This window comes from Haliotis asinina, chromosome 8 (assembly GCF_037392515.1).
Source record: "Haliotis asinina isolate JCU_RB_2024 chromosome 8, JCU_Hal_asi_v2, whole genome shotgun sequence".
Taxonomy (NCBI): Eukaryota; Metazoa; Mollusca; class Gastropoda; order Lepetellida; family Haliotidae; genus Haliotis; species Haliotis asinina.
The window spans coordinates 3,514,069-3,658,247 of NC_090287.1; the positions used below are offsets into that span (position 1 = coordinate 3,514,069).

Genomic DNA, 144,179 nt, shown 5'->3' on the forward strand with positions numbered 1-144,179 from the left:
AAATCAATGACTCGTCACCATTGGAATTTGCTATCCCTAATCAGGGTAGTGAGTACATTGATTTGAAGAGAACAAGACTACATGTGAAACTTAAAGTGGTGCATGACGATGCTACATCATCTTCACTGGCTGAGGATGAGAAAGTGGGGCCTATCAACTTGTTTTTACAGTCCCTGTTCTCTCAAGTTTCGGTTTCCCTGGGAAATCAATTGGTATCAATTGGTATAATCACTATCCCTATAAAAGCATGTTCAAGACATTCTTGAGTTACGGAGCAGATGCCAAGAATTCTCAGTTAGCATGACAGTTGTTCTCTAAAGATACTGGTAATGACAATGACGACATTGAATCAACTGATGCTGTTGCTGGTGGTAATGATGGGTTGTTAAACCTGGAGACTTCATTGCTAAAAGTCAAGAGATCACAATGGTTGGCAATCTTTTTGAAGATGTGTCTTATGAGTGGAGTTGCTAATACTAAATACAAAATAAGCATTTTAGATGCGACACTTAAAGTGTGGTATTTCAAAGTGAACCCAGCTTTAATTCTGGCTCAAAACACATTGTTTGAAGAAAAGACAAACGGGAAACCAAACAATGCACTGTATCCCTATGTGAAGACAGATGTCAAATCGACCACTATTCCTGTGTCTACTGAATCATTTACAATTGAGAATGTCTCAAATCCTGTTGCCCATCGATACACAGTTGCATTTGTTGAGAGCAGTAGTATGTCAGGTTCTTTGGTGAAGAATCCATACAACTTTCAATCGAGTATGATCAAAAAGGTTACTCTGAATGTAAATGGTGTCAGTCTCCCTGGGAGAGCATCCAGTGCAGATGACGCATATACCTATCTGAATCTATTTGATGGGGTGAATGTAAAGAGAGAAAGTAAAGGCAACTTCATCAGCAGAAAAGAATTTTTACTTGGAAGTGCCCTTTTTGTGTTCGAACTGAACGAAACTGGCGCTGAACATCTCAGTCTAGTAAGACGGGGAAATGTATCACTAGAAATTCAGTTCAATGCAGCCTAACCAAAACACTGAGTTGCATTGTCATGACTGAAAGGACCTCGCTCATAGAAATTGACCAAGCCAGGAATGTATATGTCAAGAGAAGAAGATGAAAGCTACAGAATCGTTATGTGCTATTCAATATGACCCTGTACTTAAGAAGAATGTTTTAGGAGTGTGTGCTAGAGACACTTTACCTGTGCTTACATCTGCAATGTTGATGAGAGGTGTTGGTTTAATTGTTAATACTGATGTGAGAAGTAAAGCTGGTCGTCATTGGATTGTTATGTATCTGAAAGGAAATAGACGAGAACTGTTTGACAGTCTAGCTGAACCTGTCAGTGTAACATTTGATGATTATTTATTTAAAGTCATATGTTCAATTGTACACCTGCAGTAGCGTATGTTTACAATCAGCAGATTCAAATGTGTGTGGATCGTATTGTCTGTATTATCTGTTGTGTCCATCTAAAGCTAATTGGACTTTGCACCACTTTATCATCAGTTTGATGTAAAAACCTTCAACTGGAATGATATGATTGTATCTCAGTATATTTGTCACTATTTTAAGTATTGTACTCCTTCCTGTTTTCAGTTAAACTATGTATCATATTTGTACGATGGAAAGAAAACATTCAATAAAATGTAGATTAGTTTAAATCCTGTGGTTGTTCTTTGTATAAAAACGACATCATGCGAGGTTTTAACTCACTAGTACAATACACTGGTGAAGTGTGCAAGTCACCATGGAAGAATGTCTGTTACCCTTTCATACACCTACTACAATTTCTGTAGCTGGAGTATCCTCTAGTGGTAAAAGTGTTTGGACTGCACGCCTCATAAAACAAGCGAATACCATGTTTGATCCTCCACCTCACTTGATTATTTACTGTTATGTTGTGTGGCAAGACATTTATTCAGAGCTTGAAAAAAGCGTTTCCAATATTAGATTTCAAGATCACTTGCCTACTGAAGAGGAACTGAAAACTTATTCTCACGAATCAGACAAACAATGTTTACTTGTCCTGGATGATAACATGCAACAAATTTGTAAAAGTCCTTTGATTTTAGATCTGTTTACCACACTATCGCATCATTTAGGGATTACAGTTATTAACATTATGCAAAGTGTGTACCCTAAAGGCGAATATGCAAGGACAATGTCACTGAACACACATTACTTTGTCTTGTTGTCTAATCCACGTTCAGCACACGAACATAAGATTTTAGCATCACAAGTATTTCCAGGTCAAGCTAAGTATTTTGCTGAATCGTTTCAAGATGCAGTAGGAGGAAAGAAATATGGTTATCTTGTCTTAGATGTGTCACCTTATGCTGATGAACAGTATGGACGTTTACGAACCAACATATTTACTGACGATGAGATGTGTACTGTCCACCTACCTCAGAAATAACTTCACTAGATATGCACATACATGCATGTGATACACCATTTCGTTTACAACCTCTGAACTGAACAGAGCTATGGATGTTTGTGGTCGCTTTAATGATTTTGAATCCGATTGTGTTGGTGTGACACATAATTCTCCCGATGGACAAAAGTTTACTGATAGACTGGCTTCGTTCAAGACGTGGCCAGTTCAATTGAAACAGTCACCTAAATCCATTGCTGAAGCAGGATTTATTTACTCAGGACAATCTGATAAAGTGTACTGCTTCAAGTGTAAACTTCGTGCATCACAGTGGATGCCAGAAGATGATCCTATGAGTGAACATTTTAGGCTGTCTCCTAATTGTGATTACATTCAGATGGTTGGTGAACCTCAAGATAACAAAATAAATTGAAATCAAGATGGAGTTTCATTAATGTTGTCGATTGTAATGTGATATCTTAATATATTTGTTGTTATTCTAAATACTGTCAGCCTTTGTGTATGGGTTGTGTATAATACATAGTGTGTAACCATATGACAACAAGTATTTATGTGTTTATGTATTCATCAATTATCGTATACATATGCAGAAAAGCTTTTTAAAAAAGATATAAAAGATTAGTTTAGTTAAAGTCAAGCGTTTGTTTTATGTTCTGCTATACATTAGTTGCTGAAGGTGAAATTCAATCCATTACTGATTAAAAGAATGAGTTGGGCACACACCCTCTGACACAAGATAAACAAACAAACAAGGAGAGCTTGCATTCAAACTTTATTGAAACCTTGACATGAAGCATATTTATAGATTTCCAAAGACACAAAATCAGTGATTACATGAACATGTACAAGTAGCAATTGTGTCATAAAATCTTTCTCTGCGACAAATAAAATGCAAATGTCCAATTTTAAACAACATGTTTTAAAGACAAGAACACATCATTTCCGTGTGCAAAGTGTGTTATTTGCTATCAGACATTTTTCGTAATTATGTCACTCCAGGAGGTCCCAGCTTTACAAGTCCTCTAACAGAGAGTGAAATCTTCTTTTTCCTTTGTCTAACGTGACCCAGTTTCTGGCAATGAATGTTTTTCAAAATATGAATCAAGCTGGATCTAGGTTTAGGTTGCATCTTCCTCCTTCAATGTCATGGATTCAAATGACAAAGAAAATAGCCTGAACACGTATACATTTCATTCTTGCTCACTCTGGTCATCATCACCATCCTCCTGTTCTTCCTGTGTAACCATGTCAGATTCAGCATCACTCTCCATGTCCGGCATATCTATACGAGTCATTATCTCTTTCATTTTCGGTTTAAGAAAGAGTTTGATCTTACTTTGGATGATGGATTGATCTGTAGAGGGATTCATTTCTTCTAGGCTGTTTGAAACAGAGGTGCCTGTTTGAAGTATTGGGTGTATTGTATAACGCTGTTTAGACTGCTAGTCAATTGATTTTCCCATAGTTGTTTCATCTATCTGTCAAGCCATCCCTCGGTTCGACCATTCTGTTTGTACCTTTTTCTTTTAAGATCAATATTCTCATGATACAAGTCGCTTCCAGGTGTGTTGTAAGCCCACATTTTGCCACTCCTCAGCTTCCATGTTGGTGAGCAGTATCTGACCGCGACGACGCTTGGGAACAGGTCCTCCACCCTTTTGAGAGAGTGAGTCACTGGCATCTTCATCATCATCATCACTGACATTCTTGATTTCAGACCATTTGGTTCGTTTCCTAATTGCTTTATGGTTATTGACAGGACACCAGGTCTTGATGCGGTTTTTCAGATCTGGTTACATTATCCATCAACACAAGTCAGCACAAGCAATAGCCATAGTGAAAGGACCTGTCTCGCTATCCGTGTCTGAATCTGTTTCTATATAGGGGTAATGATCAGCTCTGCTATGTTCTTCAGTTTTGCTGCTTGTCTGGACAGGTTTATCAAATGAGGCTTTTGTTCTGCTGGGACTGACAATGATCTGCTTCCTAGGCTGTTCACGTTCACACTGAGCATTTGCTCCCTCATCTGTTTCTTTAATGATGTTCACATGCAGTCGGTCCCTGTCTTTTGTGGTATGTTTTAAATCAATGACAAGCTGCCCATATGGCTTTTCTGTAATATTTTCATGCACAGACAAAAAGTAATCCATATTTCAGGAAAGATTCTACGAGCAAAAAGTTTAATTTGTTGTTTGTCAATTGGTGAATGAAACAGGGTGACATAATGAGCGTTCAGTGCGATGTCTCTGGATTCTCGTCCTCTTGGGAACAGATTTTGAACAAGAAGAATCAGTACATTCTTGTGATGAGAAGTTTGAGTGAACAGTTTAGATATTTTCTTGTCAATTTTTGATTGAGCCAAAAAATCGTCCAATACCAAAACATTCCTCAAATTTGCATCAAAGTAGTTATCATCAGTGATATCATAGGGTAGGCCTTTGACAAAAGTAACTTTTTGGGGTAGTTGTTCACTAATAGTTTGAGGGTTGCCATTGCATATAACACCAAGCAATACGATCTGGGGGAGGTTCAATGAAACCATCTCGTAGAAGATGATATGTGAACATTGATTTCCCACAAGAGCTTGGTCCAACAACAAGAACATTTGAAGGAATTACAAATTTGAATTCTTTCTCCTGGCGTGAGCATACATTCTTAGGGGGAGGAGGAGATTGAGTGTTCTGATCAGGAGGAGGAGTGTTTATGTTGCCATTAGGAGTAGGCGGAGGAGTAAAGAATTGTGTCGACCTATGAAATTGCTCCAGATGTCTCTGTAGGTTATCGCGTCTTGTAAATGTCTTACCACATTCAGGACAGGTGATCATTTCCATGGTGTTCCAACTACAAATGAGCAGGTGTATGAGTCTGAAGCAGTCTTTTATACCCACCATCCATCTTGTTATGTGTCACTTTTGGTAGAGCTCGTTTCAATTTAGTTTTGGCTCGTTGCAACACAGCTTGTGTTCACAGGCTGTATTTTCTGTGGAGGTTTTGTTCCTGACCTGTCTCTCATGTTCCTCTTCTTTTTCTTGTAGATTAAATTATCTTTTCTTTTCTTCCATGATGCTCTTTTACATGATTTTGCTCTCCTTCTCTGTGATGATAAAGCTCCAAATATATCATCTGTTGAATTTGTCCTCATGGTTCAACAATATGTCCTTTCTCTAAGCAGGAAAGCATAAAACTGTCTCTTTGCTAGATACCAGTGAGGTTTTATTATTTCTTGTGACGTGTACAGGACTGTTAAAGACCTAGGTTTACTTCTGTCCTCAGAGTATGCATATGTAAGTGTGGAGAGTGTGGAGAGGAGGGAGTTGATGTGTCTGTTAGGAGGAGGAGGAGGAGGAGGAGGAGAAGGAGGGGCGCGGATGTTCCCATGAGGAGGAGGGAATGGAATGTTCTCATTAGGAGGAGGAGATGGATGTTTCCCATCAGGAGGAAGATTTTTCTGTTAAAGATAGGAAGAACAAAAGGGTTTCTCCTTTCTACATTTTGTTATATCATCTCTCAGTTACGGTTGTTTCATTATAATAGTCATGTGAAGATTAAGTTAACTGTATAAGTTATCATAAGCTTGTATACTTTATGGGAACATTTCAATACCAAGTTGACATTGTCTGCTGGTTCACACGAGCTGATGAATCTCTCTTTCTCTTGTCATTGTGGTTTTTAGTTGAGTAAGACAGCATAGCTGCTATTACCTTTTATCTGATTGTTTTTCTACAAGTGTATGCTTGTTCTTCCACAAAAAGGGATTTGATCTGCAGTGACTGGATTGATCGGATAAAGAAAATGAGATTTTTGGTATTGATGCTAGATTTGTCATACCTATGTATGCATTCAATGTGGGTAAATTAATAATATGTTCATTAAGCAACAATTATTTGTTTTCTTTTCTATGAAAGCAGTATTTTAAACTAAAAGTGATGATTTTTTTATCAATGTTAAAGACTTTGCAAGTCTAGTTTTCGGTTCAGTAAGTGTTGGATATTTACACTACTTTCAATTCACTCCCTGTATCGCATAGACCCTATTTACTTTGCAGTCTACTTTTGAAAAATATGCACATAGAGTCAACTGACCCAGTTTATCAGTTCTAAAAATGCATGTTGGAACTGCTAGCAAGCAAACATTATATAGCGATACTCTATATGAGTGACAAAGCGAACTATATCATATACGTTATGAAAGCATGTGATGACAGCATGAGGTGTGAATGCACTTGGCTGTGTTAAATAAACACGACTAGGAGTGTAAAACAAACTGAATGATTAAAGCTGAATTTACCTCACTGTTCTAGTAAACAATTCTAAGTATGAGTATGTAAAACGAAACAACCTGCATAATGACTTGAATTCAACTCACTGTCCTAGTATAGTTTGTGTTTGAATTTGATGCACTACTAGAGAGGTAGATTACAACTATATTGTGTATGAAACTTGAAGCGAGATGAGGCGGCCTACATTTTATGGTTATGTAAACATGGCGTTCGAGCGCATGATGAATAACTGCGATTAACCCTTTCACCTCATAGTTACATGTCTCTTATCTACATGTAAAACTGTTTTGAAGTGAGCATGATTAAATGGAGTGTAACACAATTGAATAGATTATTTTACATAAAACAAAGGAAAACTATAAGAATTCAATATTGTATAGGAGGAATGTGTATTGACTAAATGTTATACCTATGAAATGTCTAAAGGAATGTGTATTGTCTAAATGTTACACTTATGGAATGTGAGTTAGCACACCTGTATAAAGCTGAGTGCATCTGTAGGAATGTCTTCTGACCCCTAAGGTTACTCCTAAGGAATCGTAAGGAATTTCTTTTGATCCTCAAGGAATGTCTTTTGTCCTGCACTATGCTCCTTAGGAATTTCTTTTGTCCTGCACTATTTCTATATGAAAAGAGGCGGAGTAATTCAAGTACAGGTATATGACACTCGACCTAGACGTTCATATCGGCCATGTGAAGGACTAGAAATACCAGCGTCATAAGTCTTAACTGGAGTTAAGAATGTTTTGAAATTATCCCGTGAATCTGTTGATACTGAAGTTGACTAATCGTGTTATGAACATTTAATCATGCCAAGGAAATCCTACACACTTGCTCAGAGACCTGACATTGTAAAACAAGTTAAGAGTGAATTTGGATGGAAAACGTTGAGAGGAGGGCGGGAGATCAAGGAAAGTCTTTGTACTGTTGGTTTAAAGATGAACGATCATAAAGCTACAACTTACCATTCTTAAAATAAAAGCTGTTGCTCTTAAACTACAGATGGGAATTTTAGACGATGTGTCACTAGATCATTCGATTTTGTCAACAACATTCCATCACTTCACGCAAAATATCTCGACACGGCCAACGGGGGGGATCTTGATCCTAAAATAGTCAAAATAATAACACAAGACCATTTGCGCAGTTGTGAGCAACTCACTCTTGGAATTTCCAGGAACGCCATCTTCAAAATGGGCATGACTGGCGTAAACACTCCTCACTTCTCAGAAAATAAGAAAGTGGACGCAGCAAATAAAGGGGACGAGAAGAACCGACTGGCAGTTGCGCTGTGTATAAGCATGGATGGACGAGTGTTAATAGCAGTTGATATGCATTCAGGTTCACTCACAGGTTCCATTCCATGATACGATTCCTTTAAACAATTCCACATTAATGACAAACAAACTTCTTTACTTCAACTTATAATCCAGAGGTGAAACTACTAGTGTCGTCAAATACATAACATGGTAGTGAACAGGATATAACAGACGCATTGCCGAAAATTTAAATAAAGTTGCAGTAGCTATAGATCGTCTGAATGACAGGTTACTTGAAGTTCCCGGATTCCATTCCGTCTTTGAAGGAAGCCGACATGGATGGTAAGGATGCTGATGATCCATTTGAGTCCGCCCAAGAGCTGTTTCAACGGGACCTTCACTCTGAGTAGTGTCACTGTCATTGATACCAGTCACTCATTCCTGTCATATTAGTTTGAAGTTCAGGTTTTGCATTAAATAGATTGTTAACTTCATCATTTATGATCACACTTGAAATACTCACCCGACTGGACATTTTCACATCTTTGAACTCTTGAAACAATATGGCTCTAAACAGTCTGTGGAGACTCGTCATTGTCGGCGATGTCTGTCATTCCTCACTGATTAGTTTCACGTTCTCGTTTTGCATTAATTAGACTGTGAATTTTATTATTCACGTTCACATTTACTCGGTCGAGAAAGCATTTTCATAGCTTTCTGTTTTCAGTTTATAGACCAGTTTCCTGATTAAAGAGTTTAAGAAAGTGGCGATGATTTTCGTGTTTATCAAAATATTGAGGATTTTCGATTTTAAATAAGTATGGTTAAATATGACATCACGAGAACAGTGATTTTCCGTATTTAAGCTCGCATTTAAGATACGGGAATTCCCGGTAGATAGAAGGATATATATTAATCATGTCATAGCCATCAGATAACTGTGGCCGGACTGAGCTTGCAGGATGTGCATCAACCATGTCACGGCGACAGACTGGGTCTTGAATATGATTTCAAATCAGTGCTACGTGCCCCAGTACACATGTTTAGTTGAGCCAAGCAGTACCACCTTTGCTTACATTCAGGCCTGCTACTGCAACAACCAACTTTTACCCCTCACACTAATGCTGTTATTATTTCCACTACAGCAGCTGCTGACAGTATTACTACTGCGGCCAGTACCAGTACTTCTAGAGCTAATTAAGTACTAGTACTTCTACTTCTACGTGTATAATTTCAAACTCGGAATCATTTAATTAAATAATATACACAAATCATTGTTATCAAACGTTGCTCAAATATTAGATTATGACTCTTTTTATTAACGAAATGTGTACATAAAATACTCAACTTTCTTTATTAAAGCAGTGTGTACATAATTGTTTAATACAAAAAGAGCGACAAGTAGGCTACTCCGCGTTTATATTCGTTTATACTGCTTTCGGACTTTAGGCCAGATTTTATTTCTTGTTTTACTGAGTTTTGTCCTCAGAAAACCTAAAGGCAGGCGGGAAAAAAAATGAAATTAAAATTTCCAATCAAAGTAATATTCTTTCTAAATACTCAATGTGTTTTACTTTGGGCAATTTATGAAGTGAATATGGATAAAAAAACAACAACCTAAATGGTATTTTCTTGTGGGTTTACATTTCTAGCCACTAAAAGACATTTATTTTTTGAGCGGGGAAAATTTATTTTTTTTATTTTTCCCGTTATTCTTGATAAAATACTGCAGGCGGATGGGAACATGAAATGTAATTTGTCTGGCCTTAATATGAAAAATAAATCTTTGAAAATTGCAGTGAAAACATGCCCAAAATGTTCGAGTGGGTGTGAGGAATTTTAGTACGTCTGAACTAAACAACCCAAATCAAATATTATGGGCGGGTTTCACACAGTTGGAATAACTTGTACCCCAACCATCCTCTTGAATAAATATATGTTCAAAATCAAAACATTATGAACAAATCTCGTTGATACTTAGATCGACACTGAGTACCCAGTGAGCAGTCGCCCAAGACCAATCACCCAACCAGAAACGGTTCATTTTCACGTGACTTCCCACTGGTCATGTGACTACAATCACTCCCGTCAATACAAGTCCAGCATGGCAGGGGTGATGTTGTGTGTCTTGGTATTTGTAACAGTTTTACAGAGATCCTGTGGCATAAGTTATCAACTACCGAAGCAGATACACTTGTCATATGGCCGTAAGTGTTTCACCAGCATTATCAGAGTAAGAGATATGACAGACTCTCTGATATAGATGTACAGTCGTCTATCTTTGTGTCGCCACTGCTTTGGTTTGTTTTGGGGCTTTTTTTGGCCCAGTCTGATAATAGATCTAGTGTATTATTATATCTTTGAACGACATTTTGAAGTGGAAATGGACTGGTAAACATGCAGAAATGTGATAGCAGCATAGCAGTATTATGATGCAGTATTGTTATGCTTTAAACATGTATTTAAATTTACGTCCGAAAGGAACGCTGACTGGTAAACAATGATGTGCACATAGCACTCTAGTTACAATGAACAATAAGAAGACTCTAAGCATAATTCAAGGCTTAAATAATGTGCTAACAAATGTCAGCATGTGCAAATAAGGACTTGTGAGTCAGTGGTGCCGGTGGGAAAAAGTGAGTGAGTTTAGTTTTATGCAATAATCCATCAATATCACGGCGGGTGACATCAGACATGGGCATGCAGGGTACCTTCACAGTGGTAGCCACATGAACAATTACATGTCAGCATGTTCTTGTGTACTGGAACATTACTGTAGCAGCTGACCATTAACCTGATCAGGTTGAACATTCCACATTAGCAAATCACAATAGTTTGCCTGATTTATGTTTTGAGTTGTATGGTCTATGAGGCATGTTAATTACATTTCCTTGTTTCCTGATGATGAATACAGTTCCTGATGAATGCATCATTTCTCGTGATGAATCACTTTTGTTGAAGATGTTTATGCTAATTTTCCATACTTAGCCTTAGGAGTGAGTGTTTCCAGAATGTTTTTTGATACTTTTCAAGGAAAATGTTTGTAAAACATGTCAGTAAGTATTGCTTACTGCTAGACACATATTAGATGATCCTGCACACTAAACGCATTTGTGACAAGAGAGGCGGTACAACGAATTGGGCGAGTACACTGGGCTGCTACAGGTAGCTTGACGATTATGCACGTGCAATACATGCTAACCGTGACATGAAATCAACACCACTAACCCTGACGAAAAACAGCCCGTACAGAGAAATAGGAACAAAATTATGGGATAAAAGTATTTCCCCCTTGTTACTCTGATTTAGCCACCACCATTCAGTAACAGATAAGTTTTAACATATTAAATAGTTAAATGAAACACAATTAACTATATGTAGTTATCATCTATTTAATATTTAGCAGACGAAAAGTCAACTTTGCCCATTAAAACAACACCGCATATTCCTTCGAATGATAAGACTGCAATTTCAGGCATAAGATACTGATATTCCACGCTAACCTTTAGTTAAGACGAAGACAATTAGATGACTGGGGCATTGACAAGCATTTTAGATATTCAACAATTTTGTTAAAAAAGCCCCAGGAAAATGTCATTTGCTTCGTGAAATGGATTGGTGGTCCTAAACATATTTGCTCAGTATATTGTGTTGATGCAATTCGTTGGGATTGTACTTATTCCCAAATTGAGTGTGCTATAACAATTCATGTGTGAAACGCACAAGGAAAATGAACTTCTCAATATTAATCAGACAACCTGTCTCCCTCTTGTTTCAAGTGGATCGTTCTTTGGGGCGTTCCCAAGTATGCAAATTGGCGTCATTTGTCAGGTCGTGGATCATCTTATATGTGTTTACCAGTAAGACCGGTGACTATGGATATTATGTTTTTAACGCAGATGGCCATTTTTGTTAGATTCCTTGTGCCTCATCAACATATTTTGAACGATAAGTTAATTTCACATTTCCAAGTTATTTTTTTCCCATTTGACAATATGTGTTGAGTTATGTTTAGTGTACTACAGGCCCTTTAGCTTTTAAACTTCTTAATATATCTTCCTGTGATGTGAATGGCCAAGTAGCAGATTTTAGGGTGAATATCACTGCCTTAGTTCATAGGCCCCAGTTGCATTTAACATACAAATATTCTAGTTTTATTACCGTTTACTCAAACACTACATGCAAGTTTCTAATTTAGATTTGAAAGTTACTGTCTTTTAACATATGTACAGAAATATACCAAATGATATTTCGCTGTGAGGAATTAATGCCCAGCTTCTTCACAACAGCACCTGGACCATTTCATTAAGAGTGGGAAAGTATTTTCTACCCTTTCAGTAACATAAGAAAACTAAGCGTCAGTGGTTTATGATTTGTACTTCCAGACATCATGATGATAAGATGAATTTTCTTAATATCAGGACATTGGAATGACATAGAAACAAGTGATGTAATTTTCATGAGTTTACATTTCATCACAGAGTGGTTTTAGGAGTATTAGGTGCTTTCACAGAAATGTGTTCTTATATAGTTCATTTTGATACAGAGATATTGAGTGGTTTGGGTGACTGCATCAAGTAGACATCTGAAATGATTTGATACGACAAACATATATGCTGTGGCAACTGCTTATGTTAGCATCATTCAAATCAACAGACTTCATTCTCCAACTCATGCTGTTCAAAACTGCCTCATCAAAAAATTCATAGGCTTTGGGAATGGGTAATGAGATAATTTTTGTCTGTGTCATCTACTCACTGTAATAAGAAAAAAAAACACTTTTGCAAATAAAAACATTGCTTTGAAGGTGAAATCAATTTTCTAGATTGGAATGTTTTTAAATCAGTGTATAAATAAGCAAATCTAACATTTTATTCAATGGCCACAATTTTACATGGGCCATTATCATCTGCTGTGTTTTGCTTCTGAGGAAAGTGTGGGTGGTCGAGACTTGTCAGGGGACACAACTCCGTCTAGTGGTCCTCACTGGTTTCAAACAGAACCTGTATCACAATGAACAAGATCCCTGGCATTATTTAAACTCCCATTCAAACATCCCAGGTATTTGATTGTGTCATGGTAACTTGATACTAGTATACATGTAGACAACACATGTTTATATTTAGGTAAACTGATGTGTTGTTGTCATGAAATTTGTATTTGTAATCTCTAGTAACTAATGTTCTTTGGCTTAGGTGACCCGTCCCAGATGATAGTGACTTGGAGCACCCTCAACTCCACTAACACTTCTGTCGTCAAGTATGGTCCGAGTCCGGCTACTGTCAACCAGCAGGCCACTGGATACAGTACCCACTTTGTGGACGGAGGGACAGAGCATAGGGCCCAGTACATACACAGGGTTGTCATCACAGGACTTACTCCAGGACAGAAATACTGTAAGTATATGTACAGAGTTACAATCATGGGCTTACTGCGGGACAGAAATATTGTACATATATGTATGAAGTTATGATCAAGGGCTTACTCCGGGACAGAAATACTCTAAGTATATGTACTGAGTTATGATCGTTGGCTTACTCTGGGACAGAAATACTGTAGGCATATGCAGGGAGTTACAATCATAGGCTTACTCTGGGACAGAAATATTGTAAGTGTATATGCAGGGAATTTTGTTGATGGGCTTGCACCTGAATGGTAATACTTTAGTGTACTTGTATTGTGTTCATGGGCTTACAGTGATGTCCTTGACAGAAACACTGTAAATATATTGGACAGAAGTGTTATTTTAGTACATCTGAATGAATAGTCATGTTACAGGGCTTATTCCTTGGCACGCAGACTGTAAGTACAACTCATGTGACTGTATGTCTTTACCCTAATGACACAAATGAATAAATAGTGTATGGTGAAGTTGCCATGACAATTAAATGATCAGCAGGATCATATGCCATTTGTTTCTATTTGCCCTAGATTATCACTGTGGTAGTTACTATGGATGGAGTGATATGTTCAACTTTACCGCCATGCCCAAGGGGAATAACTGGAGTCCTCGTCTGGTCATGTTTGGTGACATGGGCAATTCTAATGCCCAGTCTCTGCCCAGACTGCAGAGAGAAGTGGACATGTATGATGCTGTATTACATATAGGTAGGTAGTCTTCTGCCGCTTGTGGTAGGCTAATTGTGTAATTTTGCTTGCGGCTACGTTTGGCAACTTGGCAACTTTTTGTAGTTTTGTCCAGTAAACAAAAGAGTCCAGTCAATCAAAATAATTCTTTTATAGTTATGTACAGTATGTTAAAAGCAACTGGCTGTAGTTCTGTAAGGTAAACTTATGACAACTTCTTGTATCTTGTAGGAGACTTGGCCTATGATCTGGATGCGGTAAGCAAAAAGTAGTTTAATGTAACCTGAAGTATTTTGATGTCATTTATAGTATATTTCAAGACTTGACTGTTTTTGTATTCATGGTAATTGTTCAGTGAAGGTGAAAAACATTACAATTTAAACATACTATAACAGTAATGGATTTGCAAAATAAATGGTAGCAAAGTCAGCATTTAGAAAATGTGTATATACCTCCAGTTGGAGATATGTGAAATATGCTTGTGCGTGTATCTCCTGTGAATGATGAAGATCATTCTCTTAGTGATCTGTAAGGTTTGTACACTGAGGCTGATCCACATTTTTGAAGAAACAGACGGGAGGGGGTGCTGATATTACATAGGGCACAGTTAGCATGTGAGGTCAGTATCTAGCTGGCATACATGTTAACAACAACATATCTATTTCAGAACAACAGTAGAATTGGAGATGCCTTTATGGGTCAGATTCAGAGCATCGCTGGTTATCTACCTTATATGACTTGCCCAGGCAACCATGAAAACAAGTAGTGAGTGGGTTCACAAAGTTTTGTCATCAAATAACAAGTCAGACTTAATATACATGATAAAATAGCAACTTCATGGTTATTTACTGTTTGTCCATCTTGGCCATTGCATGTTTCTGACCACTGTGTGATTCAGTGTATTTTCAATCAGCACTGCCCTGTCATCAGAGAGTCTTTGAAAGGAACAATGCACATTTGATTGAACACACTAATAAAATTCATAGTTAGCCTATTCGGTCTTTTTGTTTAAGAATGTAAGAATGCATATGTTCATATCAACGTGGCTGAGAATTATTTGAGGTATTCTTGGATATTGGGGCAATTCTTGGATATTTTGACCATTCCCAATATCTCCTAGAATCTTTTAGAAAAAATGATTGAAAAAATATAAAACATCCTTTTATTATGTAGTAGCAAGTACATATTAGAAATTTCTGAAATCCTACAAGTAAAACAATTTGATTTCACTCTTTTAGGAGAACTTTGTCAGCACTGTATGTAATATCCTTTACAAATGTTAAATGTCAGTTACTCTTAAGCTCCTTAATCATGGACCTGCTTAATTCCAGTTAACAAATACTTTCTAATCTTTAGTTTTGATCTTAAGATCTCTGAGATGTGGAATAAGGTCAATCTCCAAAGTACAGGGTTTGTTTTGTCTTAGAACCGTGATATTGCATCACATTTGACTTTCGTTCACTGGCATGCTGAGATATATCTGTTAATTTTTAAACTTGTTTCAACTTCTAAACTTACTCGATCAAACAGTCCAGCCCAATCCTTTGTTCCAGCAACTTCTCCAACTACAAGAACCGATTCACCATGCCTTTTGATGAACAGTCTGAGCACATGTTCTACAGGTGAGTCTTCAGAGGGAAACAAACAGAACTGACAATTTCCCTTTACACATAATATTTTTGAAATCCACTTCCAACAAGATCACCTAACATAATACTTGTTTTTCAGATTATATTCTTAATTCATTAGTACTGCTATGAATCTTTCAGGATTTACTTCTGTATTTCAGCTTTGACCTTGGACCGGCCCACATAATCTCTCTTAGCACTGAGTATTACTACTATCTAGAGTATGGGTTTGGCCAGTTACTGATGCAGTACGAATGGTTGGAACAGGACCTCAAGGTGAAGGTCATGTTGTGCATTATCATCTTGGAAAAACTACTTCCTCAATCATAGTCATTAAAGAATTCATATATATCCCATTTACCATATTAAGAGCTTAACTTCATTATGCACACTATGAATCGCTTCTAGACCAGTTGACCCGTGAAGGTTGACGTTAAGATATATCTTCAGTAACCCATGCTTGTCATAAGAAGCAACAAACAGGATCAGATGGTCAGGCGTGCTGACTTAGTTGACACTTGTCATCAGTTCCCAGTAATGCAGGTCAATGCTTATGATGTTGATCACTTGATTGTCTGGTCCAAACTTGATTATTTACAGACTGCCACCACATAGCAGGATTATTGCTGAGAGCAGTGTAAAACTAAACTCACTCACTTTGGATCAGTGTGTAAGGTATCCAAATAAGCATAAGAGCTATATTTCACATGGTGTTAAACTGTAGCTTGGACACCCATTGTTGCTGAGAGAGATAAGGTGGAAGCTGTTGATTACTGAAGGTTGTGCAACACCTGGATCCTTTGCCCTGTGTCATTATGGGCTGGGAGTGTTCCTATTTGACCCAACTCAGTCACTGCATGCTGATAATGGAGATGGGATGGAGTACTTCAAGTATGAACATATGGGCTCTCTTTCCCTATCTTCATGTCTGTCCGGGGTAGACTAGGTCTTCAGCAACCCATGCTTGCCACAAAAGGCGACTATGCTTGTCGTAAGAGGCGACCAACGGGATCGGGTGGTCAAGCTCGGTGACTTTGTTGGCATATATCAACAGTTCCCAGTTGTGCAGATCGATGCTCATGCTGTTGATCGCTTGGATTGTCTGGTCCAGACTTGATTATTTACAGACCGCCGCCATATGGCAGGAATATTGCTGAATGCGGTGTATAACAAAACTCACTCATTCATTCACTATTTTCATGTCTCCCCCTTTCATGTACTTCCGCCCAGGTGTTTCAAAAATACATTATTGATGTCATTATTATTCCACCTGTCTGAAAATCCCAGAAAGCGAATCTGCCAGAGAACCGAGCTGAGCGACCATGGATCATCACAATGGGACACAGACCCATGTACTGCTCCAACTCTGATAAAGATGACTGCACAAGGAATGAAACTTTGGTAAGATGGACACTTAGTGTCAGCTAAATGAGTTGCAGTTCCTTGTTTCAGTATGTACTACTGTATTGCTACTTTGATTGTTAATGAAATGATGTCAAAATTCAAATCTGTTCACATTTAGGCAAAGAGATTGCTTTGAATGGTTACACAACATGGAATATTGATAAAGTATTTTGACAACATGTATCTTATATTTACCATTTGCGTGCCCTCCACTGTCTATGTAAATATTATTGCTTGAAGGGTTCAAAAAGTGTTTCCTGGATTCATACACGTTAAACCCTGTATTTGACTCAATTCATTCTAGTTAAACCCTCTATTTGACTCAATTCATTCAAGTTAAACCCTCTATTTGACTCAATTCATTCAAGTTAAACCCTCTATTTGACTCAGGTCATTCAAGTTAAACCCTCTATTTGACTCAATTCATTCAAGTTAAACCCTCTATTTGACTCAATTCATTCAAGTTAAACCCTCTGTTTGACTTAATTCATTCAAGTTAAACCCTCTATTTGACTCAATTCATTCAAGTTAAACCCTCTGTTTGACTCAATTCATTCAAGTTAAACCCTCTATTTGACTCAATTCATTCAAGTTAAACCCTCTATTTGACTCAATTCATTCAAGTTAAACCCTCTGTTTGACTTAATTCATTCAAGTTAAACCCTCTATTTGACTCAATTCATTCAAGTTAAACCCTCTATTTGACTCAATTCATTCAAGTTAAACCCTCTATTTGACTCAATTCATTCAAGTTAAACCCTCTATTTGACTCAGGTCATTCAAGTTAAACCCTCTATGTGACTCAATTCATTCAAGTTAAACCCTCTATTTGACTCAGGTCATTCAAGTTAAACCCTCTATGTGACTCAATTCATTCAAGTTAAACCCTCTATTTGACTCAATTCATTCAAGTTAAACCCTCTGTTTGACTCAATTCATTCTAGTTAAACCCTCTATTTGACTCAGGTCATTCAAGTTAAACCCTCTATTTGACTCAATTCATTCAAGTTAAACCCTGTATTTGACTCAATTCATTCTAGTTAAACCCTCTATTTGACTCAGGTCATTCAAGTTAAACCCTCTATTTGACTCAGGTCATTCAAGTTAAACCCTCTATTTGACTCAATTCATTCAAGTTAAACCCTGTATTTGACTCAATTCATTCTAGTTAAACCCTCTATTTGACTCAGGTCATTCTAGTTAAACCCTCTGTTTGACTCAATTCATTCAAGTTAAACCCTGTATTTGACTCAGGTCATTCAAGTTAAACCCTCTGTTTGACTTAATTCATGCAAGACTTCTCCAATATTGACTTGCTTCACACAATGTATCCCCATTTTACATGTGTTATTACTCGCCAGTGGAAGATACTGCAGAGTAAAACTTCTATGGTAGTATTCCACTAGTGTAATACCGCTCAATGTATGACATCATAATGGTTCACAGTTATGAGGTCACAATGCTATTACCTTTGTCACAATGATACTAGACCTCGAAAGCTGAGGGTCATCATGCCCTAGGCAGTTCCTATCAGTTCATGTTGAAGAGTGATAAACAGAACACAGAACTGGCTTCCATGAAATACCATTTCTATTAAACTCAAGAAAGATGGAGTATGAAACTTGCTTTCCTGCCAAATCATGAATTTGTTTAACAAAAATAGTATTGCACAAAAGAATGTTAGCATTGTCGAAGTGTCCGGGTTGTGCAACAGAGAGAAAAATGAACCGAAAGCTGGCAGGGGTAATGGAGGTGAGGAACGACTTGATACGCCATTGGAGAGCACAAGTATGTGAGGAAAGGGGCATCTAACTTTCATGGTGGCAAGATTTTATTTTGACAGTGAAAATATTTTTAACTGAAGTGAAACAAGTACGTTGCCAACCTTTGCTCACTTTGCTCACATACAGGGGAAGACTGGTCATTTTTCTTTCTTTTTTGCAACCCTATTTGTCGCCCAGTTTACCTTTGATTCATGCAAGAAATCTCCAATAGAGACTTGCTTCACACAACCTATCCCTTGACTCAATTCATGCTTGCTTTTTCCCAGAGGATTTCCTGGGCAAGACTCCATTACTTGCAAGCCACCATCATGTAGGTCACTAGAACATTACAGAGAGTGGCATTATACAACATTCATGCAAAAATGTTTGATGTGATCAGTGATTAAACTGTTGCGATCTATTGGAAGAGTTCATAGAAAGTGTTGCCAAGGTTACTTCGACACATTTCCCAAGTGTTGGACATAGTTAATAAAACCCACACTCGCTGTTTAAGTAATTCCTACAAGGTTGTCCCAATATCTACCTTTTTCCAGGTGAGGGTAGGAATCCCTTTTATCCATATTGGTGGACTTGAGAATATGTTTGACAAGTACGGCGTTGATGTGGCTCTGTGGGCTCACGAACACTCCTATGAACGTCTGTGGCCTGTCTATAACAGGAAGGTGAGTTTCTAATTTAACCAGAATGTTCTGTTTTGTTTGAAAATGTTTGTAACCCACATGTTTGAATATCCTGAGAAATACTGGAAATTGGTACTTATAAGTTGCTCTGTTTTGTTTATCTTGTAATGGATAGTGCTAGCATTGCAATAAAGACAAAACCATAAACTTTGTATAACAATGTAGAGTAGACCCATGTTTACATGGATGTTTTGATTATGTCTGACATCATCCAGATAGCAAGTTTTTTGGCAATTTGAATTTACCAAGAAGCATGTTATGCAGTTGCACAATGAAAATTTATTCTTTCAGGTTTACATATTCAGCACACACATACCAACAGTAGCTGTGAGCACACCTCACTTACAGTCAAGTCTTGTTAATCTGACATCATCCATTGCAGAGCAAATTGTCAGATTATCGAGGATGTCGTACTAAATAAATGAGCCTATTTTACGTTTATTAAATTTGTTACCAACGAAAGCGTCGGTTAAAGTCAATTGTTGGATAAACAGAGGTCTGATTACTGACACTTGACTGTACCTTGCTTCCCACTTTGGACATGGAAAGCAGATAACAGTTAAACACATTTTGCACTATGTTGTGTTTAATGAAAATAGCCAAAAAGAAAATTCTGAAGAACTTCAAAATTGCAAAAGGCACATGTGTGGGTAATGATACATGTTTGTGAACTGTGGTGAATATAGCATGTAAACTCCCCGTGATGCTCCACACAAAGTTCAGTTCAGTATGCATTTTCTGGATCTGGAAGCATGGCGTCTCATTTCACTAGAACCTCATGTGGAACACAGAATTTCCAGAAATGCATTGTGTAAATGGGATTCAACTGTAATTGTAAGATAAATGTCTTTATCCAGCAGAAACTACTTTGTAAAGCCCCCTACATTAATGCAACACCTGTATTCTTGAGAAACTATTTCCTAAGGCTCCCAAAATCTGAATTTCAGTAGAGGCTCCCTGATGTGCTCATTCCTATGTTCGACATTGTATTTATTTCTAAAGACAAACCTGATTAACTGTTTTAGACATCTTTGTAACGATACCAAGGGCTTGATCTTAATGTATTTCTGCATCATAAATACTATTTTACAGGAAAGAGTACATATTATTAAGCTGAAGACCTTGCAATATGCAAGGTTTCTTCTCAACATTTTATATTTACATTATAAAAACACATTGGTAAGATATAATGTCTACGTGCAGGTGGTAGTATATCATCAAGGACAAGACGGGCTTGATATACATTACGTTACTTTGGCATCAAACTGAAATTTACATATATTTTATGTAGTATTAGCAGTGTGATCAATACGATATGTATTTACAACATGCTGATTTCTGCTGTTTGGAGCTTTGTGCTTGAAATAGTTCACTCATTGGATTAAATAATATATACACACGTTACAATATCCATTGTCTCATGTTACAGGTGTACAACGGCAGCTATGAGCACCCTTACACCAACCCAGGGGCCCCCATCCACATCATCACAGGGTCAGCGGTAGGTGGCATCACACTCTCATCCTTGCTGTGTTAATGTCTGCATTGTGCTGTGTGCATTAGAATCTTGTAAAATGTTCTTGGATCACTTTAATCACAGGATGCAAATAAACAGAAAATAATGCTTCTCTACAGGGGTGCAAGGAAAGACTAGACAAGTTCGTCAAAAATCCGAATCCGTGGTCAGCATTTCGTGACTCAGACTATGGCTACACTCGCATGACCATCCACAACCACACCCACATTGACTTCCAACAGGTGTCTGACGACAAGGTGAGTAGACTAGACACACCCACATTGACTTCTAACAGGTGTCTGACGACAAGGTGAGTAGACTAGACACACCCACATTGACTTCCAACAGGTGTCTGACGACAAGGTGAGTAGACTAGACACATCCACATTGACTTCCAACATGTGTCTGACGACAAGGTGAGTAGACTAGACACACCCACATTGACTTCCAGCTTGTGTCTGAAGACAAGGTGAGTAGACGAGACATGCCCACATTGTCTTCCAACAGGTGTCTGAGGACAAGGTGATAGTTTAGAGACACCCACATTCTAATAACACTGACTTCCAACATGTGTCTGAGGACAAGGTGAGTTGACCAGACACAGCCACATTGTCTTCCAACAGGTGTCTGATGACAAGATGAGTAGACTAGACCAAACCACATTGTCTTCCAACATGTGTCTGAGGTCATGGTGAGTAGACTAAACACAGCCACATTGTCTTGAAACAGGTGTCTGAGGACAAGGTGAGTAGACTAGACATGCCCACATTGACTTCCAACAGATGTCTGAGGTCATGGTGAGTAGACTAGACACAGCCATATTGTCTTCAAACAGGTGTCGGGGGTGGTGGGGTAGCCTAGACCACAGGCAAACTGTAGCACAAATGGTACTGCACAGCATAGAGAATATGACAAGTTTTCTTATATGCGAGCGAAGCAAGCAAAGGTTGGCAATGTACTTTCATCGCTTAGGATAGAAAAAAAATGTTCATGTCAAAACAAAATGTCACATAGAAAAAATTCTTTTTCATAGAGATCCTCCTTGGGGTACTTATAAGCATTTAAATGTTCTTTAAATTCTCGCGACAGTTGTAACTATATTTTTTCAATAAAATATATACAAAACAAAAAACATCGTTTTTGTCTTGTGAGACCACCCCTACAGGGCCCCTGGCCCCGTGACAGCCAAGAGCAGGTAACTCTTCAGACTATAGCCTCCAGCAAAACACTTCCTTTTCTGTCGCCTGCCTATGCAGACGTGCTTCAGCGTTCTCAGAGATTCTTGCTTACAAAGACAATGACAAGTACTAAGATGAGTACCTCAGAGGCTCAAACTGTATGTATGGTTTCTTTGTTAGACGCATGGGCGCATTAGGAATCATTTTTTACAGTTTACTTGTCAAACTGTTGTAACTTTTGCCGTCCCTGTTGGTAGCCACGTGGTTAGCATAATGGTGGAAGGCAAACCTTTTTTCCCGCCAAAACTTTTTAGTTTTATGGCGGTCTTTTTTTTTAAAAAAGTAAGCTTGTGTAGCTATGCTTTTATGTACTTTATTCTTGTTATCTCCATATTTACTACTATTTTTTATAAAAATATGTCGTAAACTATGGTGTCGTGGCAGATAGCTTTTACCTTAACTATGTACGTAGTTTTAGTTTTAGCTTTGCGCCCATGCGTGTCTTGTTTTATTGTTGTTTATTATGCAACACTAGGAGGTTATTTGTTGCCTTGCAGTTCAAATCCTGCTCAACATGCAAATCCTCCATTCCGGCTAAAGACCTGCATGATGTATGTCTAAGATGCCTAGTGGAATGTCATCACGACGATCAGTCTTGTGATGTGTGCGCGGGGTTTACCCCTCAGACCTGAAAGTCTAGACACGCGGACTTCTTGTTCTATTCCAACCTACTGAAGGCGGGGGGGAGGGGGCGGATATCTGGGCTCAGGACCCTCCATCTAAGCGCTCCCACAAAAAGAAAGGCGCAGCTTCTTCTTCGGAGGGGTCGGTTAAGAAGGCCAGGGTGTCTAGGGACCCTTCCCCTTCTTCTGCCGTTGTATCCTCAGCACCTACCCCTACTTCGCAAGCACCATTAATCTCTGTTGATTCAATTAATGCCTTGTTTCAGCAACAGATGTCTTCGGTACAATCAATGATAGATTCGGCGCTGTCCGGTTTCCGAAAGGAACTGGACGCCCGATCTTCATTGAGCGGCCATGGTGGTTCAGTGGAGGGAGGCCGCGGCCCGGGCTTAGGCTCGGAGAACGCTCCTCCCTCTGGGCAGCCGTCCTGCGCTTCGGGCGTTCAGGCGGATGTGCCTAGGGCAGTCGACCCCAGCTTGTCCCGTGGGGCAAGTGGGGCAACAACGCCCGGTGTCGGCGGCTTGACCTCGGTCAGCGCGCCTGGTGCCACGGTGGGCAGGCAGCCTAGTGCTGCCCAGCCGCTGGGGGCATCGGCATCCTATCCATTTCCTGGGCTCTCGGGTCACCCTCCGGGGGGGGCTTGCCCCAGTTGCCCAGGCGACCTACTTCGGGCTCTGGCAGGGGCGAACCTAGCGGCTCGACCCTTCTTAGTCTCTCTGCTCCTGAGAGTTCCGTCTCGGTAGCGCCCTCGATAGGTTCGCTTTACGGTGAAGGTTCCCTGTCCGAGGAGCGTGAGGAGATGGATATTGAGGAGGAGGGGATTGGGGAGGAGTGCGAGTCGGAGGTCACGTACTCGTTCGGTTCGTCCCTCAGACAGGTTAGAGAAAAAATTGCCGAGGTCTTACCTCAGGTTTCTATTCCTGTGTCGGAGCCCGACCCCTTCCAGTTTCGGCTCCCTGGGGAGGCGTTCGCGCCTACTAAGGTCGCCGAGGCGAGGTTGCGCCTGCTCCCATCGCTGGTCGGGGAGGTAGTGAATCCGCTCCTTTCGGGTACCCGGTCGCGCTTTGATCTCCCGGAGATTCGCTATTCGAACCGCCAGTGGTGGACGAGTGTGTGTAGGCCTCGGTCACCCTGGGGGGTCCTCCTCCTCTTCCTTGGCCTCGGCCAGGCAGGGCCGGCGGCTGCCGCCCTTCTCCACGGCCGCTCCAGTGCTAAGGTCCGCCTATCGTTCCTTTGAGGAGCAATATAGGTGTGAGGCCCAGCAGCTGAGAGTAGTGGTCCATTCAGCTTACCTTTCTGCTTTGCAGGGGCAGCTGTTGGATCATGGGAGCACTGCTGACGACTCTCCGTCGGCAATGTTGGGTCGGCAGCTTACGGACGTGCACTCTCATCTGGCAAGGGACAGCATCAGGTGCTGTGCCAGCCAGATGATGGGGGCCGTTATGGGGTTGCGTCGGCTATGGCTATCCGTAGCCAGGTACTCTCCCGCTACCCAACAGGCACTCCTGGCTCTGCCCTACAGGTTGGGATCTTCCCTCTTCCCTGGGGCATTACAGGTTGTGCGGGAGGCCGCGGAGGCTGTTAGCACTTTCAAGGACTCTAAGCCCTTGTTAGAGCAACCCTCCTCGTCTCGCCAACGGCCTCCCACTCTTGCTTCAGCTTACCCTTCGGCGCCGGCGAAGGAAGGTGCTAAGTGGACTGCTCCGCTGCAGCACAAACGAAGTAAGAGGGCGAAAGGCAAAGGCAAGGGGCCTGCGTTGCAGCAGTCGCAGCAACAGATGCCTTTGCGGAGCAAAGGGAAGCCTGCCCCGGCTTCCCATTAAACATTTGCCCAGAGCCTTTGGTGTCCCCCACACAAGCAGGCGGAGAACTGCCGACGGTGGGGGTGCATTGCCTTGCGCCAGAAGTCCCTGTAGGCGGCAGGCTGTCACTATTCCTTTCGGAATGGCAGACAGTTACTTCAAATCCCTGGGTCCTGTCCACAGTCAGGGATGGCCATATGCCACAGTGGAAGCGAGGCCCTCCACGCTTCTCAGGGATTCGGCACACGCCGGTGCCGTTCTCCCGGGAAAAAGCAGAGGTCCTCCGTGCCGAGGTCCAGTCGTTACTGGACAAGGCTGCCATCGAGTTGGTTCTGGAAGGTCAACAAAAGGACGGGTTTTATTCCACGTACTTCCTTGTGACCAAGAAGGACGGAGGGTTCAGACTGATCTTGAATCTCAAAGGGCTGAACAAGTTCATAGAGGTTTCTGTCCTTCAGGATGGAGACACTGCGGTCAGTGATCTCTTCCTCAGAGACAGGGGATTGGCTCACGTCAATCGATCTCAAGGACGCTTACCTCCATGTTCCGATACACTCCGAGTTCAAGAAATACCTTCGGTTTTCGTTCGACGGGAAGTGTTATCAGTTTCGGGTTCTACCCTTCGGCATCTCCACGGCGCCGAGGGTGTTCACCAAACTTATGTTGATTCCGGCTCAGCTGGCCAGGTCACAGGGCAGATGTTGTCATCCGTACCTGGACGATTGGCTTTTGAGGGCCCTCAGGCTCCTGTTATCACACGATGCCACACAACAAGTGATGGACATCCTGTTGAAGCTCGGCTGGATCATCAATCTCAAGAAATCAGACCTGACCCCTACACAGGATCTGGTGTTCTTGGGGGCACGGTTCAATACGGCTCAGGGGATTGTTTCCCTAGCCCCAGACCGCATTGTCAAAGTTCAGAGAACTGTATTTCAGTTTCTCGAGTTCCCCAGAGCCACAGCAAGAACTTGGCTTCATTTGCTGGGCACTATGGCGGCTACAGTGGACGTGGTCTGGCGTGCGAGGTTCAGGATGCGACCCATTCAACAGGCATTAGCCCAGTTGTGGTCCCATTCGGAGAGCTACGAGACTATTCTCGAGACTCCCGCTTGGTTGATTCCTCACCTGCAGTGGTGGACGGAAGTCGGAAATCTGTCCAGGGGGATCCCCTTAGAGACACCGACATCTTCCCTCTCGATTCAGACGGACGCCTCCCTCACAGGCTGGGGGGGCGTCCTGGGCGAACTATCGGTCTCGGGCCGTTGGGCTGACGACGAAGTTACCCTACACATCAATGTGTTGGAATTGAGAGCAGTCCGCCGGGTGTTCGAGAGCTTTGTGGAGTCAGTGAGGGGTCAAGTGGTTCGCCTAGAGATGGACAACCAGACCGCTATGACGTATATCCTGAAGCAAGGCGGCACAGTGTCTCCGTCCCTCCTTCAGGAGGCGTGACAGTTTCTGCTGTGGTGCGACCAGTTCGACATTCGGGTACTCCCCTTTTTTCTCCCGGGCATAGACAACGTCCTCGCAGATGCGCTATCGAGACGTATACTAGCCCCACACAAGTGGATGCTGCATCGGGGGATATTCGGGATTATTTCCCAGTGGTTCGGGTCGTTCCAGGTAGATCTGTTTGCCTCTGGGGCGACGAATCAGATTCCTGTGTTTTGCTCAAGGATACCAGATCCAAGAGCGATAAGCCAACAACGCCTTTCTGCTCGATTGGACAGACAGAGTGCTGTGGGGTTCCCACCAGTTCCTCTGATCTCAAGAGTCCTCTTGCAGCTGACCGCACAACCGGCTTGGCTGCTTGTGCTTCTGGCACCGCTTTGGTCGGCTCAAAGCGGGTTTCTGGTAATTCTCAGGTTTCTGGCTCAGCCTCCTGTACTATTACCCTTTCGACCGGACTTACTATCCCAGAACGGAGCGGCACACCCCAATCCCAGGATTCAGTGGGTGGCTTGGCTGCTGTCCGGAGTCGCCTCCATGCGAGAGGAATTCCTGCACCAGTTGCAGACACAATTCGTGGGCAGGGCACGAGTGCCCTAGCTGATTGAGCTACCCTTGCATTTGACGAACGATCATTTGACATTGTAGCTGCAACAAGTAGACTGGTGGTGGTGTCTTACTGTATACTTTCCATCTTTTATCCCGGTGGTGGGCTCTATTATGGTGGTGGTATTTTTTGCTTTACCGGTCTAGACTGTTTTCAGGTCTTCCCTAGCACCTTGGCCAGTGCACGAGAATGGACCCTGATATATCGGTCGCCTGTCTCGACTCCCGTTTTTTGTGAAAAAAAAAAAAGGGGGGGGGGGGGGCATTTTTTATAAGCACCCTACGACTTTCTCATAGAAATGTAGGGTTAGACCGTGTAATAGCCTGACCCTGGTCCGCACCCCCGCCGCAAGGCATAGAAGGTCACGTGACCAGGTAAGTTTGATTCCTTGTTACTTTCAGTTAAACGTAATAAAGGCTATCATCTTGTGTCAGGTTTATGAGCAGACAGAATGCCTCTCCCTAAGATCAGTCTGTAGGAGTCTGTCTTATGCTTATAAGTACCCCAAGGAGGATCTCTATGAAAAATAATCGAACAAACCTGTAGAGGTTGCAGATTCTTTGAATAGAGTCCTCCCTGGGGTAAGGCCACCCACCTCCCCACATTCTGTCTGTATTGCTTACAGAACGGAAGTTTTTTGCTGGAGGCTATAGTCTGAAGAGTTACCTGCTCTTGGCTGTCACGGGGCCAGGGGCCCTGTAGGGGCAAAAAGACAAAAACGATGTTTTTTGTTTTGTATATATTTTATTGAAAAAATATAGTTACAACTGTCGCGAGAATTTAAAGAACATTTAAATGCTTATAAGTACACCAAGGAGGACTCTATTCAAAGAATCTGCAACCTCTACAGGTTTGTTCGAATTTTCATGTCAAAACAAAATATCGCCACCATCAAAGGTACACTCCCATTTCCTCACTTGGTTGTGCTCTCAGTTTTCCTACCGCATGCTTTGTAATTACTCACATGAAATATGTTTTATTCAACATTTTAAGCGCCACTGGTATTCAGATCGTTCTTCGCCTCCATTACCCTGCCAGCATCTGGTTGAATGGATTGATGAAAAAAAAAATAGGCAGAAATTAAAAAGATATACCATGTTGCCTAATTTATCATGAACCTGTTGGAGTTTATTTGTCTTATCTGTCGTTGCTATTGTTAGAATTTTCGTGACATTTATTCTACATAAAACACTTCTGGCGTAATGAGCGAATGGAGCAGGGAGGTAACTGTAAGTATTCCATATGAAATAATACTCTCCTGTTCCTTCACTCCTTTGAACCGGAAGCTGAGAGGGGGAATGGAGGCAAAGAACGGTCTGATATACCATGAGTTGCCCTTAAAATGTTGAATAAAATGTATTTGTTCAACTTGAAGATGGAAATCTGAGAGCACAACCCAGTGAAGAAATGGGTGTATACCTTTGATGGTGGTGATATTTTATTTTGACATGAAAACTTATTTCATATTATTATGTTATTATTATTATTTAATATTTTTCGAACCGAAGTGAGGAAAGTACGTTGCCAACCTTTGTTTGCTTCGCTTGCATGTAGAAAGACTGGTCATTTTTCTATGCTGTACCACCCATTTTGCGCTACAGTTTGCCTGTGCCTAGTAGTTAGGGCATTGGAATATTGTTATAACTGGCATCGAACTGTACTAGCTCACCCAACAGGTGTCTGATGACAAGGTGAGTAGACCATCCACGGCCTCACCCACATCGATGTCCTACTTCTAATGACAATGGTGAGTGGGTAAATGTATATGGGGCAGTGGTGTCAGACTTTACATCCATGGTAGTGTGATATGATTAGGGTAGGTCTGGGAGATGGTGGAGAAGAGGCTGCTTCTATTGCAGGAAAACACTAGTTGCCACCACTAATGTCTTACATTTTTTCGTGTGTTTCAGAATGGAAAGATCATAGACAGCTTTACTCTCATAAAGAACAAACATGAACCATACGGACTGGGCAATGCCTAAGCAGATGTCAGCCATGAACCTTAAGTCCAGCTGAGGTCACTGTTATCTTTGTGTTGTTAAGAACTAAATCTGTGTGAAGTTTTGATGGAGTGCATGATGAATATGTCAAAGTCACTTATTTTCTGTAAAGGACCATGTCGCACTGAGTACCATGTCCCTCACTGTTTTCTCCACATTGTTCACGATTTTCACTTTGACATAAGAGAATGTTATGGATCTTTGCATAACAAGATTTACCCTCTAAGGCCTTGAGGAGGTCAAGTTTATCTGTTAGGGGGAAGTCTTAGTGTTTGTGTCAATGTGTGAAATGGTGGCCATGTTGTTTGCCAGGTCAGTGTGTCACCTTGACTTGGATGCAGTATATCCACAAATTCTATTTCTTCCATGTTTTAAATATTGTCATGCTGGTTATTATGTAAATGGTAGGGTAGGCACTATATGGTAGGGTAGGAACTAAATGGTAGGGTAGGAACTATATGGTAGGGTAGGAACTATATGGTAGGGTATATAAAAAAAAAACCAATCGTGTCAAATGCCAAGGATGACTTTGTCTCTCTTGACGTTTGTCCAAGCAGGTAAACAGCAATAGCTAGCTGTAGACACATCTGTGACTTGCATTAAGCTTGTGATCTGGGGCAACATTAAACTGAAAAGTAATCTATGTCAGCATTGTCTTGTACAGATACAGAACATTTGTTGTGTATTTTTATGTTGCATGAAAACTTCATGAAGAAAGAGAAATGTTTTCTTGACCACAGGCTACTCAACCCATGAGTAAGAGATTTTTCTGTGGTAAATTTTACATAATGTGTTTTATATTTTCATACTGAATCACATCATATTTGTAGGACTTGCATAGACATATCCAACTATATGTAGGCATTGTATAGCTTTGCTATGGTAAATTATGTATTATCTATGTACAGCTGACTGTAGGATTGTATTGACATAAAAGAGAATCATTCCACTTGTAGTGTATCACCAGGAAAAGAAGCCCATGTCTGTGTGGCATTTACCAGATAATTCACTAAGTACTGGGAGTTGGACTGTTGAATTGTGATTGTGGGAACAGATACAGATCACCCACTGGGTTTCATCCTAGCCACACACCCAAACTATCAGAGTCAAAGATTGTCATTTACCTTACTGCTATATAGACTTTGATTACTTACATGTGTGCAAACTGTACTGTGATCTTTACAATTCAATTGCATGTTATTACAGGATTCCTTATTCAGGAAGAAGCCAGACCTACAGAATAACTGTTACTCTGAACCACATTATTTCCCTTACTGCCTAGCCAGTCTGAGTGCTGAAGCCTTAATGAAGCAAGTCTAGATTCTCTCAGGTCTACCCGGTATTCCTCTTCAATTTAATTGGGTTTGTTTGTTACTATCAAAATTGGATATATTCAGAGACTAAGTGTTAATCTGAGTCTACATTTACAGTTAGCCACACCAATTGTCTGTTAAAAATTTTAGATTACATGTTACATACATCTCTGTTAAGTCACCTTATCTTAAAATATATTTTTCATATTGACGAATATTCTTGACTACAACTTGGAGTCGGATTTCTGTGAAAATGACTGTAGTGAATAGTTAGTAAATACATGTCTCAGGTTCATTAACTTATTCATTGTATCTAAAACTTCAGTAATGTTTTTTTAATTGTCTGGTCTGACGAAATCCATTTTGAACTAAATAGCATGAATATGAAGTAAATAGCCCTGATGTCTGGCTTGGGTTGGGGCATATTTCAAACACTGATATTATCTAGTGATGTTATGGTAAAGAAACCAAAACAGTTCTTCAGTTACTTCTAGGAAGTTTTACATCTGTTTTTCGTGCCAAAGTTTGATGTGACAGTGTTTACTTAAAAAGTGGTTAAAATTGGCTTTAAAAATAAGCTTGTACTTTTCCCAGAGGGTTTAACAGAGTTTTCAATATGGCATGTATTATCTTTCTGTGTTGTGTTGTTGAATATGTTTCTAGTCAAGAATCTTTATGAATATGATGGTGCAAAGATACATATATTCCCATCCATTTCTCCACCTGTATACATTATTTTATTGAACTTTTAACTACTGTTTATACTTTGTGGTATGTGAAACTGAAAATTTCAGTCCGCTTTTAAAAAGTTGCCAAAACTTCAAATCAGATAAATGAATACAAGCAATACAAAAAATATTTGCTAAAGTTCACTCAATTCTGCTAACAAAATATGTAGTTGCCACTTAAAGTTAAAGGAGAACAAGCTTATTCTCAATCACATTTTGAAATTGTTTTAAAATTGATAGCAGAGAAAACGATGTTATGATATTTTCCTAATCTATCATTCTGGTATATGTTTCTTCAAGTGGGTTAAATCTTGATATGGAATGTCCAGTGTATCACCTTGGTGCATAGTCTTACATAGCTGCAGTGCAAACAGCTCAATATTTATACTATTTTTTGGACTTATTTTCAGATAAAAAAAATAATTGAAAAATACTGTGTTCCACAGTTTTAACCCCAAAAACCTACAAGGCATCAGCTTCCAAGGAGGAGTTTTATATATTGTTTACATCACTATTATAAATGATATATACACAACACCATTTCAGTACCAATTCTTTTGAGTTTAGTGTTTTTTTCCACTACTTTTACAAGACTATTATTTGTGTGCGTTTTTAGTGTGATGCTTAAGACATATTTCACTCATTCATATTCACTCTTTTATCTACTCTCCTCATCTACTGAATATCGAAAGGTTTTACTATGTTGACTATGTTGTCAGTTTTATTTTGTTTTACATTGTAATTGGTTTTTTTGAGAACTGGTTCAGATTGAAAGCCTTAGTGGTACTAAGTCAGTGAGGACCCTGCATCACTGGAATTTTACTTGTTCTTAACACCATTTTTAGTATTACAAAGGACAGAGTGTGGGGCTTATCTACTTACACCACCCCAAACAAAGGCTTACTTCTGTCTCACCTGTCTCACCTACATCAAACATCGAAAACAATCCTCCATATTGCTGTTATAGTGCCATTTAGAGTTGGTATGAACACTGACAAGGTCACAAACCCTCGTAACATTCTGTCCTGAGACAGAAACAGTTACACTGGGCTGAGTTGATATTCTTAGACAGGTGTTTGGCATGTTAAATTAATGGAGTTGTTTCTGCATTATGCTTGCCTGACATGTAAATGGTGAAACACTGTTGCTTGTTTTATGCAATAAAAAATGTTCATTGTAATATTGTTTTATTACTGACAGAGGAGAGGGTGCAGGACACTGGTACATCTCTATTTTACACTAGCTGGATGCTCACTAGGTGTATAATGCACCCCAGTAGTCTGGCTCATGGTCTACCGGAGAGACCAGAATCGTCAAAAAAAGAGAGCAAGACCCCAAAATGTTTTGCAGGTACGATACATCAGTATTTGGCAGACATGGAATAATGAAAAAATATGTGTGAACTTGCCATCTTTATGTTGCAGGTTTGTTAAAACAGGACCACTGGGCTGGTGTTCAATGATTTTAATACATGCCCTTTGCAAAAAGACGTGCCATAAACCTGTAATTAGTGTGAAATGCCACTGCCAGCATGGTGTGTGCCGGGCACATGGCACATGCAGCTTTTAACAGCACCTCAGTCCACACACTGCAGGAGTAGCATGTGCCAGAGCCCAGGATGTACCTGCTGGCAGCCAGCGCACCTGTATGGCAAGCTGTTAGGGACAAAATTATGAATTTGTGATGGGTGTTGTGCAATATAAAAAGTGCAAACTGTGACATTTACCATCATCATTCTTGATTTTGCAAGTTAAGTCTATCAAGGACAAAAGACTATATGGAAACGTAATACTAAACGGAGCATCAGAGATTTTATAGATGATTCTCTTGAGAAAATGAGTTGTTTCCAAATAATTACAAAAGCATGATGTGGATGTGGAAAAAATCATAAATTAAGTACATAATGTTATGTGTGAGAACCTGTGATGCAACAGATGAGAAAATGATGGTGTAACATAACAATACATTTCACAAATCTGTATTTTATTTGTAAAGTGTAAACATAGTATATCAGTCTCTATACATATATATATGTAGTCTAAAATCAGAACAGCTCAAAGAAATGTCATGAAATAATGTCCTTATGTGATGAATAACAGTCCTTAAAAAATAACAGTCAGCAGTATGTAATTGCAATATCTGTATGACGTCTTGCTGACACCAATATTTACTGAGGAAGTACATTTACATAAAACACGTACCAGACTTCCAACAGTTTTGTGCTGTCACTAAAATAGCACTGATCATATCCCAGCATCCTCTATCTGTCAGTCTAAGTAAATTTAGTCTCAGTATTATTTGTTACACTGACATACTGAGTCTAACAAACCCTAGGAGAAGATAATGTCAGCTAACCTTTTTAGTTGACCAATCAGAACACTGCTTACCAAATCGTGAAAAATGACATTCGCACATATCTTTTAAACTTTTACCTTGAAAAAGTTTGTTCCAGAACTTTTCCTGATCTTATTGTCTATATGATCATTTCCGAGTGACGTAGATGGACCAAACCACATCAGTGAGTAAACAGTCGCTGAAAATAGTGTTTTTGTCAATATTCAAGGATGTAAGCTTGCAGAAATATTAACTACAGGTAACCAGGTCTTCAGAAAGCCCTAAGCATATATACTGCAAGTCAAATATCTGTGTTTTATGCAGATTTTTTATTTGTTGAGAGATCAGTTTCAGTGACCGGGAACTTTTGTAAGTCATGCTGCACTCTAACCAGTGGCTATTGTCTGACTGGCAATATGCATTCATCCATCTTGCACTAGATTGGATGATCATAGGTTGCTCAAAGGTTAGCGGATGCAACCTTCATCTAGGATTTGCTAAATTCAGTATAGCAGTGTATTGAGGAATACTAAAGTACTGTCGGAAATAGGAAAAAACTGGGTTTTTTTTTCACACTTATCTCTACAATTTATGTAGTTGATATGTGAAAGTGTGAAAGTTACGCCTAACTACAGTCCCAGTGGTAGGGAGATAAGAAACGTATTAAAATGACTTTACTGAGGTGCAGTGCAGAAATGAGTCATGTCAATTTCCAATAAGTCCAAAGTGACTTATTTGGACCATGGCTTTATGCAAATTAGTGTTCAATGATATTGTGTTACAAAGGACACTTTTTAAAATGCCCATTTTGAAATTAGACTTTGCTTCATTATAAACAATAACTAACATAAAAAATAATAAATTTCATGCTGAAACAATTAAAGATGTAGCTACCAATGAGTCTCACTATCATTATAAAAAGAAACAGGTAGGAGGGGTCCTCTCAAAAACAAAACCAGGACAGGTGTAGCAGATCATGGTTGGGGTTGGGGTTGGGCTTGGGCTCGGGGTTGGGCTTGGGCTTGGGCTTGGGCTTGGGGATATATAGATATCAGCTAATATATGATAATCCCTATAGGAACTTAACTGTGGAAGTACATGGCATGTCAATTAACAAATAATACCCAGTCCTGTGGATCTTCGTGTGGTCATGCTATCTATACATTTTGAGACATTTAATATGATGATTTTCTGTTGGTATCAGGAATCGTAATCATTTACTTATCTCAGTATAAACTTGATGACAGAAAGACACATAAGATGTTAATCAATAGATGAGACATATTCACACACATGAAATTGGAAAGAAATATCTTTGAGATGGCCCCTCAAGTCAGCTGGCAACACATGCATTTCATGCCAGGTGAGCCATACTTATGTCATAAGTATGGCAGGTGAGCCATACTTATGTCGCACTTATGTCGCCATACCTGGCTGAGCGACCAAATTGCAATCTATTGTCTGATCTATTGTTTTCAGCAGCTAATCACATTTTTTCTCGCAAGTTTTGCCCCATTTTACGAGTAAACATGCTTTTCTGGGTAACCTCGACACCAACCCACTGAATGCCCAATCAGGCCAAAATGAATTATTTGGACATATTCTATTTGCAGTTGTGTAAATTTTAGGGATGTAGAGTAACAGCCTAAAAACAGGTTGGTTTTTTCTATTTGTGACAGTTCTTTTAGCCTTAGTTTTCTTCAACTGCTCAATCTCTGTCTAATAAACACATTATACAAGTAATAACGAAAAAAGACACTAACAGTTCCACAATGACTGATGGCACATGGCCTCGTGTACTGATAACAAATCAGGTGAATGTTGGCACTGTCGGTTGTGGAGACAACGCTGTGTCCGGCAGCTTGACAGATTGATGCACATATTAGTGACAGTATTTGATATGCCTCAGTATGTGTAGCTTGCATTGAATAGGTACCTGTAGGGATGTGAGAGTAAAGACTCCACACTCAATCAATTTGTGACAATAACTGTATGTGCACGGGTTACAATGAAAGGATTTGAGCGAGCTCTAAAAGTGAAATCGATGCATCACAACTGTGCACATTATTAACTGCTGTCATACCTCCAGTTAGGTGCGTAGCAAGCCTGATACTGGTAGTGATAGTTTGTAAGCGACACAGGTGAAGAATCACTGAATGCAATCACATTTCACTTAAGAGGTACATTTGACGCTTGTTGTTGATGACGTCATGATATTACGTAGTGAAAAAATAATTTTAGCAAAAATATATATAGTATAGATACAGGTACAAAGATACTATGGTGAAATAAAAGATTCATTTCACATCTTGTATATAAAGAAATATGTAACGAAATATTGAAACATTCCACTTCACTGACGTGTCGAGTCATGGCTGCCAAACTGGTTTAGACCTTGACCTTCATTAATCAGCACAGAAATGCTTCAAGCTTTCATTTCCTACAAGAACAAAACAGGAAATAAGAGCAAAGCAAAGGATAATATTACGACATTAAGATATCATGCTATTAAGTAATACAGTGATTAAACAATGTTCTTCACAGTAACATCAGCCTGTGGAGACTTGAAATACATTCCTTTTGACATTTTAGATCCTAACAATTTCCCATGAAAGGTATCAACACTCTGCACAGATTTTATACATAACATATAGGGATAAATGATAAGTTGACCTAGACAGTCAGTATCATAGCTGTGTTCATGGGTTTCAGCAAGGTGGTCAAGGTCTGAGACCTAGATTTCGGCTTCGCACTGAACTCAAATGCTGTGATATACTGTGAAACCTGCCAACACCGGCACCTGTCTAATCCAGCACACTGTCAAAACTGGCATAAATGCCTACAATTTTTGGTCCTGCCATTTTACAACAATGATAATTAAAACATTGTCTAGTCTGGCAACTTCAGTTGTAATTAACACTGTCTAAACTGGCATGGATATGAGCAGACCAATCAAGGACCCATAATCCAATAAACTAATTAATCCTCTTGGCACACTAGACAATCAGGAAGTAGTGAATCAAATGTTCTAAGTGAGAGAGTTTAGTTTTATGTCGCACTCAGCAATATTCCAGCTATATGGCGGCGGTCTGTAAATAATCTAGTCTGGACCAGACAATCCTGTGATCAACAACATGAGCATCAACTGGGAACCGATGTCAACCAAGTCAGCGTGCCTGACCACCCAATCCCATTAGTTGCCTCTTACGACAAGCATAGACGCCTTTTATGGCATGCATATGTTGCTGAAGACCTATAGCTGAAGGCTCAAATGCTCTAAACTGCCATGGGAATGAACAGTGCAATCAAGGACCCATAATTCAATATACTAATTAATCTTCTTGGCATGCTAGATATTCAGGAAGTAGTAAATCAAGTGCTCTAAGCTAGCATGGGTATGAGCAATCCCATAAAGGTCCCTGAATCCAATACATGCACCTCGGCACACTAGAAAATCAGGCATTATAGAAACAAAAAGATTGATAAGTGTATTCATTGGTTTCACATTAATTTTAGACTTGCTGTGCGTGTGTGCAGAGTGTGTAAACATATATACTGGCAGACTTCCGCTTTGGTCGTATGTTTACCGACAGTGTAAATACACTCAAAATGAAACAATTAAATAATTACTTACATGTGACAACTGTTCATAGCTGACTAACTACATTGATTTGCATATGCTTTCCAATCATTGAAAATTTTTCAATCATCACTAATTTGATTGCAGCTGCATCAGAGATATGTTTTTTGTTTGTGAGAAGGGGATATGTGGGAAGGATGGTGGTGGCAAGATGTATGCAAGAACATACTGTCATAAATTAAGCTATTTATTTCATTGCTCCAGCTCTTTGGTTCATAAAAGAATGCATTTGACACAAAACTATATATTTGTTTTGACATTCCTTACATATGTTTACATTATCCGTGAAGCGTACAAAGGAAAAGCGGGAATCCGCTAGTAGATATTTTCACACGCTTTGCACATATGCACAGCGAGTCGTAAATTAATGTGAAACCAACGAATATGGCAGCCATGCTGGAAACAGTCAAATCTTTCACACTATCTAATAAGCATTTAATTTCTGTCCTACTGGATGCTGGTGTAGACAGGTTTCACTGTAATTAGAATACCGTTCTCTAACAAGACAGGGTAAGCTGCACAACCTTTGTTATCCTGCATTACCTGGAAAGGTAAGCTATTGGTCTCCTGTAGAATTCATGTTCTTGACTGACTGAAGGAGGGCATCAACGGATGGTCTGTCCTTGGCTGTAGCACTGCGGTAGATAAGTTTCATCTTCCCATCCTTGTCCAGTGTGAAGTCCCCTCCCATCTGTGCACACACCAAGCAGACACTGATGACAGACAGACCAGCAGGCAGACAGAAATGCAGACAGATAGTCATGCAGACAGAGTAAAATGAATGATTATTGATGAAAGTATCAATATCGTAATGCAGTTTCTTTGATAAATTTTCATATGGTAACTGATTATTGCTATCCAAATATTAAACCTTACTAACTTCAATAGTATCATAAATCATCTCCCGTCTGATTCCTGAAAGCACTGCTCAAAGAACACATTATTATCAAACGTTTGGAACAGCTCATAACATAACCACATCACTACAACAGATATATTCTAAAGTGATGTATGTTTTACTTGAAATTCTAATGCTACTATCATTAGTTACAACTGTAACAATTCAACAGTAATGAAATTCAATCTATGTGATCTAAACAAGGCTTGCCTGATGTGGGTCATCGTCGATGTCCTCATAAGGGGCGGGTAACTCTCGTCCTGCCACCATCTGTTCAGCATAGTAGACCAGGCATGATATACTCCACACCTGCCACAAATCACCAGTCAACTGTGTTCATGCAACTGGGATTATCATGTTTCTTTACAGAAATTGTAGTCTGTTTTGCTCTATCTATTACTTATTAGCAAAATATTTCAGCTAAACATCTGCCTGGAACATATCTGGGATGAGCCGAGGAGGGGAGTGCGATTGCAGATGAATAAACCCCAAAACTGCAAGAACTTTGGCAGGCACTCTCGACCAATGGAGATGACTGGGATGGTCTCCCCTATCCATGACGAGGCATCAGGCCAGTCCTAAAAGGTCACCGAACATCATGCGTTATTTTGCCCATGATGATTATACTGTTATTCACATTCCATTGTTAGCTAAATGGTGACAGGATAACACACATCTATTTTCATAATAATACACACACTGCTGTGACTGAGAGATTCAATAAAATGTGTTATTTTTCATTTGACCTCAGCTAAAATTCAAATTATCACCGAGGTTCGTACCTTCAAAACACTCCTCTTCAAAGAGAAGGCTTTATACAACTGTAACATAAAAAAAACAGGAATTGTCTTCTAAAACATGACAGCTTACAAGACAAATGCTCTCTCTGGCTGATGTATGGAAGAAATTTATACAAACCTGTAGAGGTTATGAATTCTTTGAAGAATGTCCTCCTTGGGGTACATATAAGCATTTTTATGTCCATTAAAAATCCCTACGACAGTTGTAACTATTTTGATAATAAAATATTTACAAAACAAAAAACTCGTTTTTGTCTTGTGGGACCACCTTTACAGGGCCCCCCAGGCCCCCTACAGCCAAGAGCAGGTAACTCTGGCCGTCTACCTCGCACCTCACTTTTCATGCTGAACGTATCAGACAGAATGAGGGGAGGCGGGTGGCCGTACCCCAAGGAGGACATTCTTCAAAGAATTCATAACCTCTACAGGTTTGTATAATTCTTTTTCAGAAGAAGTCCTCCTTGGGGTACATATAAGCATTAAACAGACTCCCGAAGAGAAGCAATTGGGAGTGGTATTCTGTCTGACAGCAACAGTCCATTCGATCGAAGTGCAAATCTACAATCACACGGAAATAGAAAAGGCACCGACCTGGTCACCTGACCGCTGATGTCAATCAAGGCGGGGGCGTGACAAAGCTGAGGACCCGCTTGTCAAAGCTTACATGCCCATTGGCTAGAATTTGGGAAATCCCAAATGAGAAACCCCGCCCACCCAAATCAAAGTTTGGAGACCTGGACGTACGGGACACTCGCCAAACTGAACCTTGTCCATACCGCACTAGCAAGCTAAGCAGGGAAATGGAAAGGAAAGTAAGGCACCCAGCCAAAGAGGGCGGGACTAAGAAACCATCACCAAATATCACCGCCGATAAAATGGGAATGGATAGTTACCCAACACCGAGTGCAAACAGATATAGTTATCAAACAAAGCTTAATCAGCTTGAGCAGAACTATTCTGTCTACTGCAGGGAACTGACTGACCGAACTGAGCACACTCTCGTGAGTGTCTGTTCAGTTGGTAATGACGGTTCTGACGTGGCCACTGCTCTCACTGAGTGAGCTGACAACCCCTTTTGGGGGAGATAAGCCTTTATGTATATAGACCTTGCAGCCTGCCGATACAATCCATCGGGATGCCGTCTGTGTATCAGTCGGATAGCCAGCCATTCCGCCACCACAACAGCAAAATAGCTGTTTCTCCGTACGGAGCAAGGCTATTCTCTTAAAATAACTTTAAGAGGTTTCATAACGTCTAATACACGAACCTTACGGTATGTATTATCAGACGACGCAGGCAGCATGCACCCAGTTAGATCGATAGGCGCGGTAATTCGAAGCGAATGATCGAATTTTTTGGGCGGTATGAATCCGGTAAGCGAATGCTAACCCGATCCTTATGGAACATAGTAAGATCCGGGTCTGAAAACATGACGTGTAAGTCGCTAACACGTCTACCAGACGTAACCGCCACTAAAAAGTCGTTTTCCAACTTAACAGTTGTAACGACGGGTTGGCCAAGTCATAAACGAGAGGAGTGGGTAACCATTCCAATACTCGAGACAAATTTCACGACCGGACGCAGTCTGTCCACGCCTGCAAGAAAACGCTGTACCCGGGGGTATTGTCCCAACAAGGCACCCTCAACGGGTATGTGGAAGGCTGAAATAGCCAGGGAGTAGCCTCGAATCGTAGAAGCGGCTAAGCCAGATTCTAAACGAGACGGTAAGAACTCCAATACTTCAACTACAGTCGAAGAAAAGGGATCGAGAATCCCTCTATTTCCACACCAGCGCGCATAACAGGCTCATCTATCCTCACACTGTACATTCGTGGAATCCGTCCACGAAGCCAGAATTGTGTCTGCAACTGATGCAGGAAATCCGCTCTTTTGGAGACGATTCCGGACAGTGGCCAGGCCACCCACTGAATCCTGGGGATTGGGGTGAGGCTGGCCGTCCTGGGATAGTAGGTTCGGTCGCCGCGGTAATAGTACCGGCGGCTACACTAGCGACCTGAGTATTACCGGAAACCAGCGTTGAGACGGCCACAGAGGTGCGAGAAGCACTAGTAGCCGCGCTGGTTGGGTGGCAAGCTGAGACAGAACTTTGGAAATCAGGGGAATTGGCGTAAACGCCGACACCACCCTGTCCGTCCAGTCCCGCTGGAAGGCGTCGGCGGCAATCGCTCTCGGATCAGGAATCCGCGAACAAAAACCCCGGAATCTAGTTCGTCACTCCAGAGGCAAACAGATCCACCTAGAACGACCCAGACAACTGGGAGATAATCCCGAATATCTCCCGATCGAGCAACCACTCGTGGGGAGCCAGAACACGTCGTGAGAGCGCATCTGCACGCACGTTGTCGACCCCTGGGAGATACACAGGCATAACCCGTATGCTGAACTGATCGCACCATATTAGAAAACTGCCACGCCTCCTGAAGGAGCGACGGAGACACAGTGCCGCCCTGCTTCAGAATGTAGGACATCGCCGTCTGGTTGTCCATCTCTAGACAAACCACTCGGCTTCGAACCTGATCCACGAAGCGTTCGAACACCAACGTCACAGCTCTCAACTCTAACACATTGATGTGCAAGGTCGCCTCTTGGTCGGACAATAGTCCCGACATCGCGAGGTCGCCCAGGACGCATCCCCCCCAACCCTGTGAGGGAGGCATCCGTCTGAACTGTGAGCGACGGTACCGGGGTCATCAGAGGTAAACCTTTGAATAGATTCCCGGTATCTGTCCACCACCGCAAGTGACGTATCAACCACTGGGGAATAGCCAGATTCTTCTCGTAGCTCTCCGAGTGGGACCACTGTTGTGCTAACGCCTGCTGAATGGAACGCATTCTCCGACGTGCACGCCAGACTATGTCCACCGTCGCCGCCATGTTGCCTAGCAACTGAAGCCACGTCCGTGCTGAGGCAATATGGGACTGAAGGAACCTTAACACTATGCCCTGTACCTTGAATATGCGCTCTTGGGACAGAGAAACCACCCCTCGGGTTGTCTCGAACCTCGCCCCTAAGAAAACCAGATACTGCCTCGGCACCAATTGATTTTTAAAATAGATAACCCAACCTAGTCTGGTGAGAATATCCATCACCTGCTGTGTGGATTCTCGACTTAGGTGTTGGGAGAGCGCTCTGAGGATCCAGTCGTCCAGGTACGGGAAACAAAAGTTGCCCTGCGCCCTGGCGACCTGAACTGGTACTAGCATGAGTTTGGTGAACACCCTTGGCGCCGTGGAGATGCCGAAGGGGAGCACACGAAACTGATAACAAACCCCGTCGAAGGAAAACCGAAGGTATTTCCTGAACTCGGGATGCATCGGTACATGGAGGTATGCGTCTTTGAGGTCGATTGACGTAAGCCAATCCCCTGCCTCTACAGACGAGATCACTAACCTCAGGGTCTCCATCTTGAAAGACGGCACCTCTATCAAGTTGTTCAAACCCTTGAGATTTAGAATGGGTCTGAACCCTCCGTTCTTTTTGGTTACCAGGAAAAAAGTGGAGTAAAACCCCATAGTCTCCTGTCCTGATGGAACCATCTCTATAGTTGCCTTGTCCAGTAAAGACTGAATTTCGGCACGGAGGATTGCCACCTTTTCCGGCGACTTCGGCACCGGAGTGCAGCGAATCCCGGCAAAAGGAGTAAGCTCTCGCTTCCACTGTGGCGTGTGGCCATCCCTGAGTAATAACGGGAGGCGACCACCCACAGGAATTTCGGGTAGAAGGCAAAGTGTCCCGGCCGACGGCAGAGATTGCCGCTTGCAACGGGACAACTGAGGGCTCCGGAGGTATTCCCTTTACCCCTGCCCTTGCTCTTCCGTGCCTGTAGTGGAGCAGTCCACTTCGGCGCATCCTTAGACTGAGTCGCAGGATAGCTTGAGCTGAGGACCGAAGGCCGCGAGCGAGAGGTGGAGGGTTGTTCAAGAAAAGACTTAAGGGTCCTTGAATTAACTAACGGCCTCCGCAGCCTCACTAACTCCCGTCAAAGCCCCCGGGAACAGGGTCAAGCCCAGTCGGAAAGGCAGAGACAGCAGTGCCTGCTGTGTAGCCGGTGAATACCTGGCGACAGCCATAACCTACGAAGGCCAATCACAGCATACATCATCTGACTCGTGAACGCATTGAGTCGCGCGTCAAATGTGAATGCACCTCCGTCCGTAAGTTGCCGCTCTAACGTGGACGAGGAAAAATCCTCGTCCCCGTCCTCATGCGACACCACCTGCCTCTGCAAGACAGAGAGGTAGGCTGAGTGCACCGCAACCTTAAGTTGCTGCACGGCGTTCCGATATTGCTCCTCAAAGGAGCGGAAACCGAGCGCAACACCTGGTTCGATGAGGTACAAAGCGGCAAGCGGCGACCCTGACAAGCCGACGCCTGGCAGTGGCCAGACGACCCCCCAAGCGCGATCGAGGCGTACACGCACTCGTCGACAGCGGGAGGGTCAAATAGCGCATCGTCCCCCATCAAGTAGCCGGTCAAGCTCCGGGAGATCGAACCGCGAACGGCTACCCTACAGGAGCAGATTAATTACCTCACTGAGGAGTGAAGGTAAAATAGGCAATTGAGCCTCAGCCACCCTACACGGAGCAAACGTTTCCCCAAGAAGACGAAACTCCGCGGGATCGGGGGCGTCCGCAGGGACGACCACCTGCGGCACAGCCCCTTGATCTCGGCTACCCTGCACGGAGTAAACACTTCCCAGGAAGACGAAACTCCGTGGAATCGGGTCAGTGCTACCGCGATCCATTCGCGTACCTGCCCCGGGGACGAACGGAGCGAAAAGCTCCGAATCGGCCTCCGTCGGTTCGCCGAAAAAAGAAGGCGTCGAGACCTCGTGAGATCGACCGCCGAAGTAGGGACCCCGATGCACTGAGCGGAACCGATGCAGGCGGCAAAGCCGGTGCTCGAACCGCCAGTTTGGTTGCCGGTAACCTCGACGCACAAGGGACCCGTCAACAAGGACAACAGACCCAGAAGAGCCGAGTTGTCGGAGTCGGCCTACCTCTGGTTCACTGAAAAACCAGGGTGCCGAGACCCCGTGGTGTCGACTGCCGAAGCAGGAACACCCGATGCACTGAGCGGAACCGAGGCAGGCGGCAAAGCCGGTGCTCGAGAACCACCAGTTAGGTTGCCGGTAACCCCGACGCACAAGGGACCCGTCAACAAGGACAACAGACCCAGAAGAGCCGAGATGTCCGAGTCGGGATACCCCTGGCTCATTGAAGAACCAGGGTGTCGAGACCCTGTGGGGTCGGCTGCCGAAGCAGGGACACCCGATGCACTGAGCGGAACCGAGGCAGGCGGCAAAGCCGGTGCTCGAGAACCACCAGTTAGGTTGCCGGTGACCAACGGTACGAGACCCGATGGACCGGCGCCGGCAAGCGGAATTGCACCCGAGCCGGTGCTCGGTGCAAAACCCCTAGAGCCAGCTGGGAAAACGACACCAGAGCCGTAGCTTGGATCTGAGATTCCCACAGGGACAGCACCCGTGCCTGAGCCTAGACCCAAGACTTGGGTGCACCCCGAAACTGTAACAATCAGAACCAACTAATGGTAACTGATGTACAGAAAACATACGCAATTGAACACACAATATGCAAAATATAAACGCACGGGCGATAATAAATTGCCAAAATACATTAACCCAGCTAAACAAGAAAGTATAAGCGGATAAATGCAGTAACAAGTGTGCACACACAAGTGCGTAATGCAATGAAAAAGACGAAAAGTCTTAAAAACCAACATCCCCATTTTGACTGAAACAAGAACAAATGGGTTAAGACATCTTAGCATGTAAAACATACTAATAAGAAACACGTAGGAATAAGTGAGACGCAAGCGAAACACTTCCCGCACTAAAAAGAAGCCATAAAGACCGCCATCTTGCCTGCCACATGACAGGAAGATAGGACCCGACCGGCAAAGTTACAACAATATATGAATGAAAATTTCAGCCAAGAAATTCCAACTAACGCCCGTGCGAAAGAAAAGGAACCATACATACAGTAGCTGACTCTTTCTCACTCATAATTCCGTAGGCAGATAGCACAAAAACTATCTAAATGGACCACACACGTCTTTCTAGTCGAACGACAGCATGAAAAGTGAGGTGCGAGGTAGACGGCCAGAGTTACCTGCTCTTGGCTGTAGGGGGCCTGGGGGGCCCTGTAAAGGTGGTCCCACAAGACAAAAACGAGTTTTTTGTTTTGTAAATATTTTATTATCAAAATAGTTACAACTGTCGTAGGGATTTTTAATGGACATAAAAATGCTTATATGTACCCCAAGGAGGACTTCTTCTGAAAAAGAAATGAGGGTAATATTGGAGTGAGATGTGTTGGTAAGATGTTAATGTACTAATACTAGTACTTAAGTCATATCTCTGCATCAGGAAGGAATGGCCAAATGGACAACTACACATTTTTCACATCAGTGAATCCTATAAGCATGAGGATTATCCCCAGGATACAAACATTGCTCAGTGGATCCAAACAGATCCCAACATGAGTCTTGGCTTTCTCTCAGGAACCCACAGTCTGATATTCCCCAAAACAACAGTTCTTGCCTTTCTGTCCAGATCCAGCAGCATGTCAAATGTACAGCCTGTCTCAGCCAGCCACTTCTTAGCCCCTTCCTTTGCTCCAAATGAGATCACAAGCACCTTGCTTCCTGCTGCAGAAAACTCCTCCTGAAAGAGTGAGTGAGTGAATGAAGAACCAGACCCAAATATGCACGAGAGTCACTGAGACACTGAACTGAGTTGTCAACACACTCAAATACCTTAAATGTGCAGAAAAACCTAAAGTGACACATGTCAGAAATACTTACTGTTTTAATAAAACCCTTAAAGGTCACATGCAATGCAAAACACAACTTTGCAGATTCTAATTTCTTTTGGTATCTTCTGTTGCTATGACTTACCAAATTATAAACAACGCAAATTCAACTTATAAAGTTGAAAAATAACATGATTGAAAAAAACTTGCTAAACTGGAGTTCAAACAGTGCTGGGGGAAAAAGTGGTTGCACCAGCTGTGCTGCCCTGCGCACATAGCACAAGTGAAGTCATAAAGTTTGCACAGCTTGAGTGGGGAAAGAAACTCAGTTAAAACACAAGAAGTGATGAATGCAGAGATTATTGCTGCTGTTGAAGTTGGAGACCAAGAGATGTTTTTCATGATTACAAGCATCTTGGTTCTGCAGTAATAAAAATACACTGGTCCAATACTTGCAGATTTGCCAACCAATTTTTCAAGAAAGTAAAGCATTACAAATCCTTATTTCATTGCAACATATGTCATATTTGGGATTTCACTTCCTCAGTAAAGTACAAATTCTAGTACTTTTTTGGTTGAGCCCCATCCGGGATTCGAACCCGCACCCTCAGAGTCAGGCACCTAATCGCCAGCACACAGTCAGCTGCCTAACCCGCTCAGCCACCGCGACTTCCATAAGTGGGTGGCTGAGCAGGTTAGGCGGCTGACTTTGTGTGCTGGCCATGTGGTTTACCATTTTATAAAACAATGTTAATTTGGATCTTTCTCTTCTTTTCGCTAAGGAGGTTTGGATTTGTCTCGTTGTACAGCTTATCATGGCTCGTGCCTCTGACTGCACCGCATATTGTGTGTATGGCATCTAAGTGAAGGTGTCCTAGTGACAAGGATTGCTCGTTTGTGCAATTGTCCCAGAGATGACAACAATATTCAAATAATGGTTGAATAAAGGATTTGTATATTTTTATTCGTGACAACCTATGTCTAAAACTACGAAAATAATTAATCATGGGGCTAATTTTGCTGATTACTTCATTGATGTGGGAATGCCAAAGTAAGTTATCCTGAAAGATAATACCTAAGTGTTTATGAGTCTGAACTTCTTTTACGACTGTACCATTCATGGTGAGGGGAGGTTTTACAGAATGTTCAGTTTTACATGAGAATTGGATAGTTTCAGTTTTGTTTGAATTAAATGTAACTTGCCAGGTTTCTGCCCACTGGGATACACTGTCTAGATCTGAGTTTAGAGTAAATGTACTTGTATAAGGATCGCCAATTATCACGTAGAGTGACATGTCATCTGTGAAGAGACGTATATTACTTTCGATTCCATCAACTATGTCATTACTGTATACTAAGAATAGAAGAGGCCCCAGAACTGATCCTTGGGGAACTTGCCAAAACTTAATCAAATGCCTTGCTTATATCACAGAATACAGCTCTAACTTCTTTTCCGGTATCTACAGCTTTAGCATTAAAATTATACAAATGTGTAAGTTGATACGCTGGTGAATCTCCTAGAATACATCCAGATTGTAAGTTTGAAAGACAGTTATTATCTCTCATGAAATTAAAGACATATCTAAATACACATTTTTCAAAGACTTTCAATAAGCAAGATTTCAAGGTAACTGGTCTATAATTACAACAGTCGTTAATACTACCTTTCTTATGTATAGGTATATCAAATGATTCTTTCCATGTATCTGGGAAGACTAATGTTTGAAGTGACCTGCTAGAAAGATGAGTTAATGGTAGCGACAAAGAAGTCGATACCAGATGTAAAATACAATTTCCTATCCCATCTGGTCCTGTTGCTTTATTAATGTTTAACGATGATAACACGTCTTGAACATCCTGTTCAGTGAGATGTAAATCAGTCAGATATGCACTGTTATTATTCAGATTCATATTTAGAAGATCTCTATTTGCGTTAGCTACTGTTGCCTGCTCAATAAAGTATTTATTCATGACATTTGCTATTGACGCTGGATCATGATAAACATCATTATTACAATGAATGTGGGGGAAAGATGTATTTTCAGACTTCTTGTTCATATAGATTTTAACTAATCACCATCACAGTTTGGTGCTATGGTTATTATTTATTTCAATATCTAATTTTGCAATATAACCCTTCTTGGCTTTTCTAACTGCAGAAGTAACTTGGTTTCGAAATATTCTAAAAGTAGCCCAATTGGCTCCATGATTTTTTAGCTTGGCGATTCTATGTTCTATTCTATTCTATTCCGTTTCTGAATGCCCTTGCAGATATTATTATTCATCCACAGGGTATCTTTACTTCTTATCATGACAGTTTTATTTGGTATATGAGAATCACACATATGTGATATGTTGACAAACGAATTTGTATTCACATTTATACAACGGTATATGAATCCATAACTAACTATCACATCATACACAATAAAAGAAGTTGTTTTCCATAAAAAATTTGACTTTCTTATTACTCAACACACTTCTAAAATGCCAATTGAACAGATCATCTCCAAATAGACGCAATGAACCCCCTGCATATTGGCAAATCAACCAGTCAATGAAAAGGCTTTGTTACACTTGATTGCATACCCATTTTGTTCTGGGGAGGTGGGGGGTTCATCAGTTTTGCACACTTTTGTACCCATGTTCTGGAGGGGGTTTCATTGATTTTGTACATAACAATCAGGGGGAGTCATTTACTTGGTACATTAATTTTAGGAGATTCATTCATCATGATGCCTCCTAGCCATAAATTACAAACGGTCCCTTAGTTATTCACATCAGCTATCATCACCATAGAAGGCTGACCATGATCATCCTTGTTTGCATGTACAAAACTCCAAACATCTGTAACAGGACAAAATATTCTCTACCTGGTAAGCAAGAAGTTGTGCCACATGATCTCGTCATGGTAGTCAGGCAAAATGACGCAGCAAGACAAGAGTGAGGCTGGATGAAGGGAGGTAACTCTGAAGAGTTGTGGATTTTCCAGACCGAGCATCCTCTACTGACAAATCCACTGGACCTACTTCACCTTGGCCTAACTGAACATCCTGCTCTGTATCCAACATCTTGTCTATGTCTCCAAGAAAATCATCCCATTCTCTCTGAAACATTGTTACACAACAGCAGATCAATAATGGCCACTTCTGAGCTGATTGTCAATAACTGTTCAAAGAAAGGACATTGCTTATATTACAATATTGTATGACACAAAATGAAAATATCAGCAGAAGCTATGTGGATGTTATCCATACAGAGAAAACTGTACATGTAATAGCATAACACATTCAGGATTAGATGCAAGTAGTCCTGTTCCCCCGAAACAAGTTTCTACATTACCTCGACATCCTGCCAATTGTCTGCTGCCTCTCTGACATCATGGTGCCTGGAAAACATGACAGTTTTTTCTTGACATTCCAGCCATTTGGGTTAAGATACCAAATATGTCTACAGACACAATACCCATATTCACAATCTGCTATATTCATTTCCTCATGAAGTAGATGTTTTCTATTTTGAGGTGAATCTAATGACATCAGGCATTAAAAATTGTAATCATATACTGAGTATATGCAACATGTTCCTGTAGTTACCTGTAATACCTCTGTATGTATCGGTTAAATTCTGCCTTCGTTTTCATTCCATGCCTGCAACATATGATCAAGTATTCAGCTAGAGCCGCGTACTGCTGCTTTAAATTGCTTTCAAGAAGCCTGCCTTTGTATAATTCTCTCATTACATTTTGTTGTGAAAATCTTCTTTGTCTGTTGTTTGTAGGTTGGTCAGTGCAAAACAGCTAGATGACATTGGTTTGTAAAAAACTGAGTAAGGACCAAACTAGCACTAGGCTACCCCAGTTCCCACTAAACTAACGATTCATATTATGCGCAACATTTCATGCCCTTTGTGTTACAATATCTGGCAGTTCACTGACACTAACCGTGTTTCTTGTGTAGCAAGAATAGGTTAGTGCAAATGACATCCAAGTCCGAATGCAGGTACCTGTGAGAATCTGAATATACGGTCATTCTTCAGCCAAAGTCAATTGCCCATAACTGTATATGTAGGAGAAGGGTGAACAAGGTGGATCGTAGATCCTTTCTCGAAATATGAATATATCCCATAGCAAACCTTAGTAGGACATCTTTATATGTTGATACGATCTTGAATAGCAGTCCAATCTTCTCCTCCACCAACACAGACACAGACTCTAGAAACAAACACTGTCAAACTTACAGCACTTCACAACAGTAAACCAGTGTGACAAAGACTTCGGATTCTCAAGAAGGTTTGCCATTTGAAAACTCACATGACCAATATGCATGTAGGACTACTTCCTGCTTTCTGCAACAATGTTGAGGTGAAGAGGGGTTCTTATATCATTAACACTGTCACCCACTGAACGGACCATTACAGGTTGTGGTTGGGGTGTGATGGGATCAGATATTCATGGGAAGGGTCAAGGGTAGACAGGTGATAGTGGAGCTTGTACAGTGTTAAGATATGTTTTGGTTTGTTGGTTTACTGCCACAACCAGCAATATCCCAGCTATAGGATGGCAGTCTGTAAATAATCGAGTCTTGTCCAAACAATCCAGCATGACCAGAGATTTAAGCAATGATGTGTCAGACAAATCGCAGGACCTGAATACCTGATCCTGATATAGTAGGGTGTTTGTAGAGATATGGTTGTCGTAGGGTGTTTGTAGAGCAATGATGTGTCAGACAAATCGCAGGACCTGATCCCGACATAGGGTGTTTGTAGAGATATGGTTGTCATAGGGTGATCACAGAGATCTGGTTGTCATAGGGTGTTTGTAGAAATATGGTTGTCATAGGGTGATCACAGAGATATGGTTGTCATAGGGTGTTTGTAGAGATCTGGTTGTCGTAGGGTGTTTGTAGAGATATGGTTGTCGTAGGGTGTTTGTAGAGATATGGTTGTCATAGGGTGATCACAGAGATATGGTTGTCATAGGGTGTTTGTAGAGATATGGTTGTCGTAGGGTGTTTGTAGAGATATGGTTGTCGTAGGGTGTTTGTATGTAGAGATAGGGTTGTAATAGTGGGCAAGAATAGGGTGCTAGGGGTAAGTGTTTTCACTTTGTTGCATGACACAGCAGTTCCATATCAACCTGAGCTGCCATGAGCACTTTCAGTTTCTCACACAGAGACAAAAAGGCTTCCTTCAATACCCTTAAGTAAATCTCTTGCTCTGCTTAGGAGTGTTTCTTCTGTTTCCGTGAGAGAAGAGATGGATTTCACCAGCAGTACTCTCTCATCTTCAGAGTTTCCTCCACTTGAATCACACATGGTATTGCCAGTATCAGCTGAAGTCAGACATGATGCCAACTTAAACACTTTGTTCTAGATAATTTGTTTAGCAAGTCAGTATATTTACTTCTGATTCTTCTATGATTACTCCCTTAGAGTCCATTTATGGTGAATAAAAACATATTTAATACCATGCCACCACAAGTATATACCAATAACCCATGTTATAAAAATGCCATGCGTAACTAAATGCATATTATCAATATATCAACAAATTAATTATATTAACATTATAATATTATTGAATTGTACATCTGTACCCAAGAGGATACTTGTCTGCGAGGAAATACGGTACTTTCTCGTGAACATTGGTTGCAAGACTAACTAAAGGTCGAGAGTTGTCCCAATATCATCATTGTGCATATCAGAAAAACTATGAAAGAACCAACTACTGCCTTATCACTGTTTCACAGCTGCTAAATGAAGATGTAATTGGTGTTGGAAGATAATCCACTCAGTCACTCATGTTTAATAGTCTCGTGCTGTTTTGAACAATCATGTGTGGCTGTAGATGTTTAGACATGCTGAATAGTGGCATATGACCAGTTCAGAGATTAAAAAATTCCTTAACATAAATATTGTCTTTGACAATGTACACACAGGACCACAAAAGGAGTTCACTGTGTGTTCTAAGTGGGTGTGGTATATCCATCAGTTGTACAAGATAAGTATACAACAAATGAAAGGAATGAAAAACCAAGCTGATTAGATATGTCATTTTAAGTGGGTGTGTTATGATCCATCAGGTTTACATGATATATGTATACAACAAATGAATGGAATGAAAAACCAAGCTGATTAGATATATCACTTTAAGTGGGTCTTAGAGATGTAGTTAACTGAGTATGTTATCTTGTACATAATTAGATCTGACCTATGACTTATAAAACCTACAGGTCCAGTAAACTTGCCACAACCATGACAGAGGTAATCTATGTGATTAACCTGCCATTCCACAGACAAGTATAGACATGCTTGAGCAGCTCAAGACAGATCATGGCGTGATTGGATGTGACCATGTCTTGTAAAATTAGACTAATTTAGAGTGTTCCGACATACTATATTGTCAACCAGCTTGCCATTTGAAGGAATAATAAGAAAAGAGGTGAAATTTCTGAATCCACTCATTAGTAATCAAAACTAAATCTACATACCTCAAGAAATATATTTTGCATAAGAAAATACCTGTTTTGTACTGCTGTTATTGTGTACACTAGTCAGTCTGTCTTCCTAATCACCAAATCATCTCACCTTTACTTGGGCCTTCAGTGGGAAGGTTGCACAAGTGACAGCTGTGTGTCTCCCTATATGACTTTCAGAGTCAATGTCAGGACAAATCAAATCTCCACCTACTCCAGAGGTAGACCTAATTTAGTAGGTTGGGGCACTGCCATTCACAAGTCAGTATATCACCACGTGCCTCTACAAATATCATTATGATTTATTCATATGCCTGTCAAGATACTGTTTCATGGAAGATAAGATAGTAGCGTGTCTAAGTTACAGTTCCATTTATTTTACTGATGAGTTTACTTACTTCGTAACCACACGCTAAACAACGTTTTCCTCCCTTTTCGAATCAAATTGCAAACGTCAGGTTTTTCACAGAATTGCAAACATTTTATTTGACCAAAAATGAATTGAAAGGTTTACTCTCGTCAACATTCGTACACCATCTCTTGGTCGTACAAAACAGTCATCAAGCAAACGTGGTAAACATTAAGGTTAGCTCTTCATACACCAACACAAGGTGGCGCCACAAAGAAACCGGAAGGGAATTCCCAATGACGTCAAAAAGCATTGTGGGCTACGTGGCATTCGCCATAGGTGTGATATGTAAGAATCAACGTCGTGTCCAAATTATCGTCATCTGTGAAAATCTGCGGTTTCCACGTCGCCGGTAACAGTTTGAAAGGTACGATAATCACTTCCCTTAACCACTTAGAATACTCCGTGGCGGGTTGTATACTTCACTTGATCTTATGTCAATCCAAAAAGAAGCCACTGATTTTTACTGTCGTCAGTGTCGATGTGTTTTCAGTATCAGCTGTCAAATTCCAACAGCGACATATTGTTGTTGCTAGATATATGGAACATTCAATGTAGTCTCTGAATACGTGGATGTTATTTAAAACTTACATTGTGTTTTACGACAATATATAAGACTGATTCTCTTGACTAACCTGTTCAGTGGAGGACACTGGTGGGATGGAATCTCTGATTATTCTGTGACAGTTTCACTATAATGTTTGTGCACAGTGAATAGAAATTAATTTTGGTTAATTTTTCACCGAAAAGGTCACGTCTTTGAAAGATAAGAGGATAGTATATATATTTTTTCATTTTGAATTACTGATCAGCAAAATGATTTTAAAGGATACCCAAGATTCCAGATATGTTCATTTGGGGATGGTGAGGTAGGTGTCAAATTAAATAAACTGTTGTTGATCATCATGGAAAGCTTTGAAAGCATTCTATTTGTCTATGAGTAGTGATCTGTTAGGATGCTTCTATTTATGGTCTGACGAATTAGTTGGATGTTTGTGTACAATATTGCCATGTTATCAAAGGCACATGATAGCATAAGCTAGTACTGAGCTAGATGGTGCTGACTGTGCTCAGCACCTCAGGAACACAATGTCTGTTGGTATAACCATGATCTGTCCACTTAAATTAAAATCAGTTTCTGATTATCAAAGCATCTGTACATCACGTTGAACAACAGGAAATTTCATTTTATGTAACTAAGGCTGTGAGATCGTTGTTATGCATTTTAGCTCCCCCTCCTCCCCAAGTTATCTTTTTGCTGGTAAAAATCCATAACATCAGGGTGATATGATACACAAACATCAAAGATAAAGAGCCTACCTACCCAGTGCTTCTGCTTTTACACCCAGCAGCTTTTCCTGGTGATTTATTCTAATCTAAAATCCAAAAAGGGTTCATTGCCATTATGTGTTATCAGTGTTACCATCAATAATTTCATGTTTATTGCCATTAGAAAACCGATACAATGCACAAAACAACATGGATGTTGTTTTTGTCGCAATTATCATCTTCACTGGATCTTTTGCATAGTGCCATTGACAAACATGTTTAGACATAGGATAATATTTCATAAGCCCCAAAACGTCATGTTATCCACAATAAAGAAGTTGACATCCATAAGTGTGGCTTTTCTTAAGATACAAAATACTTCAACATGTTCTTTGAATGTTTCTGTTGGGTATGATTTCAAGGTGTTATGAATACAAATAGTAATGAAAATTGTGATATTTTGACCAAACTTGCCATGTTAACTACTGTCAACACACAGTGTTTTGAACTGGACACATTGTATCATTTTTCTCTTCTTATGGACATTTGTTTGATTATAGAATATAAATGACTGGCAATTGCAAGAACTTTTCTTTTAGTTATATAATTTTTTGTGCAGCTGTTAGCTGATTGTGTCATTGAAGTGAAAAAATGAGACCACATGTTGATAAATCATAGTGAGACCACCCACTAATGATTCCCATGCTCATGGATCACAGTTTGTCATGCTGAGATCAGAACTTAACATCATATTGCTTTGTCATCATAAATCATTTTTATAGTTACCATTGCAATGATTTATGTAATTCAGACAGACAACATCCTGCAAGAAATTGTGCAATTTTAGATCTTGTTTGTTTACAGCCAGGCCATGGCTACCTACCAAGAATTCATTCAGCAAAATGAAGACCGAGATGGAGTGCGATTCAGCTGGAATGTGTGGCCATCCAGTCGTCTGGAGGCAACCAGGATGGTTGTACCCCTGGGTTGTTTGTTCACACCGCTAAAAGAGAGACCCGATCTCCCTCCCATTCAGTATGACCCTGTTTTGTGTACACGGCCGACATGCAGGGCAATCTTGAACCCGTATTGGTAAGTCTTGATCATTTCAGACACTTATCATACATATTTTGTCGATAATATGTAATATTCATGTCTTCTTGTTGTGCATCATCATTTGTGTAATATGACTCCCCCACCAGGTTTCAATATTTCAATAGTCTTGGAAGTATTTGTTTGTATATGATTAAGTAAATTATAATGTGTATGGCAAAAATATACTCATTGCTATACAAAATATGTGATGATACATGTTGCCATGGTAACCATTATTGGTAAATTTTCTAAAATTCAAGCTATGTTGATGAAACCAAACACTAGAATACTAACTGAAACTTTGAAATTTCCATCTTACGCAGATTCTCTAGTACTTCCCAGTTAGTTAAAAGTAGCTGTGACCTCTAGTCTATATGTTTGTCATACTTTATAAGGGTTGGACATTAAACATTGTTAAATAATCTGTTAAATAATACATTGTTAAATAATACATGTTATAGGTGCACCCCAAAAATGTTTGAGATTTTACTACAATGTACTATCTTTAACATTTATCAGACTGAATCTTACTTGCGGGCTAGTGCTACGACATAATATTCTTTTCACTTTCAGCCAAATTGACTACCGAGCTAAAGTATGGTCCTGCAATTTCTGTTATCAGAGGAATCCGGTGAGAGCAAAACTAATTTACCATGGTAACCAGGTTTAAACTGGCTTAGCTCTTTTTGTGTACTTTTAGAAATCTGTTAAACATGTCATGTCTGTTGCTCTGTTGATGTACATTTTTCACTTCAAAGTAGAACATTCTTTTAACTAGGGACAAATTTTATGGATAAACATCATCTTTATTCCGGTAATGCAATGTTTCGATCAACTTCAAAGATCACTGTAAGATTACCAATGTATCGCTTGTTCTACAGTTTCCCCAGCAGTATGCAGCCATATCTGAGGCTCACCAACCCGCTGAGATCATTCCTCAGTTCTCTACCATAGAGTACACAATCAATGTGAGTACTTATTGTGTGGCAGTATTTTCAAATATAGTGATGCTTTTACTATATTCTTTGAACATCATCCTTACATAAACAATAGTTATTTTCTCCACTGTTCATGAAGAAACCCAGAAACAAATATCAAGTTTATATTCTACATCTAGACTACCCATCTGTCTCCATGGTACTTGGTGAGACAATACCAGTATCTAATAATGACTGGTGATCCACATGTTCAGCATCTCTAAGTATTTCAGGGTCACTATAATACTTTCTGGAAATAGCAGTAACACCACCTTGACAGTGTAATAACAAGAGTTTGATTGTTACAGCGTGCAACATGCCACCCTCCCATCTACCTGATAGTGCTGGACACCTGTATGGAGGAGGAGGACCTACAGGCTCTCAAGGTAAACTGTACACCCCAGACCCCCAACCCCAGTCATTTTCACCCTCCCTCATCACACTGACCACCACCACAACCACTCATCATATCATACTCACTCCACCTCCCTCATCTCGCTCACCCCACCTCCCCTCACCACTCTCATCCCCTCATACTCACTTCACTTCCCCTCATCTCGCTCACCCCACTTCCCCTCATTGCGTTCACCCCACCACCCCTCACCACTCCCATCCCCCTCATACTTACTCCACCTCCCTCATCTCGCTCACCCGACCACCCCCTCACCACTCTCATCTAATCATACTGACTCCACCTCCCTCACCACTCTCATCCCCTCATACTCATTCCACCTTCCCTCATCTCGCTCACCCCACCACCCCTCACCACTCTCATCCCCTCATACTCCCTCCACCTCCCCTAATCTTGCTCTCCCCACCACCCCTCACCACTCCAATCCCCTCATACTCACTCCACTTCCCCTCATCTCGCTCATCCCACCACCTCTCACCACTCTCATTCCCTCATACTCGTTCCACCACTCCTCATCTCGCTCACTCCACCCACTTATCACTATTCATCACTCTCAACCCTTAATAACATTCACCACCACCCTCTCACCTTTGTCATCAACATCCATGCCCCCAATCACACCCCCTCATTACTCTCACCCCATCATCACTCTCAACACCCTCACCTCTCTCAACACCCTGATCAGTCTCAACACCCTCAAAAGACACCCCCGTCATTACACGTTCTCTCGCCACCTCACCACTTTTACCACCTTGTCTCTCACACCCACATTTTGTATGTATGGTGTTGTGGTGATGTCAAGATTTTGTTTCCCAGGAGTCCCTGCAGATGTCTCTCAGTTTGCTTCCTCCCAACGCCCTCATCGGACTCATCACATTTGGCAAGATGGTCCAGGTTCATGAGCTTGGCAGTGAAGGGGTGTCGAAGAGCTATGTGTTCAGAGGAAACAAGGACCTCACTGCCAAACAGATACAGGTAAGCCTATAACATCAAGCTAGAATGGCCAAGATTCCCAATAATTCTCACCAAGGAGGAGTCATGTCATTTATGTGCCAAGTATCAGAAGAGCTTGTTTACTCAAGCTCGAAGCATCAAATGAAGTGTTTGAATGGATTTCACTCATATTTTTATATTAACTTGACATTATGTTTCAGGAAATGCTTGGTATTGGTCGTGCAGCAGCTCAGCCCCAGCAGAGGGGCCCCCAGGGTATGAACCAGCAGTATCAGCTGCCTATGAACAGGTACAGTATACATAGAGACTCTCTACATCCCATACTGCACTCAGCACAGTTACACATATAGGGATCTAACAAATTCAATAATATACAATCATTGGAAAAACACACTTCAGATATTGTACAGATGCCACTTATCATGTTTTTCTCGTATTTCTTGGACAGTCCGATGTGCATAAGATATTTCAACATTAATACTTAGAACCTGTCTTGGCACATGATTTCCCCTTCTGTAGTTGATAACAGGTGTTCATCGTATTGACCCATGTTTCTGTGTCCAGGTTTCTGCAGCCAGTGCACAAGTGTGACATGAGTCTCACAGACCTGTTGGGAGAACTACAGCGTGACCCATGGCCTGTCAGTCAGGGCAAGCGACCTCTCCGCTCAACTGGTGCAGCCCTGTCCATCGCTGTCGGACTTCTAGAGGTGAGAACGGAGTAGAGTATATCACACAACTATTTTTACCATTGCAGTCTTATTACATTTCTGTTTTCTAATTCCCATGAAACAATGAAAGAAAAAGCTTTCATTGATCATTTGATTTGACATTTTCTGCTTACATTGTGTAGTTTATTGTTTCTAGTTCCAGTTGACAATGTTTACCTGACACCTAGTCTGACCACTATCCCACCATTGTACTTGCAGTGCACATTCCCCAACACTGGAGCACGTGTCATGCTGTTTGTGGGTGGGGCATGTACCCAGGGTCCAGGGATGGTGGTGGGGGATGAGCTGAAGTACCCCATCAGATCCCACCACGACATAGAGAAGGACAACTGCAAGTACATGAAGAAAGCCATGAAGGTGAGGTTATGCTCCAGGCACCCTGGTGATCTGATACTATTTGTTTATGAGGTTATGATGCTTAAGTTAGATGCTATTGATAAACATAATGATTCCAATGATGTACAGTTTTTGTCATAGCCAGTTCATGCCTGTCTTTTTCTATGACACTGCACAATAATCAGGACATGGCACACACTAAAACTACAGTGACCTGGTAACATACTGACAACTGTGTTATGAACACAGATCTATCACCCTACTACAACACATGCCTCCAGCTAACAACCTTGATACATTCTCCTTCCAGCACTATGAAAGCCTCTCCAATCGGGCTGCAACAAATGGCCATGTGATAGATTTGTATTCCTGTGCTCTGGATCAAACAGGACTGCATGAGATGAAGTTCTGTCCTAAATACACAGGGTAAGAACCAGATATCCAGGGCCTAGATTTTCGAAACTCACTTTGCACTAAGATAGTCATAATTTAATGTATGGCACTTATGACTATCTTAGCACTAAGAGTGCTTCAAAAATATAGATGTACAGTTTGGGTTTCATTAAAACAACAACCAATTTCATGAAGTGTCTTCCCTTGGCTAGTAACTGTGGGATGAACAGGGTGCTCTTGCAGCCTGTCCTTTCACATTTACTCATCAACCTAAACATATGAGGGACAAGTTTGTTCATGTAGTATCTGAACAAGGTCCTATATGATTAGGGCAAGTGCATTATGACCATGATGCTGTACAACTTTGAATAAGTCGAGGAATGAGGAAATCAGTGGCTACTTTCTCTGAAAACTGTCTCTATACCTCCAGGACTTATACATGTTAACCAAACCTTTCACTCTTTCAGTGGCCACATGGTAATGGGAGACTCGTTCAACACATCTCTGTTCAAACAGACCTTTCAGAGAGTGTTTGCCAAGGACATGAAGGGGGAATTCAAGATGGCCTTTGGTGCAACAGTAGAGGTCAAAGTAAGTCTTACACTCACTCGGGTGGGAATGTATTGTTGCTAATATGCCTGTAGTGGAATGAACCTCAGGGCCTACTTGCCCAAATTTATCTTAGTGCTATGATCACTGATACGCTCATACTCCAACAGACTAACACCACTGATATTGCTGTTACAGAGCTAGACTGACAACATGCTGTCTATGGTCTCTTGAATACAGAAGTTTCACATTACACTGTCTTATCATTAGAGTTAGGGTTAATTAAATGCAGAAGAAGCATGTATGATGGCTTGCATTGTTGTCATCACGCCCAGAGGGGCTGGGTTGTTGTCATCACACATTGATGGGTTGAATTGTTGTCACTTTTCCCTTATGAAGTACGTTGTTATGATTATGCCCTGATGGGCTGCATTGTTGTCATCCCATGGTGGGCTGTGTCATCACTGATGAGCTGGATTGTTGTCATCTCATCCTGATAGGCTGGATTGATGTCATTGCTGTGTTGTTATCACACCCCGATGGGCTGGACTGTAATCCCCTTGTGGGCAGGGTCATCATTACCGATAGATTGGATTGATGCCATCACACCTTATGGTCTTGGATCGTCGTCATCTCGCCCTTATGGGTTGGAATGTTGTTGACACACACATATGGACTGCAGTGTTGTTATCGCACCCTGGTGGGCTGGGTTGTCATCACCGATAGGCTGGATTGTTGTCAGCACATATTGATGGGTTGGATTGATTGGCCCTTACCGTTATGGGCTGCATTGTTGTTACTACACCCGGGTGGGCTGATTGTTGTCATCTGGGCAGGTTCATCATTACTGATGACTAGGTTGTCGTCATGACACCCTGATGGTTTTGATTGTTGTCATCCCCTGGTGGGCAGGGTTGTCATCACTGATGGGCTGGATTGTTGTCATCATTACACCCTGATGAGCAGGGTTGTTGTCATTATGCCCTGATGGGCTGGATTGTTGTCATACCCTGGTGGGTTGGATTGTTGTCATCATGCCCCTAAGGTCTTGGTTGTCATCGTATTGTTGGTCTGGATTGTCATCATTACACCCTGATGGGCTGGGTTGTTGTCATCATGCCTAGGTGGCCTGCCCTTATTTATATACTTATTGTCTTTGTATGAAGCTTGAATGTTTTCTGTGCAGTATGAATATTTGTACACATTTATTTCAGACGTCTCGTGAGTTGAAGGTGTCCGGTGCTATTGGTCCATGTGTGTCTTTGGCGGTGAAAGGACCGTCAGTATCTGACACAGAGATAGGTCTAGGGGGAACGTGTCAGTGGAAGATGTGTGGGCTTTACCCAAACAGTACCCTCAGTATGTTCTTTGAAGTGGTCAATCAGGTAAGCAGTAATTGTCTGCTCAGCTGTATGTTCATCATGGTCTATTCAGCTCTATTCATCATAAACCAAGAATGTCTACTACACAGAATGCAAAGCTTATTGGAGTGATCTGTGGATGTATTTCAAAAGAAAGAACACTGAGACTTTTGTTAATTCTTTCACAAGAAAGTGTTACCATGAAAAATAAGCTGACTCTTTTCAGTGCAGAAAATGGAGTAAAAGGTTAAATATATACTGGATACTGTTTAGAAATTTACATCACTTGTTGGGTTATATGCCATTGTGATCACTTGTACCTAAAGCTGACTGTGTCAGTGTGTCTGTGTTCAAGCACAATGCACCAATACCACAAGGAGGTCGAGGCTACATACAGTTCATCACACAGTATCAACACTCAAGTGGCCAGAGACGAATCCGTGTTACCACAACAGCTAGGAAGTAAGGGTTTCTCCTTCAAACCATCTTTTTGTTTACTGCGATTCCCATGCCTGCAGCGATTTTAGCCAATGTCCAAAGTGGACTTCGTGGTAAATTGTGCTAACTGATTCATAGATATGCCTTTAAAGGTAACTTTAGTTCATCAGGTGATTAGTGATCAGCCTTAGAGATGGATAGATCCATTGCTTCTTACAAATTGACAACTGTTTTGTATCATCAGACCACAATGGCATGATACCCTGGTATGTTTGGTTCAGTCTAGGTACTCTAGAGATATGGTTTACAGCTACAGTAAATCATTCACCCTTTTTAACGTTTCCCTGTGTGTTCCAGTTGGGCGGATGCCAGCACCAACATCCAGCACATAGCTGCAGGGTTCGACCAGGAAGCTGCAGCAGTGCTGATGGGGAGGATAGCCGTATACAGAGCTGAGACCGACGATGGCCCTGATGTTCTACGGTGGCTCGATAGGATGCTTATTAGATTAGTAAGTTAATTATCAAGTCGAGTATCAAGTCAAGTTAATTATTGACATTCTGATAATTTGTAGATCCTATAAATAATGATGTACCAGTTTATATAGTTTTCAGAGTTAGAGCTTGTTTTTAAGGTTTATCATTATGTATGGGGTGTGTAATGAGTTATTTTTGTGTTCCAGTGTCAAAAGTTTGGAGATTATCATAAGGAAGACCCAAACTCATTCAGGTTCTCAGAGAACTTCTCACTTTACCCTCAATTTATGTTCCACCTTCGACGATCACAGTTCCTTCAGGTCTTTAACAACAGTCCAGATGAGACCTCATATTACAGGTACGGATGATGATGATGATGATGATGATGATGATGATGCAATCAAGTGATCAATTAATCACATAATCAGAATCCAGAATCAGATTTGAAAAGGCACATGTTTCGATATTTAATGATAATACTTCAAGGTATGATTTGTTTATAGTTGTGATAGAAGTTCAAAAGACCTATTTATCTGTGTCAGATGATTTGACATTGCCTTCAGTATAAGATTGTATTTGAACTAGTGAGGTTATTGAAGTAGCAAGGTTTCTTGTTTAGTGGTATATTATTTGTCTATTGTGGTATTTTCCAGACACATGTTGAATGTGGAAGACTTGACGCAGTCACTCATCATGATCCAGCCTATACTGTATGCCTACTCCTTCACAGGACCGCCAGAGGTACAGGCATTTACAATATTTCATATCTTCAGAAATGTTCTCGATGAATTAAATGTTCAGGTTTATGAGTTAAATGAGTGAGTGAGTATGGTTTTACACCACCTTTAACACTATTTCAGCAATATCGTGGGGATGCCAGAAATGGGCTTCGCACATTGTACCCATGTGGGAAATGAACCCAGGTCTTTAGCATGACGAGCGTGTGCTTTAACCATTAGGCTAATCCACTGTCACAAAAGAGAAAGTCTATGTATAAAATAATTTTTGAAATACATATCTGAGACTTAGCACATTTAGGACTGACTCATTGGTAAACAATCAACAGCTTTTGTCTTGCTCTTTATTTTCTTATCCTGGATTGTTAAACGTTTTTATCTGTTTGTGTTTGAAAATGTATTGGCAGATGTGTATGGTAGGGGTGTAATGGAACATTTGTGTTTATTTCAGCCAGTGCTCCTTGACACCAGCAGTATACAGCCGGACAGAATCCTCCTGATGGACACCTTCTTCCAGATAGTTATATATCATGGAGAGGTGAGGGACTCCAATATCAAGCTCATGGATACAGGGAGTTATTCTCCTCTGTTTTCAATGTTTATGTGACTGTCACCTTTTTGAACATGACTTGATCCAGTTCCTACATTCATGCAATCATTTGTGTTGCCATAGAAAGAGAGAGATACTGACCAAATTTCACAGCAAAGTTGAATTATTGAGTAAAGGGTCTGCTCAGACTGACAAATATTTACTGGGGCAAATTTTTAGTAAAGTGGATGGTATGTGTAGCTTGTGTTTACTAATGACCAGTAGGGTGAACATTATTACACTAACTGGTGTTCGCCAATGTTGTGGGGTGATTCACAGCTTGCCTATGTCGACAATTCTCACTCTGTATCAGACAATTGACCAGTGGAAGAAGCAGGGCTACCATGACTTACCTGAGTACGAGAACTTCAAACAGCTGATGCAGGCACCAGTGGATGACGCCCAGGAGATTCTACAGACCAGGTTCCCCATGCCAAGATACATTGTCACTGAGTCCCAGGGATCACAGGTCAGTGACAGGTCACTCTGACATCAACAAGAAATATTGTCACATGTTTTATGTGAAATCTGTTTCTTAACTTACAGCCTACAGTGTGTGTTTGACCAAAGGTGTATTGTCAGACAAACTTTCAATAATTTTGTAACCATCATTTGCTGACATTGCAATATACGTCAGCCTACTGATGTACTAGTCTTTTCTTCCAAGATTCTATTACCATGGTATCTAAGGATGGAACATTTGTAATTGATATTAAACAGTTTACATTTGAATATCAAACATTGGTGATAGTCTCAATAGATATAAAATGTAATTAGAACTGTCCACTATTTGTTTCAGGCTCGGTTCTTGCTCTCCAAGGTGAACCCATCACAGACACACAATAACGCATATGGATGGGGACAGGTACGCTTGATAGCATTTACCTCCCGTAGTTTGAACATCAGCATGATGTTGAATTGTTGCCCTTAATATTTAGTACATCTCACAAATGTGTGTATGGATGAAATTTGGTTTTTGCATCCTGTAGTATAGGAGTCATGTTACTTGATTGGGTAAAATTAATTCATTTTGTAGTTTTTTAATAAACCTGTGTTATGCATTTTGTTGCCATGTCTTTGTGAAATAATAACATAAGCTTGTCCCTTTGAAGACCTGTGAAGGTCTGGGGTAGAATAAACCTTCAGTAACCTATGCTTATCATAAGAGGTGACCATGCTTGTCGTAAGAGGCGACTAACAGGATTGGGTGGTCAGGCTTGCTGACTTAGTTGACACGTCATCGGTTCCTAATTGCGCAGATCAATACTCATGCTGTTGATCATTATATTGTCTGGTCCAGACTCGATTGTTTACTGACTGCTTCCATATAGCTGGAATATTCTGAATAGGGCGTAAAACTTAACTCACTCACTTTGAAATGACAAATCTCTAGGACTCAAAAATGTCTTAATCATCTTGTTGAGCATTGGATTCAGAAATCAGTTTTGGATGAAACTTAAATGATTGAAGTGATAGATGAGATATCTACTTTGTAACTCCAATAAGTCATACATCTTCTTTCAGCCATCGACAGGGGTGTGTAAACACTGTCATTTTTGTCTTGATTGTCATGTGAACCACTTGTCATGTGCAGTGTGAAACTAACGTGGTTGTTGAAACTGGCATGATAAAGCTAACAGCGTACAGTGGCAGGACCAGAAGGAGATTGGCCTGGATTATTTAAATTCAGTATCATATTCTGAAATATTATTCACTAAAACAACTGTTTTTGCTACAGATTTCATGATAGATGTAAGAGAGCTGTACATCACATCCTGTATTGAAGATCTAAGGCCAATCCTCTTTTGGAAACATTTTATAACATTTCACACACTTTTTTGTTGTATTTTTAATCACGATTTGAATCTTGAATGATGTGTGCCGAAATGTTCTTGCTTGAAAATTGAGGAACAACTGACTATTAAAAAAAAAACATGTTTGTTTCTTAGGACCACATTTTTCAGCAATCATTACTTGTACACATGAAGAATGTTGCCTAGCAATACTTCTAGCTGTTCTGACACCTTGATGTTTGTTACGAAATAATGATGATGTCTACTAGAGTCATCTCCCTACGTGAATGATATTGGCTGTTAGCATGAGTTTGTGTTGCATGAGTTGCATAGCCCTTCATTTGTAGCATTAATGAGTTTGACCTTCACCTTCACTCTGCTGTCTAGGTCATCACAACTGGGGGCCCAGAGGTAGTATGCTCCGTCATACCTAGGGGAGCGGACCCACAATTACTTAGTTTGTCCATAATGGGAGGTGGCTTTGGGGAATGATTCTTTAAAAACTGTGCCAGACTCAGCAGTGTTGCCTGTGCTAATCATTTTGTACTCAGATTTTGAATACGATCATTCAGAGATATTGTCAATTTGGTTGCTTGGTTTTTTCAAAGCTTAAATTCTTGTGTTTATTGTACGTTAATATCCTTAAAAAATAACATCAGTTCAATACAATCTTTTTGAGATGTGCAAAATTGTAGTAAAACATTAACTTGCTTCTAAGCAACGTTACCTTTTGTTACCATTGTGGCCACCAGATAATATCCACTGGTTTCTAAAGTTTTCTAAGTTTTCAAGCAGAGGTGCCTTATGAGGGATGAAGCTGTCAAGCTCAGTAACACTGGTGAATGGACTATTTCTTACGGTAACTTTAAACCTAAAACCAGCAAATATTATTACCATTATTTCATTGACACTGTTTTGAGTGTGCTCATGAACACAGATAGTAACAAGAAACCAAATTGGCTTTCTAAAAACTGAAATATACATTTCAAAGACTGAGTGACTGTGGTGACTCATGTGAGAAGTCATTGTTATCACCCCACATACTTCACCAGCTTTTGTAGGAAGAATTGATCGAATAAGGGTAACATTGTCACAAATACCTCTTTACCTGAAACCTGCTATGTAACACCAATTGTGTGGATGTTTTATGGCACAGTTTTAGTATCATTACTCAAGGAAGGTTGTGCTTGTGGTTTTGGGCAAGGAGGGTATGGTACCTGTACATGGAGATTGTCCTAATAGAGCCTATCACATGCAGATGTCTTACCCTGTGTCCTGACAATTTAGGAAACACAATCTGAATTGTTCCCCTTCATCATCTGCATGTGATTATATCTATGGTATGATATTGTTTGTTGACCTCACACCTTGAGATGATTGTCTGTCTCTGTGTCCCTGTGTCCCACTTCATGCCATTGTCCGTTTGTGATGTGTGTTTTCAAGGTCAGCTGAGTACTCCATTAACCAGACTGATGTAGTAAGAACAGACCTAACAGCCTAGTAGGATTGTATCAAGATGCGTTTCTTAGTAAAATGAATGGTTCTTTGTTACTCACTTTGGGGAATTCACAATGAGTCTGTATCACATCATGCCAATTCTTCCTGAAAGTCACTGTAGTCATCTATAGTATCTGATACTTCATACCTTAGTATTTTTATATGCACTTGTTTGTTGCCCCCAAAACCTTCACTCACTGTTTGATTAATTCAGATCTCATTTGCTCTTATGATTCACAACTGAAATTTTTTCTCTAATTTTGGTTTAGTGAAAACTCTAACATTTGTTAAATCTGAAAGAATTTCAAGTTCATTACAATGCATCTGTTTGTTGCAGGATGGCGGTGCCCCTGTACTGACAGATGATGTGAGTCTGCAAGTGTTCATGGATCACCTGAAGAAGCTGGCTGTTTCCTCGTCATCCTGATTAGTACCAACCCTCATCTAGTACCGACCGATTCCATCTGGCTTGATGTAGACACAATGCTTGCTGCTGTATAACACCACACCCTCACACAGTTCTGGTGATGGCACCACCAGGATCATGAAAGATTTGTTGTGTGTGTGTGTGTGTGTATGGCTGTCTGTCCGACATGTTGAGAAAACAGACTCTCCATATGTGTGGATTAGCAACTAGATGATGCTTGAAGTGCTGTAACGCCAATGCAAAGACAATACATGTGATTTTGCTACCAGTGATGCATGTTTTCTGCACAATATTATCTGGATGTTCCTTAGTCAGCAAATATTCTGGAGAGTGTACAGTGACAACATTGTTCTCTCTGTACAGACATCTTTGGATTTGCCAAAGAAACAATTATCACATCTTGCCATCTAAGGCACCTTAAACTTGTTATATTGCCTTTGAACTTAAAACATTATCAAATAGGTATGTTCCAATTATAAAATGCTTTGTCTGACGCAAGATAATGTTGAGAGTTAAATGGTGCAAATTAGATTTTCATGGCCAAAGGTTATGGATGTTAGGGATGACAATGTACATAAAGTACAATGTAATTTTATGATGGTCGTATTGATAGTATATGCAAGAAGAATAAAGGTTAGTTCTGTGACATTATCAATTGTGAAAATAGACATGAGTAACAGATATCAAACGTGAATTGCATGTTTTATTGTATTTATATCTATTGTTAAATGTTGTCTTCTCTTGAAAATAAATATAACAATCTGCAGAGGATACTGTGCCTGTCATGGGTAGAAAAGATAGTAACCACATACCTCCAGAGTGAAATCTATGTCCTCACGCATTTTATTCCTTGTACATGTACTTGCAAGTTTGTCTTATGAAGAACAGAATCGCAGCCCAAATGTGAATTCCTTGATCCCAGATTGATTCACTTTTTTCACATGGAGGATAGTAATACTATTAATATTAAGTTTCACCTGCTTAATGCTTCACTCTGCAACATTCGGACAATAATCTGCATGTCCATTGATTTACATAGAGGTAATTCATATTGCCTGGGATGACCCAAGTCAGAGAGGAAAGTCCAGTTCCATTTACTCTGACATGCACGCACATTAACCTGTGATTTTGATTTGTTTGTTGTTTAACACCACACTGAACAATATTCAGCATATTCAATAGGATGGTGTTAAAAAAATATTCACTTTGGACCAGATAATCCAGTGATCAACCACATGAGCATTGACCTATGCAATGTATTCAGTTGAAACATACTAGATGTTTTTATCAAATTATCTTAACAGGCAATGACAGACTATGATGGGATATCAGAATGCTGGCAGACATATCCAAACAAGCGACCTTGCAGCTCACTTTATGCACACAGCTCCATTTGTACCTACCTCATGTTCAGCTGTAGCCTTGAAACCCCACACTCAGCAAAATCTTCATACTTGTCATGTGTTCAAGACATGGAAGTACTAAAATGAAATGCTTAAGTTGTATTTATATGAATATTTTTGTCTTCCTGTTTTTCTTCCCAGCTCAATATATGCTTAGTCCAAAAATCCATCAGATGTTGTGAGGAATCTTGGCGTTCACATTGATTCTTCTTTGACGTTCAATGCCCATGTCAACCAAGTGAGCAAAGTATGCTTCTTCCATCTCCGGTCGATCAGCAACATTCGCCAGTACTTGACTTCTGCAGCAACTCAAGCCCTGGTTCGAGCTCTGGTAACATCCAGGCTCGACTATTGCAACAGTGTTCTTTCTGGCATTAACTCCAATCTGGCTGTTAAACTGCAGAGGATACAAAACACCTCTGCCCGCATTATCAGTAGAACTTCCAAATGTGCCCACATCACTCCTATCCTGAAAGAACTCCACTGGCTACCAGTCAAAGCAAGAATTGACTTCAAAATACTCTGCCTGACATATAAATGTCTTCGTGGCTTGGCCCCTTCCTACCTGTCTAACCTGCTTCACCCATATGTACCAGCCTGCACCCTCCGTTCCAACTCTCAGAATATTCTTGTGATACCCACCTACAGACTGAAATCTTTCGGACACCGCAGCTTCTCCTACACAGCACCAGTCCTCTGGAATGCTCTTCCATGTGATATCAAAGACTCTAAAAGTTTTGACAGTTTCAAAGCAAAACTGAAAACCCACCTTTTCTCAGTATACTTCACATAATTTAACCCATCTTCATCTTTGTACATATTTCTATTTATTTCTGTAGCGCTTTGAGCATACATAAGGGCGTGGAAAAGGCGCATTATAAATGTGCATTATTATTATTATTATTAGTCCCGTTCAACCAGGCCCTTGTTGGTTCTGGGTATATGCATCAAGTGGAACTAAAAGGTTCCACAGCAGATCACTGCCCCTTAAATGGATTCTGTCAGACACATAAACCTGAAGTGTACTTCTCACTATGTGTTACGTCATCTTTTAACTTCCCAGAATAACGGCATTTGAGGTTTTTGTTTTGCATGGACAGGTTTTACTTTTCGCTAGTCTTCTGAGGTTTTACCTTTTGTTAGTAAGACTTCTTCCCAGGTTTTACTTTCTGCAATCATCTTTTCCAAGTCTATATGAACATCAACATTCAAATGATATATGAGTGTTTGAAGTCAGTTGCAAAACATCGTTCAAGATTAAGCTCAAAGTGCAAATGTTTTCCTGTGCAAGACTGGAACTGCAACTCTCAGATTTGTAGACAGATGTGGAAAAACAACAAGATGGCATCTATCTTCATTTATTTAATGTTGTATTTACACTGTACAAATTGTTCCCATAATTACATAAACTGACAAGGACCTCTAACTGCGAAAACTTAACGAGAAATTGTAGAACTCCCATGTCAGCATCCTTAAGATTCTCACCAACGAGATATCATTCATAGCAGCAAACTGGATAACAGGTTCTCTCATCTGGAGGAGGTCATGTGTTCCAACAAATACTTGGAACAGGAACTAGTTTCACAAAGGTCCAGTTACTAGTTTGTATACAGAATGCTCACCTACATGCAGCTATATGTTTGTTGTTACTTCTGCCATGTAAATTAGAAGCGTAAAAGGCCTTCGTAAGATTGATAGACACACTCAATATCCACACATGGGAATGCCATGAGCTGCATGCTAGTTACATACAGAGTCAAGCAGAAATGATTATGTACAAATGAGCAACCACCATCATAAATATGTCAGTCTAAACTGTATTTACATTATCAATTCAGTAATACTGTATTCACTCGTACACTGTGACTGTTACACCAGCGTACATGTACTCTCATGAAAATGGCAGTGGTACATTATTCCAGTATATTAAGATACAATTGGTGTTTTAAGTTGTTACGATATCATGTAAAACATTCTAGCAAGTGTAAAACAGCATCAGTAAAACTCAAAAGGCTCAAACAGGATGAGAGTTGAATATGATGTCACCCATGTTAAAATTGCAATGACACTCCCAAAAACAATTATCCAACAAAGTATTTTCAATGGATAATAATTCTGACTTCATTATATTTATAGACTTCACAATGATACTTGTAGATCCTTAACACAGGAATGTACAGAACACTTTAGTCGGTTTGGAACTTGGGGACTTGAACTAGACCCAGATCACATGTGACAGATTACATCATGAGAGGCTGGCCTTCATCAGCTGTTGGAGCCTGTTTAGTCGTTCATCAATGTCACATATCTCAGCGGATCGGTCGAAATACTCGCTCTCATTATCTGTAACAATAAAGAGAATATACTGCAAGAAGATAATACATGAATCTCATATACACCACCATTTGTTTGATGGTGCAACTATTAGGGTTGGCAGGTCATATTTTGTCTAAGGAGTGGAAACATCAACTCAGTGTTACTGTAGCTAGGGTTTGTTTGATGGTGCAACTATTAGGGTTGGCAAGTCATATTTTGTCTACGGAGTGGAAACATCAACTCAGTGTTACTGTAGCTAGTGTTTGTTTGATGGTGAAACTATTAGGGTTGGCAAGTCATATTTTGTCTAAGGAGTGGAAACATCAACTCAGTGTTACTGTAGCTAGTGTTTGTTTGATGGTGCAATTGTTAGGGTTGGCATGTCATATTTTGTCTAAGGAGTGAAAACATCAACTCAGTGTTACTGTAGCTAGTGTTTGTTTGATGGTGCAATTGTTAGGGTTGGCATGTCATATTTTGTTTAAGGAGTGGAAACATCAACTCAGTGTGACTGTAGCTAGTGTTTGATGGTGCAGCTATTTGGGGTTGGCATGTCATATTTTGTCTCAGGAGTGGAAACATCAACTCAGTGTGACTGTAGCTAGTGTTTGATGGTGCAGCTATTTGGGGTTGGCATGTCATGTTTTGTCTCAGGAGTGGAAACATCAACTCAGTGTGACTGTAGCTAGTGTTTGATGGTGCAGCTATTTGGGGTTGGCATGTCATGTTTTGTCTCAGGAGTGGAAACATCAACTCAGTGTGACTGTAGCTAGTGTTTGATGGTGCAGCTATTTGGGGTTGGCATGTCATGTTTTGTCTAAGGAGTGGAAACATCAACTCAGTGTGACTGTAGCTAGTGTTTGATGGTGCAGCTATTTGGGGTTGGCATGTCATGTTTTGTCTCAGGAGTGGAAACATCAACTCAGTGTGACTGTAGCTAGTGTTTGATGGTGCAGCTATTTGGGGTTGGCATGTCATGTTTTGTCTCAGGAGTGGAAACATCAACTGATACTGTAGCTAGTGAATGAAATGCAAAATTGACAAAGTTTATGGACACCAACTTCATTATTACAAGAGAATGAAATTTTGATACAGACTCTTGTACCGTTGTAAGCAGGAATGTAACATACAGTGGTGGCAAAGTATATATACTGAGTGTATGTTACATTCCTGCTTGACAACGGAACAAGAGTCTGTATCAAAATTTCGTACTCTCGCAATAAAGTTGTCATCCATAATGTTTGTCAGTTTTGTACTTCCCAGCTTCTAAAATGTCACTCAAAAACGCTGGTGAATAAATGTGTTTTCATGCAGCAGTGAGCAATATTCCAGCTCCAGTTCAGCAGGAATAACCAACTCAGGACTGTCCACCTCCTATTGATGGCATGGGTATATCTCAGTCTGTTCACACCACACATACTTTAGGATTTGATCTAGATATTTAAGTTTTTAAGTGGACAACAGTTCAAGCTGCACCCACCACTGTCAGGGTAGTTCTCCTTGTTCCTCACAGTTCTCTTCCGCCCACAGTCCGAGTCAGGGGTACTGGCCAATGTAAACCAGTCAAGGATTATTATAGTATTTGTACACTGATGTATCTATACTGATATATGCATTGATGTATCTGTATTATTAGATATTTGTATTGCATATAGACCTCAGACATGCTATATCAAACACACAACATTACAATTACTGAGAAATATAATTTTCTACTGACTTGTAGGGTTATTTGGCCATAAACTCAGAGTTGGTAATTGTGATTTGAAACCTGACTGACTAATCAGAAATTTATTCCTCATCAGGATGTTTGGCAATATCATCAAGATGAAACAAAGGATATATTTTCTTTTTTGGATTGACTGGTGCTCTCCTTGTCTCCTTTCTTGGCTGAAACACAAAACACATTCACTTAAAGGAAGATGTATAAAAATGTATCAGAAAGTCTCATTAAGTCCAAATTCCTATTTAACCATAATTAGAGACTGAGGGAGTATGTGTTTATGCCAATGTTAGTAATATTCTCACAATATCAATACCACCAGGGTACCCCACCACCATAATATGCCTGCATCTGATGATACACAGCTGAAACTGGGAAAAGTTGGACAGTCTTGTTATACATACCACACCAGGACTTGTTTGGAATGAAGCTCTCTTTTGTTTGGAATTATTGTTGTAGTTCCTGAAAATCCAAACATTGGGAACTTATAGTGATATTTCAAAGACATCTGTCTCATGAGGCCAGATTTTCTTCATAACAGAACACAGGGAATAGATGCTGGAATTTCAACAAGGCACTATCACCTGGGGTTTAATCAGTCAGGGTGCCCGCATTATGGTGAGTATTTCCCCTGATGAGAACTAACTTACCATTGTTGTTCCTGTGACACATAAAGGTGGACACATTGTGGTGACTATTATTCCGTAGTTCCAAATATCCCAACATGTATCAGTGCTGCCTGTCCGATGTCTAACAGCACAAACAGTTGATACAGTGAGTGACATGCTGTCAGACTGTGACGGCAATTAGCAATTTGCATAACAGAAAGCCAGTCCTTCCTCCATGTACAACCAACTGTGGCACCCCAAGTACATACAGGTTAAACTGGTCCCCAGCTACCAAAACTCATATTTTAATGTAAGAGGTGGTTAGACTAGTTCATGCATGTGCTTGTATGCCAGTTGCACATCAATACTAATGCATACAAGGATATGTGACAATCAACACTATAATCTTGTCTTGAAAAGGAATAACTTCATACATGGTAAAAAGGTCTACTACTGTACAGCCAAGGAACACAGACCCTCTGTACTTACCTCAACCCTCTATAGGAGGAATCTGACATCCCACCATCACTCAGGTCTCCTTGACTGCCCACTGGTAGGGGAGAAAAATATTAGTTTACTGCTAATGGTGCTTTGATATGAAAGTTTGTTGACACATATCATAAATGATGCAGTTTCAGTCGGTACATGTCATATTTATGTAGTTCGGTTATCAGACTGTATACCTAGGTGAGACACTTGTGGCTGTTATAATTCTTTCAATTACAGCAGATATAGAAAGAAAGTAAAGTAACCTAAAGGCATATCCAGGACAGAATTGTTTACAAGTCTTCAGACAGGAGCTTCTGCACATGTCGTGCATCATCAGACCACTGCCAGGAGAAGTGATATTTAATGATAATCTGTTGTTAAGGCATGTCCCTCAATGTAGGGTCTCTGGTTTCATACTGTTATATTTACCATGTGTTTCCATGTCAGACTGTATTACCATCTGTGAGAAGAATCAGCACTTGTTTAATACCCTTAAAGTTGAATACTAGTCAGGGTGACATGGCCATGGATTAAACTGACCTAATTCTGCCTGATCAAGCACTTTCTCCACAAGACCAATTGGAATGGTTGGCAGAAGGGCTGAAGTGTCATTCCATATTCAAAGGCAGTGAGAATTGAGATATAACTTCAACGACAAAACGTACTCACAGGATGAATTCCTTGATCTGTTCCGGCTTTGAGCTGAAAACACATTGAATATTTATTGTTTACACATAGATTGTGAGTGGAAAGTGTGACACCTCATCATAGAAAATTGTGTTGCTGAATTAAACACATCAAGTCCACTTAAAACTGGACTAAGTTTATGGATAAAGAACTATTAAGACTACACCACATACTCATTTCTGTGAAATATATTCTTAAAATATAACACACTGTATGACGCAACACAGGGAGGTTGGCAGAGATTTTATTCATGTTTTGGTGCAACTGACTAGCAAAACCAAGGTGATGACATCCAAAATTAGTTAACTGAGGATTTGAAATCTCAGCAGATCATGTCACACACAAGGGGCACAACTCTTTACAATGACCAGCAACATAAACAAACATGGAACCTTCTGAACTATATCTGCACTAGGTGCAAATGTAAAATACCAGAGTGATGACATACAGGAAATTTACCTGAAAGTCTACTTGTGTTTGTGCGGCCAGGTGAGGGACCAGTGGAACGGTTGGACGTCCGAGATATGTTAGCACTTGTTTGCCTCTTCCTACAGACACATTGAAAGACTATGATCAGGTGCTTGGCTTCAATGAATGCATGTCATTTTCATAAACCGTGAGGGTGCGTGTTAGAAGCTGGTGTAAAGCTGGTCTAATATGTCTTGATGACAAGAACTATTCAATGATACATACTTTTTCAAGTGAGATTCCCTCTTTAATCGCTCTTTTTCCTTGATGTATGCTGTGGGGTCAAATCTTGGGTTGCGAGCACCTGAAAGTATTAAATTTTTTTTACATGTGTAAAAAAATCTGACATTATAAATACATATATTTATTGCGTTGCCCACCCGGATGTAGACTGAGGCCTGCTGTATTATCTCTGATACAAATCATGGGTTTGAGGAAATACACATCTACTACAACCTCGTACACTTAAAGGGGCACTAATGCGGAGCAATTTCCGTGGACTGGTGTAAACTTTTGTTATTGTTTTTCTCCCGCGAGTACCCGGATGATATCCCAGAATTCGTGACTGGTTCGTGACCTCTTCTGCGCAGTCTGTAGGCGCAACTGATAGTTTAATTATAGACAGATCAACTGAGGTGAAGTCATTTTTTACTTCATTACAAATGTATTATGAAAACAAATGAAACACTTTGAAGGTTAATCATCTGCCAGTGGTAGAAATGGTAAAAAACTATTAGGACGGAAAAATAACGAAGCCAATGTACGTCTCTATATTTTGTCTCATAACCCTAATTAGTTTATTGTCATATTTGTATGATTCTGAAAATTAACAAAAGAACACACGATCTGCTTATACTCATAGTAAATATCTAACATAACAGCAACATTTATACATTGTATAGATTGCCAATGTGGATCCTATTTCACACACATACGCGATCTAGTGTGTGTTTTCTGTCATACATTTTCTGCTGAATTCTACAATAAATAAATTAAAACAAAATGCAAATAATGAATGTAAAAAAGACTAATTTTATAGCAACAATGTCAGGCTACTACCTTATTCAGGGGTGTATCCATCAATATTCACGTAAAAGAAATCGTATTCCATTCATCTGCAGCTGGTAAATCATCCTGCTCTGTGTCGCGTGTCTTACAACTGTCTCATTTGCGAAAAAGTAACACATCGTATCACGTCTTTCGATGGTGAAAACAAGATAAACCTCTCATTGGTCTCCCAAGATAGCACACCTGGCAACTAATTGTATGATGTCCACTATTCTAAGTAATTTAGTTAACCAATAATGAGCAATCAATCAATCAACGCAAGGGTGGTTAATTCTTTGAAGGGAGGATGTTGTTTTTGCACTCACACTTTACGACAGGGTGTAGTCATCTACACACTCTGCCTTTTGACAAATCCGCTAGAAGATAAAAGTAATTAATCAATCAGTGTGTTATCGGTTAATCCTTTGATCGATGTTTGCTTTTGTAACTCAGCTGATAAAACCTCTTGCATCACTTACATGCCCACATTACACAACATACAATACATTTGCCATTACAGACCTTAATTTATAATGTTGAGTATTTACTCCAGACAGGAGTGTCACATACCAAAGTAACCACAACAGAAGAATAGTTTGTTTTGCAAAACTTTATTCCTCCCCTTAAGATATAAGTAACCCCAATACCTATACTAAACTAATTCTACAGGTGCAAATACAACTAACTAATCTAATTACCTAACCTAGCTACATATACAGTTCTGTCTACCACTTATATTGCTAAAGTTCTAATACTACTACTACTACTACTAACTACACTAAAATCCTAATACCCTCACTAATATAGATAATGATTACATATAATCCCAATCAGAAACTAAACAATTGAACTAAATAACAATAAAGGAATTAGCCACTCAGAGAGAACACTTTCTCTTTACAATGTAATCAGAATGTCAGTGCACTTTGGTTCCACTTGGTGACGTCATGGTATTTGTGTGGTATCCCTCACACCCAGGCGATGGTTTCCCTCACGGAGTTTAAGGGGCCTGTGTAATGGTTGATGGCTGTGCCATCCACATCTCACATTACTAGGAGATACATGCTCCTTGTACAACAGGGAAGACTCTTGTCTGTCTCCTTACAGGCGGAGATACTACCCCTCTCCTTACTTTAAGGATAACCGGCCAGTTCCGGGACACTACAATACAATATAAGTAACTACAGTTACTCAGTAAGACATGTGTCAATGTCTTATACTTTATGCATGTACTTTACTCCGATTTACATATTTGAAAGTGGAACAGTTTTTGTGGAACGATAACATTCAAATTTTGAATGGCTTTGTGGCTATATAGTGTTACAATATGCACATATATCTAGAAATACTACATCAGTAAAACAATTTCTTGCTACATCTACTCAATCAATAAATACAAAAGTAATAATGATAATAAAAACTTACGCCAGCCAGCGTGAGATGCAATCCCATACAAAAGTTGAACCCATACAGGTGAACACAGTGGTGATTCTGGCTGACTGTGCAGATTACTACCCTTCCTCACTATTTATATTGACCTCCCATACCCAAGCTACTCAACACCTCTCTATTGTTTACAAATTAACACCCCAGCTCTCTGGCCATACCTGGTCACGCTTCCCTGAACATAACCCTGTTCCCATAGTATTACCGAACATAATCTAACAACAACTCCCAACAATATATAACACACTCTAACAATACCATACTACATCTATTTACAGTACCATAAACTAATTATATAAACGAAATCATCTGTGATCTTGACATCACTCCCCACTTCAAGTAATTGTACACAAGTACAATTATATATTACACTCAAGATCACATTTAAGTTTGTTTTAATGCATAAATATCATAAAACACAATTGTCTAAATGTACAATAGCACAGTAATACATAAGAAATAACTGCTGACAAATAATCTGGATATGCAGAGAGTACATTATTTACACACTGCCATACACATAGTATGACTAGGGTGAACACCGGCTCAAGAGATCAGCCCCAACATTCTCACTTCCTTTGATTGCACGAATTAGAAATCTGTAGGGTTGCAAAGTCAGGGCCCACCTCATCACTCGTCCATTGGTCATTTTTGCCTTGGTCATCCATATTAAGGGCTGATGGTCAGTCTCCAAAATAAATTCTCTCCCATACAGATATCTTTCTAACTTCTGTATTGCCCACACAATAGCCAAACACTCCTTTTCTATTGTAGAATACGCTCTCTCACGATCTACTAACTTCCGACTCACAAACAATATTGGAAATCGCTCACCTTCCTGTTCTTGTAGCAGTACAGCTCCGATTCCAACGTCAGAAGCGTCTGTTCTTACCAAGAATGGTTTCTTCAAGTCGGGTAGTTTCAAGATAGGAAAACTTGACATATGGGTTCTTAACGTAGTGAAAGCTAATTCCTGGCTTTCTGTCCATATTACCTTGTTTGGCTTTCCTTTCTTTGTGAGATCAGTTAGCGGAACTGCTATGGCTGCATAGTTTGGGATAAATTTCCGGTAGTACCCGGTCAGTCCCAACAACGCTCTCACTTGTTTCTTGGTTTGAGGTCGCTCCACATTTAGGATCTTTTCTACATTCTTACCTTCTGGTCGAATTAGACCACTACCCACCTTGTGCCCTAAAAAGTCCAGATGTTTATATCCCACTTTTACCTTTGAAGGTCGAGCTGTAAGATGGAATTGTCTTAACCTCGTAAATATTGCTCTCAGACTTACCATGTGGTGTGACCAGTTCTCAGTTCCTTCTATGATGTCGTCTATGAAGTTGTCTGTATTTGGTATGTTGTGCAATACTTGTCTCATCAGTCGGGAAAATACTGCAGGTGCATTAACTACTCCAAATGGCATCACCTTCCATTGGTATAATCCATCAGGAGTTATAAATGCTGTCAGTTCTTTGCTACTCTCTTCCATTGGAATCTGCCAATATGCTTTGCTTACATCAATTTTGGTAAGATATTTACAGTTCCGTAACCGTGCAAAGATGGAATCAGCTAATGGAATTGGTTCGGCATCAAATACGGTCACCTGATTCAGTTTGCGAAAATCGGTACAAAATCTGTAAGTCGAGTCAGGCTTCTTCACAAGTACAATGGGGGATGCATATGGTGACTGAGAAGGTTCTATCACCCCCATGTCTAACATTAGCTGTATCTCCTTAGCTACAACATCTCTCATATGATGAGGAAGTGGATAGGGCTTGGATCGTATAGGCTCATTACATGTCAGCTTGATCTTATATTCCATACAATCTACCTTCCCTGGTAAATCACTCAGTACATCTTTGAATTCACTTATGAGCTCCTTCACCTCAATTTTGTTGCTCCTCTGTCAAATCTTCAGAAATGTCTACATCCTGATACGTTCCCTTAGAAACTAAAGAAGGTGAAGCTATGTCTAACATACTCACCTCTTCAGCCTTGACATCCACCAGACCAGCACTGACATGCACAAGTTGAGCTATGCTGACGTCACATACAGCTGTGTCCTTGACCTCCTCTCTCTTAATGTACCTTTTCAGTAGATTGGCATGATAGGTTTTAATCTTGTTACCAACCTGTATTCTGTAATTGCCAATGCCAAAGGTATCCAGTATTTCATATGGCCCTTTCCACTGCAGCAACAGTTTGTTTGAATCAGTGGGCAACAGAATTAATACTTTATCACCAACCTTCATTTTTCTTGGCTTGGACTTCACATCAAAGAACTTTTTGTATTTACATGCTTTCTTTTGAAGTTCTTGCTGTGCTACGTGAATAGTCTCCTCAAGACGGTTTTGAAGATCTAGCACATACTCATATGTGGTTCTTACCTCTGGATTTGGTATATCTCTTGTCCAGATTTCCCTCAGAATCTGTACTGGTCCTCTCACAGTGCGTCCATATAAGAGTTCAAATGGGGCAAAACCCAAACTCTCTTGAGGTACCTCTCGGTAAGCAAATAACAAAGCAGGTACATACCTGTCCCAGTCATTTGGTCGTTCTGCACACATCCGTTTCAGCATCGTCTTCAAGGTTCCATTGAACTTCTCCACTAGGCCATTGCACATTGGATGATAAGGGGAAGTAGTAAGCTGATGTATGGACAATAATCTACTTACCTCCTTCATCACGCCTGACGTGAACTGGGCTCCCATGTCTGTTAATATCTCCTTGGGGATACCAACCCTACTGAATATCTCGAACAGAGCTTCGGCAACATATTCCGTCTCTACTCTGGGTAAAGCTACTGCTTCTGGGTATCGTGTTGCATAATCAACCACCGTCAGTATATACCTATTACCCTTGTCTGTGACAGGATACAATGGACCAATCAAATCAACAGCTACCCTCTCAAATGGCACTTCAATTAATGGCATTTGTCCCAGTGGTATTTTCCTTACCTTTCCCTTCGGCATGGTACGTTGACAAATATCACAAGACTGAACATGTCTTCTGACATCACCAATTACTCCTGGCCAATAAAACTGTGAGATTACCCTATCTAGAGTCTTCTTGATTCCAAGATGTCCACCCATCAGTGCTTCATGACATACCTTCATTACCTGTGTGCGCAATCCAACCGGTACTACTGCCTGTACAACTTGTTTACCATTGTCCATTTTATTGGAAGTATGCTTCCTATACAGCATATCATTCTCCACAAAGTAAGAGGAAGTACTATGTCGGGTCTCCCTAATCTTACCTTCTTCCACTAATTTTCTTATTTTGTTCAGACTTGAATCCTGATGTTGTAGGGATACGAACTCACCTCGACTCAGTGTCAACCCAACAGGTTCCAATGTCTTCAAGGGTTCCATGCCTACTTGGCGTACTCTTCTCTGGCCCCTTGTCTCTACAGCACCTACTGTTTTAATGTCCTGCTTATCCCACATCAAGTCTGGATCTCCTGGCTCTCTAACTCCGGGAATATTGCCTAATATTAAGTCACAGATTGGTGTGTCCATACATGCTGCTCTCACCATACCCGTGTAAAAGGGCGTATTTACAGTAATCCATGCTACCGGAAGTGTCAAGATCCTGCTATCTGCTAATTTACAAGATTGTGTTTCTGAAGTCAAACATGCATCTTTTACCATTGACCTCCTCACTATTACACCGTTACATCCCGTGTCTCTAAGCACATCTACTGGAGTGTCGTTTACCTTTCCCTGATAAAATGGCATGCGGTGATCTTTGGTAAGCACACTCCCTGAGGCTACATCTGCTTTAGTAACCTCCTCTGAAGTTGCTGCATCACCATCTAGAACTTCATGTATGCAGGGCTCTACTTTTGTGTTATCTGGATGTATTAGAGACATGTTTGTGTTGTCTTCACTCACCTGGATACTTGCCACTTTAAACTTGGGTTTCTTGCACTGTGCTGCCAAATGCCCAGTTTGATTGCAGTTGTAACATGTCCTTTCCTTAATAGGAACAAATTGTTTGGAACAAGTACCATGTTTACCTGATGCGCTACCCTCGACTATTTTCCCTTTGGAAACCTGCTTGTCAGTTTGACCTGGAATAACTGGTCTATTGTATCTTCCATGACTCGTACCTCTAGCTTCTATAAATTGCTCTGCTAGTCTAGCCATTTCCATCGCGTCTTTTGGCTTTCTCTCTCTCAAGAATATACCCAGATCCCTTCCAGTCACATTCAAAATCTGTTCACGCAGCAGCAAATCTCTCACACCTTCGAACGTCTTTTGTGTACCACTTAGTTCAATCCATCTGTTGAAATAGTTCTCAATTCTAACTACAAATTGTGTGAAAATCTCACCTGTTTCAGTTTTAGCAGTCCTAAATTTCTGATGGAATCCATCCTCAGTCATTTCATAGCGTTTAAGTAATGCAGTTTTAACTGCATTGTAATTTTCAGCCTCAAAGGCATTTAACCGGGAGTATACTTCTAAAGCCTTACCTTTCAGCAGAGTACACAGGTAAGCTGCCCAATGGGACGGGTCCCAGCCTTGCGCTGTAGCTACACGTTCAAACCTTTGCAGATATGCATCAATATTGTCATTGTGGTCGTCAAATGGAGGCATTTTAGGCATCTTGGGAATGGCTGCCGATCTATTCTCTCCTACCTGCCCTTCTTGATTTCCTGCCGCACTCTTTTCTAACTTGGCTAGTTCTATTCTTTCATTTGACTGTATTTTACACTTTTCTTTCTCCAATTCTAATCGTTCTCTCTCTCGTTCCCATTCTAACCTTTCTTTCTCCTTTCTTTCCTCCAGTTCTAACTTTTTAATCTCCCGCTCCCTAGCTCTTTCCTCCCGTTCGAGCCTGTCCTTTTCTTTCTCATTCTCCAACTCCATTTGCTCTTTCACAAACACTCTCAAATCATCTTTCTCATACCCTAAACTCTGACCCAGTTTGATAAGTTTGTCAATGTCCATAATTGTCTGTATGAGGGCAAAGCAGGGTACACAAAAAGTCAAACTGTCTGGAATAAATAGGGATCCTACCAAGAATAAAACCGGAGGTGATTTCCCATATATCCCAATGTTCAAAATGTTCACGACGAACCAATGGCCTTAACTGACCAATAACCACAATACACCCTCCACCCTTGAATTCCAAATCATACACTCAAGGACGCAGAAGTGGTGCCGTATGTTCTAACCCTTCTTTATGGACACAAAGATTCTGCAGCGATATACAATCAACAACGCTACATCAAATGCGCTACAGAACACAACTAGGGTTCCCTTTGATAGTGACAAATAATCTAATTATCCCACCGCTGCCACCAAAATGTCACATACCAAAGTAACCACAACAGAAGAATAGTTTGTTTTGCAAAACTTTATTCCTCCCCTTAAGATATAAGTAACCCCAATACCTATACTAAACTAATTCTACAGGTGCAAATACAACTAACTAATCTAATTACCTAACCTAGCTACATATACAGTTCTGTCTACCACTTATATTGCTAAAGTTCTAATACTACTACTACTACTACTAACTACACTAAAATCCTAATACCCTCACTAATATAGATAATGATTACATATAATCCCAATCAGAAACTAAACAATTGAACTAAATAACAATAAAGGAATTAGCCACTCAGAGAGAACACTTTCTCTTTACAATGTAATCAGAATGTCAGTGCACTTTGGTTCCACTTGGTGACGTCATGGTATTTGTGTGGTATCCCTCACACCCAGGCGATGGTTTCCCTCACGGAGTTTAAGGGGCCTGTGTAATGGTTGATGGCTGTGCCATCCACATCTCACATTACTAGGAGATACATGCTCCTTGTACAACAGGGAAGACTCTTGTCTGTCTCCTTACAGGCGGAGATACTACCCCTCTCCTTACTTTAAGGATAACCGGCCAGTTCCGGGACACTACAATACAATATAAGTAACTACAGTTACTCAGTAAGACATGTGTCAATGTCTTATACTTTATGCATGTACTTTACTCCGATTTACATATTTGAAAGTGGAACAGTTTTTGTGGAACGATAACATTCAAATTTTGAATGGCTTTGTGGCTATATAGTGTTACAATATGCACATATATCTAGAAATACTACATCAGTAAAACAATTTCTTGCTACATCTACTCAATCAATAAATACAAAAGTAATAATGATAATAAAAACTTACGCCAGCCAGCGTGAGATGCAATCCCATACAAAAGTTGAACCCATACAGGTGAACACAGTGGTGATTCTGGCTGACTGTGCAGATTACTACCCTTCCTCACTATTTATATTGACCTCCCATACCCAAGCTACTCAACACCTCTCTATTGTTTACAAATTAACACCCCAGCTCTCTGGCCATACCTGGTCACGCTTCCCTGAACATAACCCTGTTCCCATAGTATTACCGAACATAATCTAACAACAACTCCCAACAATATATAACACACTCTAACAATACCATACTACATCTATTTACAGTACCATAAACTAATTATATAAACGAAATCATCTGTGATCTTGACAAGGAGAAATGCCAAATGGGAATCTTTGTTGAGTAAAAGTGGTGTTACTACTAATTATACCTGATAAAAAATCATTAATTGACCATCCAGGGAATGATGACAAATAACACGTGTATTTACACCATCAAGCGCGGGTTACAGCAAGGAAGGTGTAATCTCTGTGTCGCATGCAGCCTGAAAACACTTATGTCCGAAACTGTTTTGAGGATACCAACGGAATTTCGTTACATAAGGAATACACACTGGCATTTGCTGTGTACTTTGATAAATAGGTGAAATAAGGGTTTTTTTACGTAAGAAAATTTTCAGATTTCTCTACCAAAGGCAAAGCCATCGTTTTTTGTTTACGAATTCAAATAAATCAACTGTGTGTTTTTATTATCATAAATAAGAAACCATTGTAGCTACCATAGCTACCAAAATTTACCTTATGATATTTGCTATCACAGCTCAACCAACACTCAAAACTACCGAAATATAAAGCTTTGCAATCTTCCGTACTGAAACAAAAGGCTTGCTACGTGCCCGTAGACATCATATTTTGATGTAACATGATTAAATATCGAGGTTAAAAACGCAGAAATAGGATAAAATTGGATCAGTAACTATACCATCCAAGCATCCTAAAAGTACTACACTGCTGGGATATTTGGTTACGATCGGACAAGGAATACCATGGATATTTTTAAACAAATGGCATATAATGGGCATCCGGCCTCCTGACTGTTTAGGTGAAAAAAATCTGCTAATATGGACAGGAGCCCAGTTCCTTTGTCCGTCACGGTCGAAGGAGCGGGCGCTGACCAAATTGCGGTTTGGTTTCGTAATTAGACCGTTGGCGAGAAACATTATTCGCTCCGCATCAGTGCCCCTTTAAATGCATACTCTTTCACTGACCTGTCTTTATCATAATCTGAGAGTATCTTTTCAAGAGGATGCAGCTTGAAACCCAAATGTAACATCCCCAGTTAGACATCTAAAAGAATGTGTCTGAAGGTGAGCCTCTAGAGTTTAACATTGTGCAGACATGTATCACAGTTATGTCACAGCATGTCAGCTGAAAGTGGAAGGAAAGTTCAAAGTAATTCTTGTCTCAGACACTGACAATTCTTGTGAAACCCATAAGTATGGGTATGGCAATGACAAATCCAGAAACAAATGGGATAAATCAGGGTTACGTTTTTAACACAAGGGAAGTAAAGTACACTGGAAATCCTTAACATATTCTGGACACCAGTGATCCATTACTGGATCAAATTACATCTTAACAATTTGATAATTCTATAGGGATTCTGTTATCTTAACCTCATTTGGTAAAGAGATTTCACTGAAGACTTGTAGAAGTTTGAAGGACAACAATAACTATACCTGATGGAGATGGTGTTCGACTCCTGGTGTGGACAAAACTCTTCCTTGTGGATGGGGATCTGTCACTGAGGCTGCTTCTGTTTGGAGCAGTGGATGGCCTCTCTCTGGATGAGGAACGGGGTCGGCCAAACAGTCTGTCTTGTGAGTATGTCCTGTCTCTGCTGTAGGACCTGTCATTGGACAATGACCGTTCTCGTGTATATCGATCATAGGACGATGACCGTTCTCGTGTGGAGGGACGGGATGTCCTCTGTGTTCCTCTTGCACGGTCACGCTTGTAAAGAGCTAACTCATTTGTTAAACTTTTGACTCTAACTCGGAGGTTTCTCTCAGAGGCTCTAAGTTCCTCAACCTGTACAAATATATGGTACACCATCAAAACATAGATAAAATATAACGCAGCACCTACACATACGCCCTCTAGAAGTTCTTCATACTCCTACCAGCATCCCCCTTCCCTCCCCTCACATGTACCTGAAGACTGGGACCACACCCAGGGAAAGATACCTTTCAAAATTTCCCACTAGACCACAGGACCAGTGAGTGGACAAAAATTATTGGTCCTGCCTGTACTTCACTGGTCCAAAAAACATTTACAAAATCACCTCCTCCACTACCAACCCCTCCCCTTCCAACCCCTCCTCTAGAAATTCCCTGACCAACCCCTCACTTACAAACATCTCTTCTTTAAGTTCCCTGTACGTCTATTACCCACCACCCACCTACATGTGGAGGTAAGCCTTCTGCCTACCACCAACCCTACAACTACACTTACCTCCTCCAGAAGTCTCCTACCACCAACCCCTCACACTAGTACCTCCTCCAGAAGTCTCCTACTACCAACCCCTCACACTAGTACCTCCTCCAGAAGTCTCCTACTACCAACCCCTCACCTACACATATCTCGTCCAGAAGTCTCCTACTACCAACCCCTCACACTAGTACCTCCTCCAGAAGTCTCCTACTACCAACCCTCACCTACACATATCTCCTCCAGAAGTCTCCTACTACCAACCCCTCACCTACACATATCTCGTCCAGAAGTCTCCTACTACCACCCCTCACCTACACATATCTCGTCCAGAAGTCTCCTACTACCAACCCCTCACACTAGTACCTCCTCCAGAAGTCTCCTACTACCAACCCTCACCTACACATATCTCTTCCAGAAGTCTCCTACTACCAACCCCTCACCTACACATATCTCTTCCAGAAGTCTCCTACTACCACCCCTCACCTACACATATCTCGTCCAGAAGTCTCCTACTACCAACCCCTCACCTACACATATCTCTTCCAGAAGTCTCCTACTACCACCCCTCACCTACACATATCTCGTCCAGAAGTCTCCTACTACCAACCCCTCACCTACACATATCTCGTCCAGAAGTCTCCTACTACCAACCCCTCACCTACACATATCTCTTCCAGAAGTCTCCTACTACCAACCCCTCACCTACACATATCTCTTCCAGAAGTCTCCTACTACCACCCCTCACCTACACATATCTCCTCCAGAAGTCTCCTACTACCAACCCCTCACACTAGTAACTCCTCCAGAAGTCTCCTACTACCAACCCCTCACACTAGTACCTCCTCCAGAAGTCTCCTACTACCAACCCCTCACCTACACATATCTCTTCCTGAAGTCTCCTACTACCAACCCCTCACCTACACATATCTCGTCCAGAAGTCTCCTACTACCAACCCCTCACACTAGTACCTCCTCCAGAAGTCTCCTACTACCAACCCCTCAACTACACATATCTCGTCCAGAAGTCTCCTACTACCAACCCCTCACCTACACATATCTCGTCCAGAAGTCTCCTACTACCAACCCCTCACACTAGTACCTCCTCCAGAAGTCTCCTACTACCAACCCCTCACACTAGTACCTCCTCCAGAAGTCTCCTACTACCAACCCCTCACACTAGTACCTCCTCCAGAAGTCTCCTACTACCAACCCCTCACACTAGTACCTCCTCCAGAAGTCTCCTACTACCAACCCCTCACACTAGTACCTCCTCCAGAAGTCTCCTACTACCAACCCCTCACCTACACATATCTCTTCCAGAAGTCTCCTACTACCACCCCTCACCTACACATATCTCTTCCAGAAGTCTCCTACTACCACCCCTCACCTACACATATCTCGTCCAGAAGTCTCCTACTACCAACCCCTCACACTAGTACCTCCTCCAGAAGTCTCCTACTACCAACCCCTCACACTAGTACCTCCTCCAGAAGTCTCCTACTACCAATCACTCACACTAGTACCTCCTCCAGAGGTGTCCTACTACCAACCCCTCACCTACACATATTTCCTCCAGAAGTCTCCTACTACCAACCCCTCACCTACACATATCTCCTCCAGAAGTGTCCTACTACCAACCCCCCACCTACACATACCTCCTCCAGAAGTCTCCTACTACCAATCCCTCACCTACACGTAACTCCTCCAGAAGTCTCCTACTACCAATCCCTCACACTCATACCTCCTCCAGAAGTCTCCTACTACCAACCCTCCACCTACACATATCTCCTGCAGAAGTCTCCTACTACCAACCCCTCAGCTACACGTACCTCCTCCAGAAGTCTCCTGCTACCAACCCCTCACCTACACGTACCTCCTCCAGAAGTCTCCTACTACCAACCCCTCACACTAGTACCTCCTCCAGAAGTCTCCTACTACCAACCCCTCACCTACACATATTTCCTCCAGAAGTCTCCTACTACCACTCCCTCACCTACACATATCTCCTCCAGTAGTGTCCTACTACCAACCCCCCACCTACACATATCTCCTCCAGAAGTCTCCTACTACCACTCCCTCACCTACACATATCTCCTCCAGGAGTCTCCTACTACCAACCCCTGACACTCGTACCTCCTCCAGAAGTCTCCTACTACAACCCCTCATCTACACATATCTCCTCCAGAAGTCTCCTACTACCAATCCCTCACCTACACGTAACTCCTCCAGAAGTCTCCTACTACCAATCCCTCACACTCATACCTCCTCCAGAAGTCTCCTATTACCAACCCCCCACCTACACGTATCTCCTGCAGAAGTCTCCTACTACCAACCCCTCAGCTACACGTACCTCCTCCAGAAGTCTCCTGCTACCAACCCCTCACCTACACGTACCTCCTCCAGAAGTCTCCTACTACAAACCCCCCACCTACACTTACTTCCTCAAGAAGTTCCCTGTACTCCTGTCCCCGTTTGCTAGCTAGTCTCTGATGTTTGGACTTCTCCTTCATCAAGTCTTCCTCCAGATTCTTTACCAGAGTCTTCAGCATTCTCACATCATTTGCAGCACTCCCTGCTGATGTGCTCTTCAGTTCACGGCGGTACTGAAGGAAATCAGCCTCCAGTGCTTCTTTGTCTCTCTGTAGGCGGGAGTTCCTATGTCCAACAGAAGTGATATTTCAAATGCAATGTTTACAATGCATAACTAGCTATCAAAAGAGAAATCCAATTTGTGAGATATAAAGAATAATACACTCCATCTTCTTAGATACCATTGCAATAAAACATGTGAATGTTCCATGTCCCTTTGAGAAGCAAATGCACTATAAAAAAGAAGGACGTGCCTGTATCTCTTGACATTTTGTATCAGGGGATAATAGCAGGCACGGATCTGGATCTGGCCATGAATAGTTTCCCAAGTTTGAGCTGTTTAAGTTACATACTTACACATTTCACAAGTTTCAGGTTCTTAAATCTCATACTGGGGGAAAGGGACTAACATTCCTAAGAATACTGTGAATGACATTCCTCACCATCAACTATTCAGGGAACTGAATACAGATTCTTCCTCACAGAAGATACTCACTCTTTATGAAGCCTTTCATTCTCTCTCATTTTAGTTTCTGAGATTCCCTGCAATGATAAAAGGCCTGTTATCAAAACAGTCATATTGCTTTCATCTGTGGATACCACACTATTACCATGTAAATATACTGAACATCATTGAAAACGCACCACCCCTAAAATTGTGGATTTCTAAGAGCAGAAGTGAGCAATCTATGTAAATTTTACATATTTGTGTAGACCAATGTTTGATAAAGAAAAGAAGCAAAAAACAATCAAGCAAAACAGTGAAGATTTAATGCAGCTGACAATGAAATAAAGATGGGGTCAAAATGGAAAGTCAGTAGCGTGTATGACCCCCGTTAGCAGCAACACAAGCTGTGCAACGTCTCCTCATTGAACGGATAAGTCTCTGAATAAAGTCCTGAGGCACTGCATTCCACTCTTGCTGCAAGGCATTGTCGAGTTCCCCAAGGTTGTTGATCTGCGCACGACGTGCGAGGCGTTGGCCGATGTAATCCCACAAGTGTTCGATGGGTGACAAATCTGGTGACAATGCAGGCCAATGAAGTAGAGGAATGTTGTTGTTAGCCAGATACTGTATCGAAACACGTGCAGTGTGGGCTCGTGCATTGTCATGTTGAAATGTGTGCAGATCTTGATGCTGGTGAAAGAAGGGAACGACGTTGTTCTGAAGAATGTTGTCACGGTAGTAAACGGCATTCACTCTGCCACGACAAACAATCAGAGCGGTTCTGTGGTGATAACTTATCCCACCCCACACCATAATGCTGCCTCCACCCCACCGATCGGTTTGCACAAAACAATCCTGATGATAACGTTCACCCCGTCGACGCCATACCCGTAGACGCCCGTCAGCATTTCGCAAGTGAAAACGCGACTCGTCGGAGAACACCACACCATGCCAACGTCGTAACAACCACACACGATGCTGTTCAGCCCATTGTCGGCGTTCACGGCGATGCCTGTCAGTCAGGATGGGTCCAACGTAAGGGCGTCGACAACGTAACCCTGCCGCACGGAGACGGCGTCGGACAGTGGAAGCACTGATCAAACCACGTCGACCCTGGACAGCGTTGGCAGTTCTGGCAGCGGGCAAGGTTCGATCCCGAATATGGCGCCGTACAATGTCTCGATCTTGACGAGGGGTGGTAACACGTGCCTGACCTGGGCGTTGCCGGTCCCTGCTGGTTCCTGTATGTTGGTATCTGTTAGCAAGCCTCAGAATGGTCGAATGATGACACCCAAATCGTCGTGCAATGTTTCTGCTTGAAGCGCCGACCTGCAACATACCCAAGGCCTGTTCTCGTTCCTCTGGTGACAATCTTGGCATGACGAAAAAACTTTACTTACGAAAGTACTGCGAAAATGAGAACGGTTTTGTGCCAAAGGTCATTTATACCCCTGAACAGCATGCTTTCTGCATGCAATTTGTGCCCTTCGTGTGTGATGTGCATGAATTTTGTTGTTTTCATGTGATGTGTTCGATGATGTGTTCGAACGATCCGTTTTTTACTGTAGAGCATTATTTACGATCTAGTGTGTTATTATCAAAATTCCCACCATTAATTTTCCATTTCCAAAAGATTCTATTGCCTTATTTCAAAATTTACAGGTGGTGCGTTTTCAATGATGCTCAGTATATATGTAAGGAAACATGCGGTTGTGATGATGACAGCACCACCTCTGAAAACATTTGTTGGGGCAGCACAATCCACTAATATCCAGGTATGAAGGGTTATGAAAGCTTCATATAACAGTATAATTCTCGTTCAACATGTTGAAACATAGGAAGACATGCTGGATGTTTTCTGTCTAAAACAACTGAAAAATATACATAAAAACTGCAACATTAAAATTTATACAAACCTGTAGAGGTTATGAATTTTTTAAGAAAGTCCTTCTTGGTGTACATATAAGCATTTTTAAGTCCATTAGAAATCCTACGACAGCTGTAACTATTTTAATAAAATATTTGCAAAACAAAAACCTGAATGAAGCTAGGCGGGTACACATATGCCAAGGAGGACTTTCTTCAAAGAATTCATAACCTCTACAGGTCTGTATAACCTTTTTTCAGAAGTCTTCCTTGGGGTACATATAAGCATTAGACAGACTCCCATTAGCGTGGGGGAGGTGAGTGACTAAGGCGAGGAGCTGGACTATCCTAGCTTATCAGCGTCAAACCCACAGTAAAAACAACCCCCCTCAACCCAAGGTTTTGAGGAGTGTTAATATGGGGGGACTCCACAAAGCAATGACTATCCAAAGCACACAGACAGCCAAGTGTGGGAAAATTGAAAGTATAAGTAAGGCACTGATATAGCAACGCTGAGTGGGAATTAAAAACACCACCAGATACCACCATCGGTAAAAAGAGGATGATAAATAACTAACGTCAAAATCAAAATAAGGTATGTCATCTGGGAAGCTCAATTGGCTTGAGAGGTGCTAGTCTGTCCTCTGTGGAGAACTCTCTGGCTAAACAAGTGAGTGAGTGAGTGAGTGAGTGAGTGAGTGAGTGAGTGAGTGAGTGAGTGAGTGAGTGAGTGAGTGAGTGAGTGAGTGAGTTTTATGCGACACTCAGCAATATTCCCGCTATATGAGCATGAGCATCGATCTGCGCAATTGGGAACCGATGACATTTGTCAACAAAGTCGGTTAGCCTGACCACTCGATCCCGTTAGTCACCTCTTACGACAAGCACAGTCGCCTTTTATGGCAAGCATGGTTTGCTGACGGCCTATTCTACCCCAGGACCATCGCAGGTTGTGGCTGAACGGAGCACGCTCACCTGATAATGACGGATGAACGTACAGTCAGCTCCATATAGCCGCAGAGCATATCTCCTCAATGGGCAGAGCAGTAGCATACGCCTTGGGCATAGCAAAGAGCTTTCAACCAAAGAAAAGCCTTTGTGTATATTAAGCTATACAAATAGCAGACGCAATCAATCTCAATATGGTTTGTGTATTAGTTGGGTGACCTGCCTTGCCACCGCCATGCCACCAGTCTTAGGACAGAAGGAATGTTAAAACAGAATGTGATCTTTATGAAAAATAGTACGTTCCGGATCTGATGACACAGTGTGTATGTCACCGATCTGTAAACCAGATGTAACTGCCACAAAAAACGCTGTTTTTGACAGCTAGAGAGATAAATCTGATGGATCGTTGAAGACAGGACAAGACATCCAATCTAGAATGACAGGTAAGTCCACTTGTATATTCAGTCATTTCTTGAAAATTCTAGCACATACGACCGTCACCACTAACATGGAGAGATCTAGAGTGTCATCGCCTTGTGTAGTTGTTTTTCAAACGGAGATAATTCTAAAGTACTGCCGTAGAGGCGTGCCACTTAAATAATTCTCTGTAGGAAATGTGACCCATAATAACTAACGCTAAAAATTGAAATATTGTGACCCAATTACAACTACCGCAATAACAATTAATAACAACTTGAATCACGCAAAATACACTCTCATAACACTAGAAAAAATGACAAAATCACTGAATAAGTGTCTTGAAAGATAGCTCCTCGATCATGTCGTTTAGACCCTTTAGACTGAAAATGGCTCTGAACCCTCCATCCCTTTTGGTAACCAGGAAATAAGTGGAGTAAAACCCCAGACTTTCCTGACTCAGCAGAACCGTCTCCAAAGTGGTCATGTCCAGCAATGACTGGACCTTGACATGGAGTATATCCACCTTCTCCAGAGAGTTCATCACTGGAGTGCAATGAATCCTTTAGAAAGGAGGAAGGCCTCGCTTCCACTGTGGCAAATGGCCATCCCTGAGTATGGACAGGACCACTCCAGAAAGAAAAGATTAAGTCAGCCACCGACAATGATGTTGGTTAATAGGCAATGAGGGAATGTTTACCAAGAAGTCAGGGCCGACTTCCCTTTCCTCAGAAAAGGCTTCCATCCTCGAAGCAGGAATATATGCACTAGCAAGGATGGAAGGCTGGGCGTGAGATGTGAGGGGTTGCTGAAGTTTCTCAATGAATGACAGCATGAAATGTGTGCTATGAGGTTGACACTTAAAGTTACCTTCTCTTAGCTGTAGGGAGCCTTGAGGGGCTCTGTTGGGGTGGTCTCACAAGAAAATTATTAAAATCTAAATATTTTAGATATATAAATACTTACCTTACCATAGGTCTTATGCATATTACCTCAAGCTTCGCTAGAAGAGATCAGACAGTCGTTGATTCGCCATTCCCTAAATGGCTACCTCGTGTAATCTACGAATGTAGACACTTTTACTGGCAGCAGGAAAAAAGGTCCGAAGAGTCCAAAGTGGGGAGGAGCATCCAATGTTGGGAGGGAGTCACCGCCCTATGGTAAGGTAAGTATTTAAATATCTAAAATGTTTAGATTTTAATAAATTTTTAACTTACCTTACCATAGGTCTTATGCATATGGTTTCGACAGAGAGGACGGTGGTGTGGACTCCGGAGGACCTTCAACTCTTCAGCAGACAATGCACATGCACAGGAGACCCGGGAGACCAAACGTCACAGGGCAAACCTGGAAACAGGACAAAGGATAACCCAAGGGAACTCCAAAGAGAAAACGACGCACCCAGACGGTGAGGTTAATCTTAAGACCAATGGTAAGAACAACATAATTACCTAATGGGCGGAGGGCCGGGTGAGTTGCTGTGCATGTGCCCCTCCATGTCCTCGACCGCCAAGTCCCTCAGGTAGTGTGAGGCAAAAATGGTGGTAGACTTCCAAAAACAACCCTCCAAAATCTGTGGCACCGAACAGTTCCTGTGGAGGGCCATGGTGGACGCCAGAGCTCTAATTTCGTAGGGGTTGTTCGCCGTCGGATGGGGAAGTTTCTTGGCATCATACGCCGCCAGGATAGTCGAACGAAGCCACAAGGCAATCGTGTTTCTGTTTACTTACCCCTTGCAAGACAAAAAAAAAGGGATGAACCGCCTTCTCCCTGACACAGGAACTCCTCCTCAGTATCATGTCGTCAGGATAGTCGATAAAGGCGGGATGGAGAACCGTCTGTCCGGTTGACCGGGGAGCTGATTCTTGGCAATAAAGTCCCACAGTAGACCCAAGTGGACTCGACCATGCCTCGCTTGTTCAAAGCGCCATTGTGTGACATCCAGGGCATGAATCTCACTAACTCTAGCTGCCGTAGCTAGGGCTAGTTAGAAGACCGTCTTCTTAGACAACAGTTCGAAAGAGGCATCCTCTAGGGGCTCATATGGGGGTCCTCTCAAGTTTCGTAAAATGACATTGAGATCCCAAGCTGGAGGGCGGAACTTGACCTTCTGGTCCTCCAACTTGAACGTCTTAAGCAGGGCAACCAACTCCGGTACTTTAGAAATCTGAATATCCGTTTTGACCGCCAGGACAGTGTTCAGTGCTGACAGATAGGTACCCAACGTACTCCCTTTCAGATGCTTGGAGTTGCGTAGGAACATCAAAAATTTCGCCACAAACTGTGGGGAGGCTGTCATGGGATCCTGTGATCTCTGAACACAAAAGTTCTCAAACGAGCGCCACTTGTCATCATATAGGGATCTGGTGGATACCCGATGAGCCCGGGCTATGACACTCACCACTCGCGAGGAGTAGCCTTTTGCCCTTAATGCCTTCTGTAAACAGCCCAGCCGTGCAGATGGAATCTCAGCGGATCCGGATGGAGTTGTTGACTGTGAGGATGACGAAGAAGGTGTGGCCAATCTGGGAGCAAAAGCAGTCTCAGGTTCAGTGTCTGCTTGATCTTGCCGATCACTTCCGGGAGAAGAACAGGTGGTGGAAAAGCGTACACATCTAGACCTTCCCATGACAGAGATAATGTGTCGACTGCCCAAGCCTGCGGATCCGGTACGGGAGACACGTAAGTTGGCAACTGGTGGTTGAAGCTGGTGGCGAAGAGGTCCACCAGGGGTCTCCCATGAAGAAGGCAAATCTGATGAAATGCGTCTGGATGAAGCATCCATTCTGTCGGAGATGGTCTGCCAGGAAATTCTTGCAGCCGGGTATGTGCCGTACTGCGACTGTGATCAGGTTGCTGTCTAGAAGTTTTGCTAGCAAGAACATCTGGTCTAAGAGTTGCTTGGACCTGGTTGTGCCCTGGTTCCAGATAACCAAAACAACTGTGGAATTGTCCCACGCTTGGTGTTGGACAGGATCGGGAGCAAGTGACAGCTTGCATCTAAAAGTTGTTGATGTTCCACAACTTTTCAGCGTCAGACCACAGCCCTGAGGTCGTCCGGCTGGCAACATGGGCACCCCACCCTAGCAGGGACGCGCCCATGAAAAACTCGTGGTCGTGACTGAAGTCTTTCAAACAGACGCCGGCGCAGACATTCGATTCTACTGTCCACTACCGATCTTGAGGGACCCAGACAAGATTGTCCTTTGTTAGAAACAATCCCCCAATGAAGGTCAGCTCTTGTGTTGGCTCCAGATGTGACTTCTCGGTGTTGACAATCCAACCCAGTTGATGTAACAGGCGGGTGGAGAAGTCAAACTATGTGCGTAGCAGTTGAGGACTGCAGTGGTTGAGAAGACAGTCGTCTATGTACAGATCGAAGTCCACTCCCCTGAGATGTAGAAACCTGGTAACCGGCAGCATGATCTGTGTGAAAAGTGTTGAAGACGAACCTCAGGTACTTCCTGTGATGTGGATATATGGGAATGTGCAGATACGCATCCTGTAAGTCCAGACTGGCTAGCCAAGCCCCGGGTGACAATTTGGCTCGAATATGCTCTAGTGATGTCATCCGGAAATGTGGAGGTTCGGTCAGATACTGTCTGTTGAAGGCTGCCATATTGTGAATCATGCACATCTTCAAGATCTTGCTTACAAACAGGTCCTCTAGGAATGACCAGTTGGGCCAGAAGATCCCTAGTCTCCCACCTATTGGAGTCGGATGGATAGGTACGACTGGGGGTGGGAGGTCCCAGTCGTAGACATCCAAGGCTTCAGCGACCAGAGTAGGGGCGCTTGCTCGCCCTGGCGTTGAAGGGGTGTCCTGGCTGCGCTCCTGGGACTTCCCCTGATTGTCGTTGTCCTTGGTGCGGTCACGCCCCTTCCCTCCTAGGTATATATCGTTTCTTGCCACTACCTCTGGCTCTGCCACGCAAGGCAGAACCCAGCGCCTCAAAAGTAGACAACGCTACTTCAGTGTTGGTCAACTGCGCATGAGACTTGTACACATCCGGGATCTTATCGGCAAATAGAAACTTGGAGGTGAAGGGCGCACTAAGCAATTGGCGTTTAAACTCCTCCTGCCAATTGCACGCATCCAAGAAACCGGAGCAACGAACAGATGGAGTCATGGTCAAAGCTGCACGCAAATGACCGAGAAGGTCATGAAGAACCTAGCCTTGCCACTGAAAAATCATCATGAGGTGGTCCACCCTGGAGGCGTTGTCCTCTGACAAGTCCACTGCCGCTGCTGAGGTAGCCGAGGCTAACGCAGAAATAGGTTTGAGCATGCGTTTAAGTTCCGTGTCAATGGCCGCCAACTTAGAGTCCTGAACTTTATAGGCCGATTGTGTAGAACCTGACAGACGCTTGAGAGAGTCGTCCTGAGCAGCTCCATTATCCTTGAAGTCCAGACTGTGGATCTTATAATCCGACTTCCTTAACGCCTTGATCGTTGGATTCAATGAAAGCATGGCAAAATCCTCGTCCAGGAGAGACACGGCATGTGCCACCATAGGATGAGGAGGAATGAGTAGTTCAGGTGAAAAATGGATGGATGACGGGTTATTGGAGTCCACTGACGGAGAAGGACAGTCAGGCAGCCTATCAGCAATCCATTCAAACACTGCCGATAGTGGTAGATAGGTGCTATCATCATCGCCCACTCCTGCCTCTTCGTCATAGTCAGGCCAAAAGTGTTGTTCATCCAAATCCTCCCATGAGACCAAAGTCGATTCCCACCGCTGAGTGGAAGAGGTAGTTGAATTCCGAGTAGTAGAATCTTTCAGAGAAACTCGAGGAGCCTCCGGTAAACGTGAGTGCCGGGTCCTGGAAGAGGGCCGAGGAGATCTAGACCGCGATTGGGAGCGCCGCCTACTCCTATTGGAACGAGGGTCCTCCAAAGAGCATCTAGGAGAGCGTGAACTCGAAGCGAGTGCCGGCGCCGACTACGGTGTGGGGATCGGGAACGCCGACCTCTCGGAGATCTGGACCGCGATCTATGTCTTAAGCGCTCCGCTTCCAAGCGCCAAGCGCGCTCCTCATCCAGCTGTCGAACAAGTGCTGGGGTTGGTATAGGCGCTAGTATCAGGACCAGTGAGGGTGTCACCATCGGAGCTAGCGTAGATGCTGACGTGGGCATAAGTGCTGGCGTAGGCATCGGCGCTGGCACTGGCATAGGCGTTGAAGTTGGAGCAAGTTCCGGCCTCAAGGTAGGCGCTGACACTGGCAAAGGCATTTGCGCTGCAGATGTGGTAGGCACTGGTTCTCTCACTGAAGTGCTGGGCGTCAGAAGAGATCCTAAAAGTCTCTGAACCTCTGAGTGAGCTAAGGCGTCTGGACGGGATAAGTCGACAAAGGCGTCCAAGCGAGGAGGCTCTGGAGACGAGCGAAAAGGTGTCGCTGACGAGCGTTCCAATCCTGATGTCGGCGTCGGTGCTGAAAAGGTAGGCAGCTCCGGGTCGTCCTGTTAGGAACCTAAAGATGATGCTGGGGAAGACACATTCACCTCTTTTGCTGAGTAAACCTTTTCCTACGAACAGATAAAAAGGTCTTGAAATCTGCCACTGAAAGACTTGCACAATGCTGACAGCGACTGTCAAAGGAGCAGGCCTGTGATGCACAATCCGGACACCAGGGGTGGGGATTCTTAGCTGACTTCTGCCCCTTGCAGATAGTGCAAAACTGCCGAGTCATACACAGTTAACTGCAACAGATAAACATAAACCAAAGCGTGAAACAAAAAAATCAACGCAAGAGGGGAGAATGAAAAACACCCCTACACAAAAAATGCAGCAAAAGCGCACCCCCCAACAAGAAGTGGGTACGCCTGTAAGCTCGTGACAGCGACGGCCCAACAACCGACATGGCTACCTGCGATGGCCCTTTCACAAACGACGCAGGAAAACCCACACCGAAGTGAGAGAAAAAAAAATTTCAACACAAGGTAGCAAGGTAAGTGAAGTTAAATCCAATTTAACTAACCACGCACCTAGGGAAACAACACACACCTACCTGTTGAGAAACAACTTTATTCAACACAGATAGGAAACTTGGAGCGAAAAAACACGTCTGATCAGACGAACGCTTGAAGTAAAAGTGAATTTTGGATTGCTCGCGCTTGCACGAGTAGGGAGATCACGTCACTTCCGTGACTACATTCATAGATTACACGAGGTAGCCATTCAGGGAATGGCGAATCAACGACTGTCTGATCTCTTCTAGCGAAGCTTGAGGTAATATGCATAAGACCTATGCTAAGTTTTTATTTTCCAAATAACTTTTTAAGCATACACTTACAACTGTTGTATGATTTTTAATGGAGACAGAAATGCTTATATGTGCACCAAGTAGGAAGTCTTCTGAAAAAGGTTTCTTTGGTATGAACTATTTGTTGGGTTCAGCAACTAAGGTGAAACTAAGGCACATATATTTGTGGTGAATCCTTATATACAAGCATTTTGTCAAGCAGCGGCACTACCTGATGTCGCATGACCTTGATTTCCCCCTTGAGTTTTCTGATGATCTCCTGCAGCTGACGGGGGTCTGGCTTCCCCACATACGGCAGAGGCAATGGGTAGTGGATCCTATAACAGTCAGTGACCGTTAGTCCAGCAATATTAACAGCATTCTCTCCCCACAGAGGTTACTCTACACATATCTTCCCACATACCTCTGTTTTAATTCGGACATTACATGTGCAACTGTTCAGGATTTGTGATAGGTAGCAATCAGATTTTGTCATAATGTTGATTCAAAAGTGATCATGCACAAAGCCTCAGTAATATCCGTATGCTTCTGGTAAACTATACTCACACGCAAAAGAAACGCAAGTTTCTATCTGAACTGAAGAACCAAATTTGGACCCCTAATTTCATAATACCTTCGGTACATAGTGATGCTTGGCGATGCTTGGAACATTTTCTGTATCATTTTATAAGATCAATGTGATCACAACAAGACGAAAACGAATCGCCAAAATGCACCACTCAAATGAAGATGTGGACATGATGCACACTTCCCACGTGGAACTGAATATGCTTGATTTTTCACTACCCGTAGTGGGTATAAAAACCGCCAAGAACATTGGCATATCCTTCATTGTTCAACAATGCCACGACTAAACCAACATGAGAGGAATCAGGCTATCGGACGTTTACACGCTGGAGAGTCTGTCCAACACATTGCTCGGCACTTTAACGTCAACATAATGACAATCTACCGTCTCCAGCATCGCTATAACACAACACAGTCAACCAATGACCGTCAACGAAGCGGCCGACCAAGGGTCACGACCCCTAGGCAAGATCGTCTCATGACACGGCAACACCAGCGTGATCCTTTCTTAACAGCAAGCCAAACTGCTCGGGATACTGTCGGGACACATAATCGACGCATCAGCCGTGACACCGTTATCCGACGGCTGCGCGCCACCTACCTTCGATGTCGCCGACCAGCATGTCGTCCAATACTCCGACCACACCATAGACAAGCACGACTTCAATGGGCACAGGGTCATCAAAATTGGCATCAGCGTGAGTGGAGACGTGTCATCTTCTCTGATGAGAGTCGCTTTTGTGTGTCACATACAGATGGACGGGTCAGGGTTTGGAGACGTCAACGAGAGCGTTTTGCTGACCGAAACGTGTTGGAAAGGGATGCATGGGGTGGTCCTAGTGTCATGATTTGGGCCAGAATTGGACTTAATGCTAGGCTTGGACCAATGTGCTTCCAGAATGTGGGTCAAGGTCGAGGACGCGGCATCACAGCTCAGCATTACATTGACCAAGTCATCAGACCTCATGTTGCTCCATTTTTTGCCTGACATCGGAATCACATTTTCCAACAAGATAATGCTCGTCCGCATGTTGCAAGACTTACCATGGCCTTTCTTCAACAGCACAACATAAACGTCATGCAATGGCCGGCCCTTAGCCCTGACCTTAACCCCATCGAGCACTTGTGGCATGAGATTCAGAGGCGTCTCCACCAAGTGCAACCAGCGCCTGCAACTGCTGATGACCTGCGTACAGCTGTACTGGAAGTGTGCAGAATGATCCCAAGGGCCTTCACAAATCGTCTGATCAACTCTATGTACAGGAGATGTGTGGCAGTGATCAATGCTAATGGTGGGCACACCAGGTATTGAATGACGTAATTCAAATGATCGAAATCAGAAAATGCTGACACAAATTGTAAAGACCTTATTGAGTATGGATACCAATGAACTGTGTTTGCTCAAATTTCTGTACATCTGACTCCACTCGTATTTGTATACTTAACTGTTGAAAAAGAAATACAGTGATGCTACATGTCAGACTTGCGTTTCTTTTGCGTGTGAGTGTAGAACATCTTCCACTACAAGATTCTTCTAGACAGAACTCACTCAGACAAGATAGCCACTAAATCTCTTGTGCCATTTAAACAAACACAAATACAGTAAAATACTTTTATAACGAACTACAGGGGACCACTGAAATTAGTTCGCTATATCTGTAGTTCGCTACTCACGAAAATCCATTGAAAAAACAATAAAACACACTATACAGTACAACACATTCCTACTCAGTTTATTCGTACATTCATTCATTCATATTACGTTCTTTTCACTACAAAGTCAGTAATCTTACACAGGTCACTCGTCACTATGCACTCGTCATTGAATATATCATATTTTAAAAGTCTCACGAGTATCAAAAGCTTCTGTCCACATTTCTGATGTGTGTGGGAGGCATGTACACAGGCCTTCCGAGGGGATGCACTTGTTGTTTTCTATTAAATCACCAAAGACCGAGTTGCTGTGCCAGAAGTATACAAAACTAGGTCGTCAGCGACAGACTTTACGGCCTCCGGCAATCTGATTGGTTAATAATGCAAACTACAACTTCACATGGGTGTAAAAACTGGAGTGTGTTTTGTACACAAAAGTGTTACCCATTGACGTCTAACTTATTGGTCAGATTTCAAAGTGAGCGCCGCTAATTGACACTGATTGAATTTGCTCAATTGACTATTCACACCATTAATTAGTGTTAACTGGAACTGTCGAGGATTTCAAAGTGAGCATCGTTAACTGACAATGACACTGATTGAGCTCGAGTTCGCTCAGTTCGTTATTCACACCATTCATTAGTGTTACCTGGGATGCGCGGGGATTGCAAATCAGTTCGCTATAGCCAGTAAGTTCGTTATAGAGAATTCGTTATTCACGATTTTTTTATATGATAACATATAGTGGTTTATTCGGGACTTTTAAAACAGTTCGCTATAGCTGTCAGTTCGTTATATCCGTGTTCGTTATAAAAGTATTCTACTGTAGTTAATTCATGCCCTCTCTATTGCTAGTCTTTGGTTTTCAGTTAAACATAAAATAGTGAAACTATCCTTTACATGTTGATCAAATAACTGCACGGTAACCAACATACTATGTCCAAGTCCATGTAACATGTATTCTGATTTAATAGAAAGAAGGGAGATAATTTGTGTTGTAATTTTTTGCTACTTGGGGAACTTACGATATCCAGGAAACATGACTGTGTCAGAACAGAGGGTGTGACTTAAGTAACCTCTGTGGGAAGAGAATGCATGACCAGGGATATTTATTGGATATTATTATACAAACTAAGAAAAAAGCACTATTACAAACTGGGACTTTCATTGTTAATATTAAAGTCATGATTGTCAATGTTCAAATAATAGAAACACAAGTTCAACAGATATTCGAAACCATCATTTTTCATGTTTTCCATACCTCTACATCTAAATCTATTATTATTTAGCAACATACAAATAATGGTGTGAACAAATAGAGAGCACATATGTATGAACATATCGGATTACTTTCTCATTTATGCTAGGTTACCTGTCAAATTCTACAGTATATGTGAGAATGAGGTAACGTTTTGAGTTGAGGACAGTGGCTCTTGGTGCGGGTATGGAGGACTTGATAGTGCTGCCTGACTTCCTCTGTCGGAGAGACTCCAGGTCAGCATAGGTCAGCAGGTCCAGAGATACACTGTCACTGGTCTGTCAACACATGAGCAGTTCGTCAAACTCAGAAGGCCATGTGTATCAAATAGGAGAATATTGAAGGTCTGGAGTAAAGAGTGGCATTTAATGTAGCACCCAGCGCTATTCTTACATCTATAGTAAAAGGGTACCCATCTGTGTTTCTGTTATATATTTCTAACATTATGATGCTCACCCACAGAGATGCACTGCCACAAAATGAGTAAGTGAGTATGGTCTTATGCTGTTTTCAGCACTATTCCATCAATATCATAGCAATGGACAGCAGAAATGGGATTCACACATTGTACACATGTAGGGAATCAACCCTCTTAATGCCGAGCACTAGGCCAGGGAACCACACACATCTTCTCCTATGACATGGCTGGGAAATGAACCAGCAATGTTCTGCTCTCTCAGCATGCTAAGTAGGAGTTATTCACTAGAAGATGGTGGTCGTGTTGCATTAAAATGTTACATAAGCATAATAAAGGCACATACCCAGATTTGCTATCAACAGAAGAGTTTGAATCTGTCATGCAGTTTTGATGTCACACACATGTATTGTAACAGCATGTAAGATTTTTCTATCTTCTAGCGATACTTTCTTGTTTACTTACATTCTTTGCCTTACTTGAAACAAGTTCTACATGTTCAAACTCAATAAAGTTCTATATCAATTTAACATGTTAAGGTCAATGAAATCCTGTATTACACTAACCTCACTCTTTTGAACATTATTAAGAAATAACGACAAATGAAATTCTAAATTACAGTGGATCCATGAAGCTGATGAACACTGGACACTGGACACTGGACAGCCTATAATATGACCTATGTGAATTTAGGTGTGTCATGATACAGATGCCCCACCATACAATATGTATCTTGATACTAAGGCCATGATGCGTATAGCTTTACAGCATTTTTGGCATTTGGTGTATAACAAGCAGCCATTACTTTGATGGTAACTTGTCTGATGTTGAAACCATAGTTCACTGAAAACCTATAAACAACTAATCCACTACATTTCTGTTATAGGCAGAGATAATTAGAGAAAGGACAACTACCCAATAGCTCTCAACAAGTAACATTGCTGTTTTGTGTAAAAAAAACCATACTAATCGACACGTGTAAATCGTATTTCATATCGTGCAAAGCTTACCAATGATTCACCATTACATCATGACATCCTTATGTGATTTATAGTTTGCCTTATATTCTGAACTCAAGCATATATATTGTTGTCAGTCTCTCAAAGTACCTGTGAGATAGCTGATTCAAGCATGCTGACAAAGACATTAAACTGCTTGAAATTCCCAGTCTTATGTGTGAGATCCTCGATATCTGCAAGCAAGGAAGATTACAAATAAGACTACAAATGGAATTGGATTTGGAAGCATACATCACAGTAAACGCAGATGCAAATATTGATTTAAGATTGCTTGTTTGACCCGCTAATGTTAGCCTCCTGTTTTGACAAGGCATGAGCTATTCAAGACCAATTCTAACCCAGATCATCCAGAGTTGGTGTGATAATAACTATCATAACTGTCTGTGAGAGACAGAACAAGACCAAACATTTATCATATGAAATTCACAAGAAAACAAGTTAAAAAGACTAGCGCTCATGAAATGAACTGTTACCATGGATACCATACTTTAATTTATCAGAATCACTTCACTAAGCCTGCTAAATGTACCAATAACAGTACCACTGAATAAAATCTGTTAACGTAAGCACAACCAAGCACCACCACACTTATAGGAAGACTTGTTAAACTGACATCTGTTTGTTATTTATGTCAGCAATTGTAACTATGATCACAACAGTAATGTCCTTCTTTAAAGAAACTATGATGACATTTCTAAATGTTTACCGAAAAGTTGTGTCTGTGTTCAAGACACACATGCAACTCCTTGAAAAGTACCTTTCCACTCAAACCAGTGACATACAGCTGGTCCACACACTCAATTTCATTGCGTTTGTACTGTTCATATGATCGTTATTATTATAGAATACAGATTATAAGTCTATGCCAAAATCTTCTGATAGCGTTAACCAGAACATGGTTTTAGATGCACTAATTTCTAAAAACTTTAAATCTGTATTGTAATATACCTTAAGTGGTCCCATTCAGGATTGAAAACCCACACTCTAAGAAAAAGGCACTTAATTGAAGACTTTGAACAAAATTCCTGCCTGCTCAACAGCCCTGGACAGACTTCAAGATTCTCAAATTCACATGCCTGACAGTTGGATTAAAATTTAGACATGTATATATGAAGGTATTTTGTGGGCAGTTAAGTTTTGGCTAGGGCTTGCAAGTTTTACATCTAACCAACCCTGCGTGAGGTTTTAAATACAAAGTTTAGAGCTATTATATACCTCTGATTTTCCAACACAATACGTTTATCTCCATTCTACCATAACCATGTTATTCTTATTATATTATTCTAAACAAATACAGGGACATTCAGATTCTAAACAAATACATTAAATTGTTGGAAAATCAGAGGTATATAACATGATTACATACCTCTGAATATGACTTTGATTAACCAATCACAATCCAGTATTTACTGAAGTCATGGTAGAATAAAATATCTGAGAAACAACTGCACATAGCATACTTAATTAACATGAGTAACAATGATTAATAACGTTTGTAAAAGCAAGTATAAGAGGATGGCTGAAAGTACTTAACTTTTATTTTCTCAAATGTCGCCGATTTAGAAATACAACATTTCTAGTTGATGTATACTTACAAGCGGAGTCAAATGTTGCTCGCCACTGATCTGCAGACAACTTATCTTCAACTTCAACCAAAACAGCACCCGCCTGGTTTTCGAGAGTTACTATATACTCAGATCCACGGAATAAATGTGCACTGCTAACACCAGCGTCGCTTACGGATGCCATGATAACGGTGATGAGAGAACGCAAATCAAATCAACCTAAAATCTAAAATAATAGCAACGGCACGTTCCAACACGACTTTCGGAGAGCGACAGCCACCCCTTATCAACACTATGCCATGAGTGTTTTCATCTTTAAATGACAATTCCAGCAAACGTATATGTAAGGCTAATTATAACCTCGGATATACCAGCACATTTTAGATAAGTTGTGCCCTCATTTACTAGTGGACAATTATATGGTTGCAACTTTTTCGCAATCATCGTCTTTCAAACAGGCCGCTGTCAGCCATATTGTTTACCGCTCATGCGCGTCAGGATTAATATGCACTTCCGGTGTCAACATGCACTTACGTGTCGAAACTTGTTGCTAATGACGCGCAACTTCAAAAACTCTCGAAAGTGATTGCCTGGCTGAAGTTTAGCACGTATGATCCTGTGAAATTTCAGTTTCTTCTCTTCTAACTCTTATTTTTTTTAAGCTGACACAAAGGAACTCAAATTTCTGCATAACACGAAAGTAGACGACACTATAGAGAGATCAATTATCTCGGATGTTTCTCAATTGTTGAAATTATATTATATTATATTATATTATATTATATTATATTATATTATATTATATTATATTATATTATATTGCACTGACATGCATACCTCACCATAAATATGCATTTCATATAGCCTACATAAAAAAAAAGAAAGAAAAAAATGATAACGAACAGAAATATTTCTAGATATGATGATGAGGATGAATAATAGGTAATGATAGTCTGGTTTAAATAATGACTTTGAAACAAAGCTTACTCGTTTTTCCAAAACAATACAACCAATTGCAATATGAACCAGATGAACCAGGAACCATAATCAATTACAGTTATAACCCTTCTAGATCACGTACACACCGCCCCGATATAGTTTGCGCAATGCACACAATAGTCTGCCTCCCTTCCCCTCTTCAACCCCAGTGTAAATCGTAAGTAAGATTACTTTAAGAACCAAGTGTACGTGATATCATTCGAGGCAATGATGGTTATTAGAGAGTCGATGGTCGGGTACCATGCATCTAAATATATACTGTCTGCAGCGTTTGCTCGTTACATGAAATTGAGGCCTGGGTTCGATTCCCTACATGGGTATACTGTATGTGGATTGTCTATGGAATTCCCCTCTGTGATATTGCTGGAATATTGTTAAAGCGGCGTAAATCCATGTCCACCGTGACAATAGACTGTGCAGCCCTCGTGATTCATGTGTGCTGATGGAGTAGCATGGTGGTCACCGCGATCTCTCGTCACGCCGGAAAAACACCTTTCTATCCCTACATGGGTACAACGTGTGAAACCCATATCTAGTGACCCGATGCTGGGATATCACTAAAAGCGGCGTAAAACAACACCCCCGATAAGGTAACGTAAATCGAAATCTCAATCCAAAGATACCCAAAAGATAGATTGGTCTTTGATGATGTCCCAGCTGCTGTGTCTCTAATGGGGGTACCTCGTGGACGCTCGATTCTAGTACAAAAGAAGACCTCGATGGCCATCATGTCGCGTGATCTGGAGAAAACGCTGGAGACCCCAGGTTCCGTCTGTCAGACTTACCGATGGAAAGCCAAGTGGCACGTCAAGACGTCAAGAAATTGAAGAAAGTCAAACACGAGCTGTTCTTAGATGTCTTTCTCGGATGATGATCGGAAGGATTTACTAGAACAGTAGATCTCGTGTGCAAAATATGACAACCGAATCAGTCGACCTGTAGAACACCGTTCGGTGCAGAAGCGTATATTTCACCTTCGGTAGAAACACTGTCTGTTATCTCGACGTTGAAGAAGATTAATCACTGGACTGACTCTTCGCTAGTGTCTCAGAGCAGTGCCTGCATGATGTTGCTCAGTGGCATATGCGATATTGTGCCTGCAAACGTCAGCGACAAATAGCGGTCTTGACAAACAGCGGTCTTCTGGGTCTAATTTCGGCATATCTCACGTCCATTATAAACTTATACAGGACCGTAAATAACTTTTCCTAACAGTAGGGTAACTATCAACTTTCTAGGCCACAAAGCGGGTGGGAATCTAGGAAACTCCGGGAGCATGTGAAATATTTTATGTAATCTACAATTTTGTATAAAATATCATTTTTACCTGCTACGTTTCACATTTTTTATGATTTTTTAAAAAAAAGTTTCTTTGTTAAAATTTTTACCGTTTGTACATGTTCTGAACTACATGTAAATATGTTTTGACATATCTTAATACATGCAAAACAACTGTTTTGTTCAGTTGAACTATTAATATACAACAGTCGACAGTCCAGAAACTGCACGTGAAATTGACGTTATATACATGTGCATGATATCGTCAGGTTTGATCGATATATTGAAGTCATGTGGGATGAATGTGATCCCTTTCATAGTAAAGACTTTTGTTCGTTAATTAGCATTAGGTATCCCGCTGATAGCGGTTTTAGACGATGTAAGACAAAAACGTAATTTTTATCTTTAATATCATTTAAAGTTTTCATTTTACTAACCCTGAGTGAGTGAGTGAGTGAGTGAGTGAGTGAGTGAGTTAGTTAAGATTTAACGCCACGTCGGCAATGTTTCAGCCATATCGCGACGGGCCCGAGTGCTGAAGAATATATATACCTATTTCACACAATAATATTCCAATAGGAACAGCGTTGGTGTTATCGTATGGGCGAAATTGTTGTCGCACGCCATATCTGGTCATTTTGCAAGGGTTTTCGACGATGAGCCATACTTTTTCGCCTCGTGCGTATTGTTTAGAGGGACATTGCCAGGGAGTATTGTATTGCTTACTATTTATATATTGCCTGTCACTAGCAGACGACTCATCTTCCTGTTTTTTTGTTTGTGCTGTTTTTAGTTACATTGGCAATTGATTTTGCATCTAAAGTGGTATTAATGATCTCAGGGAAATAATATTGTTTTTTGTTTGTTTTCTATATCACTTAACTTCCGGATTTCCATCGCCAGTAAAGCATCTCATGACAGCGACTGGGCATCCGCCCTGCCGATGAAACTGTTTGTGCACGCCTATCGCGCATATATGCAATCGTCGAAATCACCAGGACGTTGAATTCAGCTCGTTTCGGATATTCCACAATATGTCTTCAGTTTATGGGTTATGTCATTGGCCTTGATTCCTTATTATATGTGTTTATGGTTGATGTAATCATATGTAATTTGATGCATCATGATGGTACCGATCAACTGTCAGATGGGTTGTCCGCAATCTTTGCGTCATTATATTAAGAAATTGGATTTCAGGTTTGGGTTGAGGGTATACGACACTCAAAAGAATGTTATATAAATACGTTGATGTGCAAAATGTAATCTGTAACTAACCTCGTGGGGGCAAGTGCCCCCAAGCCCAGCAGCCCAGTTATGAAAGAATGTTGACTGACGTCTGACCAATAGTCATTGTCACTGCGCATGAATGTCATGACGTGCACGTGCATTCTGCTCTTGATTTCATACCCGCTACATCCGACTTATAAAATAATTTTTGTCCATAATTAAAAAAATATGTTGGGTTTTGGTACATTAGTTGGCGAGCACGTGATTGCCCTAGTCCATTTAAACACATTACATTCGTATGGATGGTTTCATGAAAGACCATTGTTCACACGTTTCGTCATGCCATTGTATTACTGTTGAGGTTTATATAATTTTCGTTTCTACCTATACTACTTCTACACGTCTGCTGGTCATATATATAGTCATAGGTTTCGGATTCCTCATAGAGTTTCCTTTTTCATCTGACCATGAGCAACAGTTATACTTATGAATGATCCTTCATGGCGGGTTTATGGCTGTGGACAGAAAGTTAGACAAGCCCGAAGTCTGACCCACTTCACGTATGTTTACCGTGTATTCAGTAAGAAATACTTTTACATTATACATATGAGTGAAAATAAATAATGTCAGAGATTACTCTTAACCCTCTAGGACCCAAACTAACTTTTAGACATAAAAAACCCCATGAAACTTGAAATCTGACAGATATCTGAACAGACATGTTTTGTTTTCAACATTTCGAACAGTTGTATATTCATTTTTATTTGTATCACATGTGATACGCTGGGTCTTTGTGATTTGTGAAGGATCCGTATCACCTGTGATACACTTTGGGTCAAGACTGAAAATACATAACACATACTTAAAGAGACAGAAAACAACACTTTTTGTAGACAGGGTTTATTAATAATTCATAAAACTATCTTCAAACGATCAAGAACCTTGGCACAATTTGAATTTGCACAATATATCGAAGTATCTTTGCATTGCACAGATGGAAATCGAACAGTAAAATGTCTTGTCGATATCCATGCAAGGATGACACAAAAGAGCTCGTAGAATGAAGAACATTTGAACAATTTCATTAAATACAACTTAAACAAGTGAAAGCAGGTGCAACTTGAACAGTATCAATCAGCATCAAGGATGTTTGGACGGACATGGCAGCTAGAGTCTTCTACAAATGAGACAAAACAAGTCCCTAGGAAGAAGAACTGGAAGTCTACTTGCACAGATGAAACTGACGAAAACAGTTTCTCTCCTTAAGGAAGCAAGCATACTCTTTGCACTTGACACACATCACATATGTGCGACATTTACTAGTGCGATGTGAATTGTATGGAACCAAATGTACATGTACCACCTGCGTGATTTCAAACCAGGTTTATATAAGGCTGTTAAAGAATCCAGTAAGTCAATCCCTCCCATGAAAGTATTGTACTCTTGTACAATCTTAGGGCACTTCACCATCATCGTCTTTTTCGCCTTTCTATCAAAACGCTTCACTTAACATTGAGGCTCGCTGCCAACATAAGAGGACACCAGATCCATAGCACGGTTATCATACCATCTGACGGCTGTGATTCCACCTTTGAGTCCATACTTCCTTGTCCTTCCTTTTTCAAGGACTTTTCATCTTTGGAGCCTCACTGTTCCAACATACAAAATTCCTTGCTTGTTTAGCTCATCTACTAGAGGAAGGGACGTGAACAGGTTATTAGTAAAAAGCTTGCTCAGATGAACCTCTCCTTTTCTTTCTGGGAGTGGCATCGACTTCATCCTCACGCTCACCCTCTGTGCTGGGAATGTATTCATCAGAGGAGGTTTCATACTTGCTTTCTGTCAAAACCTCATCTAGGATGTTCTCCATTCTGAAGAAGGTGTTGTATCTGTATTTCACACTCTTTGATACTGTAACCAATTTAATTATAACTACACTTCTCATGATACATTACCATCGATGTTAAAACATGATTACACAATGCCATTTAGAAAGTGGTCAAATGCAACATATGTCATATTTGGGATTTCACTTCCTTAGTATAGTACAAATTCTAGTACTTTTTCGGTTGAGTCCCATCCGGGATTCGAACCCGCACCCTCAGAGTCAGGCACCTAATCGCCAGCACACAAAGTCAGCCGCCTAGCCCGCTCAGCCACCGCGACTTCCACAAAAATGAAAGTCGGACAACTGGTAGTCTAGACTTTACAGGCTTAACTATATATGGCAGTTTCACTCATGAAACTGTATGTGAATCACTGGCCAACGATACCAGATGTTCGAATGCGTGCTTAATAGGCCACTTCAGATGCTTGCAGTTTGTCAAATATGACTAAATGTGAAAACATGCGGAAATACATCTGATCCTTCCTGTCGGCCATGGGTCTATTCAGTGAAGAGTTACCTTCAATGATATATCGAAACAAAATTTCCACTGATCTTTTGCTATTCAGTGGGGATCACGATGGCGCTGGGACATTGCAATGTAGTGTTGGCAATCATGATGTTGGAATCAAGTCGAGGTACGGATTTTCTTCTGGCGGATGGAATATATTTTCATATTGCTTATCTGTGAATTAATACTGTCTAGACCCATTCGTAAATTACATATGAAATGAAGGGCTGTTAAGATAACGTGTATATCTATTTGTTCCCAAAGAAACCTGTGATCACAGGTCGGTCTTTTATGATATTCCAGCTGCTGTATCACTAATGCGGGGTTCTTCATGGACGCTCGACACTGGTACAATTGCCGCCAACTGCTCTTCAACTCGATGTTCATCATGTAACGTGACCTGGGGAAAAGATGGGGACCCAACATTCCATCTGGCAAATGAAACACTGTTTCTAAATCCAGTTAAAAAGACCAACCGCGGGAATTACACATGCACCGTAGAAGACGGTGAAGGTCGTCAGTGGAACAACGGAACGTTGGAAATATTGGTTTACTGTGAGTTATATGGTTATTGTGAACATAGGTACCTACAAATCTAGCTTCGGTTTAACAATATCGACTTGACTGTGAGGACCCTGGCATCAATAGGTCTCCGGATACGCAGGGAAACTTGGACGTGATTACAACCGACCTCTGTATCATCTGAGAAAAAAAAAGATCTTAAAATGAATTTAGAATTAATTAATAATAATCAATAAACATTCGTTTCAGATCCGACTGAAAACATATCTCTGTCAGTCAACAGCCATCCTTACTCCAAGACTTATTACAAAACCCAGGAAGGTGCCAACGTCACTCTGTCGTGTTCTGTAGATGGATTCCCCCCTCCACTCGTCAAGTGGCACAAAGATGGCGGTGTTGTTAAAACTGATAACCTCACCCAGAAGTATGGTCTTCATCAACATCCCGAAAATAGTTTCCTGACTTCCTATCACGTGACTGACGCGGGATGTGAAGATGAAGGCGCATACGTCTGTCAGGCTGGTAATGGCGTCATGGATGCCGTACCCATCGAGAAATACATCATGTTAGAAGTTGAATGTAAGTCATAAACCACAAGATAATATGGGAATGTGATGTCTGTATGTCACAATGTTGAGGTACGACTGAGTGTGTTCTGATTTCATTTCTACTTTGTCTGTTTTGTAGATGAACATATGGTTTCTCTGGACATGTGTTTGTGACGACAGCCAACGTTTTAACAGGATACATTCACATATCAAAAGGATTCGGAAACACGTGCTTATGACTTAATAGAAATCATTAATGGATTTTGGAAACGTTTTCTGATACCTGGCATCTGTATACCCTACGTATTGATACCTGGCATCTGTATACCCTACTTATTCATACCTGGAGTCTGTATACCCAGTTTAATGACACCTGGCGTTTGTATACCCTACTTATTGATACCTGGCCTCTGTATACCCTACTTATTGATACCTGGCCTCTGTATACCCAACATATTGGTACTTGGCCTCTGTATACTCTACCTATTGATACCTGGTGTCTGTATACACAACCTATTGCTACCTGGCGCCTGCATACACAACCTATTGATACCTGGCGTCTGTATACACAACCTATTCATACCTGGCGTCTGTATACATAACGTATTGATACCTGGCGTCTGTATACCCAACTTATTGGTTCTGATTGAGGTGAAACGTAAGAGTCGCCACTATTTTCATTGATGAGGGGATTTCGACAAATAAACAAAGAACTTCTCTGTCGATGTCGACTACGGGTTTCTTAAAGAAAATCAACAATTACTGCTCTTTCTGTTTAACATACTGACTCAATTCACGAGCAAACCAGAAGTATGGTCTTCATCAACATCCCGAAAATAGTTTCCTGACTTCCTATCACGTGACTGACGCGGGATGTGAAGATGAAGGCGCATACGTCTGTCAGGCTGGTAATGGCGTCATGGATGCCGTACCCATCGAGAAATACATCATGTTAGAAGTTGAATGTAAGTCATAAACCACAAGATAATATGGGAATGTGATGTCTGTATGTCACAATATTGAGGTACGACTGAGTGTGTTCTGATTTCATTTCTACTTTGTTCTGTAGATGAACATATGGTTTCTCTGGACATGTGTTTGTGACGACAGCCAACGTTTTAACAGGATACATTCACATATCAAAAGGATTCGGAAACACGTGCTTATGACTTAATAGAAATCATTAATGGATTTTGGAAACGTTTTCTGATACCTGGCATCTGTATACCCTACGTATTGATACCTGGCATCTGTATACCCTACTTATTCATACCTGGAGTCTGTATACCCAGCTGAATGACACCTGGCGTTTGTATACCCTACTTATTGATACCTGGCCTCTGTATACCCTACTTATTGATACCTGGCCTCTGTATACCCAACATATTGGTACTTGGCCTCTGTATACTCTACCTATTGATACCTGGTGTCTGTATACACAACCTATTGCTACCTGGCGCCTGCATACACAACCTATTGATACCTGGCGTCTGCATACACAACCTATTCATACCTGGCGTCTGTATACACAACCTATTCATACCTGGCGTCTGTATACACAACGTATTGATACCTGGCGTCTGTATACCCAACTTATTGGTTCTGATTGAGGTGAAACGTAAGAGTCGCCACTATTTTCATTGATGAGGGGATTTCGACAAATAAACAAAGAACTTCTCTGTCGATGTCGACTACTACGGGTTTCTTAAAGAAAATCAACAATTACTGCTCTTTCTGTTTAACATACTGACTCAATTCACGAGCAAACTGTAGCGCAAATGGGGTTGCGTAGCATAGAGAAAATGACCCGTCTTCTAATATGCGAGCGAAGCGAGCAAAGGTTGGCAACGTACTTTCTTCGCTTCGGTTCGAAAAAAATATTGGAAAGTACTTTGCCAACCTTTTCCTATAAGAAGATTTGTCATATTCTCTATGCTGCGCAACCCCATTTGCGCTACAGTTAGCCTGTGCTTAATTACGCGGAGTTGTGTAATTTAATATTAACATCTCCTTTTCTTTCTGGGAGTGGCATCGACTTCATCCTCACGCTAGGAATGTATTCATCAGAGGAGGTTTCATACTTGCTTTCTGTCAAAACCTCATCTAGGATGTTCTCCATTCTGAAGAAATGAAAGGTGTTGTATCTGTATTTCACACTCTTTGATACTGTAACCAATTTAATTATAACTACACTTCTCATGATGCATTACCATCGATGTTAAAACATGATTACACAATGCCATTCAGAAAGTGGTCAAATGCAACATATGTCATATTTGGGATTTCACTTCCTTAGTATAGTACAAATTCTAGTACTTTTTCGGTTGAGTCCCATCCGGGATTCGAACCCGCACCCTCAGAGTCAGGCACCTAATCGCCAGCACACAAAGTCAGCCGCCTAGCCCGCTCAGCCACCGCGACTTCCACAAAAATGAAAGTCGGACAACTGGTAGTCTAGACTTTACAGGCTTAACTATATATGGCAGTTTCACTCATGAAACTGTATGTGAATCACTGGCCAACGATACCAGATGTTCGAATGCGTGCTTAATAGGCCACTTCAGATGCTTGCAGTTTGTCAAATATGACTAAATGTGAAAACATGCGGAAATACATCTGATCCTTCCTGTCGGCCATGGGTCTATTCAGTGAAGAGTTACCTTCAATGATATATCGAAACAAAATTTCCACTGATCTTTTGCTATTCAGTGGGGATCACGATGGCGCTGGGACATTGCAATGTAGTGTTGGCAATCATGATGTTGGAATCAAGTCGAGGTACGGATTTTCTTCTGGCGGATGGAATATATTTTCATATTGCTTATCTGTGAATTAATACTGTCTAGACCCATTCGTAAATTACATATGAAATGAAGGGCTGTTAAGATAACGTGTATATCTAATTTGTTCCCAAAGAAACCTGTGATCATAGGTCGGTCTTTTATGATATTCCAGCTGCTGTATCACTAATGCGGGGTTCTTCATGGACGCTCGACACTGGTACAATTGCCGCCAACTGCTCTTCAACTCGATGTTCATCATGTAACGTGACCTGGGGAAAAGATGGGGACCCAACATTCCATCTGGCAAATGAAACACTGTTTCTAAATCCAGTTAAAAAGACCAACCGCGGGAATTACACATGCACCGTAGAAGACGGTGAAGGTCGTCAGTGGAACAACGGAACGTTGGAAATATTGGTTTACTGTGAGTTATATGGTTATTGTGAACATAGGTACCTACAAATCTAGCTTCGGTTTCACAATATCGACTTGACTGAGAGGACCCTGGCATCAATAGGTCTCCGGATACGCAGGGAAACTTGGACGTGATTACAACCGACCTCTGTATCATCTGAGAAAAAAAAGATCTTAAAATGAATTTAGAATTAATTAATAATAATCAATAAACATTCGTTTCAGATCCGACTGAAAACATATCTCTGTCAGTCAACAGCCATCCTTACTCCAAGACTTATTACAAAACCCAGGAAGGTGCCAACGTCACTCTGTCGTGTTCTGTAAATGGATTCCCCCCTCCACTCGTCAAGTGGCACAAAGATGGCGGTGTTGTTAAAACTGATAACCTCACCCAGAAGTATGGTCTTCATCAACATCCTGAAAATAGTTTCCTGACTTCCTATCACGTGACTGACGCGGGATGTGAAGATGAAGGCGCATACGTCTGTCAGGCTGGTAATGGCGTCATGGATGCCGTACCCATCGAGAAATACATCATGTTAGAAGTTGAATGTAAGTCATAAACCACAAGATAATATGGGAATGTGATGTCTGTATGTCACAATATTGAGGTACGACTGAGTGTGTTCTGATTTCATTTCTACTTTGTCTGTTTTGTAGATGAACATATGGTTTCTCTGGACATGTGTTTGTGACGACAGCCAACGTTTTAACAGGATACATTCACATATCAAAAGGATTCGGAAACACGTGCTTATGGCTTAATAGAAATCATTAATGGATTTTGGAAACGTTTTCTGATACCTGGCATCTGTATACCCTACGTACTTATACCTGGCATCTGTATACCCTACGCACTTATACCTGGCATCTGTATACCCTACTTATTCATACCTGGAGTCTGTATACCCAGCTGAATGACACCTGGCGTTTGTATACCCTACTTATTGATACCTGGCATCTGTATACACTGCTTATTCATACGTGGCGTCTGTATACCTTACTTATTGCTACATGGCGTCTGTATGTCCTACTTATTGATACCTGGTGTCGGTATACACTACTTCTTGATACCTGGCCTCTGTATACCCTACTTGTTGGTACTTGGCCTCTGTATACCCTACTTGTTGGTACTTGGCGTCTGTATACACAACCTATTGATACCTGACGCCTGTATACACAACCTATTGATACCTGGCCTCTGCATACACAACCTATTGATACCTGGCGTATGTATACACAACCTATTCATACCTGACGCCTGTATACACAACCTATTGTATACCTGGCGTCTGTATACACAACCTATTGATATCTGGCGTCTGTGTACACAACCTATTCATACCTGGCGTCTGTATACACAACTTATTCATACCTGGCGTGTGTATACACAACCTATTGATACCTGGCGTCTGTATACCACTATTGATACCTGGCGTCTGTATACCACTATTGATACCTGGCGTCTGTATACACAACTTATTGACACCTGGCGTCTGTATACACAACGTATTGATACCTGGCGTCTGTATACACAACCTATTGGTTCTGATTGAGGTGAAACGTAAGAGTCGCCACTATTTTCATTGATGAGGGAATTTCGATAAATAAACAAAAAACTTCTCTGTCGATGTCGACTACGGGTTTCTTAAAGGAATTCAACAATTACTGCTCTTTCTGCTTAAAATACTGACTTAATTCACGGGCAAACTGTAGCGCAAATGGGGTTGCGTAGCATAGAGAAAATGACCCGTCTTCTTATATGCGAGCGAAGCGAGCAAAGGTTGGCAACGTACTTTCTTCGCTTCGGTTCGAAAAAATATTAGACCTTTGCCTATAAGAAGATTTGTCATATTCTCTATGCTGCGCAACCCCATTTGCGCTACAGTTAGCCTGTGCTTAATTACGCGGAGTTGTGTAATTTAATATTATCTTTCGAGTACAGGTGCACCTAAAGTGCAGCATTCAGCCAAGTACACATGGACCTGGTCAGTACGGAGAGGGGACACAGTGTTGGCCAGCTTCACAGTGCTGTCCAACCCTTTGTCCAGTGTTATAACCTGGTGGCGGACTGGAGAAGACACAAGCAGGGAGATTCTGAACGAGGGTGATACTGATCACAGTTTGAATGAAACAGTCTTGAATGGGAACGCTCGATACATTGCATTAAGTCATTACAATGTGACTGAGACTGGACAGTACGGAATCACACTGGCAAATGGTCACCCTCCTAACCTGACTGTGACGTACACAGTACGTGTCGACAAGGGCGTGTTAACAAACCCATCTGGTGAGTTGTATATTACAGGGAACTAAAAATAAATATGAAACAAGGACGTTTTGGTTTCAATCGAAAATCGTCTGAATAGCGAGACGTCCGGTTAACTGGATCAAACATCCAAAACGTGAAAGCAAAAAATATTCACGTACGTCTATCAATAAATCAAGTCAGTAGCAATAACAGTGAATCATCATAACATATAAGTGTACCGATAATACATGGAAGGCGGAACGCAGGTTACCATTTGTCAGGTTGTCTCAGATGTAATCATGTAGCGTGTGGATCTTCAGATGGTGAGTTAGATGAAAACGTAAATCGATGACAAAAAGTTTCTATTTTTCCATTTGCATGTTCTTTTTTTAATTTTAAATGCCCTAAAAACATATGACATCGCGTCGAACTTATGCTGTCTGTACAAAAAAACTTCCGGATGGGATCACATGACTTAGATCATGTGGGAGGCTATTTTTAATTTGCATCGAGACAGATAGCAGGGGTCGATTTATAAGTGTTATATACAGTATAATTACAGTGTAGTTTACCTTAATCCTACTTAACATGTGTTTTCGTTACTGATGAGATGTTCCCACACGCGCCAAATCCCAATGAGTGACACGCGTCACTTGTGTTTTGATGGCTAATTAACCAATTTACACCAAATGCCTCCCGATAGATTAAGAATGAAATCACACAGTCGTGCGGTAAACGGTATTGCCAGTTTCAAAAGTCAACAATAGTCGATTCTGCCTAGCTCATAAACACTGCTTTATTCTGTGCACTTAAGTAGATTTGCGTTGTACAGTAAATCACATGTAGCAGGTTCAAGCTGAAATCTTTAAAAATAAACAGAGGCTTATTTGGATGATATCCTTATGTATATAATAATGTGTTTTTACCTTACTAACTTACTTATTACTTTATTTTTACCTGTCATTAAAGAAACATGCACGTGTCACATCATAATGGTGGTAGATATCAATGTTTTGGCTAGTATGTGTACTTTTATAACTAATATTTCTGAAGTACTTATATCAATATATGTAAATATTACTTACAAATGTCGTGGCAGAATCAATGCACCCCAAGCAACTAAAAAGTACATCATCTGTTCTCCTCCAGCGATGCACACATTCGTCTACCGCACAACACTGCACGCTTTTCTTCCCTCATACACGCCACCCGCAGTTACCACCCCTGTACAAACTAAGCCATTCCACTGCCTACCGCTAAATAAATAAAAGCGATTGTCATTGCAATATTCGGCTAACAGGACCCACATTTTACATTAAGAAAATAATTGAATAATTATGAATACGCTGTGAAGCTATGGCGTCACTATTCTGTTTACACTTAGTACGTTTATAGCAACCTGACGGTATTCTGTATTTAATTAATTAAGCCCGGACTAGACAATCCAGTGATCAGCATCACGAACATCGATGCCATGTCACATGTCACATGCCCGATCACCCGATATTGCTAGTCGCCTTTTACGACAAGCACGAGGCCATAAGCAACTTCTTGTCATATACAGGTATTGACGTGACACATTCACATGCACGTTGCACACACCTCTCCGTCCGGATAACTGGATCATTTTTCAATGGAAATCTATGGGAATGGTTTGAAAATTCGCCGTCCTGGTCCGGAAGCGCGGGGTCCGGTTAACCGAGTACAATTAATGAACGTAAGCTTCGTTTCACATAAAAATCGTCCGGAAGGCGGGGGTTGCGGATATGAGGGGTCCGAGTAAACGGGGTTCAACTGTACATTTAGAATTATTCTGTGAAGGTCTACACAAACAGACCGCTTATAAGATTTCTTTAGAAGGTATATTTGCATATCAGCTTGACTGGATAATTGTACTCGCTTCATGCACGTTAGTGTGTGCATGTTTATTGTTTAACGTGGCACTCAGCAATATTCCAGCTATATGACGGGGCCTGGAGCACAGGCCCTCGTGTCAATGCGAGGGTTAAAGATTCTTTAAAAAAATATAAAAACTTTGAGATGACCCCGAAATGAATACAATATCTCTATATATAATGTACTGTGAAGCGTTTGAAGTCGGGGATCAACTCAAAATTTATATATTTAAAAAAAAAAATTTAATACTCGCAATGACGAGGGCCTGTGGTCTGGACCACCGATTCAGTGATCAACAACGTCAAGCTACATAGTTCGAATCTCACTCAGAGGTTTGCCTGGTCCAGGTTAGTTCCACTTGGCTTGCTTTGCTTCAAAACCGGAAGTAACTCTCTATCCACTTTAGGTGTTTCGTTTTTCAGAAGCAGGTTCGGGGATGGCGGATTGTGCAGATACAGGTAGGTATTGAGATGGAAGAGGACAGTGTCTGGTTTCACTGGATACTTATCAAGGAAACAATAAGCGCTACGCCTGGGCGTCGTTTTGTACTGGTATCGCATCATCGACTTCCCACCCTCCTGACAAACGTAACTGACTTTGCTCGTGTTTTCTTTCTTTCCAGTTTGTATGTACAGGTCCTACATCATCGGCGGATGCGTAGCGCTGGCAGCTTGTGCCATTGCTGCCGTTGTCGTCATAGCTGTTCTGTGTAAGCTTCTTCACGTCTCGTTAGAAGTCCTAGTCACGAGAAAACAGGAGACAGCAGGCAGTTTATATATGTCGTAATGTCTAGTATTTGTAGTGTCTGTTCGACGCCGAACTTAGAAATGTCCCGGCTTTATGGTGATCAGCTGTAATGGTGTCTTCACAAGCACATGCACTGGCATGATCTATGGAGTTAGATTAAGATGACATATATCAACTTAGTCAACCCGATCGCCTCCAACGAAAGGATAGGGACGTTGTTTGTTACCTTAAGGGATATGACGTAGCTCACAGAATTTACAAATGGCTTCACTGTCCAAAACGCAGCTATTTTCATTGGTGAAAGGTAATAATCACTGTATCTGTCGCTTTCCGGACTAGGAACAAGATCCCCAGCTATTGTGGTGGATGAAGGACAGGGAGATGGTTACATGTCACCATATGCTTGCAGGTTACCGCCGCACAGACCGTGCAAAAGATCCCGTGCAAGATAGTGACTTATTCCGTGTACTAGATGACATTTTCCCGCCGATGTCGCCCCCTGGTGCCTGGAACAAGAACTCCTTGGACTACTCCTGCAACTCCACCATTAGCAGCATCTACCGTGAAACACACGTATGACATGGTTGTGACGAGTATTCAACACTCGTGTGACATGGCTGTGACGAGTATCCAACACTTGTGTGATATGGATGTGACATGTACCCAATACCCGTGTGACATGGATGTGACGTGTATCCAACACTCATGTGACACGAATGTGACAAAGGAGTGATATGTACATTAGGCAAATGTGAAACTGACATGACCTGATGTGACATATACTAGTATCTCAAACATCTGCCTATGGACATGGAATGCAGAGGACAGCATTTAGCACGAAAGTGATATTGATACAACACCAACTGACATGAGTATGACATGTGAACAACTCCATGTGATATGGATGTGACAGGAATGCAACATCTGGCATGGATGTGACAGTAGGTGACATGGGTATGACATGGATACAGGACTAGGTGACGTGGGTGTGACATAGATACAGCACTGTGTGGCGTGAGTAAGACATAGATACAATACTGGGTGACGCGAGTATGACATAGATACAGCACTAGGTGATATGGGTATGACATATACTACACAATGTAATATGGGTATGACATAGATACAGGAATACGTGACATGGATACCACACGTATGTAGCGCTTGTAACATAGACTTGGAAAATGTATAACGCCATGTGACATAGATACTACACGTATGTAGCGCTTGCAACACAGACTTGGAAAATGTATAATGTCATGTGACATGGATACTACACGTATGCAGCGCTTGTAACACAGACTTGGAAAATGTATAATGTCATGTGACATGGATACCACACGTATGTAGCGCTTGTAATATAGACTTGGAAAATGTATAACGCCATGTGACATGGATACCACACGTATGTAGCGCTTGTAACATAGACCTGGAAAATGTATAACGCCATGTGACATGGATACCACACGTATGTAGCGCTTGTAACATAGACTTGGAAAATGTATAACGCCATGTGACATGGATACCACACGTACGTAGCGCTTGTAACACAGACTTGGAAAATGTATAATGTCATGTGACATGGATACTACACGTATGTAGCGCTTGTAACATAGACTTGGAAAATGTATAACGCCATGTGACATGGATACCACACGTATGTAGCGCTTGTAACATAGACTTGGAAAATGTATAACGCCATGTGACATGGATACTACACGTATGTAGCGCTTGTAACACAGACTTGGAAAATGCATAATGTCATGTGACATGGATACTACACGTATGTAGCGCTTGTAACATAGACTTGGAAAATGTATAACGCCATGTGACATGGATACCACACGTATGTAGCGCTTGTAACACAGACTTGGAAAATGTATAATGTCATGTGACATGGATACTACACGTATGTAGTGCGTGTAACATAGACTTGGAAAATGTATAATGTCATGTGACATGGATACTACACGTATGTAGCGCTTGTAACATAGACCTGGAAAATGTATAATGTCATGTGACATGGATGTAACGCATGTATTCAATATGCACGTGACATTGATGCTACACGTTATAAGTGTATATTGTTTGTTGGGTAACAACTATCGCTTCTCATATAGTCTCTACGCTGAATTATTGTTACGGTTAAGATTTGCTGTGACAAAGGGTGTGTGAAATACCCCGTGAACCAGCAACACAAGTCTAAAACATCCAAATATTATTATTGGCAAAGGGAGCAAGTTATACAAAGTCACAAGTCAATTTCACACACATACTACCATCGCCAACTGTAGAAATGCTCTAGCAGTCTCCAGGAAGTAACATATAGAAAGTCAAGGGAAGATAATTTCCGGAAAACCTGCTGCCATAATCATAAAATTGCTGACCATCTATTATACGAAATGTAACCCAACATAATTATCATTGAAAACACTAAACGCTGTGACTCAATAATAATGATCAATTAAATATTAACAAAATATACAGAAAATACACACTCGTATCATTATGAAACTTTGTCTTGGGCAACAGAGGAATATCAACGCATTTAGATCGTCCGTAATCATGCTGAATTGTACATAATGTACAGCCTCTCCTGAATTGCTGCCTTTGTTATAATGGGAAGCAGAAAGGTTTTTTGTTTATGTAGATTTCTGTTATAGCAATATGAAATGTCTTTATATGAAGCTATTAGTAAAAACATTTGACCGTTGTTTATAGTTGGTTTTAGCTTAACTACCGCTGAAAACAATTGAAGAACAAGTACAGGACGATTTCTGTGTGGTTCACGACAGTCTTATGAGTGTGATTCAGTGAAGACTCTGTATGATACTGACAGTGGTCCAGTCCTTGGTGTAGTGGACACAGTGTTTGCTCGGAGAGTTGAGGATAGCTGGTCAGATCAGGCACGGCATACCAAAGGCGTAAAAGGGGGTAATTGTTGTTACCCTGCCTGTGACTGGTATCAGCAGTAGTTGGTAGAATCGGTATATTGTGCATTGTTAACTGTGTATAACATTATATCTAGATCAGTGGACAGCACTCTATAACCGGCCTAGAACCAGACAAGCACTAGTCCCATTGGAGGGTGAGCAGAACGGCGAGAGCAGACTGTATCGACACCACAGTAGATTTGACCACACATGCATACTCCACCTTTTTAAACATGTTTCATCATTTTATTTTCTTATTCAGATTAGACCACTGTTGCATGGATAATCTATTTCAGAGTTTTTCACTAAACAACAAACATATGTGTGTAATATGATGGAGGTTTCATTTTCAAAGGGCTGGATTCCTTTTCCTCTTCGTTTACACCCATTTTGTCTGACTGCTAACCATCACACCGGGAAGTAATGTCCCTTCACACATCAGCTGTCAGATAGTGTCAGTGATGGTTCCAGTTAATTCTGTAATATTTCATGATCTTCAGTGGTATCATACATTAGGTGTCCGTCATGTTGCAAATAGCCCGGGGGTTAGAGGGGTGAAGTTGAGGAAATCCCAAACTGTTGTGCAGCTACATTCCCATCATGTGTCATTAAGACGATGGGCTGTTTTGAATTTTGTCGTGTATACTCTCAGGTGTTTGACTCAACTCTTTCCAACTTGGATAGGGTCGAGTGAAATATCCTTGGCAAGCTACTTGAAGTACACACAATCCCCATATGATACAATGATGATGCTAATGAATGGTATAGGGTGTTCGTCCAAGTGGTAGCACACACCATAAAAACATGCAGAGGCAGGCCAATGTTTAGTAACTGTCAGTATTGATGCCATACCACGGACCATGTTATGGTCGTGGTTACGGTGATCGTTTCTAGACACCATGTACACGTGTTCACTTTCGATGGAAACTGGAAGTGAAAGGAATATTGTGAGTTGACGGAAGGACCTCCAAAACAAGACATTAGAAACGTTGAAATGTTGAAGTACTGTGTCCGTGTAATGTTTCATAAGTGTCGGTGAATAGAAACGAAATTATATATTTTTGACAGAAACTCGACAACTAGTTAGTTTCCAGCGTTGGTCATTAATATTCGCCTCAGAAGTTACAAACTACTCTGTTCTACTTCCTTGATGAATATTTTCGTCTTCACTTAGTTTCCTCTAAACACACCCCGCCTTTCCAACAACAATGACGCTAGTGTGTCGCGCTTCGGTGTTCTTTGTGGCATTTATTGGATCACATAGTGGTAAGGGATATGTTCAGATTGTTTATGGAAAAATTATATGCTCTAGAACGGTTTTTGAAATTGCCAAACTGTAAGTGATACTATTTTCCTGACGATAATAATGTTGGACTTGGGGATACATTACAGTTGGGAGTGAAGCATGACAGTTACTGTTTTGAATCAGTAATGCCTAATGTCGACACCATTGGTCAAACATTTATTTACTCTACGATTGCGATTTGGCGATTTAAAGGAGTCAGTTCCACTCCTCCTGCAGCGCTTGGCTAAGCTCAGTCACCGTGGTCTGCGATCAGTGGCTTGATACACACGTACCTCTATCACGTCCCAGCACGTGGTCAGGCAGGTGAAGGTCCGGTGAGTGAGTGAGTTTAGTGTTACGTCGCCCTCAGCAATAATCCAGGCATATGGCAGTGGTCTGAAAACGATCTAGTCTGGACTAAAGAATCCAAGGATCAACAGCATGAGCATCCATCTACGCAACTGGGATACGATGACATGTGTCAGTGTGTTTTAGATCTAGTTGTGGCACGTTAGTACGCGTCTTGTGCATAGAATGTTTGTCGTCAGTATATATTTGTGCTATTTATAATTTATATTCGGTGACAACTTGAACTATGCAGTTGTGGTCAGTGAAACCAGTAAGTTTTCATTTCCCAAAGATTTGATTTTAGGGCATCCATCCAACAAACCTACAACAAATCAGAACAAGTTGGGGTTTTTTAACCTCAGACAAAAAGAATCCTTTATTTCCTGGAAAACTACTGTCATATAAGAAAGAGACACGTTTCGGCTGTTTCTCATTTCAAGGGGAATGTCGGCACGGGAACGAAAAGAAAATATGCATAAGAAATGTAACTGTGCATGTGATCTTTGTTGTAGGTGAAGTTCTTCTGACGGAGGACTCCCCATGGACGATCGCGGCTGGAACTAACGCCTCTGTCACCTGTGGACACACAAACAGCACCAACTACACGGTGTCATGGGGCAGACAAGAACACCCCCAGTTTACATCCGATAATGCAACTCTACGTTTCCTGAACACCCAAGTCACAGACTACGGAAATTACACATGCTTTATTGAAGTAGATGACACTGTACGTGACAACAAAACCTTGGAAATTCGCGTGAGCTGTACGTAGAATTTGTATTCCTTTACTTGTCATAACTTCAAACTTATGCAACACAACATTAAATACTTGTAAATTTACTTGTAAATTTGTTGAATGGTGGCGTAGTCGGGGGAAGACTATTGAACAAATATTCTATTAAACAAGGAAGTGTCGCAGAGAAAACAATAATACAATAATAAAAAACCCACTCAACAGATCAGAACCGGTTGGAAACAGGTGACTTGTCTCGTCTTTAGAAACAAACAATTCCTATTTTTTACAGTGTCATATTTACTTTTATTACAGATCCCCCGGGGAATATCTCGGTGTCACTTACAAACAGACACGAAACTAGAACTAACTACACCATTTCGGCTGGTGACAACACCACTCTGGTGTGTTCTGTTGATGGATTTCCTCCACCCCTCATCACCTGGAAGAAAGATGACGCCATCGTGAAAGAAGAAAACCTTACAGACAGATATGGCTTCCACCAGTCTCCGACTGACAACTGCTTCAACAGTGTCTTCAACGTGATCAACGCTTGGCGTGACGACAGCGGCACTTACACATGCACCGCCAGCAACAGCGCCAACCAGAATGATAGTCTGCACCTTGAAGTGCACCTTGAAGTTCCTAAATGTGAGTATATGGGTGAATACACGGGGTATATTAAGTGTGCCAGGATACTGTAAATCTCAATAAATATTCGTGAAAACGAATTAGAATGTGTCTTAATCAGTTTCAATGTAAAATGAATCACTTTGATTGTCAAGTGAGTGTCAAATAGTTTAGGAACCAAGGAAACACAGGGACACAGGGACACATATCAATATAAACTATTACCTTATTGTTAGATCTGCTTGCAGCTCGATGCTCAATGATCACTTAAGACGTGACGGTGGACTAGACAGACACGTAATACCCAAAACACATGCAGGTGTTCATCCATACAATTTACTTACATTTGTATTCATGTGTTTAGAAAGTCGGTCAGTATTTTTTCTTACAGATTTCCCAGCTTTGCAAAATGAGTCGGTACCGCCACAGACCTACACAGTCGTCGAGGGCGAATCAGTTGTGATCAACTTTACAGTTGTGTCAAGGCCAGAATCCTTAGTTGCGAAATGGAGCCTTCATACAAATGAAAATGACATCAGTCTTTTTCTTATGAAAGGAAACGATTCTGCGTGGTACAGGAAAAACAGGACAATCTCAACTGATATTCAGTTATTTGAATTCCACCATGTAAATGTTACTACAAACATGGCAGGTTTGTACAGCATCACCCTGACCAATGGTCTTCGCCGTAATCTGGATTTGGATTACAATATCAGCCTGGGATATGGTAAACGCATATTAGCTCCATAATTTGGAGCATCATATATTTTTACAAAATATTGAAAACTAATGTCGGAATATATAAATTCAGGAACTCATTTATGTTTTTCATTTTTTGTTATATTTAACCTTTTCAAATGTCTTATCTTAAGAAACACATGTGGATCGTAATAACATAAGTGTCAAGTGGCCAGCTTCAGATAATACTACTAATAACTGGATTGACAGATTCTTGAGTTAATTTACATACGATCGTCGTTTAGGTGGAATAAATGTTAAGCAGATCTGTCATTCAAATAATAATATTTGATTTTTCTTTGTCTTTAGATTCACCAGATTCCACAGTTGAGAGTTTCACGACAGCGGAAGTCTACAACAGTAACTATTCAACTATTTGTGACCAGAAACATTAACAAAGTACATACATGACATTAGGGTTTCAAGTATTTAATGTCCAAACAGTAATCCTTCTACATCCCTATAATCTATCCCCTTACAGATACGACTGATGAGAAGGTGACAGAGGCGTACTGTGACTCCAGTAAGTACTGTTCGAGGACTGAATGCACGGACACCAAGTCAGACGTAGATGTTCTTGAACAGGTTCAGTCTCTGAAAAGGGAAACTTGAGCGTGAATCAGCTTAACACCGTTTAAAACAATATTTCAGATATTAATATGTGTTATCTGATCTTGGAAGAAATGTTTTCTTCAAAGGCAAAATCCTTGGACAAATAACGATACATGGAAATGAAACCGTTACGTATTCCATTGGTCGGGATTGTCAATATAACGGTTTCTGAAAACGGGCGATGCCGCAAGCGTGGGCGAAACATGCTTTAACTACTATAACCTCTGTTTCTGTGTTTCAGCGTGCAAGATGCTGTGGTGCCTGATTGTCGGGATCTTCATCGGGGCTGTTCTGTTCCTTGTCCTCTTGTCATTCTGTCTCAGAGGTAACAGTTTACTGTCAGCAACGTTTTTCCTAATAGTTTACTTTTGTTGATACGTAATACGAATTTGCTGTTAGTAGTTTAAAGATACCTGTCTACTGTTAGTACTAACCTGTTAGTGGCACTGCTGAGTCCTGACAGAAAGCCAAAGACACACAGTATTACCTGATTGTTAATCCGGATAGGTAGTTTATAATTTGAATATACCCAAGCACAATTCTGTCACGCTAACGCATCTCACACATTTGTTTCAGCGGTCTGTGCTTCGATAATGCGTCACCCGTCGCTAGAGGATATCTTCAGTGAGCTAGATGACAGCATAGCAACCATCAAACATTCTGCGACGGAGAGCGCCCAGGTTCTTCATCCCATCGCACCACAATATACCTTCAGAGAAACCAACTACGTCTCGGAATGCTGAGCTACAAATTCTCTGATAACCATCTTGCAAGCCCATCCATCATGTTATCACTGCAGCTATTTTTTCCGAGCACCTGGTGTCATCTGTGTGACCTCGTGTTTAGCACCAAACGGGTCTCCATTGGACGATTTCTCGAGTTCTCAGTTTCTTCACTACAACACAATGGTTTGCAAACACCTGTTATCGTTTTGACAGCATTTATTACTTTAACTAGCCTGTGGTGGTACGGCACTATCATAGCCCCGGTTCACGAACACCTGATATAACACGGAGTGGATTTGGCGCAGACACCTGGTGTCACATCAGCAGCGTTTCATGTAGATTCCGTCTTGTAAATCTATAATTTGATGTAAAGAGTCTGTGTGTGTGTGTGTGTCTGTGTGTGTTTGTGATTGTGTGTGTCACATACAACTATGATCCACCGAGTGAGTTCTATATTACACAGTGTATATAATGCGTTTGAGTCACATACATCGGAATTGCGTGTTTACGAAACTACATGCATATACTTCCTTAACAGGTCGTTCCCCATGAGTGTGGGACTGAGCTCATGTTACTGATCACTGCATTATCTGGTGGAGGAGTATATATGCATGTAAGATGAATTTAATGAACAATAATTACGTTTCTAATGACATTTTAGCTGTATGGTAGCTTATGTTTGATGCGTAGGCTGTAAATAACCTGTATGTAAATATATGTTGGTGTTAATGATTTTCCAGACAATAGAGAGGAGAATGCTTATACTGCATAGTTATAATGTCACTGTGACTGTATTTGAATATTAAAGTTCCTATTCAGTTAATACACATTGTTATTAGTTTCTCCGAGGACTTCCTTCGAAATCACTTCCTTGTTGGCGACAACATCAAAGATAATTTGTTTTGCAATGAACTTGAAACGATCCTGAATGATTAAGAAACAGGAAGTGGTTTCGCTTATGACTAACGACGACTGAACTGAACGTCGACAACATGTCACAGTGTCTAAAATGAGGAACGTTGTTGTATACAGGCTCAAATAGTCTATTTTTATGACGTCATCGAACCTGCTTCATGAAGGCAGAGATTATTGGAAAACCCCAAACCTCCTTTGACCTTGTCAGAGCTTTATAAGATACCCTTCCCCGGCGAGGGCCCCATGCTTACACACCCTCTTCTGTAAAGGTCTAGTGTAGTCATAAGAGAAAACAGTTCCTGCTTTGTTTTTGTTTGGTTGTGGTAGTGGTGGTGGGTCACTCACATTGTACATGTAACTACATACAAATCACAACGAACATACCAAGATGCAGTGGAGAGAATCCACCCGCCAAAACATACAACAAACACTGTGTTCCTCTAATACTGACTCTAATCACTTTATGTACATCATTCTATAGCAATTCCAAGACTTGCTAGATGACACCAATGCGTATAGTTTTATATCATTTGTTAAAAAGCAGCAACAAGTTTAAAGTATGAACCAACAAATGTGACTAACTCCGAAAGACAGTTACAACATCACTGACCAACAGGTCAACGTTCTGTGAAAAGGACTAAACACAACGTCGTGGTATCAACACTTCACAAAAATCCTTGCCACACTTTGGAAAACAGCTGACTCTGTCTCTGAATCCACTGAATTCTGTACCAAGCTCCTGAAAACCACCGACACAAACCAGATCCCTAGTTATAATGTAGTGGACTTCTTCCCCATTGCCCTAGATGAAACCCTCCAAATCCGCCGCACAGACTACCAACAAACCTCTTTTGACTCCAAACTCTCCACTGATCCCATCGTCAGCCTGACTGACATCTGCCTGCATTACCAGACAGACAGACAGACAGACAGACAGACAGACAGGTTTATTTCGTAGATATGGCCATGAGGCCAACAGTACAAAATGATATCTTGTGTTAAATTACTGCAGAGCGCCTGGACAAGATTTTATTTACAAAAATTGCAAGACGGAGCATAATGTTATGGTTCTTAGTATTTAGAAGATGTATAAATTTATGTATATCCGGGTTCATGGAATAGATACTTGGTATATAGTGGGTTCTTTCTGCTGCATAAAGAGGACATTTCATCAGCACATGATACTCATCCTCTGGTGTATATTTGCAATAGTCACACATGGCTAAACTCAGGTCAGTGTCTTTAGATCTTCTATACCCAACTACTTTCAGATTAGTGGAGCCGCATCTAAATTTTGTTAAAGCTCTGCGCAGATGTTGAGAAGAGAGTGCAGTCAAATACAGTTCTGGAGCAATGTCCAATTTGGAAGTAGAGTACATGTGCAGTGATTTGGAGTTCCTTATATCCTGTGCCCATTCCTGGTAGTATATGTCTTTACAACGTTGTTTGAAAATATTTAGAAACAGTTCACAATTCCCAACGTCTTGGTATAGCCATACATAAGCAAAGCCATGTTGAAATAGTATTGACCGTACTGCCGAAGCCCAGTTGCCATCCCCGTTATCGTCTAAACGTTTAAGCATATCGTACACGCGACGCGAGTAACGTGAATCCGGTTGCCGAAGCAGACGTACCCAAAATGAAACAACTCGTGACATGTAGTTTACACGCAGAGGATGTCTCCCACATTCGGCTAAAGCCGCCTTGTTCGGTGTATGATAACCCACGTGTAGTACGTTTTTACAGAATTTTGAGTGTACTTTTTCTATTTCATGGCGGATAACAGTTCCCCAAATTTCTGCTCCTTACAATAATATACATGTAGGTTGGATTTTACAATCAAAGATTTTGAAGAGAATATCAAACGGTATTCTTTTGTATCTGTACATGAATTTCTTAATAGGAAACAATGCTTTCTCTGCTTGCTTACATAAAACATCGCAAGCTTTTGTGAATACATTTCTACAAGACAGCGTTAATCCCAGATACTTATAATAGGAGACAGTTTCTAGTTTCTCTGTTCCAATTGACCATTTTTCTGTTTTAGCTATTCTGCCACCTTTTTTGAAGACTATAACCTTTGTCTTATTTGTGTTAATTTCCAGTCCCCATTTAGTACAATACTGTTCTAGGACATCAATCTTTTTCTGCAGGTTCACAACGCTGTCACCAAAAATAGCTACATCATCCGCAAACAGAAGGATTGATAGTGCATTTATGGTCTCATCATTAAAAGCTCCGCTGTACTCGCTATTTATGATGTCGTTGACTAATTCATCAATGTACATAATAAATAGAACTGGTGATAAGATACATCCTTGTCGTACTCCAGTCGTTGGGTTAAATATTTCAGACATACTGTACTTCGTACATCTAACCGCTGCTTTTGTGCGAGTATACATAGAATGTAAAAGAGAGCTAATTTTACCATGTTATCCATTATTGAGGAGTATGTATAAAAGCTTATTTCTGTCAACTGTGTCGAAGGCTTTCTTAAAGTCAACGAAAATACAATAAAATGTTCCACGTTTTTTCCTTATATACTTATGGACAATCCCATTTAATACGAATATTTGGTCAATGGTACTGTAGTCTTCTCTAAAGCCTGCTTGAGATTCGGAGATTATGTCCTGTGTTGCAGCCCAGAGTTTTATACGTGTGTCTAGAATACTTGTGAATACTTTGCTAAGTATATCAAGTAGGGCAATACCCCTGTAGTTATTGGGATCCTGTCTATCAGCCGCTTTGTGTAACGGAACGATAAGACCAAGGTTCCAAGAATTTGGAAAATTGCCAGTGTTGAGAATCTCGTTGAAAAGACGTTTATAGAAAGATAATAATATCGAACAGGTTTCCTTGATGGCCTCCGTTGGAATACCATCGGCCCCAGGAGATTTACCATTTTTCAAATGGTACCAGTGTGCCGGGTCGTTAGTGACTCTGAAAGTATCAAGAAGTGTATATTTGTTTCGTTTCGATCTTTCACAGTCTATGTCGAACCATCTGGGTTGCTTGTTTCGTGTGCTTGGTTTTAGTTGTTGGAGTGTGGTAGCCTTGTTATCTGCATACGCAAAGCAATGTCTAAACAAAGTCTGAATAGATTCTAGAGCAGCGTCTATACTTACATGCATACAAAGGTCAAATTGTTGAGAGAAATAAGTAAGGGATTGCTTTAATATAGCGGAGAACTTACCCCTATATTCTGTTCGCCACGTGTGCCTGTGTATGTGATGGACGGTGTGAAGCTGGGCGCCTGCTGCACGCGCTGCAGCGGTGTCACGTGATCTAGTCATGTCAACTGCTAGTGGGAGGTGGTCAGAGTCTGCATTACCCCCACCTACTTTACTACTATGAGTAAACCTATGGCCTGCCCTCGGGATCCCCTCTGTCCCCAATCCTCACTGAAATATATATGGCCTCTTTTTGAACATCAATCAAACCAAGTCAAGTGTTTAATTCTAGTATGAAGGCCTCAGGCCCATATACAATGCAGTTTACAGCTGTATATACAATGTATATTATATATATTAATAGCAACATTTTTAAAGGCATTGATAAAGGAGGATATGTCTCCTACAGATTGGAACATCCACACATAACCCAAAAGTAATACAGTAATTCTGTTTTCACTTAAAAACCACTGTTCATGTTTCGCTAAACGTCCACCTCTTCGAAAAACAACAATATTGGTTTTATCAAGGTTAACCTTTAAACCGGAGTTTTCCGGAAAATCATGTAATATGTTCAGCTGGTTTTGTAATCCAGAGACAGTATCTGAGATAAGTAAAACGTCGTCTGCAAACATGAGTTGTAGAATATCTAGCAAATCAGGGAAAAGTTCATCTGACAGTTCACTTATGAAGAGAGAAAACAATATCGGGCTAAGAACGCAGCCTTGTTTTAGACCTACTGGACAATGAAAATAATTGGAGTGTTCATTATTACATCTAACACAAGCCTTTACAGCTTGATATATACTAAGAATTGAATTTAACATTTTTCCTCCCATGCCAGTTTTACATAAACATTAGTTTTGATCGATCAACAGAATCATAGGCTTTCATGAAGTCTGAAAGCTACATATAATTTCTTCTTCTTCTTCTTAAGGAGACACTTTTCTATAATTCCATTAAAGGTATAAAGATGGTCTATGGTTGAATATCCCTGTCTAAACCCTACCTGGCTCTCTGGTATCTTGTCTCTTATATTAGACCAATTCGTAATACGAACATTCAAGATAGATGTATATAGTTTGCTTAACACGCATAGGAAGGATATTCCTCTGTAGTTGTCAGGGTTACTTCGATCGCCCTTTTTCATGAAGGGGCGCAATAACAGCTTTACTCCAGGCGTCTGGAAAAATAGTCTTGTCAAAGAGCATATTATACAATTTCTCAAGGAAAGGCATGTTAATATTTTCAGAAGATTTTAACAGTTCCACTATTACTCCATCGTGCCCAGCTGCTTTACCCCTTTTTAGGAGATTGAGACATGAGTTTATTTCACACTCAGTGATAGGATTCTCTAAAATACATCGATGAACTTCATCTAAAACAACAGTTTCATCAATATTAAAATCTTGACTGCAAGATATATCTTCGTTCGGTTTCAGATCACAATATAAGTTGTTGAAATGATGGTATAAGATTGGTTTATCAATAGGCCAACTTGAACTTTTAGTGGAGATGCTTCGAAGTTCCCTCCAGAATACAGATGGGTTGTTGATTGATGAACATAGTTTGGAGCTCTTTTTACGTTGATACAGATATTTAGCCTTTCTACATTCGTTCTTATATCTGTTATGCAATGTACAGTAGTGTTGTTTACTGGTAGGTAACTTGGTGCTTCTATAGCGTCGAGGTTCACGCCTTTCCTCTCGTTTCGTATATCGATAATTATTATTATGAAATGTCTGGTTATTTGACTTGTTGGGTTTTTCCTAAACACTTCAGCAGCATTTAGAAGGTTTCTGACAAATGAATTCAAAGACAACTCTATATCGAGGTTTATCAGTTCTGTCAAGGAGGTTACAGATGGTTGTTGGGCATGAAGTAAATCTAGGAAATATCTGCAAGTTTATCGTTCCATTTGTATCCAGAAGATGGCTCATCATTACATTGATCATCGGTGTCTACATGAATGGCGTATTTACAGCTCAACATCAAACTAACTGGTATGAAATAGTCGATAACACTACACCCACTTTCTGAAATATATGTGTAACTACCATCTTTATCATCAGCAGTTCTACCATTGCATATATACAGGTTGTGCCTAAAGGTATTTACAGTTCGGTCACTAGAGTTCCTGTGATCTTTGGGGAGACTCTGCTCTTCCGGGAACACTGCTCTGTTCACACCTGGCTCATCAGCAGTCTCAGGGGGTTGTTGCCACACTCAACGCGTGCATATTATTGTCTCAAAGCTGTGGTCGACGTTATGTGTTAACCACTGGTCAATACCAATCCGCTGGTACAGGAAAGTCGATGATACCTTCGTCATCCTACAACAAAACCAAGACCCCACTAGTACTTTCATGTGTTCCCTTATTCCATTCCATGAGTATATTATTTTGACTAACGTACTTGCTATCACCACGTATTCCACTGCCTCTCTACAGTGAAGTACCACTGCAATAACATTGCAGTAATTTTTATCTAGGTTAAACCGTATTACATGCTTAACATAACTGATCATTTTATTAAAACATTTAATTGCTTTTAGTTGGTTTCACACTGAAATGTTACGTGTGTAGATATCTTACGTTAAGGGTTTGTTTCAAATTGGAAACGTCCGTGTATTGTTATTTATGGACAATGTGTCTTGGGTTAAATATCTGCACAGAAATACTTCCGTGATTAACCACTTGCTGGCACGACTGCCAAGTTATGTTTTATGCAGGAGTGTTCGTAGTTGTTCTTGTCGGTGTAAAATCAGGTAAACATTTCTTTGAATGATTGTTTTACAAACGTTTTACAAGAACTATATAAGGATAAAGGATGGGTGTCACCTTTGTATATCTCTAAATATCTCTGATATCTCCAGCATATCTTTCAGTGTCTATATCCCTGACACAGTCGTCACCATGGAGAGTGGACGTCGGGAGGGAAGAAAGAGTCACATGTACGGCCCAGTGTACGTCTCAGTGTAACTATAACATACTCTGGACAAAAGAAGAGGATTCAACATTTGAATGGGAAAATGCCGCTCTCCTATTCAAACCACTTACAATCACAAGTAGCGGGAACTACACATGTATTGTTCAAGAACATGGCGAATTTCTTGGGAATAAGAAGTTGGAAATACTTGTGAAATGTGAGTTTTTATTTCGATTGACGAGTCACTGTATAACCTGGAGACACCTTCAGCTGAAAAGCTACAAATTCTATAAATGCTGATACAGATGCAGTCTATCTAAACTATCAAATGTGTAACGAAAATATGAGATTTTGAGGTAAAACAGATATATTTTCAGATATGAAATTAACGTTCAATATTTCGTGTGTGTGTGTGTGTGTGTGTGTGTGTGTGTGTGTGTGTGTGTGTGTGTGTGTGTGTGTGTGTGTGTGTGTGTGTGTGTGTGTGTGTGTAATTGGCCATATTTATAGTAATGATATGTTGACCAGATCTATGACAACAAGAGCACGGAATAATGAAGATCATTATGAATATCAAAGTAAACAAAGACCTTTCCATGATAATAAGAAATAGCTGCTCCGCAGTTTCAGAGTACTGCTAAATCATAAAGAGCTGATATTTGTGAATGTTCAGACTTCCTATTTTTAGATCCACCAAGGAACATTGTTTTATCAGTCCGAAAACAGAAAATCAAGAAGTACAGTACCAAGGAAGGTGCAGCCATAACTTTGGACTGCTCTGTTGATGGGTACCCCGCTCCTCTGGTGAAGTGGCACAAAGATGGAGTCAACGTACATACGGAGAACCTAACACGCAGATACGGACTTCACCGAACTCCTCCTGGCGGTTTCACGAGTTCTTATCACTTGACGGACGTGAAATGTGATGATGGAGGGATATTTGTTTGTCAGGCTGGTAATACTGCTGGGTTGGAAACTGTGGAAACCATCGCAGAACTTGAAGTTGCTCAATGTGAGTATTGATCTTCCAGAAACTCAATCTTCCATATTTATCATACTGCAAATGAGGGTTGAATATTTCCATCTGGCATTAAGTTTTTCTTCATCGAACTGTAGGTATCCTTATTTCCTGGATGCATAAATTGGGTATAGGTAGCAAGACTCCATTTTACGGATTGTACAAGAAAAGGGGTACCTGTAATCCCCTGATAACTCTTGTCAAATGATATCATCTAGGCTTAAAACATGTTACTCTATGCTGGTGTTTATCTGTTTGCAGGTATGGTAAAGTTGCAGAATGAACGAGAACTGTCAAGTGTATATTTGCTGCATGGTGGAGAAACCATCACTACCAATATCTCAGTTGTGTCCAAACCACCATCGGTTCTGGTAGGATGGACTCTGCAAAGAGATGGGACTGAAAGAAACCTACTGGAGGAAGTCGACCATATCAATTGGCGCCATGGCAAGTTGACAGGGCTGTACCTTGTGGAATACCACCAATTTACCCACTTCAATGTGACCAAGAACAAATCAGGACTTTTCACAGTGATCCTGTCCAATGGTCTACGGTATAATCTTCAAATAAACTACACTTTCGATATACTTGACACCGGTAAGTTATATTAATACTAATTAGGGATATTTGAACTTTCTTCAACACAAATTGACCTCTATAAAATTTGGAATAAAGGTTGAAATCTGTTGTTGGAAGCTGGAGATGATTTCCATGGTCCTCAGAGAAGGTTGTCGGAATACTGTAACCGGAAGTTGTCTGTATTTGTCCAACACAATATGACAATGACATTCCCTTTATGACAATCAATTTAGATCGACACTTAACACAAAAGTGACCCCAAACCATTCTGGCCGCCGCTCCTGTGCGTGACGCCATCACATCACATATCCCAATGTGGTGGGTACAGAGATATAAGAAAGCATACAGTGGATTAATTGTACATCACATATCAATATCAATATCAATATCAGTGGTATGTATTTGTGGTCTTTCAGGGTTTGATCCTCTGAACAACTGTCTGCTAATTAATGTTGCACCTATTACACTGCTGCGGAGATAATGTAACCCGATTTCTAAGTCATCTTGATATGATGTCACTCGAGGTTCACCATGCTTTGGTACCCGTCAGTTGCAGACGGATCCTGTTTCACTGGTTCACAAATTGTCGGACTGCTACAGTCAACGGCTCATGCAACTGCAATAATTCATGCACTCACCCAAATGCAGCATACTAAAGTTTTTTATTATACCTTAAATTTTGATGCGTTTTCCTAATTACCAGTGTCTCTCTACATGCATTTGAATACACATACTATCGCGAGGGTGATCTCGTGACTCGCTGCACGTGATTGTTGTGTTTCACATCCGTCACCAACAACTATGCGATATTGAAACTGTAGAAGACTTTCTCTTCCTCACAATTATTACCAATGATGTGGGTTTCTAATGTTGTTGAGAAATCTAGAAATCTCAACTTAAAGTATTCACAAGAAAAACACAGAAAATATTTACATTGTCAGAAGGCAATTGTCATGAATTCTCTATGTTTTTTCTTACAGCTGAAGCTTGCAAGAACACAAGTAAGTGAATTCTCATAATCGAACACGATCATGCATCATATAGTAGGTAGCTATTCCCCTTGATTTCAACGAAGACTGTTTGCTACAGGTAGCTGTTTCCTTTCATCTCACTCGAGGGCATATACTGTAGGTAGCTGTTCCCATTTATTTCACTCCAGGTCATTTACTGTAGGTAGTTGCTTCCGTTTATCTCACTCAAAGTCATTTACTATAGGTAATTGTTACCCTTTATCTCAATCAAGGTCATTTACTGTAGGTAATTGTTACCCTGCATTTAACTCAAAGTCATTTACTGTAAGTAGTTTTACGACTTTATTTCACTGGAGGCTATTAACTGTTTGAAGTTTGATGTTCCCCTACATCTCACTCAGAGTCCTTTACTGTAGCTAATTGTTCCTATATGTGTCACTGGGGGTAATTTACTATAGGTAGTTGTTCCCCTTCGTCTCACTCAAGGCCATTTATTGTAGGTAATTGTTCCCCTTTATCTCACTCAAAGTCATTTACCGCCAGTAGCTGTTCCCCGTTATCTCACTCAAAGTCTTTTACTGCTGGTAGTTGTTCCCCTTTATAAACAATAAAGGTCATTTTCTATAGGTAGTTGTTCCCCGTTATCTCAAAGTCATATACTGGCAGTAGTTGTTCTCCTTTATCTCACTTGCAGGCATTTGCTGCTGGTAGTTGTTCCCCGTTATCTCACTCAAGGCCATTTACTGTAGGTAGTTGTTCCCCTTTATAATCACTCAAGGTCATTAACTGTAGGTAGTTGTTCCCTGTTATCTCAAAGTCATATACTGTCAGTAGTTACCCTTTATCCTACTCAAACTCATTTACTGTAGCAACCGCTTCCCTTTATTTCACTCAAAGTCATTTACCGTAGGTAGGTGTTCCCCTTTATCTCATTGAAGGTAATTTACTATCAGTAGTTGCTGCCCTTCATCTCACTCTACTTTTGAAATATAACTCATGTACTTACATATTTAATTCAGTGTGCCTGTACAAGCCCTATATCATAGCTGGAGGTATGCTCCTGGGAGCCATGTTTCTAGTTCTCCTCTTTCCCTTGGCCGTGAAAGGTAACTTTCTATGTTTATCCACCAGACCTAAGCTCTCTATTTCTTCTTCTAAGACTACCGAATGTCGCTCCAGGGGTCAATAGAGATATTATAACAACAGCATAGTAGAGCAGGAGCAGGACTGGATTCATTTAGATTCGAAAGAGAAGCCATTGCTAATCCAAACGGCGGTGTGTTCTATCAACACCACACTCTCTGTAATAATTATATGCACCGAGTAACTTAAGGAAGAACTGTATGTCTTATATTCACAGGACATCGTTATGCACGGGAAGCACCTACAGCTGCCATGACTCACTGTAACCATGGCTCAGGGAATATAAGTACGTATTTCAAATGACACGTTTGTTTGGTGTTATGTCCTGGATTGTATGTATACACATAAAGTTACAAAGTCAGAACGCGATGGTGTAACCTTTGTAAAAAATATCCTAATGATTTCCATTTTGCTCCATCTTGAATACAGCAAGTCTTTCTTATTGTCTTCTAATGTATGCCATTAATTGAACATGAAGTGTAACCAGAGTGTCTAATGAAATCAAGTACATAAGAATAAGACCAGCATTGGTACAACTCTATGTCTTTGGTTGCTAAAGGGAATAGTGTTTTATACATGTTCCAGATACACTGGCCTTGTGGAAGTCCGTCGCATCCAATGAGATTTCGTACTCTGATCCCAATGCCGATCACGTTATGGCTGAAAACCCCTGCAACAGCCTCAGCATGACAAGATCAGCCCTTGACACTTTCCACTGATCTAGTCTCCCAGCATCACCAGATCAGCCCTTGACACTTTCCATTGACCCCACTAATATTATGTCATTGTGCTAGAACGGGGTGTAAATGTGGAGAAAGATGTCCCGAACCACGGATTTTCAGTGCTGACATAGTTCTGAAGAGTTGGGAGACACCATGAGTTTTAGAAGGCGAGGACCACGAATATAGTGAGTGAGGGAGAACGGTTTCAACTGAATGAGTTACACCCCAGTCAAATCATGTCGCCCCGTAGATTGTACATAGGTACATTGTGAAAGGGATGTATTGCAAACAGTTTTTTTCATTGTTTTAAAAGTTAAAATCATACTGATTCAATAAAACAACACTTAAAAGATTTTTTGTTTGTCCTTGAATCTTTAGAAACCAACATTATGAAATATTTGGCGACAATGGACAAGAGGTCAGCACGGGGCAGATTTTGTCTACGTTCCCGCGAACTGAAACCATAAATGACACTACATTAATTACAGTGTCTGTTTCTAGTGCGCACAAATTCCTGCTCGTAAGCATGCTCATTGCTCTAAAATTAAAACAATATCTACAATATGTATGAGTCATAGAAATGAATGAAAAGGAGCTTTTTGAGATGACTTTTAAGGAGTCCAGAGTCGGTGAGAACTTCAGGTGTGTGAGAAGGATCTGTGACCGTAGGACTTCAGCAGTGATACGAAGTATGTTGAACTGTATTCTGGCCCTCACTGATAACCAGTATAGTTGTTTAAGCATCGGTCAGTCTGTTTAATGTCAGTCTGTTTAGACAAAGGGTTTATTACCCGCGAGGCAGTATTTTGGACCTTCTGTAGCTTGACCAGAAGATCACAGAGGCCAGAATAGAGGCTGTTGCAGTTATAAGGGATCGGACAAGTGAGTGGGCAGCCTCGGCGGTAATGAGCGGACGGATATTACCAATGGACCTAAGGAGGAGGAAGCACGTCTTACATTTGTTGTTCACATAGACGTCCAAAGAAAGACCTAAGTCAAGCATTACTCCCAGATCTGTCACGGTATGGTATAGAATGCAGAGGTAAGGTCAAGCGGCACAAGGGCTACTAATTTACCATTGTTAACACCACGTCGAAGAGCATTTGAAAATCTGAGCAGTGCAGTTAGGAATAGAACACATTGGAGAATGAACTACTGACATGTGGTATTTGCTGTATAGTGCATGTACACGCGTTTTTCCTTGTCAGCATTACAACTACGACCCGAGGTGTCAAGTCATAAACATATCAAGGTTAATGTTCTGCAGTTATGAAACCGAAACTCGGTACTTCAGTTTACCGTCCAAAACCGTCCCGAAAGTACGGGCGCAATGGTGTTCTGGACTGCAGCCTACATGTGTCTTATGCATGGTAAGTAAAAGCAGCAGGTCCTGTTTGTCAACAGCAATTACATACACAAGTAAGGAAACTTCAGTTTCATTTGAGGCTTGTGAGAGACATTAGTGACTGTGACGCCCAGATAGAAAAAATGAAAAAGGACACCAGACAATTTGATATGTATTATTCATTATAAATGATCTACTAGTGATGTACACAAAACGGCAAGTTATCAGAGTATTACGCCATGAGCCAAGCCTGTTTATAAGGTACTATGAGCATTGCCCAGAGGGACTCGGTCTAGACGGACACAACCACTCCCCGAAATATATATTCATCATTACAAAATCATAGGTAAATGAGGACAACTTGATAAACTGTTTGCATGGCAAAAAAAGCGAAGCTGAGAATGTATGGAAGTCAACTTGTATAAAGTTTATTGTGAGAAACAGGACTTTTGGACTTTTTGTAACTCCATCAGATGAATGAAAGCTTGGAAACAGAGCTGTATGGTCACACGTGGAAACAGAGCTGTATAGTCACACGTGGAAACAGATGTATAGTCACACGAGAAAACAGAGCTGTATAGTTACACAGTGAACCAGAGGTGTATAGTCACACGTGGAAACAAACACAAGTGATACTCTTGTGGTTTCCACACATATTAATGCACATACACATGATACATACCACCAAACAAACAGCAAGCTTGTGTTGGGTTTGAATCAATCTGTAGCTTAATTTAGTCATTTCACCATGTTTTACGTTGCCTTCATTACAAGAACATTTCAGTGTCACTCTGACCAGTAACTGAAATGACTCAGTTGGATAGTGAGGTTGTCTTCATTACAGGGACATTTGAGTGTCACTCTGACCAGTAACTGAAATGACTCAGTTGGATAGTGAGGTTGTCTTCATTACAGGAGCATTTGAGTGTCACTTTGTCCAGTAAATGAAATGACTCAGTTGGATAGTGAGGTTGTCTTCATTACAGGGACATTTGAGTGTCACTCTGACCAGTAATTGAAATGACTCAGTTGGATAGTGAGGTTGTCTTCATTACAGGAGCATTTGAGTGTCACTCTGACCAGTAACTGAAATGACTCAGTTGGATAGTGAGGTTGTCTTCATTACAGGGACATTTGAGCGTCACTGGGACCAGTAACTGAAATGACTCAGTTGGATAGTGAGGTTGTCTTCATTACAGGGACATTTGAGTGTCACTGGGACCAGTAACTGAAATGATTCAGTCGGATAGTGAGGCTGCCTTTCTCAAACAGGAACGTGTGTGTAGCAGGAAATGAAAACGTTACCCGATCCGTTTCGACCCACCATACATGTGCTCGTACCCGATGTTTAAGTACTTCAACGGCAACTACAAGGACGATGTAACATGCAACAGCATAGGTAACAGCAGTAAAGTCAGTGATAAAAGTCATTATGTATATTACAACACAGAGGCAATATAACGTATACTAGCATGGGTATTGGTAGTCCTAATAATATTCACCTAACAACACCCAGTGGTGACCAAGACCAGACCCAAACTGACTATTAAGTGTATGGATACAAGGTTTGTCCCTTAATAGTTTAAATAACTTCCAGAAAGTGCTGACTTTGGCTATGTGCTGCTGGAATGTTCCGCTCTTGACTCCAAGCCTCGACAGCAACACGATCATATCGACAGTATACTATACACTTCACTTAAAGCTTAACACAAGCCATGATCCAACACTTTTGATAACAGTTTAAATTTTGATACCAATGTCACATGACACATTATGCTATTCATGTCATAGACCTGCTGTCATGAAAAAAACCCCGTTCACATCTGAGATTTATTGAGACTGTAAACCGGGAACTCTCTCCTTACTCAAGAAGCACCACCAAATCTGAACCTAATTTTGTGATTACCTTTGATATTTTGCCAGCCCAGTTAGTCTTTGCATGAAACTGTGTCTGTTCGACTAACGTGCAGGGTCATAGCAAATCTAGCACTTCTTTACAAGCTGTCACACCAACACCTAACTGGCACATCGACTCTTACATGGCACAAGGAACGCCTATCTGGCACTCCAACACTCAGCTGGCACCACAACACAGACTAACACAAAGCTGCCACAGCAACACTTAGCTGGCACACCAACACTTACCTGGCATACTAATGCTCAGATGGTACCACAACACTGAGATGTCGAGACTTAGCTGACACACCAACGTTTAGCTGGCACGTCAACATTTAGCTGAAAAAATACAACACTTACCTTGCATACTAACACATTAGCTGGCACATTAACACTTAGATGGCGCACTAACACTTAGCTGGCACACTAACACTTAGCTAGCACACTAACACTTCGCTGGCACGTCAACACTTAGCTGGGGCACTAACATGTACCTACAACACCAACACTTAGCCAGCATGTCAACACTTAGCTGGCACACTAACACTTAGCTGGCACACCAACATGTACCTACAACACCAACGCTTAGCGAGCATGTCAACATCTGGGAAACAATAACACCTAGCTAGCATACCAACACTTAACTAGCACGTCAACAATCAGCTGGCACACTAACACTTGACTGGCACACCAACATTTAGCTGGCACATCAACACTGAGATGACACAACAAGACCCATCTCACACACCAACACTTAGCTGGCAAGTCGAGACAGCTGGTTGATCAACACTTAGCTGGCATACCAACCTAACCGGTATACCAACATTTAGGTAGTACACTAACCCCAACCAGGCGCATTCGTTTTGTCGTCTAAAGAAAGTGCATACTTCCCGTATGAAACTGCTTCCCTAAATGCGAAACACTCACAACTTACAAATATTTCCCTTGACAAAATGTACGCGTACGTCTAGGGTGGCGGCCATGAAGATATCTGGTTACTCCGGGGTGTTGTTGGTGGGCGTCTTTGGCTTGGGAACAGGTACGTGAGCGGGAGTTGTATAGTTAGTCGATGTTTGTGCATACATGCGATACCTGTATCAACAGGTGATAGAATGTTGAACGTTTATTATTGATTGTGTAAGACAGAACTTACTATAAAATCTATTCGATTTATTATGTTGATGCTTTTGTGTGACAGTCAATTTCAGCGACCGGTTATAAAGTGATCAATATGTTTATTTTGGATATAACAAAGAAATCGATGTCAATATGACACACTTTAACCACACGTTGAGAGGAAGCGTTTCTTATATTTCACATAAACAAACCATACGTATCCCTTTCATCCACAATGTACTATTATAAAGTACAAACAGAACATGTTGTATATAGCAGCATAGAAAAGAGAGAGAGCTACTATGTTTACTATAGTTATTATAGTATTTATAACCGTATAAACAGTGAGTTAGTTTCGTTTTACGCTTCTTTCAGCATATTCCAGCAATGTCACTGCGGGGAACATCGATTTTTATGACGTCATCATAATCCAACAGGAATACAGAATAATACAAAATACACGATAAAGATTGCATTGTGTTGTATGACGTGAGATTGATGGATGTTTTTCGGATTAAAGATTTCATAACAATCAAATAAGATACAAGGACCATTAAGGCAATTCCATAAAATGTTTTACAGCTGTGATAACATTAAATCGGTCTTCACCTTGGGAGGGTGTTGCCGGAGTGGACGCCTCTATCTCCTGTTCCGCGTCATGCTCGTCATCTTGCACAGTGTCCTGGAGGAAGGAGGGAGAACACACCTTTCAGTGGGGGAACGGAACTCTCCTATTCCAACCAGTTGAGATACCAGATCATGGAAATTATACCTGCATTCACAGCGAAGGAGAGACTCAGTCAGAGAACAAAACCATCGAAGTTCTGGTGAACTGTAAGTATCCAATACAAAATTGAACAAAATACAATAAAACGTTCAAATGGAATGACCATATCACGTACAAAAGTTCAAATGAAAAACACAACACGTCGTCTTCACCTTCAAGTAGTAAGCACTATATTTTTCAGATCCCACGACCAATGTTTCCATATCGTTGAAAAACAAGACATTCAGCAATGCTTCTTACACAGTGACAGAAGGCAACAATATTACACTCATGTGCTCTGTGAATGGATTTCCTCCACCTATCATCAAATGGTACAAAGATGGAGTCAACACTAATACTGAATATCTTGAAAACCAATATGGCCGACATCAACATGATGGTTTCGCTAGTTTGTACAGGGTGACCGACGTCAGATGTAAAGATGGAGGGACGTACTTTTGTCAAGCCAACAACACAGCTTTCAGTCAGAGCACACTGGATAAAACCGTA

The 144,179-nt window shown here is 41.0% G+C and overlaps 7 protein-coding genes across 13 annotated transcripts in view; 5 read left to right on the plus strand and 2 right to left on the minus strand.

The window, feature by feature from the left end:
• Nucleotides 1-10,030: 10,030 nt before the first annotated feature.
• LOC137294907 (acid phosphatase type 7-like) lies at nt 10,031-31,989 on the plus strand. 2 transcript variants are annotated; one of them, XR_010957549.1, is made up of 13 exons: nt 10,035-10,154; nt 13,143-13,343; nt 13,879-14,055; nt 14,266-14,291; nt 14,702-14,799; nt 15,588-15,656; nt 15,824-15,938; nt 16,950-17,063; nt 19,384-19,512; nt 20,960-21,031; nt 21,166-21,303; nt 28,679-29,177; nt 29,215-29,269. XR_010957549.1 is itself a non-coding variant. In XM_067826077.1 (12 exons), the coding sequence occupies exons 1-12, from the start codon at nt 10,052-10,054 to the stop codon at nt 28,748-28,750; spliced, it is 1,314 nt and encodes a 437-aa protein (XP_067682178.1). In that variant the 5' UTR covers nt 10,031-10,051; the 3' UTR covers nt 28,751-31,989. The 2 variants fall into 2 exon arrangements, 1 of the variants encoding a protein (XP_067682178.1); XM_067826077.1 differs by having other exon boundaries at nt 10,031-10,154; nt 28,679-31,989.
• Nucleotides 31,990-32,771: 782 nt separating this feature from the next.
• Nucleotides 32,772-52,380, minus strand: LOC137295381 (uncharacterized). 2 transcript variants are annotated; one of them, XM_067826717.1, is made up of 11 exons: nt 51,864-52,380; nt 50,474-50,608; nt 49,411-49,489; nt 48,873-48,926; nt 48,619-48,664; nt 48,150-48,383; nt 45,066-45,188; nt 38,464-38,502; nt 37,892-37,990; nt 37,327-37,474; nt 32,772-35,583 (listed from the first exon to the last, which is right to left on the minus strand). In XM_067826717.1, exons 2-10 carry the CDS (start codon nt 50,589-50,591, stop codon nt 37,340-37,342), a joined length of 927 nt encoding a protein of 308 aa, XP_067682818.1. In that variant the 5' UTR covers nt 50,592-50,608; nt 51,864-52,380; the 3' UTR covers nt 32,772-35,583; nt 37,327-37,339. The 2 variants fall into 2 exon arrangements, with proteins under 2 accessions (XP_067682818.1, XP_067682819.1); XM_067826718.1 differs by having other exon boundaries at nt 52,150-52,201.
• Nucleotides 52,381-52,398: 18 nt separating this feature from the next.
• Nucleotides 52,399-66,959, plus strand: LOC137295383 (protein transport protein Sec23A-like). 3 transcript variants are annotated; one of them, XM_067826721.1, is made up of 21 exons: nt 52,410-52,512; nt 54,294-54,521; nt 55,098-55,155; nt 55,406-55,492; nt 55,810-55,887; nt 56,730-56,888; nt 57,068-57,156; nt 57,432-57,576; nt 57,796-57,954; nt 58,244-58,359; nt 58,794-58,917; nt 60,090-60,260; nt 60,592-60,698; nt 61,032-61,185; nt 61,357-61,508; nt 61,804-61,891; nt 62,339-62,425; nt 62,790-62,945; nt 63,276-63,341; nt 64,657-64,680; nt 66,104-66,959. In XM_067826721.1, exons 2-21 carry the CDS (start codon nt 54,301-54,303, stop codon nt 66,191-66,193), a joined length of 2,331 nt encoding a protein of 776 aa, XP_067682822.1. In that variant the 5' UTR covers nt 52,410-52,512; nt 54,294-54,300; the 3' UTR covers nt 66,194-66,959. The 3 variants fall into 3 exon arrangements, with proteins under 3 accessions (XP_067682821.1, XP_067682822.1, XP_067682820.1); XM_067826719.1 differs by having other exon boundaries at nt 52,412-52,527; XM_067826720.1 differs by lacking the exon at nt 64,657-64,680 and having other exon boundaries at nt 52,399-52,527.
• Nucleotides 66,960-68,938: 1,979 nt separating this feature from the next.
• On the minus strand, nt 68,939-104,542 carry LOC137294427 (centrosomal protein CCDC61-like). Of its 2 annotated transcripts, none has more exons than XM_067825435.1 (15): nt 104,064-104,542; nt 102,559-102,641; nt 101,149-101,312; nt 97,768-97,873; nt 88,107-88,153; nt 87,460-87,676; nt 84,268-84,619; nt 74,113-74,191; nt 73,879-73,967; nt 73,402-73,434; nt 72,733-72,793; nt 72,040-72,097; nt 71,756-71,802; nt 71,393-71,466; nt 68,939-69,939 (listed from the first exon to the last, which is right to left on the minus strand). In XM_067825435.1, the coding sequence occupies exons 1-15, from the start codon at nt 104,215-104,217 to the stop codon at nt 69,842-69,844; spliced, it is 1,662 nt and encodes a 553-aa protein (XP_067681536.1). In that variant the 5' UTR covers nt 104,218-104,542; the 3' UTR covers nt 68,939-69,841. The 2 variants fall into 2 exon arrangements, with proteins under 2 accessions (XP_067681536.1, XP_067681537.1); XM_067825436.1 differs by having other exon boundaries at nt 68,954-69,939; nt 71,393-71,457; nt 71,747-71,802.
• Nucleotides 104,543-109,900: 5,358 nt separating this feature from the next.
• LOC137294320 (hemicentin-2-like) lies at nt 109,901-127,922 on the plus strand. Its single transcript, XM_067825318.1, has 18 exons — nt 109,901-110,060; nt 110,237-110,488; nt 110,705-111,034; nt 113,713-113,781; nt 113,959-114,210; nt 114,426-114,755; nt 116,149-116,493; nt 118,773-118,808; nt 118,973-119,059; nt 119,507-119,670; nt 123,230-123,296; nt 124,176-124,427; nt 124,712-125,047; nt 125,418-125,753; nt 126,074-126,124; nt 126,246-126,287; nt 126,618-126,701; nt 126,953-127,922. The coding sequence occupies exons 1-18, from the start codon at nt 110,003-110,005 to the stop codon at nt 127,117-127,119; spliced, it is 3,258 nt and encodes a 1,085-aa protein (XP_067681419.1). The 5' UTR covers nt 109,901-110,002; the 3' UTR covers nt 127,120-127,922.
• A 5,933-nt stretch (nt 127,923-133,855) lies between these two features.
• On the plus strand, nt 133,856-138,898 carry LOC137294465 (leucine-rich repeats and immunoglobulin-like domains protein 1). 2 transcript variants are annotated; one of them, XM_067825486.1, is made up of 8 exons: nt 133,856-133,952; nt 134,073-134,330; nt 134,802-135,125; nt 135,393-135,728; nt 136,691-136,711; nt 137,701-137,787; nt 138,042-138,110; nt 138,410-138,898. In XM_067825486.1, exons 1-8 carry the CDS (start codon nt 133,904-133,906, stop codon nt 138,541-138,543), a joined length of 1,278 nt encoding a protein of 425 aa, XP_067681587.1. In that variant the 5' UTR covers nt 133,856-133,903; the 3' UTR covers nt 138,544-138,898. The 2 variants fall into 2 exon arrangements, with proteins under 2 accessions (XP_067681587.1, XP_067681588.1); XM_067825487.1 differs by lacking the exon at nt 137,701-137,787 and having other exon boundaries at nt 133,864-133,952.
• A 3,842-nt stretch (nt 138,899-142,740) lies between these two features.
• Nucleotides 142,741-144,179, plus strand: part of LOC137294837 (neural cell adhesion molecule 1-A-like) — a 6,275-nt gene continuing 4,836 nt past the window's right edge. Inside the window, exons 1-3 of the mRNA XM_067825959.1 lie at nt 142,741-142,826; nt 143,486-143,737; nt 143,872-144,179. The exon at nt 143,872-144,179 is cut by the window's right edge and continues 16 nt beyond it. Coding sequence (XP_067682060.1) covers nt 142,769-142,826; nt 143,486-143,737; nt 143,872-144,179 — 618 coding nt within the window. The 5' untranslated portion in view covers nt 142,741-142,768. The remainder of the gene's footprint in view (nt 142,827-143,485; nt 143,738-143,871) is intronic.

Coding starts and splice junctions, on each gene's coding strand:
- LOC137294907 (XM_067826077.1), top strand. CDS start 10,052: ATGGCAGGGGTGATGTTGTGTGTCTTGGTATTTGTAACAGTTTTACAG. Junction 13,344..13,878: donor TACTCCAGGACAGAAATACT/GTAAGTATATGT, acceptor TATTTGCCCTAG/ATTATCACTGTGGTAGTTAC. Junction 17,064..19,383: donor GCACAAGGAATGAAACTTTG/GTAAGATGGACA, acceptor ACCTTTTTCCAG/GTGAGGGTAGGAATCCCTTT.
- LOC137294465 (XM_067825486.1), top strand. CDS start 133,904: ATGTTTTATGCAGGAGTGTTCGTAGTTGTTCTTGTCGGTGTAAAATCA. Junction 134,331..134,801: donor GTTGGAAATACTTGTGAAAT/GTGAGTTTTTAT, acceptor TCCTATTTTTAG/ATCCACCAAGGAACATTGTT. Junction 136,712..137,700: donor TGAAGCTTGCAAGAACACAA/GTAAGTGAATTC, acceptor TATTTAATTCAG/TGTGCCTGTACAAGCCCTAT.
- LOC137295383 (XM_067826721.1), top strand. CDS start 54,301: ATGGCTACCTACCAAGAATTCATTCAGCAAAATGAAGACCGAGATGGA. Junction 55,888..56,729: donor AGGACCTACAGGCTCTCAAG/GTAAACTGTACA, acceptor TTTGTTTCCCAG/GAGTCCCTGCAGATGTCTCT. Junction 62,946..63,275: donor CTGAGTCCCAGGGATCACAG/GTCAGTGACAGG, acceptor TATTTGTTTCAG/GCTCGGTTCTTGCTCTCCAA.
- LOC137294427 (XM_067825435.1), bottom strand. CDS start 104,217: ATGGCATCCGTAAGCGACGCTGGTGTTAGCAGTGCACATTTATTCCGT. Junction 97,874..101,148: donor TATACTGTAGAATTTGACAG/GTAACCTAGCAT, acceptor TGACTGTTATAG/GATCCACTACCCATTGCCTC. Junction 87,677..88,106: donor AATGAAAGGCTTCATAAAGA/GTGAGTATCTTC, acceptor TGTTGGACATAG/GAACTCCCGCCTACAGAGAG.
- LOC137294320 (XM_067825318.1), top strand. CDS start 110,003: ATGGCGCTGGGACATTGCAATGTAGTGTTGGCAATCATGATGTTGGAA. Junction 119,671..123,229: donor GCATCTACCGTGAAACACAC/GTATGACATGGT, acceptor CACCCCGCCTTT/CCAACAACAATGACGCTAGT. Junction 123,297..124,175: donor ATTTATTGGATCACATAGTG/GTAAGGGATATG, acceptor TCTTTGTTGTAG/GTGAAGTTCTTCTGACGGAG.